Below are 144,179 nucleotides of genomic sequence, written 5' to 3'. Positions count from 1 at the left end.
CTTTCACAGTAGTAGTATTTTGCACATGTCAGGGGACTATTCCTTCCAACTACTGTACCTGGAAATTAATACAGGATAGACAGTCCTCCTCTTCCTCCCCACCCCTGCACACACACACAATCATTTAGAAGCAAGCTCTCAGTTTCCTGGTTTCTTTTACCGATTTCAAGTATAAAAGGCATTACTTGTGTGCAGTGTTGGCTTTCCGTAAAAGAGCTGAATCCTTTGTAGCAGTTCATGGGTTCAAACCCTTTACAGAATTTTGACAGATTCTATAATTCACTAAAAACTTAGCCAAATAACAGCAATATTGTTCAAACAAAATGGCATCTTAGGACATGAAGGGTTCCGCTTTCAAGTCTGTTACCAATTTGTGTGCACCTGTTAAAACACAACCCAGACACGTTCAGTTACTTGCATTTAGCAGAACACAGAGCTCGGTTTGTGTCCACGCTCCAGTGTCAGCTGCTCTCTCCTGAACTGCACTGAGGAGCAATGTGTCAACTGCCATGCTGAAAGATCCAATTTAAACTGCTCTTCTCTTTGTTGGCCTATGACCTCATCACAGTATTTTAAGGTCTGTTTTTTGCGTTTTGTGATGGTTTCCTTCAGGTTGGGGGCGGGGGGGTGGGCGGATGGAGGTGTATATTTATCCAAATAAAGCACACAAAGCATAACCACAGTCCAGAGCTGTCCACAAGATAATACAATCAATGAAGCAAGCACTTGAGAGCACTCTGTGCCATACACTTCCTTTCACTGTTCGATGCTACTGACAAGGCTGCTTGATCCAGCTGGCTCCTCTGTCTGCAGTACTAACACACTCCTTTACAAAGAAACAAGCCTTACAAGCTCCCTACTGTTACAAGCTTCACATAAGTATTCTTAATACTGTGAGGTAGTTGACACTATGCATTCACAAACTCCGTAACACTCTCGGTGGGATGGTACAACATAGCTTACCCAGGTTTTATACTTCAGTTAAAAACAGCATTAAGATCACATGAACAAGACTCATTTTCTCTGGTTTACATTTGGGCTGGAGACACACTGACCTGACACCTAAACTCAAGTAAAGCATTTGCAGTCATTCTGTTCCAAACACTCAAACATATATTCTCCGTAGACTACTTAAACAACAGAATAGTAAAACAGGTTCAGCATTGAGACTGTTCTGGAAGGGAGGAAATACTGTTCAAAACCAAATCTGCACACACTTCTATGATATGGAACATTCATCTCTCTGCATAAACTTGGTTCACATCTTAACTTCTCCCATGCTGACATTACATTCTGCTTTACTTCTACACTTCAACCACTCCTGCAACTGGAAGCACTGAGATCTCCAGAAGGTGCAGTGCTCCTGTACTTCAGAGGCAGGGGAGGAAAAAAGCCCCTACATCAAATTCCCTTTTCTCCAAAGCCAGCAACGAATTCTCCTGCACTTGAGCAGAGCAGATCCAGTAAGCATTACCATTTAGAGGACATACATTCTACAGAACCCAAACTTGAATGCCTCACCCAGCAAAGACATTAAGAATTTAGTTGCTCAAGGAAAACACATTTAATACCTTCCTTTTTGAGAAAGCTTCTGGAAGCCAGGGTCCATTGAAATCAACGTAAAGCATTAGATTTATCTGTAATATTCTGCAGATATGCACCACTACACTTGACTTTGGAAGCTGTGACTGTAATAGTCAGTTCTAGAAAAGAAGTAGTTAGACAAGTTGAAACAAGCTAAATGCTCACTGTGAACAGCCACTCTTGTTTTCTGCAAACCACCTATAGTCAGAGGGTTAATATGTACAGTCTACACCTCTAAACATGGACTTATATTTAAGATGTTGCTGCCTTCATGCTGTCAGCTAGGATAATCTTTTAAGTCATCGACTGCTATATGTTACACATAATTGAAAAAATTATTTTTGAATAGATATTACAATGCTCCAGTGACATTTCTTTCACTTGACCAGCATTATCTGTAACAGCACCCATCTTCCTCAAAATGTGGTGCTGTGGATACTGTCCTACCCAAACATACTTCCACAGTGGTAGATGATTAGTCTTGCCTTTATTTTCTCCAAACGTACCTCAGAGAAGTAAAACTTCCCCCCATGCTAGGCTTGTAAGTCTTTCCAATGGTTACTTAATTTATGTAAAAAGATATATCTGCTACTTCTTCCACTGAGAGAACAGCCACCTCATGTTTTCCTGAAATTATCATACAGATTGCTTACAGAGTGACTAATATGATTTTCCTTATTTAGAAGTCAACAGATGTTTAATATTGCATGTTCTGTTTCGCCTGATTTGTGTCATGCTTGAGGTGTCAAATCCGAGAGACTAGCCACAGACACAGCTGATGCTCTTGAGCCTAGCCCAGGACTGCTATATTTTTATCACAGGACACTGAAGAGTCAGACCAGAGGAAGTTAAGACATTAACAACTAGGCATAATCTATATTTCAGCTAAGAACTCTTATGGCAGGGGTGTCAAACTAATTTTCACTAGGAATAGTTATATTTATACAGTTCCAAAATGACATTTGGCCCTTTGAAGGGGCAAGGCGGATGTGGCTGCTGGTGAAAATGAGTTTGACACCCCTTGTCTTATGGGAACCAAGGTAACGTAGTAAGGCTGAAATCCAAAGCTTTGCCTCACCTGTAAGCACTAGTTATCTTGTCTTCAGGAGAACCTAGGTGAGGCCAGCTAACAGAAAAAACAACCCAGTAAGAGAAAAAACGTTGCAAAGCCATAAAGAAGCCCCCGCAGTTTGTTCCAGGAATGGCTGCAATCCCAGTGAACTGGCACCTCCTCACATGTCTAAAATGAGGCTGGATAACAGACTTTGGTCAAACATCAATCCTTGGGCACAGTGCAATACTAATGAGTCAAGCTGAGTGACCTGCCTTATTATACATGAAATCAAACTCCATTTTCACTTGCCTAAACATTTATGATCATCTGAATATACAAACTAAAGTTATTAGCCAAGTGATACAAAAGGTGCTTAACCCAAGTCAGAGGCCTGACACACAGCTACCAGAACAGTTTGGAGCAGTACAAAAATCTCTGTGGGCCCCTATGGCCAAGTGCAGTATCTAGGATTTGAAAATAAAGGAGAAGGAAATGTTTAGGGAATATTTACTCTACACCTTGTCTAATGCAGTAACTGTCTAACACCACATCTCCCCAACAAGACAACTGTTCCACTTCCTTCCATTCTTAACCTGTCTCTCCACTCAGATACCACATTTATAGAGACAGTCAGGAAAACACCCCTTTATACCATGATGACCTATCCTGGTCACGGGCACTTCAGAACCCAGTTAATCACATGTACAGAATGAGGCCAATACCAGAATCCTTTCTCTCACTACAACTATGTTTTCCTTCCTTCTGTCACATTTTCCAGGACAGCTAAATGAACATGGTGAGTCGCAAAGATGAGACCCACACATACTACAACCTTGCAGACCAAATGCCTGGCATACCTACAAGTTAAAGGCTCCTGTATATTCTTATCTGTTAAAGCCTAACAAAAATTATTTACAGTCTCTCTGGGCTATTAGGTTTAAGCCTCTCCAGCTCAAGTATGACATTTTCTGGGACACTATTAGGTTTCTCATAGCACTCTGACTAGTAATCACATCTGTACCTGACTGTCAGGGGACACTCTTGGCTGAGCTGGCCACCTTGGTCTCCAGCTGAGTGCTCTGATATTTCTCAATTGAAACATTTGAAAGTTAATGAACCCTTCTAATACGAAGCTCCCACAGCTCAAGAGTTCTTTTATGAGCCCAACACATGGCAAACACATAGGAAAACTTCACTTCAGGCAAGCTTCTTTTTATAATAAAACATTTCAAGGCAGAAGGCCCAACTCTCAGACACTGCAAATGGCTGACAGTCAAGAGTAAAAAGTATGATGCACCAAAGGCCCAGGAATAACACTGCACTTAACCAAGAGCACTGAAATAGCATGAGATTGGTACATCCCTCCCCTTGAAGAAAGTGTAGCACAGCATGAGCTATTATTGCAGTGGAAGGTGAAGGGACTAGCTTTTGTCTTTGGGTTTGTGGGGTTTTTTTCCCCTCTTTTTAATTGCTAAGCCTGCAACTGGGGTTGAGAATGGGGAGGGGGGAAGGGAAGAGAATCTGGTGAGCAGCTGGAGCCCATCACTTTTCATTGCAGGTCTTGGAGAAATGTGGTTGACAGAGTGATGCACAGAGGCTGTCCCAGTTAATGACTTCACCATTCTCCATCATTATCCCAATCATTAGGAAATTAGGAGGACAGAAGGTATTTACTGTAAACCTGCCACCTCCCAAGGAGAGATAAATAGAAACTGATAAATGGGATCTTCTGGTGCTGTTCGTCTATTAACCTTCTGCTTCCCAGCTTAGGCATATGCACGCTATCCTGCCATTAATATCCAGTAATTGGCATAGCAGTGGGCAATACAAACTTAACTTTAGCATACAAACATCTCCTGTGCTGCGTACAAGTGCAGAACTGCATTTACATCAAAGCTTTGCTAACCAGGACAGTTGCTTACACTTTAGCTCTGAGGTCAAAACTATCAGTGAAACCTTGTTGGTCTTAAAATGAGGCACCAATTGGTCACAGGAGGATTAGGAGAAGGAGAGATGGGGAGGAGAGAACTGTGTGCGTGTGTGTGTGCGCGTGTGCGTGTGTCCTCCCCTCCACAGAAACAGAGGATGCATTTGCACCTAGAGCTGAGCTGCTGTCAGTTTTGTCAACCTACCTCTAAAAACAGCTCATGAATGCCTCCAGAGAAGAGTCCCACTTGGCTGCAATCTCTGAACACCAAGGAAAGAAGGATTTTCCTCACCAGCTTGCAGCAGTGCATTCTGCAAACTGTTAAAACAAAGGGAGCTTCAGAGAGCTCAGAGTTTATGAACTTTTCTAGTCAAAAAGTAGCCAATGTTTCAGCAACTTTTTGATTAACATTTCACATGCACCAACCGGTTTTATCCCAACGAGACTTAACCTCTCAGAAAGGACTAAGTGTTCGTAGAGATAAACTGAGCCACCACCAGCTAACATTTTTCAGGGTCTTTTAATAAAAAAGCCTTAACTGGAATAGAAAAAAACAGAACACTTGAAAACACTGAGGGTCTGGAAGGTTGAAAGAAGTTAAATAGGTTGCTTCTTCAAGTAACTCAGCAGAGAAATTGCCAAGTCTAGATACGAAAGCCGTACGTAAAATCAGATTGTCTCCTGAACAAGCTGCCACAGAACTCTAGGAGTGCACAGGCCTAACACAAACAGCAGCTGTATTGCAACAGCAATCATCCTCAACATTAGGAAGAAAAAAAAAAAAAAAAAAGTCACAATCCTGGCTCAAAGAGCTGTATGGTATCATTAAACAACTCCAAAGCCAAAGAACTTTTTTCTTATTTCATATAACCACAGCAAAAATTGTCCAGTCTAGTCTCAATTGATTTAAACATAACAAACAAACAAAAAACTATTTTTCTCCTGTCAATTATTTAATGGTGATACAAAAAAACCCCACAAACTAACAACACTCCATTACTGCTTTCTGATACAGGCTCTATGACTCAAGGGAATCTCTGCTTACAAGATCAAAAAATATATGGGCTTAAAATTTTGTGGAAATAGAAGGCCAGGTGAAATACAGAGAAACCACTACCCATATTGAAGAACGCTGTGCAGGAGCAGCCTGTACATAAAAGCCCACCTCAATTACTGCCAATGCGAGAAACTTTCCTTTATTCAGAGTTCATATCTCTCAGGCTTAAGGACCATACTTTGTTTATTGTCATGCCCAAAAGCATTTATTATTTTTTCCCTGGTACACATACCTTCAATGCAAACAGGCACAACAATTCTATCTTGTTCCAGTCTTTCCCCTTTCACACAACACAGAGTGAGGTCCTGGCATAAACGGAAAAGCCCACACTACCGCTATTAATTTTAAACCAGATCAATGTGGGAAGTCTTAAGATAATACTGCTAGAAAACTACTCTTGTCTGAACCCAGTTTGTGCAGGGGGGCTGCAGAGCACAGTTACCTCCTCCCCACATCCACACCACCCCTCCAATGCCAGCCTGGTGGCTGGAATAAATCACAAACCTTAAGCAGAGCTTGCACAGCTCTTGGGTGTTTCAACCCATTGTGTTCACGAGAATGCAGAACTAACAACTCTTTCGTAATCCAATCTCACAATCTTTTACCACGTCCTTGAGATGCATGATACGCAGTGAGCACAGTGCCACTGGCTGGTCTTCGGGCAGAAGTTGTGTTTGCTTCTTCTATACACACTATCTTGTACACATTAATTCAGTACTGGGGACTAATGAAAACATGACTGTGATTGCGAGTTCTAATGGTAACACAAGTATTAATTTCCATCTGCCTATGCAACTGGCAGTGTCCATCAATTATGGCCATAGCCAACTAACAGTTGCAGCTGCAAAATAAAAAAAAAAAAAAAAAAAGCAGAATTAACATTTCAAGTTACTGTCATTCACCTGAATTTTTTACAGTTGTAATTAGCAAGCTGGAGAAGCTGTCAACAATCAACATCAGCCAATCTGTCTGCACCAGGAACCTGACTGCCTGCCAGAAATTGTCTTCAACACGGGTTTTTTTCTCCTCATGCTTCCCCCATTAAAATTTTTACTTCAAACCATCCTAACGCTCTCATCTTCTTCACCACTAGTCACTAGAATTGAATGTGTCAAAACAGAGAGAGACAGAATGACTAACACTTAACTGATAGAGTCATAATTCTTTCCTTTCTTCAAACCTCAGTATAAAAATGCGCTGCTGTCTCTTTCCCCATGATTTTGCTTCCCTGTCAGTACACAAACAACACTGCAGCCCCTTCACAAAATATGACCCTTACCTAACCCTAAACCACTTCTGACCTGGCAGATATTAAGAAATTAAAAGAAACATTCCTGACGGCCTACTCTTGGACGAACATGCACAACTGTTACCCATTCTTTCGCTTGTTACACTCTTCATGATATCCACCTGTTTCATTTACTTTGGACAGCAGATTCCCCAGGACAGCTTGAACTCAAAAACACCAAGTGCTTCGATTTTCTTTTTTTCTATTGTGCTACACCACACAAGCAGGAAAAACTACAAAAAACCCAAACACAAAAACCCCAAACATTTGCTCCTTTCAGTGTGAGCTAGAAAATAATACTTTTTAAACAACTGAAAGTATGTAAAGCTTACTCTCTCAGGAAGAAACATCCTAGGAGAAAATAGCCATCTTGAACCGGTGCTGCTCTACCTCCCACTGGAAAGTTTTGTTGTTTGTTGGGGTTTTTGTGGGGTTTGTCTGTGGTTTTTTGTTTTCTTTCTCCTTTTAATAAAACCCCCACATTTTTAATGCTATTCATCTTCCTTCAAACTAAGTTCTGGCACAAACAAGATATACTTCCCCATCAATTGTTTAGTTTTAACCCTTGCATTTATAGCAGCAATCATCAAATAACATTACACATAGCGTAACTAGACACGGGTAGTTGTAAATGACTTAGGATCACTTGCTTTCACAGAAGCATCACCTCATAAAATTAATTATTGATTGAAGTCATTTAACATGGATGAACTCACCTACTGGAGGAGCATTGAGGTGATCTCAAATATCTAGGCCAAAGACATCTCTGTCTGTAGCACAGCAGGGGATAACATTTGAAACAAAGTATCACTTTGAAAGTAAGCTACACTAGTTCACTCCACATGCTTATACTGCTACCTGACCTCTATTTAATGCATTAATTAAACTGCCAGTTAAGCAATCGGAATAAAGGTATACAGTCACAGCAGAAAAATAATAAGTCTCAAGAATTTTTATACCAAACAACATAAAAAACCCATGAACAAGTGCAAACTCTCCCTTCTCAAAAGGCCACCGTAGTACAGATTTCATACACAGCTTTTTATGTAGAGATTTACAAATCTGTTAGAGTTAATACAATTTATGAATCACTACATGCCATGTTAGAGTCATAACAGACAACTGATACAGCAACAGTATATAGGACAATGCTAAAAGCCCATCCCTGGAGCTCTTACACAGATAATATTTATAAACTGGAAAATAATGAGAGAAAAATCCAGTTACTAAAATAAATTATCTAAAGAGCTGGTTTAGAGGGAAAGTTCTCTAGCACAAACTTTCCTTACCTACCCAAAAGCACAGCACATAGGTACAAATAAAAAGAAAAGCAACGATTGCAGAAAAAAGAGATATTTAAGGCCTCTTAATGTAGGCAGAGCCACTGCGCAATATCAGGCAGAGCTAACCCGTTCTGCAAACAAAACGAAAAATAAATCCCTTCTTTATTAACCAGACTCTAAAATACAGAAATGCTTCCCATCTCTTAGAACAAGACAGCCTGCTGCCCTTTCAGGGCCCTTTGTTACCAAACATAGTAGGCCACACTTTTGCAACGGGGCTAAACCCGCACTTTTCACCCAATACAGCCTAATAAATGTCAACTCCCAGAAGCTGCACAAAGGATACTAATCCACTAGACTCATCTAAGAAGCTGGGATCAGAACTTAATCTCCCAGGACCCCCACACCTGTGAACTAAGAGAAGGCACCCCACCTGCCCCCACTGCACACCCCAAAGCGCATTCAGTTCCCAAGCAGCTGCGGCTTTCTTACGGAGGTAGTCTGGTTGGTCAGAGTCCTTGGGCCACCTGGTAACATGGCCGCCTGCTTGCCCTCAGAACGCTTCCAGAACATTCAGCACAGCTGTGGCAGGCAGGCGCTGGCTTCATTCCCAGAAACAGCCCACTCTCTGGGCTGGGGGCCACTACTACCACCCCTCACCTCACAGCCAAGCTTCTTGTCGACCGCAAGGATGCCCATGAGCCAGTGCTGCCTGCTGCCCACCTGAGGGAAATCAGCGCCGCCCACCTGCCACCCTAACAGCCAACTGCCAACTGTCTCCCCTGTTCAAATGAGCCACGCGGCCAGGCACCCTGTCCCACCCAGTGCCTTGGTCCTCATGCGGACGCGTGAAGACGGACGAAGATTGGGGACATGTGCTGCATGTTACCTCAGTCACGAGGTGGCCGTTGCGCCCCCTGCAGGCCGCACTTCTGGCGCAGCCAGTGGTCTCTGCGTGGGGGGCAGCACGTTAAAACCGCGATTTGCCATGGCTGTGGGTGGGGGGTTCAGAAAGCAACGGTGGCACAGGGACCCAGTGTGAGGGTTGGCCAGAAGCCGGAGGGGCAGAGCGGGTAGTGGGTGAAGACCAGACACATTTCACACAGGTGTTTCCGACATGTCACAGATCCACAGACATGAAACCCCAGGAATTGCAACGGCTTCTTCCCCGCAGTGTGCTGAAGCAGCAGATACACAGCATGTTTTCTTGTGCTTTAAGAAAAAGCGCTGATTAAAGGCTATGTAGAATGCACTACAACCCCAAATCCTTAAGGCATTTATATTTAGTTGTCCCCACTGAAAGGGCCTACAGCTGTGCTGGGTTTAGGACTGGTCCTAGCCAGGAACACCAGCCAAAAGTGATTCAGGTGGGAGGAGAAAGGATTTAATGAGAAGGAAACACACTAGCTGCCTCCAAAACAAAGGTCACTTCAAAAAGGCTTGCAAGGATAAAACAGTCTAACAGCAACAGGCAGTTTTAGCAAATAAATATATTTTTTCAGAAGAGAGAAGGGGGTGTGCAGACCTTTCAACAGGCCATACTGGGTGTCACAGGGTTAAAATGGAACCATGGTACCGTTTCCCAGCCTGGAGCTCCTGGAGTTGTGGGGAGGGCTCTGGAGCAGAATGTTATCAGGAGTTTGTGCGGATCCAAAACTTCTCAGATGAGCAGATGAAGGAGGTCAAAATGTGACTCGGCTGGCCAGGCTCTCCTGTGCAAGCCAAGCTGTCTGATTGACTGCAGGGCGACTGAGCCATCTTGTCTTTCTGGCAGGCAGGAGGCATTTCCACATTTGATGGAAAATACAGACAGAAGTGTGCATGTGGAGGAAGGGGGTGACAGAAGACTGATAGAAGGAATCAAGTGGAAGAGATGGATAAGGGAACACCAGGTGTTGTTTTCGTGAGGAATTTTATCAACTTCATCAGTTATTTCCAGTTCTAACCCCTTATTCTGAAATTGAAAAGAAGCAGGGGGGGTGGTCAGTTCTGGTTTTCAGCTTTCTAATTCTTCAGTTCCCTGAAGTTCACTGTTTCTATCAGAGTGTTTTATCTTTTTGGTGCTTTTAACCACTTTCTCTTTGAAAAGCCTAAATGCAGACTACCCATGGGGGAACAGCAGCAGAGTGATATTCAACACTGTGCAGGAGCAAGTCTGAGCATCCCCGAGCACATTCCTGAAATCTCCTCAAGCAGGATGTGCTCTTCACTTCAAGGAGACCAAGCAGAGAAAAGACCTTGATGGGAGTGGCCTTTTCCAATTAAAAGCACTGAAAAAAAATCTTTCCTCTGAAAGAAGAAATGCAAAGTTCCATGTAAAGCATGAAAGAACGCCAACAACCACAGCCAAGGTGGTTTTCCTCAGACTTACTAGTGTGTTGCAGGCTGACAAAGTTTTAAATTCCATCACTTGCATCACACCTTAATTACAGAAAACAGAGATTATGTTTCCTCTAAGTCCAGTAGGAAATGCAATAAAGAAACCTAAAATAAAAAGATGTTCAAATATGTTATCTTTTTTCTCCTGCTTCTCAATCCTTTCTATTACTTTTACATGTGTGGAGTACACTGTCACAGCTGTAACATTGCTGCAACACACTGTACTTTGGCTATGTTAACAGACCATTTGTATCTGAATGACAATTTTCTAGTGAGTTCAAGGACACAGTAATAATTTGAGTGAAAAAATAGATTGTGGAAATACTAAATTTAACAGATCATACGAAATTTAATTCAACACAACAGGATCATTTAAACATAAAAAGAACATGTTTATTCTAAACTACCATGTAGTAGGTTTTGGAGTTTTGATTTGGTGTTAATTCCTGTATGTTCTTCATTCTTTGCGGTATTCTGTTACGGAAAAAGCTTGGGGGTAAGTTAAATTGCAGTAGAGAATCACTGGGTTTTTCCCTCTTGAAAATTACCAAGGATTTTTCTATAATGACAGAAGCAAGATAATTAATTCAATTTTTTAAAAATCAGTAGCATTAGGATGGAGACTTGAGCACTAAGACAATATGATGTAGTTTCATCTGTGAAGACATTCAAATGCCCACAGCCTAATCCTTTCCAAATATGAGGAAAAAAAATCAAGATGTCACTTTTACATGGATTAATATTTAACTTGAACAACAATTCTGTTCTTTAACAGTACAATTAAAAAGATACGCAAGGTCGTTTCTGGACAAATCAGTAAAACCTTCAAGTCCTGTGATTCTCTAGACTTAAAATGAATCTTGTCAAGAGACTGGGCACAGGAGTAGGTCTTTGCAAAGACAGGCACTTGTTTTATATAATTTAATAAGAAATTCTTACAGGACTTCTTAGAAGAACCATGAAAATGCAGTTCTAGAGCAAAAAGCTGAAGTTGTTACTTCTGGCAATCTCATGAGTGCCTGAGATGCATCTTGAGGCACTTGAATTTGTTGACATCTGGCCACAAGCAGAAAGGGATTCCTCAACTCAAATCCAATCACCCTGCACAAACACAGGCCTCCAATGAGCATGAACAAACAACTTAATTAACCTCAGCAAAAACATGAGCAACACCTGTTCTGAAGTCAAATCAATGAGAGAGTTCAGATAATACAAGATGACCAAGTATCTGGTACTGCACATACTAAGACTAGCAGGTGGATAATGAGCACAACAATTGCTTTTCCTAAAATAATTTCCCAGAGCCATTTCCGGGAAACTGTAAGAATTCTTAGATTTTTTCCATCCCCAAGTGAAATATTAGATGTTTGGTTTTTACTTCAGGTCAACTAAATTCTTGCCAGACAAACAGGACACAAGAGCAATTTATAAAAGAACAATCCTTGGAAAGAAGATCTGACTCATACTCTCACCTGCGTAGCAGCTGGGTTTTACTTGGTTTATTGAGAAGTGAGCATAAAAACTAGAGAGAGATCAGATTTCTGATGAAGCAAGTATTCAAAATTAATGTAAGTAAGACAGTAATACATTTCTCAGATGAAGCGTAAACAGGTGCCAAGCCATTTTTAGGAAAAAAATAAGGAAACTAAGCAAACAACATTCCTATACACTGTTCCCTTGTCTCAAACATAGTTTCAAGGCTTGCCACTTACTGTAGTTCTTGACCTTCTAACAGAGGTGTTGTCCCTTGCTTTTACAGTTGAATATAGTTTCTATTAGGAATGAATCACAGAATGAACCATAGAATGTCCTGAGTTCGAAGGAACCCACAAGGATCACTGAGTCCAACTCTTGTCCCTGCATAGGAAAACCCCACAGTTCACACCATGTGTCTGAGGGCATTGTCTAGTCTCTGCTTGAACACTGCCACGCTTGGAGCCATGACACGTCCCTGGGGAGCCTGTTCCAGCGCTCCACCACCCTCTGGGTGAAGAACCTTTTCTTAATGTCCAACCTAAACCTCCCCTGGCACATCTTCCTGCCATTCCCTTGGGTTCTGTCATTGGTCACCAAAGAGAAGGGTCCGGTGCCTGCCCTTCCTCCTCCCCTTGTGAGGAAGCTGCAGCTGTAATGAGGTCTTTTCTCAGTCTCCTCTTCTTCAGGCCGAACAAACCAAGTGACTTTAGCTGCTCCTCATATGGCTTCCTCTCCAAACCCTTCACCAACTTCTCAGCCCACTTCTGGACACTCTCCAGTAGCTTAATAACTAACTTCTTTATAGTGTGGTGCCCAGACCTGCATGCAGTGCTCTACGTGAGGCCGCACCAGTGCAGAGCAGAGCGGGAATGAGAAATTATGAAACTCAAGTGAAGGAATAAAAAAAATTATGACCCAACAGGGTACAGCCTGAAAGCAACCTGCCTAAATAGCATGTTTTGTGTCTAGTTTTTGCAGCTGAGTTTGGTAGATTGACCTGAATTCTTCTCACTAAGAGCCTCCCAGATCCCAAGACATCAGATGGTTCTTGGACATAACACAATTGGCCATCTAGTGGGAAACAGGGAAAACTACTGCACAGTTTGAGGCATTTTCCCTGCTTTTAAACTCTCAACTGAAGTCCAGTTAAGGGAAACCACAGATCAAATTTTCTTAAACCCTGTGAAGGCTGAAATAATTAGTTTATCCTTGTCTAATCTGACCAACAGCCAAACACAGTCTCATGTATTCAGCATACACCAGAAACTACACAGTAATCGTGATCCATTTAAAAAAGAAATCAAGTACTGTTTGAAATTTTATTGTGACTTTGGAGTGCCTGGAAAAGCTCAAGTGTGCTAAGCACAACTGGAACATTGTAGATTACCTCCTCCACAGAAAAATACTGTCAAAATAGAGAAGGCAAGTAATGCTGGAGCAGGGGTAATTCACGTGAGGCCATATTATCTGTATACACAACTCCTACTTTCCCTTTGCACGTTTTCAGCCTGTCCTACAAGCTACTGACCAGAAGGTAGAGGACGGGCTGCAGCTTCAATAGCCTCCTCAAAACATTACAAAACAGGACCAAAGGTACTAAACAAAAATCAACTTTCCACTGTTGTGACTTCTTTAACATCACAGAAGGAGTAAGAGGAGTGGGGCATGTTCATCTATTGCCATGTCATCTTGGAATATTTCACAATCCAAAGGGACTAGGAAGGAAAGCAAATGGGCACTGTTACTGCCAGTCATGTTTATTGGTGCTAAGCCTTGCCAATGAACAAGGTCCATGTGTCACCAAGACCATGGTCATACAAGAAAAATGACATTACATACTTGACAACATTTGTGATGGCTAATCTAAGATAATTTAAACACCTCTCACAGAAACATTAGGGAACAGAGCCATAAGAAACTACTAATATGTTTGAAAAATCAACATTATCAGCAGACAGTGGTGTCCTGAATCTTGTACTGTTTAGTATAAACTCTGGTCGCTATTTGTTATGTCTCCCCTGCAGTAGCTGCAGTGCTCAACTGCAGTGATGCCAACAGCTAGCTGTAACTTGAGATATTCACCTCCACTCCTTTCCAGTGTTGCCGTGCTTACCAGGCCAAAGCAATGCAGGTACTAAGTAGGTGGCCAACTTACGGAGTAGAGAATATTCCAGGGAGCCCCTGTGTTCAAGTGCCAGTGAATCGGTGTCCTAATCACCAATATTTGTAACACTTTGCCCCAAGCTGGCAGCCAGGTGCGCTATTCTGGCACACTGCTGCTTGCAGAGAATGGCCCTGCAAAGCCTCAAGAGGTTTTCCACTTTGATTGCCAGGGAAAATGAGGCAGCATGCATCTAGTAGCAGAAAAAGGAGTTGTTAGGCAGAAATTGAGACTGAAGCCTGAAAAGGGAACATTTAGCACAACATGCTGTGCTACCTGTCATTGCAGTGATCACCCTCACAGCAAGTGGAATCCAGTCATTTACCCATTTAAGCTTCATCATCCGTCACTGAAACTGCTCAGAAGTTTTCCAAATATGGTAATAGTTTTGGTCATGATGACTGCAGTCACTTAAAAACCACAGTTTTCTTATCTTTTGCTTTCTAGTTTCACTCCTTATTAAGATGTAAAAAATAAGAGGTTAAAAAAAAAAAAAGTCAACATCAAGACCCAGCTCTAAGTTATTGAGATCACCAACATGATTTGCACAATACATCATTTTGACAGTTGGGGCCTCTAAACACTCTCCTTGATTATCACCGTAACAGATGAGTTCATAAGTACTAGTTGTCCAAAGAACCAGTGGTCCAGATGAGTATGGTGTTTGTCTTCACCTTTTAAATCACTAGTAACTCCAGCAGTACAAAGTACTGAGGACAGTGTTCATTTCAGGACAACTCACTAAGAACAATTTGCCTAATTAAATACACCTCATTCCCCATAGAACAGCAGATCTATCAATGATAGAGAAATTGTATCATTTCTTTTCACTAAGCTGATCATGCTTCTTCAAAAACGTGAATTAATTCTCACAGGGAAAAAGAGAAAGTGGCCTGGCACTGTATTTGGCTTGATTAATTCTCCTTGCTGTCTCACATTTGTTTTCTAAAAAAATCTGACGTGGCAGCTTTTTAAAAACTTGTTTGTTGGAAAGAGGTCATAAGATGATCACTGTTCAGAATAGGTTGGGCATCTTATTAAAGGCTGAATAAACGGAAATGCTTCACATGAATCTCTGAGATAGAAGCCTGATGAGGAGGGAGAGGTTGTCTTAGAAAAACCTTGCCAACTACCTAACATTGCAGGCAGCCAGCAGACTGCAGTACTGGTTAAAAGAGCAGGAAGATTAAATAATTCTGGTTCTCAGCACTAACAAATATGCAGTATTATTCTTCTGTAGTGTGGGACAGGCTCTTGCCTGGAAGGCAGCCCCTCTGTAAATGGAACACAATAAGAAATCATGCCAGCCTTGAAGAACTGATAGTCAAAACAGACGGGGAAAAAAAAAAAAAAAAACCAAAACATCTTGAAAGGATCTGCAAAGGAGAAGAAAACAATATTTTGCTTGTCCCAGGTCTTGTACCACCCTGGTGGGAAAGAAGAGAGCTGAATTCACATCTCCTGAGAATCAGCCCAATGACTCTTCCCTCAAAGGCCTGCCTTCTGTCTTTAGTGCTTTTCACAGTACGTGGCGAAAATGAAAAGAAATTAGGGTGGGTTTTTTTCTATGTTATATGTTGTTGCTGTTGCTATTACACATTCCTGTCAGATCTGATCTGATAATTTGGGCTGTGCTTTCCAAAACTTTGGAGACTACAATCTAAAGTTAGGTGAAGTTAGTAGGTTGATTTCATTACCATTGAACTGGAGCACTAAAGCACTCCAAAGCTGCAAGACACACAGCGACAGGCTGTCTTTCCTCCTCCTTTCACTTTCCACTTCTCCCTTCATCTTAATTGTGAAACTATTACAGAGAGGAGCCTGAAAATGAGAAATTTCCTGTTTCCTGCACTGCCAGTGTAATGCAGGTTTCTTCTTGCCATCCCCATGAAGTCTCCTGGTCTAGACTTGCAGAGTCCTGCTAGATGGACTCACAGAGTTATTTCCATCCAGGATGAAACAACCAAAATAAATTCACAGCCTCTTTGTAAACTCTGAAGTAACTGCTAGTTGAAAACAAAACCAAAAAAACAGACAAAAAAAAGCCCACCACTTTCCAGATTTTACAAGAGTGAGAAAATGTTTAGAAAAGAGAGTGGGGAAGAGAAAACAGAATTGAGAACACAAAGGTTTCTGATGGGCCAGAAACTCCATCAAAAATGACAATTGGATTGATTTTGTGAGAATAATTTCCTGATCAACAGCTGTAGAAAGAATGGCCAGATTATCCAGGACCAATGCTTGGTCCTTACTACATCTCAAACCCTGGAGCTTTGCTGCACTGCACAAGATCTTCAGTTCTCAACATTCTGGGTCTTCGTGTGAAGTCCTGCCTTTGCAACAGCTGACCTCAGCACCGTAAACTGTGTTGCAGCACTGGGATAATTATTGAATCAGCAAAGATCTCACAGAAGCTCTGACCCTTAATTTCTCAAACCTCTCTCATTCTTCAGAGCTTTAAGTCCCTCTAACGTATTAAGTGCTAAATAAATCTCTCAAATCGTTAATTCCAGGCAGCCTTTTGCTAAGAGTTCCCTGAAGCATAAGGTGCCTACCTTACTCAGATAGCACAAAAGTCTCATCTGTGCCATAACCCAACCCTCATCTGGTTAGAGTCCAGAAATGGCAACAGGGACTTCTCAAGTCCTTCTCCTGCCTTGTCGGGGTGACTGGAATAAACCAAAGCACAAAAGGTTTGATGGTTTATCTAGTTATACCACAGCAGCTGGGTAGATACCATTTATGACAAATTACACTTGCCACATGTTACTGGTCCTGGCTCCTAGCATGCAAACCACTGGGAAGTAAAGTGAATTTTTTGCATATACTTAAAAGCTGATAGCCCATGGCTTGGACAAGTGCACTCTCTGCTGGGTTAAGAACTGGCTGGAGGGCCGGGCCCAGAGAGTGCTGGTAAATGGGGCTGCATCTAGCTGGCGGCCAGTCACTAGTGGTGTCCCCCAGGGGTCAGTGTTGGGTCCAGTCCTGTTTAACATCTTTATTGATGATTTAGATGAGGGGATTGAGACCACCATCAGCAAATTTGCTGATGACACCAAGTTGGGGGGCAGTGTTGACCTGCTGGAAGGCAGGAGGGCTCTGCAAAGAGATCTGGATAGACTGGAAAAATGGGCTGATTCCAGTGGGATGAAGTTCAACAAGGCCAAGTGCCGGGTCCTGCACTTTGGCCACAACAACCCCCTTCAGCGCTACAGGCTGGGCACAGAGTGGCTGGAGAGCAGCCAGACAGAAAGGGACCTGGGGGTACTGATTGACAGCAAGCTCAACATGAGCCAACAGTGTGCCCAGGTGGCCAAGAAGGCCAATGGTATCCTGGCCTGTATCAAAAATAGTGTGGTCAGCAGGACAAGGGAAGTGATCCTTCCCCTGTACTCTGCATTGGTGAGGCCACACCTGGAGTATTGTGTTCAGTTCTGGGCCCCTCAGTTCAGGAAAGATATTGAGGTGCTGGAGCGGGTCCAGAGAAGAGCAACAAGACTGGTGAAGGGACTTGAGCACATGACCTATGGTGAGAGGCTGAGGGAGCTGGGGTTGTTCAGCCTGGAGAAGAGGAGGCTTAGAGGTGACCTCATCACTCTCTATAACTACCTGAAGGGAAGTTATAGCCAGGTGGGAACTGGTCTCTTCTCCCAGGCAGTTAGCAATAGGACAAGGGGACATGGGCTTAAACTCTGCCAGGGGAAGTTTAGGCTGGATATTAGGAAGAAGTTCTTTACGGAAAGAGTGATCAGGCATTGGAATGGCCTGCCTAGGGAGGTGGTGGACTCACCGTCCCTGGAGGTTTTTAAACTGAGATTGGACATGGCTCTTAGTGCCATGATCTAGTAAATGGGCTGAAGTTGGACCAAGGGTTGGACTTGATGATCTCTGAGGTCTTTTCCAACCTAGCCAATTCTGTGATTCTGTGATTCTGTGATTCTGTAAAATGCCTCAAGTTGGGCATTTATTATTAAGAAGTCAGTAGGCCATGACAAGCCTAAGTAAGGCAATAAGGATACTTCCAGCACATGGCGTATTTTTTGCCTGAAGCCTTCAGTGCAGTGGTTCTGGAAAAAGGAAAACAAAACTACATACTAACACACTGCACAGCTCCTTACCTCTTACAATGCTAAACAGTCTCTTTTTCTTCAGAAGAACGCAGTTCTGGCCTAATAAGCACCCTAAACTTATGCATTTTAGAGACAACTAGCCTAAGCAGTTATTTCGCAGAATAATAGAAGCACATCAGCTGCAGAAATGTAAAAGGTCCCAAAGCAGAATCACCTTAAAAAATTTAAAAAAAAAAAAGTGTATAGAAGAAGTGAAAAGTACTGAAAAAACGAGGACACAGAAGAATTGCACATTCCCTCCCACCTTTTCCCTTCTGCTCTTTAGATCCGCTTGTAGGATTTTTTTCCCCCTCCACCCCCCTGGTCAGGACATTTTTCTCTCATACACTCTCAGACTCTCTCTGCCTCTTCATTGTAGTCCCTGGCAAAATGCCAGAGGAAAGGAAAAGTGACAAGCTTATAAGAAAATGAATATCTCATTCTGTTTGAATATTACATTAACCCCCAAGCTCTGCTGCTTCATTTGTCAGCTTTTTCAGAGCTCTCCATCTCTCCAGCACCCCTGACCTGGTTGGTCTGATTAGGAATGATGAACGTGCACATTTGCGGTGGAGCTCTTTGCACACTGCTAGACCCTCGGCCTTCAGTCACTCATGCAGATAATAACGGCAGTTCGAGTCACTTGCCCATAACTCCAAGCTTCATTAAACAGGGGGGATGTCACCGCAAGTCCCTTTAACTGTCTTCTCGCTTCTCCGCAAGGGAAAAAAAATTGTCAGTGCTGAGAAATGGGATTTAAGATATTAAAAAAATAATGATTCGGGTATTGCACTGAATGAATGTCTGCAGTTGGCCTGTGCCTGTGTGCAGAAATCTCGGTTCAGCAAGGGTGGGAGGAGAGGCAGGCTGGGAATTTGCACAGAAACACGCCCGAGGTCAGAACAGCTTCAAAAGGAATTGTTTCCCCCAAGGGGAGCAGGCATTAGGCAGAGACCCTCATCAATCATCACCTTGGCTGCTGATTGTTGAACTTCTGTACCAGAGGGTTATTTTCTGGGTATGTTCTTGTGTATGCTCGCAAGCTGTGCTGCACATTGCACAGCAGTCACCTCTGCTTGGAAGAACTCCCTGCTCTGAAGGATGTGAGGCTTTACAGGCAGAAATTGTTACTTGCCACAAGTCACAATCCAAGCCGTGGCTGAACAGAAGTTCTCAGGACAGTGAACAGGGAGGTGAAAGCACAGAAGCGCCCAGCTGGTTACTGCTGAGAACAGTCACACAGTTAGTTCGCTGTTCTGATCATAGATGTTTATCCTGAGGGTTGTTCCCTGCTCTGCATCTGCACATCTCATCCACTTGACATGCCTTCAAGCCCTTCAGCCATCTCCCTGGTGCCACAGGTAGGAAACATTGAGGTTTGCTGAATTTCTGTTGTGGGCTGTCAATGACCCCTGCAGGAAACGCCCCCCCCCCCACCAGATTCAGTTCTGGGCCCCTTGTCACCAGAAAATGTCAAGTGTGAGCTTTGAGAAGAATCAGAAAGACATTGAGCTAGAGGGTTTGGCATAAGTCAGTGTGTTTCAAGGACAGGGAGGGGAACACACATGTACGAAAAAGTTACTTCAAAGAAGAAAAAGGAAATCCGGACAGGTACCCAGTACTGCAGTACCGGCTACAGGGCAAAATCTGTTTATTTTGTCTTCCTGTTCTAATGTTCAAAGACAGAAGATGCAATCACAGAGAGGTTAAGTGAACCAGTAGAAACAGCAGCCATAGAAATTAAACTCCACCCTCCTGGATTTCAGCCCAGGGCTCTCCCAGTGGCTTTTTCCAGGGTTGCTGGTCCATGGATGAAGTGGAATATTTTAACAAACTGAAAGTGTCTGTAGGCAGTTGATCCTACCAGGAAGAGGAACAATTAAAGATAAGGAGTAGTTTGAAATGTGTGAATAGAATATGGTATAGCTGAAGGGTCATCTAAGCCTTTTGTGGGTTAGCATAGGCCTGCCTTTAGCCTCACCGTAACAGCCATTTATAATAAAGAACAAGTTTCTTCCTCTTCCACTTACTACCACCGATGTAAAATAAAGACCATGGTCTTCATCCAGATACTTGCAAAGATACAGGGTGCCACATTTTTTAAAGCTGTGTTCTTTCTCATTGAAATTTAACTTCCCATGGGAAATCCATTGTTTTCACAAACAGCCTATGATATTTCCTGTCCCCTAAATATTCTCGTGAAGCATCAAGGGAAAAAAGAAGCATTTCATTAGATATCTTCCATTAGGAATGAAACCCAAAACAACCACCCAAAAAAACCCTTTGCATTTCCAAGCCATGCCAGATATTTCCCTGACAACTCGTTCATATGTTTAAACCCTTGTAACTGTATACGACTGCTTCTTATCTGATCCCCAAGAAGCACATTTCCTACAGAGTGCTGTACAAATACCCCCTCCGCTCATTCAGCGGGTCTGAGCTGGCTAATGCTTTCCAGCAATGCCGTGAGACAAATCCTGCATCCTTTTCCTCCTCTGTAAACTTCTCTGAGTGGGTCAGGCTCTCACTGATTTCAATGGACTTCAAAGCAGGCTCATGTCCTGTCATCTCTGCTAAGAGGAGTTATGTATTCAGTGCAAACAGAAGCCGCTTCCTTTGGAAGACTCCTGACCCCAGACAGAGTTTCCCTCACCTCCGTACCACAGCCTGCAGAATGAGCCACTGTCTTTAAAACAAACACTCAAGTGCTGTGCTTCTCATTAGCCTGAAACTTTTGTCCCCTTATTCATGGGAAGGAGTACCTTGGCCACCAAGCAGTCATTTCAGTGACGCCTCACTGAATAGCGCCTTATTTGTATGTGTGGTGCCTGCCTGGCCTGCAGCTCTGTGTGGCCAGAATTCCAGCAAACTGAAACAGGAATTCAGCTGAAACAAGACACAGAAAGCACCAGGATCAGGCCACAAAGACTTAGATAAAGGCAACAAGCACATAATAAAGCCACATGAGAACCGATCATTACAAAAGGCTGTCCCTGCAATCAGAGTGATGTATTGCAAGAGTTTTCATGACGGTTCTCCCTGCTTTATCCAAATCCAGTCATCCCTCAAGTTCAGATGCTTTCTGTGTTTTGCTGTCATTTTTTCCCTCTCTGCAGTACTGACCACAGAACAAGGTGCGGACTGATAAAGAGTCCGGTCCCGGCACCCAGCAGCCTCAGCAGGAATGCTTCTATAGCAAACCTGCCTCCCCTCATCCTGGTTTAAAGTCACTGAAGATCACAAGCAAACACCAACATTTACAGTCTCAAATAGTGTAGTAACAGCTCAAGGGTGAAAAGCACATTAAACCGCTTGATTAAGCCAATTATTTTATCTTCTTTCTTTTAAGGACAGCCCCAAGTTCAGGTGGGAACCAGAGTAGCTGAGAACCTACCTCCCTGCATGTAATCACACTCCAGGCAAGTTCCCAATTTCCTGAAGTTATCAGGCTGCCCCCAAAGCAGCAACAGCAGGTAACAGAGGGGAAAGAAGAGAAAGCGGTTCCAGCGTCTATACCACTGAGGTAGGGGAGAAGAAATCCATATCCAGCAAACAAGTTTAGTTCTGAGAGGACAGCAATATTTACATTAACATGATCAGATATTTTATGCAGACTTGGCATTATTTAACTGACCATGAGCCAAAAAAACAGCTCTGCTGTCCAACAAGTCATGCTCCTTACTCCATTATCAATGAGGCAGTGCCCTCAGAGATTTTTATAAAGGAACATATTAGTTTGGCAATCTGATACCCATCATGTGATTTAGGAAAAGGGAATATTGTCTGAGTTGCCCTCAAGTCCACTGAATTTTAGCAGAAAGGACGGGTTGGGGGGAAGGAAAAGAAAATTTGAAAAAAAAAAAAGGAAGGAATGCTGGACAAAAGAAAAAAAAAAGGCAATAAACATGACGTGCCTGTGCTGTTTAAGACAAGGGAAAGGAAACGTGGAGCCTGAACCCCAACACCTGCCGGACGTAATGGACTCTGAAGTGTTGTTTCAGAATTAATCAAGTCATTTAAAATCATAGCTGTAGTCTCCATTCGCTACTCCTGTGCATAAACGCGCTGATCCCGATACTAATCCATGTCGGGTGACTTGAGCAATATATCACCATAATCATCATTTTAGGGCTGCAAATTGGAGCTAAAATAACCAGATGCAAAAGAGATGGCCATATCATACTCTCAAGATGGATCTTCAAAGTTCAAGGAGAGTTCAAGCATGGAAGAGGCAATAGAGAGGGGTCAAGTGTAAGGAGATTGTTCATGTTCAAGAGGCATTAACTTTACAAATATATTGTTTCTGAGGTGGTAATTGTACCATCTTACAGCAATTCATACCTCATTTAATCTTTGCATTCTTCTCAGCCATTAGAGTGATTGTTCCTCATTGAAATAAATTTGATTTTGACAAAATATTCCATTTAAAACTGCAACTAATTTCACCAAGATTTTTTGTCCTAAAATAATTCTCTCTGAAACCACACAGTCCAGAACCAGCTGCAAGATCTTGAAACTACAAGCTCAGGATCCACGTGCAAGGCAAAAGCACTGAAACTGCCAACTCGTTTTATTGTCAGGGAAATAGGAAGTCAGAGTGGCATATGACGATTAACAAATACAGAGCTTGAGATCTCATAAAAAAGAGTGCTAGGAACCCTGTTTTTGCACACTATAATGCACTGCATCTGTGGGCCTGGTCTTGAAACTTCAAAGTATTCAACCACTTCAGCTACCATGGCTTTTAAGGTTGCCGACACAGAAATACCTTTTAGGAATCAAGGATATTATTTCCCATATAACTTGCCAAACAGAAGTTCACACAAACAGAAAAGTCAACTGTTCTCTGAAAAAATCAAGTTACACACATGGAACATTCAAGGGCAGGACTGTAACAACAGAAACAAATTGTACCACATTGTTTTGCTGAGGCTTGTAACAAAGACACACCTGCCATCAGAAAGCGGCAGTCCTAACATATCTGCACAGTCCTCTAAAATCAAAACAAAAGGCATTTTTATAAGCTGTAGGGCAAGTGCATGAGGAAGTTTTAAGCTGCTCATGAGTGCTAGTTTAAGTTATTTTCTTATCTGATAGGGTTCTCTTTTTAAGTGGTCAGATGAGCCCAATAATTATGTGTTCCTTTTCTCAGTTTCAAATTGCACCGTTAAAGTACAATTGTTGAACTACGACCAGACCTAGCATTACTGTTGGCATCTAATAAGTCATCCGTAGTGTCTGAGAGAGAAAACACACATACCACTGTTTGTGTAGCGCTGGGTCATAAGAGTCTCTACTGCAAAGCTGTGATTTAAACTTGCTCCTGCTACAACTCCAGCAGATAAAGAGACAGCTTTTCAGCCAATGTAAATCAGCACAGCACCATTGTACTTTGGATAGTTATGCTAATTCATCCTGGTGAGGATCTGGTGACCTGAGCATGTCCAAACAATAGTATTACAAAAAGCTAATGTGCTATGGGTTACTTGACAATTTCTGCGGCATAATTGGCCAACATGGAAACATTAGAAATTATTGAAGTTCATAACTAATTGCAACCACTACCGAGACAGCATTATTTATGATTAACTGACCGCAGTAGTCCTGATTCATCTCATTCCAGTCAGTTTTTTGACAGGTAGGTTGTGACAGTTCCTGTGTGCCCAGCTTCTGGCTTTTGGAAGAGGCTAGCTCTCATGTTTACAGCTGTGTTTTCAGCAGATGAAGTTCTACATCATACTGAGAACATTAAGAAAGCCAGGTCCTCGGTGCTTGAACTCAAGGCTGAGATGGAAAAAAAAAGGACTGTGTTCAACTTTTTCTTTGATTTCACTGCCAGCAGCACTCTGCTAGCTCACCCCTCAGGTCACTGCCTGCTCCTGGTGCTTCAGGCAGGCTGGTAACTTGACTGTCTCTCGACTCCCCTATTTACATGACTGTCAAGAAGGGTGGGACTACTGCAGCCTCATTTGGTAGGTTCAGCACTGGCATTACTTGTGTTTCAGATTCTCAGGTGCTGCTTTGTATGGAACTGGAGCAGAGCAGACAGATTTCCTCAAAAAGCTCTCACTGCGTTAACAGTACAAAATAAATGGCTTGAATTTCCAATTTTTTTTTCATAGGTTTGACCACTGAGTCTCGACGGCAGCTTTTGGGAGCTGGCTTCTCTTAGAAGTCTGCTTTCAGATATGGGTGCTCAGCTTTGAAATCTGGCTGGCCAGAGCTGACTCACAGTGGATCAAGTAACTTGGGAATTTCCTAAACAGAGAGAAAAAAAAAAAAAAAAAAATCAGTGTGAAATTGTAAGGAATGATGGACTGTTGTTTTTGCATAACTAAGAACCTGGCACCTGACCCCCCAAGGGGGGAAGGACTGAGAGACAGCAGACTATGAATCCTTAATGTAAAACAAAGTCTCTTCAACTAATTCCAGAATGCAAACTGATACCTGTATTTACAAGTTAATCTAGGAGGAAGGGTAGCCAAAGAGCCAGGAATCCATATTTTAAATAGAAATATAAGGGGAAGGGTATTGTATGTAAACTGAGGCAGGCGTCGGGGTAGTCTGTAAACCCTGCAGTACCCAACCAATGGGGAACAGGGGAGGGAAATTGCAGTCGGGATTTTGGGGGGATACAAGCAGGAGCTTTTTGCCCTCTTATGTGTGCCTACCTCTAGGTAGAACACCTGATCTTGCAAAATTGTTATTGAAATATGCTTTGCTGAGAGATCCTGCCTGGGTCTATTCTGTTGGCAAGGTAATTGTTTCCTACAGATTCAACCATTACTGCCCTGAACACAGACACATACACAAACATACAAATATATATATATATATGTATAAATAAAATATGAAAATCAAGTCTCCCAAAAAGTCCCCTAATTGGACACACTCATGTTTGACACAGCCAAGTCAGAGCTTGAAACCTCTTGTGCAGAATGTACAGTTTCATATCTTTATTTTCATGAGAGCCCTTGTCTAAAAACAATCATTTGCAAATTGTAATTTTTCTCCACTTTCCATAAATATCAGCAATACTGCAGCCCACTCTGCCCCTCTCTTTTTCTTATTCAGGATATCAGGCAGATAAGAGTTATCACTAAAGGTCATCCTCAATTTCTGTACAGAAATGATCTGTCTCCGGTATGTAATAAACATTTATCCATGCCTTTATTAGCTATATTGGATCTGACAGTTCTGTTAAACCATTTTCTTTCATTTTGCTAGGTCATGACGGTTAATGCTGCTAAAAAATCTCATCACTGCTTTTGATCACTGTATTGTCTTCTCAGTATTATCAGGATTTTGTAAAGGTAAGCACTGGCTGGAATGACCTATTAAAGTTACAGCCCGTTGAGTTCCTGGCTTTTTTCACACCACAATAAAAAAGTGAAGGAGTGCAAAGCATAAATTCTACTTTCGGAGTTATATTTAGTTGTGCAGTTGACATTTAGTAGAGCAGTCACTTTAAGCCCACTTTGCATTGGTTTCGCTCCATCTTTTTCACATCCTTGAGTTTCTGAAATGGTGTTGGAAGACACACCACAGCAAATGAGCCCAGTTAGTGGCACCAGGAGGTGATGTCCCAGTTAACCCCTACAATGCCAGCACCGCTTTAGGCATCTGCTCAGTATTTTTAAACAATTCCCATGATTTACGAAGCAGACTCCACCTGCAGATTGAGAAGTGTTTAAAGCATTTTCATTCACTCTCACATGCTCATGGCAGAGCAGCATGTATTCCAAACCTCAGTATGTATTTTAATTCAGCAAAGCACTGGAAGATATTCACAAAGTTAGGAACCTACGTCAGACTTGCTGCAATTCTCATTTCTCTCCACCCAGGTTTATGTTTCAACCACTACGAGAGACTTTCAGCTTAATAGGAGTCAGCTGCATCTAAGCCCAGCGTGCCTTTCTTCAACCTCTGCCCATCATTCTCTATTGATGCTTACACCAAATTCATCACTATGGTGTCTGAGTACACTAAACATTTTTCAAACTCACTGTTGTCTCACATTACTGAAGGGGACACACAGAATAAATAAAAGAGAAAGCCCTGTGTATGCCTTCTTGGGTTGCTCTTGCCATGCACCATAGGGTCACAACTCTGCAGTGAGATCAACAATCATAATTTTCACTGTTATGGGATCTAACCACTGGTCCTCTTACCAAATTGCTCCCCAAACTGCATCCTGCGATTAGTACAAAGTACAGATTTAACATGGTCTCGTGCCCTGTGTCAGTGCACCCCCATTGCAGCTCAGAGGTCTGGGCTGGGATGTACCATCATGCCACGACACTGTGCTGCTTATTTGAAGTGAAGCCATGCTTTCCTTCCCACAGAGCAATGCATACATATCACTTGGACCTTGAACCAGAGGCCCATTACCCCCACAGGCCAACCACGGGGCACATCCAACCCATGGACCAGTTCCAACCACTGTCCATTAGGAAAGTTTTCCTCTCAGAAATCAGGAAAAGCTGCTTGCATTAGCAAATGCAAGAGCATTTTCCCCAGTCCATTCTCAGCGAGCTCCAAGGAGTGAGCAGAAACAGTGTTCCTTCAGCAGCAAACCAACTCCCTGTGGTGGATCTGATGGACATGCTCCAGGGCAAGTAATTAAACTACCTCCTCCCACTGAGATAGGCCTGGTAGCCTGTTGCTCTCAGGGAGAGAGCAACAATGACCCTCTCTGGCTCTGCTGCTGAGACTGCTTTGATTCTGAGTTGGGAAATAATATTTCTGTAACAAACAAACAAAAAGGCGTTGATGTCCCCCCCGCAGATACGCTGCTCTGTCAATGTCTCTCACTGATTCCTTGGGCTTCTCAAGACCTCTACAGCCTTCTTCTAATGCTTGCTCTTTTCAAGGTGAAGGTAGTATTTCTCCACTCTGCGGTTCTCCCTAGCCCACTTTGTTACTGGCAACACCAGTACACATTCAATTCAGGACAGTGCTTGGGATTCTCAAACAAGTTATGAAAATGAGCTAAAACCAGAGTGAAGAGCCAATATAACTCCATTGGAAGTGGAGAAATACATGTACGATGTCAGTTTTAACTCAGACATCACAGCAGCCATTTGCAGAAGTTGGCATTTTCATGTTATCCCGGGATACTGGTGCACTTGGAGATACCTATATCCTTAAGTTTAAAAAGAAGAAAGGCACTAGCAACTCTCAAATAAGAGATCCTATAAGAAACTAAACCCTCTTAAAGAGACTTTTGCCAATAGTATTTTAGCGTCTCTTGTAACGGGTGTTCACTAGATGTGAGGTCTTCCTGTTCTTGCGGGTAATTTCCAAGACTGGCCGAGAGAAAGCACTGCCTAAGGATAAAGGCACAGGAAATATCAAAGAGTGTGCCCTGTTCACAGCTGCTGAGCTTTCACAGAACTAGGATCTGCAAAGGCAGTAAAGGGAATGCAACTAACCTCCAGCATACCTGGGCAAGTCTCATTTTCAATGCAACCCTGACAGTCTCCATGTGAAGTGGAATGTAAGTTTAACCTGCTGTTCCAGGCAATATGGGCTACTGCAGACAGTTACAATTACTTCACTGGAACTATGTTATATATCCATGGCTAAACCCCTACTTTCTGCCTGAAGCCCCATTTTCAGTTACAGACTGTAACAAGGAGCTTGAGGTCAGTGGTATAAAAGGGCATAATAACTCTTCATGTAAGCAACATGTTGCTTTTCAATTTCCTCAAGAGTTCCCTTGTTTAGTAGCAACAACCCGCCTCCTCCTCTCCAGTTGCACCTAGCTGTAGTTTCACTGACTTCCAAATGCAACAGGATGGACAACTTGCAGCAACTCACAAGAACAACCAGCACACTTTCCTAGTCTCCATGACAACAAGCATATCAAAAAGACAAATCTCTGAGTGCTTCTTCATATGCTCTTCATCTCCCTGGGTCCTGCAAGTCTGTGTTCACCACAGTCTGTGTGATACATACCTGCAGCAGGAGATGATGTCCTATCTTCTCAATAAAAATGACAAGCTCTCTACACACCGCAGACTTAGATCTCTGCTGCCACGATGCTCATGAGCTCCAGCAAAATGCAGGAATTGCCTACTCTGGCTTTGTGCATGCCAAAAATCCCACAACTTTCAACAAAGGAAGATCAAGGGTGTTAACCCCAATGCCCCAGCTAACTTAACCCAAACCTTGTTCCTGGCACCCACATTTGGAGAAAGAGGCCTCTCTTCCTTGTCTCTAAATGGCCACCCAGCATAAGTATCTCCCCATAATAATTCATGAACAGGCTTCAAATGGTGCAGGCTTGGAAGAGGAGGTTAGCTTAGACATGATTATCCCTTTCACCAGCCTAAGTTAGAAGTGTAGACAATAGACACACAGACCAATAGATGCACTCTGACCTTGATGTTTCAGACCACCAGGCTGTTAAACAAGAGGCAGCACCCCTGCGGTCATGGGAATTTCCAGCATGTGTTTAAAACTGTAACACTGTATTTATTGGTGAACTTTGCATAAGCTATCTTTAACATTTTTCAGTTGCATGATATCTACTTGCAAAATTTTTTGCACTCTGTACACACACAGACATACACACAAGCATAGGTGAGGAAAAGAAAGAGGAAACTCCTGGTAACAGTTTTTAAATGACCAGTTAGCAGCAGCTACTGCCTGCATTTTTTCATGTATCACTCGTTTCTCTAGTGCGGTTGAAAATAAATTTGCTGCTGAGTCTTATCATACTATAAACAGGTAAATCTATGCCCTAATTTAAGACAACAGTTTTGGATCAGGGCTCCATTTTCTGGGTATTCTGCTTAAAAACAACAGTGTTTTCTGATGGCTGGGAGCAACTACATTGTTGATTCATGCGCTACAGAGAATTCATCTTAAATAGCCAGCTTTGCCAGGCATAGTTTACTCTCTATACAGGTTTTCCTCTATATGTCAGAACAGGACTCTAAGTGGATATGGGACAAATTAGTTTGGAAGGGCTAGTCTTCCAGGAAGATGGAAATTCTGATGTCTGGCTTCTATATCAGCTAGCAGATTTGTGCAAAGAAGCGAGAATATCTATTAAAATCATGTAATTGACCAATTTGCCAAGTTGCTTGTCTTCAAAATGAGACACTTAACTTGTCCTGCTATATGCTGATGAATTTTAGTAGTGGAGAATAAACACAGTCCTAAAAAATAAAATCCATATCCAGATAATGCAGCTGGTAGTTAATGATTACAATATGTGACGCTTCAAATATACTGAGTTGATGACATTTAGCTGATTTGTCTTCCTTATTTTTTACTAAGCAAGTTGGCAAAAGAAGAAAAATGATTGATCTACTAACAAGTTTAACACAACCTTGAAATAAATTACATTCAAAAGCTGAAGACTGACTCAGTTTAATAGCTAAATCATTTATTCCTAGGCTAAAAAAAAAAAATCCTGCCCTGAAGTCATTATCAGCATGATCCTCTATTTGAAGTCTTGCAAAATGTTCAAGGAATGGCCCTTGTGATTTGGCCAAAAGGAAACAACGCACTCAGCAGCTCTATGCAGGCCAAAGAAAACAGAGACTCCCAGTATGAGAATATTAAATTATTATGGCTCTTGCAACAGGGGGCACAATTGTTAGTGGTCCCCTTCCTCTGATGGCCAAGTTATGTTCCTCCCTGCCGTGAGCATTCATTGTCATACCTAATATTTGCACGCTTTGATAATAATAAGATTGTCAAGATAATAGCAGGGAAGTTTCAGTAGAAAGTCAATTTTCATAAGCCAGCTGTGCATTGCCCCAGTCATTTTTTCTAAGAAGATGCCTTCAAAAAGCAAAATTAAGCCTTGCTCATGAGAAAAAAAAATCCCTCCCCAAAAGAAGAAAAATAAGAAAGGAAAGAAGGGTTACTGGACAAGAGAAGGATGAAAACCACTTCCTAGTGAAATTATTTTTACATGAGCATCAAGTCTTTTTGTTCCCCAAGGCATTTTGGTTGTTACAAACAAATACTACTGCAAACAGAAGAGCAGGTCTTAAATCAGAGAATCACCTTTGTGAGCTTTATTGATTGCACTGATCTAGCTGAAAGAGTTTGGGGGCTTTACTCTCTCATCCACCTTTTGGCATGACATTAACATTCAGCAGCTCAAATGAGGTAGGACATAATGTGACTTTTGGAAAGAATGGTAGTATTGTTAAAGTCCACAAAATCTGTATTTCTTAGGGTTTTGGTAAACTTGCTCCTTTGTCCACACAAAATAATGGCTTAAAAAAAAAAAGAAAAAAAAAAGAAAAGAAAAAAGTCCACTCCCTCTCCCCTTTTGCCCTTTATCCTTATTTCAGACTATACCATCCTGAGTTATCAAGGCTGAGGGACTTTTAAACATTCCTAAAAAAGCCCAGCAAGGGTTAACATTGTGGGCTAAGCCCTAATCTACAAGAAGCCAAACCCCAAACTGCTTTCCTGTAGGTGGGGAAGGCTACCCAGCAACCTACAGCAGCTAAAGAACTGTACTGTCGCTAGCACTAGGCAATCTTCATGTGTCTCTTCACTGCTGTTTGCTCACTTTGGACCGGTTTTACACTTTAAATAGCTTTCTTTTTAAAGTCATCTGAATTATTTGTCCCAGTGCCATACACTCCTCTCCAATGCAGCTGAGACATAGAATTTAGAAATTTACTTCCGAGTTCAGGAACTTTCTTTCTGTGAATGAATTGCACTGAGATGCGCCGGTTTGCAGCAACCTCTGCCCCAAAGATCTTTTTACCCAACAGAGGGAGAGAGAATCAGTGTCAAAACCATTCTTCCACTAGGACACTGAGCAATGGAAAAACATCTCAAGCCAAGCCAAGCCAACCATCACCTTTCTCTTGTTGACGGTGCCACTATTTCTGCAATTCAAATAAGTCTTTATAGTTCTTTAGTGTAACTAGATTCAGAGAGCACACTTCATACAGTCTGAAATGCAGGTGATTGAATCCCACAACATTTTAGGTCATTTGTACTGAGCAGGGAGTGCTCATTGTAAGATCTATATTCTGACCCTTTGTAGGAAAGAGGAAAAGACCAACTCTTTGGCCTGCCAGCAGAGATCCACTGACTGAGCCCCTTCAGTTTTTTTTTCATACTGCACAGCAGAAAGCAGACTTTACAGGACATGTGTGCATAGTCTGCTCCATTCTTTGCAAGTGTTTCAGCCTTCAAGCAGCTGATGGGATGACTTACCTGTAAGGCTTCGGACATCACATGGACGGATTTACATGCTCCTGACCCTTGTGGGCCACCAGAGAGTCAGAAGCAGGTAGAAGGCATGCACAGAAACCTACTTATTTTTCACATGAAAATGGGATGTGCCTTTTCATTGGCTTGTGCCTTGTAGAGTTATTTATACAGCAAGAGTGAAATGATGACAAATTACCAACAAGTCAAATGCCTTCACTGCCTCACATTTGCAGTGCCTTGCTCGCCGGGCAGCCACAATCACAAATGATGGAGCACAGAACAAGAACGAAAGAATATGGTTTTACCTAGGCAGAGCTGGAACCTCAGGCAAGACTCACTGAAAGGTGATTTCCTCAAAGGTAACAGTTCCCTGCAGCAGCCAAGAAGCTGCTGAGGGAGTTGCAATTTGTAAAAGCAAACAACAACAAGCAGAGAACTTGACACTCCTAAGGTAAATAAAAAACGAAATAAGAACAGCAAGGTTTGAAAAGCAGATCACATTGCTAATAACTCATTTCCTCCCACTGACTGATGCAGACAAGAGTATTCCATCACCATCTCCCTGCTAGAAGACAATAAAAAGACAATGAAAACGTTTTTTTAAATGCTTTCGACTTCACCCCGTAATTCTAGTAAGGGAGATACAGACATATATTTGTGCAGACGTCTCAGCAGCACAGCCTTACTACTCCAAAAGTGCTGATCCCAGGCAACCTGTTAGCTGAACACTCACCTATTTCTGCCTTTATAATTTCTGTGCTTCAGATAGAAAGTGAACTTTGGTGACCCATACATGAAGTTATTTTTTGTTTCATCTTGTCCTGAATTATCCATTTGCAGCAAAAGAAATCAGAAGCATGTCCAAAGAATACATATTTGCATTGGCAACTGCTCCACTGCAGCAATAGCCTCTTTCACAAAGGCAAACTGAGGTATAACTCCAAAGTGCTTGGATTAAGGCACTTATAAAAGGCAAATATATTGCATATATTTATAAATGCATACACATAGACATATAAACACGCATACATGCTGTGAAAGAAAATAAACGTTCTAGTATAGTAAGCTTACTTGCAATGGACAATTAAGTATCCAAAAGCACACACCAATTAAAGGAAGATCTTTGTGGCCTTAAATTGTTAATGTTTCTGTATTATACCTTTGCCTGTTGTTTGGTTTCTGTGGAGTTCCATCAGGGTAAAAGAGCAGAAAAGCAGGTCCCTAATTCACCACATTAAAGTCAATATTTAAAACAGTGAAACTTGTCAAAATTGAATTCATATATTATGTAAATGGACTTGCTGTTTTCCTTCGCGGGTGACAAAGCACTCAAGACAATCATTACCATGGTATGTATCACCTCTAGGCAGGGGGCAAATGAAAAAAAAAATTAAAAAATCAGAAGCACACTCTGTCAGCTGGGATGCTCAGCCTTCTGTAAGGGGAAAAGGGAAAAGCTAGATAAACAACCACTACTGGAGGCAGCACCCTCAGCTAAAGTCAAGAGAGTAAAAACAGCTTCAATTCCCTGACAACTTTATTTCTCTTCCTCGGTTGCTGGGCCTGTGCTCCTGCGCTTTAGCTTTGAATTTCCGATGTGCCACTCACTTGTCCTTTAGGAGCTAAAAAGCTGACATCATCATGCCTTTCAGAAGGAAATCTGTCAATAAGAGCATGAAGAAGAAATCAAATGGGTAGAAAGCAAAGAGCAAAACTGCATTTTTACTCCAAAACATAGAAGTAACTTATACAGCAGATAGGATTTGAGAGTTTTCCTGGCTTGGACAAGCAAGAGAACGTGCATTTTGCTGGGAACTGCTCAGCCTGAAAGGCCAACGTTACAACTCCTTCCACAAAACAAGTTTATCCTAAAGCTAGCTGATCTGTTCCTTTGAGAGGGGCAGTATGGGACAGAGAAAGGGGGGGGGCTTAGAGGGGGGAGCTTTTCTTTACACTTGTGCTGTTCTGAATGTGGACCATCTGTGCCCCCAGCTGGAGTGCTGGAGATGGTCTGGCACTTGAACCACACCATATTTACAGATCTAAACACAAATGGCTACTGCCTGATTGTTTCATGATTCATTAGTCAGACAAGCTCTCCTCTCCCGCCAGCACAGCTGTTACAGAGTAAACCTTTGTCACTTAATAGGCCTGATTATTACTTTCCATCAAAGGTATTGATCTGTGTCATCTCTACTTAAGGGAAAAGGGGAGAAGCAAAAAGGAAACCAAAATGTGTTGGGAAAACAAGAAGGGGGGGGAAATAAAAAATTAAAAACCAATGACATTTGTATGGTGACTAGAGGCACCGGTCAATACGTTTAATCTCTCCTGGATGTACTGTATTCATGTATTCATTTACCACAGTGACTAGGTTACTCATGGAGATGAAACATTTCACAGGATGTGGAATTTCTTGCACTGCACCAGACTGCTGCAGTCAACAATATGGCCATGCATATAACTGGTCAGCAAAATGCAGAATGTGAATTTATAAATAGTATTAAAAAAATAGAAATCAATTAAGTTATGTAGCAGAAGGTAAAAATACAGGTTCATCTCTAAATGGCATGAGATTATATGAAAAGATGGATAGCAAGACTCCAGAGAACCATCCCAGGGTCAAGTCCTTGACCACCCAAGTCAGCAGTGCTACCCCGCTTTACACCAGTGGAGGAGCTGGCCCCTTTTGTTTAGCAAACCAGCTCAGGGTAGGACACGGTCTGCTACATAATTGCGACACAGAGTGTATTTACCACAGCTTGAAAGCTTCTAGTTGCTCCAGTAGCCACCTGACAAACTGCCATTGCAGCAGTTTCAGTTTTACTGCAATTTCAATCAGGAAAAGGTTAGCAATTTCCAGATTTAGAGTTTCATTGCCTCTCCGACTCACAGCATTGTTATTAGTAACATTATTGCTTCCCTACTGTATTTGAGGTGGTACCTGGTAGACAGTTCAGAGCCATGGATGTGCCTCTGTTGGGAGGCTTGGCTGTGGGAGTGAGGAGTGAGCTCTTGAGGAAAGATGGTTTCACTCTTTCAGTTTTCTTTGTGTTTAAGGCATCATCTCTCTGAGTCACAAGGCCAAATCACAAAGCCCTTGTCCAGTCCTCTTCCAGATCGAACAGTGTTGAAGGTCCGGGAACTGTGGGAGAGCAAAGAAGCCACAGCAGAGAACTGCTTGGCTTGCACCCATAGCAGTATCACTACTCAAGCTACTGGAATTGAAGAGGAATAAAAACCTTAAGTGCATTTTCGGAGCCCAACGGGACATACAAAATGTGTGAGACTTTCAAGTGCGGCATTCAGTCCTCTGTCCCAATTTGGGAACAGTTTCAGGAGCAAGCCCAAAATTACTGCTGCTTAGCTATTCCAGAACATGTTTTTTCTGGGTGAAATCCACTCCCCTTGTTCCAAGTCTCAACAGCTTTAGGACAGGGCAAGGTGTCATTGTTTTAGCCCTTTTGGACCAGAGAAGTCTAGAACCCAAACTCATTCCTACACAGTACAGTGTGCCCTTGGTTATGCCCTGGTTATATCAGCATACACACCTGCAATATAGTTCCTGTATTCTAAGTAGAGACCAAGGTCTAACGTCAAACAGGCAATTACAGGATTGGACGTAATTTCTGTATAAGAACAGAACAATAAACAAATGCATAGGCCACTGCTAACTACTTAATAAAGATCTTCTGGTTTTCCTTGTGCAGCCTGTTTGCTGTGCAGTCCTGTGAGGACCAGCTCAGTTTTCTGCACCTTCCAACAAACTCCTTTCCTCCCCACCAATACCTCTCCAAGAGCAGTCTATAAATATAAGGAGCTCGTCCTCAAATCAAGACTTGCGTTTTCAAAGCAAAGAGGTCAGTAAGACGTTACACAAGGGAATATCTGTAATTTAAGCCAAAACACTGTTGAGAGAATGAAGGAGAAAGAGTGGGAGCTTAAATTAGCGGTGTGGAAGACCTGCTCAAAGCACTTCATTTTCACCTGAGGTCAGCCTCCCTCCAGGGCCATACCTGCTGTGTCCAGCTGAGGTGAGCAGAGTGCAACGACAGATGATGGCCTAGCACATCAGTGGACAGGGAAGCAATCAATACTCTCATGAGAGAAGCACACAGGTATGTTGGCAGCTATGACATGGCATATTCTGTTACAGTCCAGTTTCCACCCAAAGCTCTGAAACACACCAAAAAATACATGCTTTTCTGACTAAATCTGTGCCCCTAAGGAAACCTGGCACCTCCATCCTAGTAGTTCCCCCCCCCTGCCAAGATCCCACTTCTACCCACTCACTCACATGCATTTTCACTGGATGGAAAGAAAAATCAGAAGACTGTGGCACGTGACACCAAGTAAGAGTTGTGGCACACACAATCCATAGGAAAGCATTGCTTGGCAATACTGCATGTGCTCAGCTTCCTGCCAAGGGACCAGCGTTGTCCCTGTGCCAGGAAATCAGCCATTCAGCTAACAGGCAAAGCAGCGGCCACAGAAGACAGAGAAGCAGAAGGGAGCCGTCAAACTGAAGAGACATGCTTGCTCTCTTCTCCTCATACACTACAACAAATAGCAGGGCGGTAGGGGTGGGTGTGGGGAGTGAGGAACCAGAGAGATGCTGTAAATTTTAGTTTAACCCATTTTTCTTTCTAATGCATCAAGGAAGAAAACTGCTTAGTCAGTTGTTAAAGGAGGACCAAACCCAACATACTGAGACAATACCTTAGAGTTCAGGTTATGAGCAAAACCCCTCCCATTTATGAGCCGTCTTGGAATGCAAAAGGCTGACATTTTGTCACCAAATGATTTAAAAGTAGGCTGAGTAAAGCAGGCAGAAACAGGCTGTTAGGAACAATCCTGCAGTAGGCAGGTCTTTGCCATTGTCAATGCTTTGTTTTCTTCCCTTGGAGACAATGTTAGATTCTTGTAGTTGGTGACAGGACTAGAGCAAAAAGCCAGCAAAAGAAAAGAAAGACGCTGAAGGGGGAAAAGAAAAAAAAAAAGGAGAGAGAGAAAAAAACAATCTACCGAAGTAGCTCTTGAATAAAATCCTAGCTTTCCAAAATCTGTTCTTTCTGGGGACTTGCTGAAAGGTTTTATTATTGATTCATAGAAGTGGGTTATCCTTGAAATGTCAATGCTGCTAACTAACTTCACTATCCTTTTTAAGAAAGTGCTGCTGATAAACACCAGATTTATTTTTCTTCCTCTTCTCACTTATGCAATTCAGGAACAGTTGGACATAAGCACAGCATCACACCTGCTATCAGGGTAGCCCAGTAAGATCCTGGGTAGACAGCATTAGCAGCAACATCTCTTCAACTTCACAGCAAAACTCAGGTATAAAACTCTTCCCTGTAGTACATAACAGAACCTGCTCCAACACCCAGAGTTCTGCATCTTTCTTGTTAAGTCAACAGGCACTAATGGCCCAGGTGGATTTCCTACTTATTTCCAACACTGAGTTTCTCCCTTCCCTGTTGTTTAAAATAAATCCCTCAGACAGCCTTGACAGGCACATGAGGCCTAAGGCACTGATGACGTGGTCTACCCACCTGCCAAAAGCATGGATCTGAGTTTTCTGACAGAAAGACACCCAACTGCATTGTTTTGCTCTCACCTTGTGCCCCTGTTGCTGTGCTCAAAACAATGCTGAATTAATTCACACCTATATAAAGCAGAGGTTTAACAGGTTTGACCAAATGATGTCAACTGACAGAGCTCCTCTGAATCCTAAGGACCTACTTTGCCCAAGTATTTCCTGGCAAGAAGATCCTCTCTCTGAGAAACAGCACAATGCTTGCAGTATTACTGAACATCTATGAGCCATCATCCACAGCTCTGAAAGGACTCAGGAGACATCCCAACACAGCTCTTCAGAGGGCTGCTTCACAAACCAGAGAGATCTTCTGACCAGCTGCAGTGCAAGGCAGGAGCAGACACAGCCTGTCTCACACAGGCAGAGAAGGCAACTGCCTGGGCCAGCAAAAGTGTTTCTTGACTCTGGGTTGCGTGAGTGGCTGCAGCCTGAAGAACATGGCCAGCGATTCTCAACTTGCCTCAGGCCACAGGTCTCATGCTGGATCTGAAAGGGACCAACTGGCGTAAAACTCCTTGCAGCTAGTGATGGGAGGGGAGAGTAGGAAAAAAGACCTTCTCATCTTGGTTGTGACGAAAGGATGTTGAGGCTGCAGGAACACTCAATTGAGTCCATCCCCAGATTTTCCATATAAATATATATGTTGTCGCTGGTATAAGTTGCAGCAGACCTGTGTCAGGTTCCTTCTGCGGGTCTTGTGAAGTACCAAGCCTTACAACTGAACTGTGTTGTCAGCCAAAGACATTTTCCATGGTAGGGGAGGCGGAGGGGAGGAAAAAAGAAAAAAAAAAAGGCAGGGGGGGCGGAAAGCTTCAGGTCAAACGATTGATTACAGTTTTGAATTACAGGGGGCTATTGATTTTTCATTAAACACCATGTACTGCTGTAAAGCAGAAAAAAAGTAATTCATTGATCAGAGCTGTGGGCCATGTTCACTTATTGGCTTCCTGCCACATCCCATTATTCCCAGTTCTAAATGTATATTGAAGTCAGTTCATTCTAATCATTGCCTCCTGTCACCAGAAATGTCTCTCAGTAACTATTAGTTTAATCACCCCTTTCTTACAATGGTAATGAGTGATAATATCCAGCATTATGGCAGATTCATGAATATTATTCATCGTATTACAGCATTGCATTTCACAATGCTACAGTTAAGGGTCTGTCAGCATTTCCATTACAAAGCCCCCAGGCCTGAGACTTTATAAATCACTCCTAGAAATTTGCTGCTGGCAGAATTGAGGAGCAGAGGGTGTCTGAGTTCTGGAAAGAATATTGTTGGAACTGCTCTCCGCAAAAATCTTTCTGGCCACAGTTTAGCTGTGTTGAATGAGTGCTGGAAAGGGGAGAAAAAAGGGGGAGAAAGAAGAGGAACTTTGCCAGCTCAAGCTGCTTTTTCCAATTGATTAAAATGCCATCATTTCAAAAACAGGATGATCTTGCTGTTACATTGGATCGTAATTCAGGAGACAGGCATTCTCTTTCTAAAGCTGACACACACAGACAAGACTACCATATTATCTTGCTGATAGAGACACAATAAATTTAAGAATGTCTTATTTGAAACCATTTGACTTCTGCGGTATGCTTTTCTCTCTACTGGCTTCTATGTTTGCTAACCTGCAAATTGCTTCCTGTAGGGCCAAGTGTTGAAGTCCTCAGATTTTATACAGTGTCTGCTTAGGTAAAGCTTTGGCCTGGAAACAATGGCATGTACAGTTTTAGGAAAAGGTTTGTATCTGATTCCAGAATCCAGCTTGGAGGTTTAGAGGGAAACTAGGCAAATTTGGGGTTTACACCCACACCTAATGGAAGCCTTTCTGTTTCAGTGATGAGCAAGCCATAAAGGTGTTACTGGAACTATATGCCCTAAAACTGACGGCAGGCTCTGATCCATTATTTTCAAAACTCTAAGCTGATTAAGATTTGCTGAGGTGAACAGTTGTTTTTACACTACCCTCAAGCAAGAGGAGGAAAAGCAGATATTGCAGGATTCAAAACTGTGCTATGATGATAGAAGATAAAAAAGTGAAGAGAACAGGAAGCAACAAGGAATATCAAGTGGGCATGCTGTCTTAGGCTACTCAAGGACTCTTCATGATTTTCAACTTTGTCCTAGTTTTTCAGATGCCAAAAGTATCTCTGGTACTCAAGAACATGTACCTGGACTTTGCACTGGCTGTCTAAAATCATCCTCTGGAAGGAGAAGATGTGCACAGGTTAATAAATATAAACCAGATTTATTTATTCCAGTATGTGAAAGCATTTAGAAAGGAAAGATCCATTATAGGAGAAAATATGGAAATGAAACAGATTAGTACCAAACTGTAACACAGCCCTCACGCTAATTAGGTAGAATTAATATACGACAGACCCTCTTCCAGTATCCACACACTGATGGTGATATCAATGACTTCTGTCTGCCACTTTGTAGGCATGCTCCAAGCCATCAAGTCCAGTCTCAAACTTACACAGTGCTGGAAAAATTTACAGAAAAGTCATTTCAACTCCCTGCACATAAGCCTCCTGTCACATACAGGCCAAGTTTCATCTTTATTGCTAAAACTTCAGCTGATTGCTTTCATTGTTTAGTCCAGAGGTGCAAGCGCTACTCTTTCCATCACCATTTCATCACCAACATGTCTATTGCCAACATTCACTGCTGGTGTGAACAAAACTCATGACAAGTGGGATCCACTGTTACACCTATCCCAGGTAAGGGGCTCTCAGGGACAGATTCAAAAGGGGCAGGCAGGGTACACTGAAAAGGACTGAAGAATGTCCATTCCAGGAGACAGAGACCCCTGTGAATGCAAATATTTGCATCAAACACCTGAGGAAGTCCTCTTTTTCATCAGGGGTCTTCAGGCCCTCCAGTCCTGCCAGAAAGCAAATTCCAGCTACAGGCAGAAAAATAATAATTCATTTACTCACCCATGTTTTCTTGCATGAAGTGTCATCTACAATGTGTTCCAATACATTGCCTCTCCCTGAAGCCAAACTCCTGCTGAAGCTCTTCACAGTCTGTTGTGAAGGAGAAGATGAAGTCTGCTAATTCCTGCTTTTGAGTCCAGACCCTGTACTTGAGAGGTCAAGTGGGGCTCAGGGTGACCATCTGGACAGAAAATAAACAGCAAAATCCAGCCACAAACTTGCTTTTGTACAATGGGGCTCTGGGGTTGCAGGGATAGAAGGGTCCTATACATGATGCAGCAGAGATGGTGGTAGCCACTGTAAATAAATTCTAGTGAGGAAAAGAGCTAATGGGTGAGTTATAGTGTGTGGGAATAAGTTAGTGGGTGACTGCAGGGCTAGCAGTAATCAGCTTAGACACATCAGGTGAAGCCCAGAGGGCTCTTGCTTCTTAGAGGATGCTGAAAGGATAAATAACATTTTTTCTTACCAGACACGTGCACAAAAGAGCAGCTTATCCATGTAAGATAGTTATATAGCTCCTACTATCAAGTAAGCACTTTGCAATCTTTATTGTGTTTATTGTCACAATACCTTGATGAGGGAAGAAAACACAATTCTCGCAGAAGGGAGCAGGTTCATCTGGGTACTTCGAGTATGAGAGGGAAAACAGCATCATTGAATCTAAAGATAGCAGGACTCAAATTGTCAAAGACACTTCAGCCTCTATATCCCACAGAAAATTACTTGGTAGTCAATGTGCAAATACGTCTGAGGATTTTGATCTAAGTGCCTAATCCAAGCTTACACAAGGAGACTGCAGCAGAGCAGGAGACTTACCTGCGGTGTTCTCAGGGAAATCTTACTTTCATTGCTGCTAAGACAAACACACCCAATATGGACAGAAGGATCCCATATTTGCATGGCATTCACCTAGCCCTACAAAAAGTTAGAGAAAGAGTGATCAAAGCTGTTATTTTGGCTGCCTGAGCATTCATCATCTCCCAGAAAACCCTGTGCCTACAGAAGCCAGGTAATTTTAAATTGACTGGTTGATGCTATTAAATCTACACCTAGGAATTAAGTCCTTTCTGGCAAGACCAGTTTTTTTCCTCTAATGTCCTTATGTCGTGCCAAATAAACAGTGTTGATTTCACATCATTTGCAAAGGACAGAAATCCTCTGCAGTGCTGCAACAAACAGCCCTTTTTCCATGCCAGTATGCAGCATGCACCTCTTGGGGTAATGAAGCCTTCATTTCATGCTTCAGCACACCTGATCTAAGGCTCAGATTCAGCAATGTATTCAACAACAGCTCAGATTCAACAATGGCTTCCACCTAAATTCACTATGAATGCCCCCATATTTTATTCACATGTTTAACTTTTAACCTGTTTTCCCATGGGAAAAAGAAAACAAAAACCATTCAGACTTTGTACTTTCCAGTTCTCTGGTAACCTTTGTGCATACTGTAACCAAATCTGAAAGAGTACTGACAGTCTTCAAGACAGTTGAGCTCCTGCAAGTGTCATGAAAATAGATGGCTGGTTGCAGAGAATGAACATTTTACTTCAACAGCAACTTACACCAAATCTTCAGAGTTGACCCCTTCTCTAACTCTCTCTCAAGCAAGCTATTTCTTGCAGTGTGTTTTGTAATCAGTCTGTATGATTGGTCTATCAGAGTCCAAGAGGATTCAGAGCCCCCAAAAATTCGTGTGTGCTTGTCAAAAGCATAGCCTAAATAGCTACAGTGCTGTAAATATAAACAGCTGCTGTACTTTACAGTTCAAGGTACGACAGAATAGCTGATGTAAATTGTGCCAGTGTGCTATCAACACATAAAACAACAGAGCACAATATATCACTCCAAGCCCCAAGCATTTCACATCTGTCTTGACACCATCGTAAGTTTGACACCCATCAGTTCAATAGGTAAAATACAGCTTGCAAAGGGAATCATTTTGGCCCTGCATCAGACTGCTTGTGCCTACCACAGGGCAGGAAGACAGGACTCTCTGTTCAGTCAGCATTTAAAAAAATCCAGACAATGAAGCATGAGGCAAATATGCTGATCCGTTCTACAGGAAAATACCTACCAAGACAAGTTGTGGTCCATCTGGGTGCTTCTGCTGGCATATAACCTCAAGAACCGATTTGAAGAGAGCTGCTTCTTACAGTCTTCAAGTTATGCACATACTTATGCTGTAGCCAGATACTAGGGCAGGCTAAAACAGGACCTACCAGACGCTACCTCACTACGGCATTTCAAACAGACTAAATGATATTCCTTGCCAGAGCCAGTCTTCAACACAAATATCACCATACTCGTTACCATCTCCACTGATCTAAAAAGATCACCTCCCCACTCCTGATGGGAAGACTGCTTACTTCCTTTTGGTCAACAGGAGGCTTGCTTAGATTCTATATTATTTTAAAGCCAGCAAATACGCACAGACACCAAATAGGGTATAACAGTGAAGGCTCATGTAAAAATTGGACATTGGAAAAGAACAATAGAAGCCATAGTCAATATCTGCTCTTCTGATCCAAGCTTTTTCTGACCTTAGCATTGCTTGGAAGTGAAGATAAAAATAAGTCATTCCTTATACAAAGTCATTTCTTATGGGGCTTTGGTCTGACAGAAACCCTTGGCTTTCAGCTATTCCTCACTTTATAACCACAAAACCTTTCTCCCATCCTGCTGTGACAAAATCCTTCTGCTCAGGTTTAATTGGAAGTACCTGTGTGATTTTACTGAGGTCATTGGCTGCATTTGCAATTCCTCGTGTGCATCTGGGAGCTGGGAAGGATTTTGGGATCCCTGAGTTCAGAGGGACACAACAAGACTGCATGTCTTCTTCAAGTTAGAACTTCAGGGTCTTGTGGAATGTCAAATAAACTGGTTAAAGCATTCAGATTGTACATTAGCAGAGTACATCACTACAGGCCCAGCCTCAAGCACGTTAGCTATCACACTAAAGCCTGGCACACATCTAAGCAGCTGGCTGAATCAAGACCTGAGCTCCCAAGAATTTGAGAGCATGGGAGAACCAAGTTGTCACTACAGTCTTCTCCATATTTATTCTGCAACGGCATCATCTATTCTGGACACCATTAGAAGCACTATTGATTTTTGCCAGTTGCCTTTACTCAGATGTAAACCTTCAGATGCAGATTTAGCCCTAGGGAGTGAATGGAGCAGAAGAAGAGCAGAGCCAGGCACAGCAAGCATTTGTGACTGCTAGTAAGCACTGAATATTGCCAACCATTATAAAGCACAGGAAAATAGTGAGCAAGGCTTTAGCCAGTTTAGATAATCCTGCAGGGAATACTACCAATAGAAACTAATGCATATGCAAGCTATAGCAAGCTGCCTGGGAAACTGAGCATGTTGGCTTCGGTGTCAGATAAAATGCAACACTTAAATTGCCTTTGGTCCAGCACTACGTGTATTATTTAACATACATATACCCCCAAAAAGACTATTCCCGAGTATCTACACAGATCTTATCCCCTCTTGTTAAAAGTTTTAGCACAGGAGGTCAACACTATGCATATGGTCTGAATTAAGAGCAACTGATTTTGCAAGTCTGGAAACAGTCGAGATTTTTCCCTAAGTACCTGGGAGGAGAATTAGACCATGTGGAGACATATCCCAGGTGACAGCAGTTGCTTTTATTATCTTGGGAACGGTCAGTTTCTCCATTTAAACATCCTGCATTGTACTGTTTTACTTGCATTGCCCTAGACCTGCTCGCTCATTCACTCTTGCTGTTGGTGTAAACTCTTGGTCGCTCCTTCTGCAATCCCTTTCACTTCTTCTAGGAGGGCTGTATAGCTCTCCATTGTGCAATCCTGCTGCACATGTTTGTAAAACACTGTGGTCCCAGAGTAAGGGAGGTTGCATGGGCCCACATGCAACATATTAGCATTGCTATGCCAAGAACAAAACATCCCCAAATGGGGGTGGTCAGCAGTACAAGTGACTATCAGAAAGTCGGTGCAAAATTCAAGAGGCTGAGCACTCTCAATTACAATTAAAATCTGCCATTTAGTTCATCATGTTTATTTAGGCATTAAAAGCAATTTTCCAAGCACATGTCTGTCACATTTAGACACAATGGGCTAGCCTGTAATTAGGAAGTATATGATCTCACTGCCTTTAATTGGGAGAAGCCTGTATCCAATCCATTTACCAGATGATAGAAGGCAACTGGCATTAGAAGGGAAGTTTGGTGTCAGCTGGTAGAACGCACACGATACCTGCTATAATGGCCCTCAATTCATCATCACTCCCTCTACCATCAGGACTTTGTCAATGGTTTGCTCATCAATTTGCTCGTGAACCAACACAAGAGATCAGGATACAGATACTGCATCACAGAGGAGGACTTTTATCGCAGATCAGGAAAAAAACCCCAAATAACAACGAAAAACCCCAAAACAGGAATAGCAAATCTTGCTTTGGCAAGGGAGCAGGGCAGGCATGGAGCCAAAGCCAGGTTTAGCCTAAGTGGCTGTAACTCTGCTAACTTTACACCTGCCAGAATTTAGCCCACATTACTCACCAGGGCACACTGTAGCTTAACACACAAGAAAGAAAAAGAATACATTTAGGACTGAAACAGCCTAGCAGAAGGCAAGTATAACAAAAAGTCAATTGCTGTAGAAAAACACAACAAAGAACTGAAAATTCAGCTATATGTATCCTATGAAATAGGACGTACATTTTGAACTGGTTAAGAGCTGACAGACCTATTTCTCTACCTCCAGTGCACCTCCACTAATTTCTGTAATGCTGCACAGATGCTCCTGACTGCTGGACGGGCCACATAACTATGACCCATTCCAGGCACTGGCTCTCAGAGATAAACACAGTTGTTGTCAGTAGTTTCAAACACAGACCATCACCCTTCAAAGGGATCCATGCGCAGGCCCAAGAAGTCCTGTCAATTGATTTTTTCAGAACAGGGAGGAGACAAGGGAAAAACTACTGTGTATAAGTTAAATGTAATTTTTGTTCTAACTGTGATAGCAACAGGATCTGCAGCTCTACTACATTAAGAACATGACTAGTTAAAGACACATGGGCAAAGAACATGCAAAAAAAATATGTTAGAGATAAGAGAGGCTCACGTTCCCTTCATCACCAACAATCTCTGTACACTAAAATCACATCCTCTGCATTCTGGGGATCACTTGTCAGCTCTGTTTGCTGGTAGAAGGATACAAGGACTTCCATACCTCTAAGAACAGGTCTCAGGTCAGTCACTGCGTTTATTTCTGTTTGCTATACTGCTTTGCCTCGAGCAAAAAAACATCAGCTCCACTCCCTTGACTACAAGCAGCCTCTCTCTTCAGCTAACAATTTCATATCACCAGTAAAAAAAGCAGAAAAAGTGAAAATTGAGAATTTTCATCTCTCAGCGTTTTCTAATATTTTTAAAAAATATATATTGATGAAATGTTAGATAGATAGTTAAGTAGACAGATAGATCAATTATTTTTTACCTCAATTGAGATAGAAAGCCAAGATCTCAGAAAATTTTGCAGAATGAAATTCTGTTTCTGTTGAGCATCCTCCAAGGGGCTAAGACATTTTTCCCTGTACACCAGCCAAAACATTCTCACTTGTGAAACCAGCCAAAGGTCAAATACATCAGCCTTCTTATTACACGGATTTCTTGTACGGTCTCAGTAATTTCACCTCTCACTCAGACAACAGAAAGAGTATGTAAGCACTCTCTTGGCATTAACTTGCAGAAGGGGAACCAGCCTCCCATCCTCCTGCAAATTGCAAGGAAACTTTCGGGCACCAAGAGGAGTCTAACCTGTGATTCCGGAAGCCGAGGTGAGCTCAGAAGGAAACATGCTCCAAGGTGGGAAATATTGTCAGTTTCTGCTTAAACGCTGCTGTTTCACAGGAAAGCTGAATAAGCAGCTGGTGTGGAGGGACTCAGCAGCCTCATAATTTGGCTATGCTTGCTGCAGCTCCTGGGCATTGAGGAGGTAATCCATATACCATCCAAAACCAGGGTGGCTGGAAATGTGGTACATCTGCATACAAGCTTTCATCCTTTTCTTGAGTTCAGACTCTCTGTCCTGGCTAGACCTTTATTTTGAAGAAAATGTCATATTTCCACTAACCATACCTGCACAAGATTTAATTCAGAGAAGAAATAGTTCAGAGATGCTAATCAGACGTTAATTGAAAGGCAGGGTGAAATATCTACAAATATATTTTTGCTTCTGCTCACTTGGCCATAAAAAAAACCAAACAAAACCAACCAACCAAACCCCACACAACACACACCAAAACACCACAAGGCTGACATATATGAAGAGTTAGCACTGTTTCTTAAAAAAATAACTGCCATAAGTGATATGCACCTGCTGCTGATTACTAAGTGACCCATTATAAGCTGCTTGTGGTGAACTCGAGCACAGTGACAGAACAGGTTCACAGTGATATCAGATAATTGTGCTTTGTCATTACTTGGAGTGCAATGTGCAAATGAGTGATCTGGCAGAAAGTAGTCTCTAGCTAATAGGAACACCCTGTAAAAGAACAACTGCATTCCCAGAAGATTTCCACCTTTGTTTTGGCTTATGTCAAACCAGCTAACTGCTTGGTCTTTTCGTGGCTGACACATTTTACTGGTGCAACAGAGAACCCAGCCAAGGTGAGACAAATATTCAGGCACAAGGAAACACAATGAGCAAGTAAAGGACAAAGCCACCCAGATCTTCCACATAACTAGTCTGGCTTCTGTTCTTAGCACAATTAATGAGCTCTAATGCCAAGCAACTGGCCTCCTAAGAGACTCCCAAAGCATGCACTGGTTGTAGCAAGGCCTCTTGCTTCCTTGCATTCGCAGTTCCCTCCTTCATGCCTGTGCTAAAATAACCTACTTCTCCACAGGATTTCTGTCTGCTCTTGGCCTGCTTCAGTTTTCCTTCAGCTCACTGGGTTCATCCCATGCTCCTGTCCCAGTCATCCACAGGGTCTGCCTGAAAGACATGACAAAGAGGGAGAGTGGAACTAGTTGCTACAGCGCACCTGATTTGTATGCAGAGCACAACTTGGGGACAGACCCCAGCCTCCAGCCACAGCTTCCTGATATAAAGCTGGGCCAGTGTGGGAGAGAGAAGCTACCTGCTTACTGTTTCCAGCAGACATAAATTATGATTCTCAATGTGTGCTCTCATTAAAGAGGGGCTGGGGGGTGGAATTAATAGCCATTGAGCATATCACGTAATAGACCGATGAGCTAAATAAGTAACCAAAAAAAAAAAAAGCATGCAGAGCAAGCATACAAGGAGAGGCTTATTATGTTACGTGCATTAGAGCAAGGGAGCAGACGATGGGCCTTGAGGGCCTCCACAGCAATAAAACACCCTTGCTGTTTTTGGATAGGCAGGGCTGGCCATGGCTTTGACTTGTGTGCAAGCCTGCAGACATGGCAAGCACCTCTCTCGAAGCTGCTGCTCTGACTTGGAGGCATCACATGTGAAAGCTGTCAGTGTGAGAGCCAGTTGTTTGAAAGCAGAGGCTGGAGTTGGTGGAGGGGGTGGGAATGCTGGTGGATGGGCTGTGCAGTGCAGAAATGTGTGCCCATGGGCTGGGGCGGGTGATGGGGGGGCAAAAATGTGGGGTGGGGGTGTCAGTTGCAGAAAACACAGTGCCTGGCACTGTACATGGCTGAAGAGTAGAAGAGAACATAATTTCTTTAAACTCATCTTGCTTTCAGCCAGCTGCATATAAATTTCCCTCTATCTCATCAAGCTCTCACTGTTTGGCCTCCTCTGACTGATATTGGCTCATCATACTTAATCTAGGGTGAAATTTCCTCGTCTGAGCTAAATTACTCGCAGCCATCAAGGGAAATGATATTTATTTTTCGTGGGGCTAATGACCTGTCCCCCGGACCCACCCACTGATGGTTATTTACTAGGGCCCAGATGCTTGGGCTCAAAATGAGTGCTAATGTCAGTGGGGGCCATTTCTCATTCAGGTCTCTGACTGAATTGGAGTGATCCCATTGACATTGACTCTGTGACTTTTAAGGCCATTACCCTCAGCAAGAGATGAACCTCTCATCATTGCTCCAACACTGACAGCTGATTAGCGACAAATTACAAGCAGGAAGAACCTAAGGCTTTGTTGGGTGAGGGAAGGGTGGGGAAGGAAGAAGAGGAGGGAACCAGAGGAGGCAGGGGGAAAGCACAGAGTTGGGGAAGGTGGAATGAGTAGAAGAGGGGAAGAGTGGGAGGAGAGAGCAACACTCAGAAGCTGATGCAGCCTGTTGCCATTGGTACTGCTCTACAGACTTTTCTGAACACAGAACAGAGCTCAAAGCCAAAGGCTGGAGGGAGTGGTGAAGATGTATACTGACTGCAGGGCACTTCAGTCAGAGAAGGGCTGGGAGGAAGACAGTGGGTAAAGAATGGACAGTCAGGCCAAAGCCACAGCAAGCAGTCAAAGTGCCATCTGGGGAGCACAGGCATAGAGCTCAGTAGCTGTGTGCTCTCTTGGGAGCCGTGGGTTCTGTGACTACAGAAAATCTCTAAGAAAGCAAAAAACTGCTGCTGTGAACTGACAGCCCCAGGGGCTGAGTAGGGGTCTGCCACTAGCTCTCACTGTGCAGCCTCCAGCAATCTCCTCACCTCACTGCCTCCATTTCCCTACTAGGAGGCTGGGCAATCAGGAATGCCAGTGATCCAGACAGCACCCCCCTACATCCGTCAGCCACCGATGTCTGACACACAAAACACGTGCTGTGGAAAAAGCTGCCTGACAACTCTGCTACACATTTCAGTCATGGCCCTTGCATTTTCAGTGTTCTTAGCTAACAGGCAATAAATAACACATAAACATAAAACACACTGTCATCACGACATATTTTTCAAGCACGGTGGTACCCGAGCTCCTCTTTTCACCATTATATTAAGGATAAAGTTTTGAATTATTCTGGGCCATACTCACAGTTTTGTTTCTAACTACAGAAACACAGACACTCCTGCTGTGAAATGTGGGAGCCAGCCAGTAACATGCACCAGCTTTCAGAACCAGCTCCTGCAAGGGAGTGAAGAGTGAGTGCTATTTTAAAGCTGCCAGAGAAAAATTCCATACCTTAAAAATGCTACCTGGTGTGGATACAGTTCCTGTTACCTGGATGATTTGTCAGGCAGACTATGCTCCCCTAAGTAAAAGTGAATATTTTTAGTGACACAATTAATATAAATGGAGCCATCCTGAAAGACATCACAAGGAGGCTTGTTGCTCTGCAGTCCTGCATAAGCAGGCTCAGAGACACTTTACAGCTCACAAAACACCAGGCCTATTTAAAAGAAAAAGTGGCATGAAATACCAACGGAGAAAATGCTTGCAAGGCTGAACTGCCACAGTCACAACTGCGTGCTCTGAAATAAAAACTGACTTTGGTTACTCAGGCAAACAAATGCAGTATGGCTAAGTACAGCCTTGGCATGCCATGTAAGCACCAGAACTGTGATTTCTGTTACTCAAGACCTAAAAAATCCAAATGGACCTTCAACAGTGGTCAGGGGTGTTAGAATCTCAGCCCCCACCTGAAGAAATGATGTTCTGAAGGAACTCAAGCCTGTGATCCAACCTCCCCTTGATACTTCTTTACAGCTTTGTTTGGCAAGTGTTTGCCCACCATTCTTACAGAAACCCAGCAAAAGCAGTTCCCCTGCTCTCCCCTCCCCTGCCGTTCTACCCTCCTCTCCACACCATTTATTTTATTGAGGAGTACATTGGGAAAGATAACACATATTCAGACACCCTAAAAACCTCTTGGAGACTTGGCAACAAACAGTGTAGTGGACTAGCTGCACAACTCACTCCATTTTATGGTCCACTTAGAAAAAAACGTGATCTCATTTATGCTGATCGAAGTCCAGAGCTAATCCATTCAAGTAGATTTAAGATACCTCACTGCAGAGCTGATGGGTTTGTGATCAGGTTTGGTTATAGCTGACAAACTGACATATATTTTGATACAGCAACTGACTAACAACCCCAGACAGTGCTCTTCACATGTTACATGCACTGTCCCACCTTCTGTCCTGCGTGTTTAACACTCATTAGCTTCCACAGAGTATCCTACAAGTGAATGCAGGCTGCCTTTTCTTTACATGAGCATAAGCCACTGCAAGCATAACAGCATGAAAGATGTGCTGAGGGATCAATGTCCATCCTCTTGCCAGTCCACATCTGATCCTCATGGAAAGTTCCCTGGAGTACTGCACAGGTTTTAAAAGATCCTTGTAACAAAACTTCCACCCAAGGGACCACTCCATGAGCTCATAGCCCACACCGAGGTTCTTCTCATACAGGGAACTCATATTCCAGAAGTTAACTCTCCTTCTTACCCAATTTTTATCTACCCCTACGTAAAGGGCATGTCCCCAGCACTGGTCAAACCTGCTTTGAGAGGAAGCATTGCCAAACCACCATCTCCCAGCACTGCAGAACTATGTAAGACATTTCCCTCTCCTGAGCTGTCACTTGGCCAAACAAAACTCAATCCAGTCACTAACTGCAGCATCACAACACTTGGTAATCAAATGACATCTCAGAGCATACAAATATTGCAAAAGGTTTTGCATTATCCCTTGAAAACAGCAACAGAAATCAAAAGGAAAATAAGATTAAGCTTGCTAGTCATAGGACATTTGAGCTAAGCTGACAGGTAAAAACAGCTGTGATTTCAGTCTGCTGAGCAGCAGCAGGAAAGAAAAGCTGATGGAGTGCCTGACTGCCTGCACAAGCTGCACAGTGGCTGGGGTGGGCCTGTAAGACTACACATCCAAACAGGCTAATGTTCCCCTTAGCAGCCTGATTGGTCAATTTGGATGACATATTTTGGGCATCTCTGCTTACTCAGTGACTGCGACTTGTACACCATCCACAAATCTCCATCTGCATCTACAGATGGTCCACTTTTTTTTCCCCTTTCTTCATTGTGTGTAACAGCTCTTCGAGGTTGCAGAAAAGAAACAGAGAGATGCAGTTTTACTGTATCCTGCTCCAGAAGGCAGGTAGCCATTAAATTCAAAAGAAATAAGGCAAAGCCAAATTTGGTTTCTGGAAAACTGTCCCCTCTGCACTGTCAAAAGCCTGTTCTTCTGGTTCAAGCTCACACACACAGCACAACCTAAAAGCAGCCTTTAAACACTGATGTTGGAACAAACCAGAAAAAAATCCTGTTGAGCTTTTAACTTTATGGTCTTCGTTTAGTGTTTAATATACTTTATTCTACACTTTGTGAAACATTCTCTTTTTCTGCACCTTATGAGGAATTACAAGATTTACCCAAACCTGGGAATGAATACTTTACAAGACCTGGAAGATCTGATGAAACACCACAGCGAAATCAAGCTCCAGTTTTATTCATCCTGCAAAATACCTACCTGTCTTTTCACATTTCCCCATTCTTGTATTTTTTCTTCTTCGCTACCAGAGTAGACACACAGAAGACAGAAAAGACCTGCTTCACCACTCATCAAGTTTCAGTTCGCTCTAGCGAAACTGGACCAAAATCAGAGTAAACAAGTTAAATAGGGAAGATGAAAGAAACATTTTCTGCATACACATATACTCACACACACACTGCTTCTTTCAAACTGCTTCTTCTGAAATTAGGAGCTAATTTACCTGTATGCCAGTATTTTATGCTGGGCTGTTACTGCTGTCAACCAAACTATTCCCAAGACCCAGGGTTTTTGCCTAAGAATTTTTTTTTTTTTTTTTTCCAGTATGTGTACTGGGAAGAGTCCTGCACTTGCAGAAGCTCACCTTGAATACTAGTCCAACTCTGAAAACACATTGCGTATGATATTTTGCCAGCTGGGCCCAAAACTATTAATCCATTTTTAAAACACAGACCATTTTGTTTTTAATCACATACTTCTATTTTGAGTTGGGTGCACTGTAATCCACAGAGTTCTGTAATTTTCCGCTTCATTTATTTTGGATTTAATGAACTGGCAATAATGTATATTTCCAGCTGAAATGACTGCCTGAAATGTGGAGTGGAAAGTCACAAAAGTAAAGAACTTGGGGAGGGAACATTGCTGCCTGAAGCTTTACGGAAATAAAATTAAGCAACATTAGAACATGGAATATTCAAGCGAGGTCTGCTAGATATCACAGAATAAAAACCACGGTTAAGTGCACATTTTCCTTTTTCTTAGTACCTTTTTTTTTTTTTAAATTTAGTACTAATTACTATGCTAGGCTGGACCATTGAAGAAGTCATGACACACCTCAACACTGCATCAAATACAACTACAGTTTTGAATAGCAGAGGAGAAATCCTCTCTTCATTAAAGCCTTTGGCCCAAATCCCATTGAAATCAAGCCGGGAAGCCACAGATTATGAACCTCCAAAGTTAGGTTCCTACCTTTTACTTAGGCAGCTAGGCGACGGGGGTGATTTTTGAAGGTTCTGAGCAACAAGCAACTCTGAAAGACGCTTGAAAATCAGGGCACTTAATTAGATGTAAAAACATGGGGCACTATTTTATACCTTCAAGTGTACTCTCAAGCACATGTCATTCCTTTCATGGCTTGAAGACTCAAACTGCTTTTCCTCTGCTCCAGGAAAGCAGCAGTTTGATCACAAGCCAAAGCAACCAGAAGTTTCACATATTAAATGCACATTTATGTCTAGTGTGTGTTCTTTTGCTCCCTCTGGGCATTTGACACCATCACATCATTATACCATTGAAATGTGGTTTGGTTAGCCAAAGATGGCAAGGATCAGATATCTGCAAAGTAGCTTTGCTGCATGTGAAAATACATGGGGGTTTCATCTCATTTAATTTTAAAATAATTCAATAAAAATGTTGCATCTTCTTGTACAGCAACTTTTAAATACAATAATAGGTGCAAAATCGGCCTAGTTGTCTATTCTTTGCCAGTCTGACCAAGTGCCAGGAAAGAGCGAGTATTTCCAGCAACTGTTAGATAACCACGTTCACTGCTAGCACGCGCAAGCCAAATTCTGTGTTTCAGCATGGCTACTCCAGCAAGGATCTGGCCTGATTGGTTCTGTCAGATCTAGACCTCAAGAAGAAACTTGGCAAAATAACTAGTCTGTCTCTTTAACAGTGAAACTGCTTTTAAAGATTATATTTAAAATATTAGTTTAAATGCTACATTCACTGTCCTGATCTGCAAATTGTAAACAAAAGCTGATTAGCCAAAGACATTTTCCCCATAATTAAATTCACTCCTTGGTTTAAAAGACAAACAAACAAAAAAAAACCAAAAACCCACCATACTCTTAAGGAAAAAAAAGCCATATTTTCAGTGCTCTACACAGAGCACTATGAATAATGTGGCTGTGCTAATTGGTACCTATTAGGGCACTGAATCAGAATCCCACTACCCCAAACAGGATGCCTTTTCCTAATAATTGTAATGCTAGGAAGCAATCCCTCAACAATTTCAGGGCTAATCACAGAGAATCCTGTATATAGTGTAACGTTACATTATTCAAAAAGGTAATGAAATTCAAGGAAACATCAGATGCAGCAAGTACATGAAGATAATTTTGTTTTTATAACCAATTTCAGTCAGATAAATACTAGAATCCTTTCCAATTTTCCCCCCATGAAACTAAAGTGTCACTGAGATTTACAGCCCCCTCAAGTTCTCTTTTCAGAGGAACATTCATTTACATAAACAGATAATCCCAGATAAAAATTTCCATTAGACAAAGGTGAAATGGATCAATTTTCTCTGCCAAGACAAATCTTAAATCTTGAACAGATAGGGTCATTATTACACCAGGCCTATTTCAGAAATAATGTATTAAAAAAAAAATCAGCCGATAGCAGCCATTTCCAGCTTTCCAATTATCTTTAAGAAAAGCTTATTCTGTGGACAATAAAGCACATTACTGCACAATATGATACAGTCCATAAAGATCACAATGTTTTATGAAAGGTTAAAGAAAGCTCAGCACATTTAGGGGAATGTCATAACCCACAAAGTCTTTCAAGACTTAACTGAATCCACACGCAGGCTGTGCAAATATTGTTTGTGCTATGGTTTGCAGTGGTCCCCTCTTGGTAGCAAAAGAGTGCACTAGGAAGCATATGCCATCCTGGTTCCACCCTGGAAATCAGGTATTTGTGTGCCATAAAATGGAAGGTGAAGGAGGCACTTGCACAGCTCTTCTTCCTTCTTTACCCCTCTCGACGTTATGTGCTAAGAAGGGAGAGACGGTTGCTTGTGAATACTTACCAAAACATGGGGACCTTGTCTTCAAGATCAAGTGGCTCTCCTCAACCCACACAGATGTTGGACCACACAAAGAAACATGGGGGGAGGTCACTGTCCATCTCACCCAGCATGTTGCCCCTTCCTTCCCTCTCCACCTTGACTGGTTTCAGCGTTAACACAGCAGAAGCAAAAGCACAGCCTCTCCTCCCCATCACTGCCCGCTTGCTCCACATCTCTTGGATCCCTTCCTCTCACACTGGCTGCTGTAGCCCTCGATGTGATACCAGTGAAGAGCAACCAGCTCTTCCCCTGGCCCAAAGCTCCAGGGGGGACAGAGCAAGGCAAGGCAGCTGGGGCAGGAATGCCCTGCTGCCACAGAGACACCACGCTGCTCCTGAGTACCACAAAAGTTTGTCAGGCCCCTGGGAATGGAATTTATGAGGGGTGACAGCAGCAAGAAGAAAGTGCTAGAAATCACTGCCTAATAGACACAGCCATCACAGCAAAACCAAGCAGCAAAATACCTGACTTGTTTTTTCCTCTAAAAACGAATCAGATTAATTTGCCATTTAACTAACTGCTCTTTACAGACATCATGTGACGAACAAGGAGAGCAATGACATGGGACTGAGTGAAACCTGCCTAGTGGCAAGAAATGAGATCCCACCATAAGACATAACCTGCAGAAAGGCTTTATACTGGTCAGTGCCAAATCCAGTCCTATAAAGTGCTAAGCCTTCTAATGAGCTAAGGTGATAAGGCTGCACAAATCCCTTCGAGAGTTTAAAGACCACAGTGCTTTAGGTCTGTGGATGTGCTGTCACTAGCTGTGAAACACAAGAAACAGGAATTACCTGAAAAAGAAACAGAGACCAACAGGTACATCTGGACATGCATTGCCAAAGTTTGCCCATGTACCACAGTGTAAGGCCAAGTTATTTTCGCTCCTTCATTAAGGGCAGCACAAGACTATTGGGCAAACCAGTCTTCTCCTGCACGAGGACCTGATTTTCCATCAAGTAAATAAATAGCCCAGTGATGAACTTAAATAATTACTTTAAAATAACCACAGAAAATACACCTGTTGTATCCCATCACAAACAGAAAAAAACTCAGAAACAACAACACTTCAACTTTCTAAACTCTTAGCCTACATATAAAAAAAACATTAGAGTTCAAAAAGGATGGAAGTAAAATATAAAGCAGAACCTCACCTCTTTCAAATCTTGTATTTCAGACATAAAGACATTGTGATTTAATTCTCTGCAGTCTAATGACATGTAAGACATGATAAGAGATACGCCATTTTTGAGAGAGACAAAGTGTTTAATTTGGTAGTAGGTTTAGGCTGATTAGAAGAGATCTCAAAAAGGCCATGTGATTTAGTGACCATTGCACAGAAGTCATTGCAGAGGAGGGACTTGCTTGCCCAGAGAGGGCTCACTGGATCATCTTTCAACTCTAGACTGGGTCCCACATGCTTCTGAATAAAACAAGGTAACCCTTGTACACCAGGAGAACACAAAACAAAAAGCAGGCTTTTCTTATGAACCAATGTAACTATTGTAAATCAAGATGGGGTCTAATCTGCCTCATCATGCAGCATTTCAGCTGAATTTGATTGGCTTAAGATGCAGAAACCATGGGAAAAAAATAATTTTGATTTTCAAAAGTGTCAGGCAATGTGATTAAAGCTGTCAGGTGCAAAAAACGGCATGGCTTGAATAAACAGATACTTGTGGTTCACTAGAAGAGAAGTGCATGCCTGTCTTCATCATTTTAGAAAATCGCTTTAATTTTGAGCTGAGAAAATCTTCCAAGTAGAGCCATACTTTCTTCATCTGTTATCTGAAACTTTTTTAATGTCTGAAAATACTTACTACTGCAATCACTGGAGTACCAGTCATAACATTAATGATGTGGAGATTGTTGCCTTATAAAATTCACAGCTGGGTAGCTACATGGCTCAAGGCTAAAACCCATTTTAAAATCCAATGTTTTAAGAGGGAGAATGTTTATTAAAGTGTTTTGCCCATTAAAAATATATGACATATCATTGGTCATTCCATGTGATGCAGTGCCAGCCTTTTTTAGGCATTCCATTCAAGATGACTGCTGAAAACCTGGCAAGCCTGTTTGACAAGTCCACATCCTAGTAATTTACTATTCTATCAAATATTAAAACAAACAAAAACCCCACAACAAACAAAAAGAAGCATTCCAGCAGCCTGAAAGAAACACACCAGTGCCCCTCATGTAGCATGCCCAGGAACTTGCTCTCACATACAACCACGGTTGGTCTCTTCATGCTGACAGTCAGATATTGACATTCAAAAAGGAAAAAATTGCTTGATCTCCTCATGTCAGAAGTTACATTGAAATAATAATGAGGCTGTAGGTCTGTCTTTGCCTTTTTTTTGGTCCCTTATTTTTTTTCAAGAGAGGAATGCTAGTAAATATTCTGTCAGCATTTCCGTGAGTTGACACGTCTTAACATGGAAAACACAAGGATGAATACTACGAGGCTAAATTATATCAAAATTGCTGTCTCTTCTACCATTCACCCATGTGCACTGCATAAAGACAGTCCTTGGTACTCCACAGGAAGGATCTCAGTTTTCATGGGTGAAACTCTGTCCCTCAAACAAGTACTCCCACTGAAGCCAGTGAGATTACCAAGGGAATGACTGATCATTAAAGCAAGTGACAGAGTTGACCATCTGATCCCACCTTAGACACAGCTATTATGTCTGCAATCACTGTTTGAGAAAATTATCTGAAAAGCTCTGACATAAAGTCAAGATGACTTGGATACAGAGAGATGGATGTGCAGTCAATGTCATCTATTCTCCCAGGTTATTTGCTGGTCATTCTGCAACTCTCTGCCAAAGGGCAGCTCAGGAGTGTGAGAATAAGTGTATACTAGACTACCTAAACACAAGGAGGATGGTAGGTCCCCAGATCAGAGGCAGCAACCGTATTCTGTTTGGTGTTAGCCCTGTCAAGGACAGTCAGACAGCAAAGTTACCTGCTCTTTCTACTCACTTCACAGAAAAGAGGGCCAAGAGCAGAACAGCTGTTAAAATGGTTTTCTTGCTGAAGCACAGGTTTCCTCGGGGAAGTTCAAAGGGACGCACACAAATATGTCCTGAGGACCCAAAAGCACAGCCCACAGTAGTAAGTCTTTGGTTTTAAAAGATCCTAGTTGAGCCTCGGCTCTGGATTAACTCTTCAGCAAAAAGAGCACAATGTTTTGTACTTCAAACAAAAAGATCACCGTTGCTAACAACCAGGAAAATAACCCTGACCACATTGAACATCCTCTTGTATGACAAAGCATGGATACTGTTATTCATATTCAGACCGTACAGATGTCCCCAAAAAGTCAACCTCTCCTAATGATACTAAAGTGATTGAAAATTAAAGTGCTGTTCTGGGCAGGGAAGTGACTCTATTAAAAATAGAGACAGAGGGTGACCATGGCCATTGCCCATAACTATTCCTAGCTGTCTTCCAAGTTGTATATATTAACTAAGCTTATGTACAAAAGCCATTTTTTTAACTACTGTCAGCACTGCAGAGTCAATACAGCAGCAATAGAGCAAGCTGTTCTGCCTCATGCCTCATCAACATTTCTCACACTCTGTATCAAAGCATGAACATAAGCAAATTCAGTTGCCCTTCAAACTTTCAGCTCCAGTCAGGAGAAAGCATCTGTGGCTGTTCATCTCCTTGCAAGCCTGCTGAAAAAAAAAATTAAAACTTGCCAGAAAAATCCATAATAGGCAAGCCCAATTGTTCTCCGTGAAACATGGCCATAGGACAAGTGAGAGAGCTGTTGAGTTCAGCTCACTTTGTCGCTCCATAATATCCACACTGCACTCCAATTACCACTCAAAATTGCAGCACAGATCAGTGGGTTAGCTGTAAACTTTCATAAGTCACTCATACCATTTAGTATGTCTACAAGAATCAAAAGATGTTAGAAAGGGAAAAGGCCTACTGCAAATGTTTGTAAGAGCATTTCCAAGTGACATACCAGAAGCTAATGAAATAGTAGCTGTAGTGATATGCCCGTTGTGGAGTAAAAAGCTTTAAATCTGCCAGTAGCTCAGAAGGCAAGAACACTGTCAGAAGACATCCATCACTTTTTCAGACAGTAGGAAAACATGAAACAGAATAAAGATGGGCTTTGGGGAAAAGTAACAGAACTTTAACTCCTTATGGCTTAATGTGTACAGCACAAACAGGGAGTTACTTTTCTACCTCATTTTACTGAAGTACAGCATCGCAAGAAGAGACTGTATTACCTTCATTCCAAGGTTACAGAAAAAGGAACAGAAGCATAACAGAATTCTCAAGGTGGGTCAAATTTAAGTGCTCTGCAGGCACTTTTGGGACATACTAATGATTCTTGTGTGACCAACAAGATACGGTACAAAGCATAGTTTGTGAACCAAAGGAAACAGCAAGGAAGATGAAACTGGAGAACAATAGAGAAAAATTCTAACAAATGCTTCTAAGATTGTGAGACAATCTTGTATGAATTTTGCCTAATGATTGATGACAACAACAAAAAAAATCAACATGTTAGCTTAAATATGTGGAATTAACTGATGAAACACCGAAGTAATGTGATGAAAAAGGGGAAAATTAGGCAGGAAAGCAGGCTACTGACCCCCCTTCCCCTCTCCGCTGCAGATAATCTTCAGTTCAAGTAATTGATGAAAAGAAGCATTCTAGGGCTCCCAGTCTCACATTGAGAAAGGACCAGGGCATCTACTAACATAAACAGTAGACAACCAAAAGACATTACAAAAAATATGTTAAAAACAACTGCAGGATTTTGCTGCTTGCACTGTACTTCATTCTTCACTGACTTCCCAGCACTTCCCAATTCATTGTCTCCTCCATACATCTTTGCACTTAAAGGTCTGAATGACTTCAAGGAGCCAGACAGAGAATGAGGATGAGAGAGGGAAGACAAACTCCATATCTTCGGTAGAACACAGTTATGGGATTCCAAATATAGTAATCAAGAGAAGCACAGAAAACCTAAAATCTTGTAAGACAAACTAACTAGCAAGGGGAGAATCCCAATCGTGGCAGATCGGCAACAGTACACACAGTGCAGTCAGCAAAACAAGGCAGCTGTTTCCTCCCTGTTTCCCAGATCACTCCACCTCAGGATGTTTTTGGAGGCAAGGCAAACATTTATTTTTGACATCTTCAATTCTCAAACTATATCACTGCTACTTAGGCATTCAGCAACACAGGAAAAAAAAATGCATGCACTTATCTTGGCTGATGAAGAAAAAACAATACAAAAGTGGAGTGAGATGATCCCAAATGCCAAGTGCTCAAGCTTTGTTTAGAATTCAAGTGGCACTTCACAGGTCAAATTTAAGAGCACATTAAAAGTTTGGAAGGGATTTTGAAAAAGGTCAAATGGATTTAGGCATACAAGTCCCCATCAGAACCAAATGAGAATATGTGTCTCCTGTCACATGTATAACTACATTCAAATACCTACAGAGGTCAGTCAGCAACACTATGGATGTACAACTGAAGTGCTGCAACAGGCACCTCATCCCGGGACACCAAGAAATCCCACACACCTCATAACATGCTTAAACATCACTGAAAATCCAGCCTTTCTTCTCTCATGCTCTATTGAGAAGCCAGTATAGACATTAAAATAATGTAAGCCACAACTGTAGGACTACTTTACACAAAGGCTATTTTGACTTTCAACAGTGTCTTGGAAATGACTCAGACTTTCACAGGAATGGTCTGGTTCTTACTTCAGCAAAGTCAGAAACCCACATGGTTGTCCAAGAGTGAAATTACTCTATTGACCAAAGCTGTCTACAAATCCTGGAGTGTCACCTTTGTTATAAATAAATCAACTAAATTCACCACAGCTAGAGAAATAAAACCTCTGTGGTCAAAACAGTTTGCCTGGAAATGCCTTCTGTCATGGCACAAATTCCAGCTGTGATAAAATTTTATAGGCAAGCCGGAGTTAGAGAGACCTTTAAATATGGGAGGGGTTGAGGGTGGGGGGGGAGGGGATGTGGTAACAGAACACCAAACAAAACCCCAAGCTCCTAAAATTCAGGACTCCAAAGAAAGGAGTTCATTATTTTTCTCCCCGTCAGTTTTACTGGGAGCAGGTTGTTGTTGTGCAAGGAAACACCACCCCACATGATTGAGCAGCTTTCCAAACAGTTTCTTTCTTTCCCTGAATATACTCTAATTTCTCAAAAAAATCCTTTATTGCACCCTCACCACTTGCATCTTTGTAACCTACCCAGAAGAAAAGCCATTTGTCAATTCCAGTCCTTCACATTCATTACTCTCTTACACTGCACAAACATTCATATGTGTCTACTTAATATGGAGGGAAAATATGCTGCTAAATAAATTAAAAAATAAATTTAAAAAAAAAAAAAAAGGCTGGGCAGAAAAGGTGCCTTCTTCCATTGTGTGCACAGTGCATTTTTGTTGACTGTAAGCTCTCACACGGCAGGAAGAAGCCCAAATCCCATCCTTTCTTTTGCTATTGGCAGCTGTTCTCTTATCACCAAAGAGAATTTATTGCACCACTGACAGATGCTGAGATTCAGAAGATGGAGCTGAAAGCCAAAGGGATTGAATCAGAAAACAAAAAACAACAACAACAAAAATTTAAAAAATTAAATGTAAAGACCCCACCAAAACAAGTCACTTCATTGCACACACATCTCTCCATGGGGAGATGAAAGAGAGATGTCAGGCATTCTGTTTCGGGCACTCTTGGAAGCTGCTCAAGTTCCATACCAAGGAGTGCACTACAGGAAGCCACAGAGAACTTCACAAAAATCTGAATGGGGACAGTGCAAGGAAGAAAGATGTATCTTCAGAGAAGACGGACTTGAAATCAAGTTTTTTTAGTGTTAAGGTCACTCTAATGATCAAACACAAGGTACTTGCATTCCTAATGCTCTCTCATGAAGAGAGTCTTGTGGATTGGGGGTATCCCGGGATTTCTGTTCTTCCCACATACACACTCTTTCAAAGACTCTTTGACTTCCACAAAGCTATGAACTTTATTTTCTTATATGCAACTCCACCACATCAACATCCAGTAGGCAGTTTCACAGATGCTTTGGCTACTTCCAAGAAAGGATGAGACAGGATACATCTGTTTTACATAACAAGGGGCTTTAAATGTCTTCCTTTCCTGATGTAATTGTCAGTAAACGTGTATTCTATACACAGTCATTTGCAAGTTTTCTTTGCACACTGATACAGAACCGTAAGTGCTTTATGCATGGAAGACATACGATCCCTTTGACCAGCATTCCCAAATACATTTTCTCCACTAAGGTCAGACCGATGACAGGTTTTATTCCTGGGAAGTAAACTGTCATTTCAGGACAACTCAGAGCAAGCCGAATACTCCCACAGCAGCAGATTCCAATAGGACTCCCAGAGCACCTCCCATTTCTTTGCTTGCAATGAACATGTGAAAAAACAGATCCGCACGAACAAAAATCAGGAGATGTTCTGCGAGCACTTCAATAGAATAGAATCAGACACTGAGCCACAGCTGCTTTGGGAACACCAGCACTGACCTGACGGATACTGCTACAGGTCTGCAAGAAACGGCAGTGCCGAGATGAGAACCCAAGTGACAGTCTGAGGTCTTTGTCAATCGGAAAGAGAAGAGGCACCTCCCGGAGCCTGCGAGGCTGAGCAGTCCCGGCGGCAGGAGGGCGGGCGGGCAGGCAGGCGGCCGCCCGCGCGGGTAGCGCGGTGCCAGGCTGACACCTGCGGGCAGAGCCAAGAATAAGCCCGCGGGAGGGACTCGACTTTCACTAAACCGCACACACACAGGAGCTGCCTCGGATACTCTTAGCGCTTACAGCTGCAACCAGCCTCCTATTCTGCGGCTGGAGCAGCTCTGGGATGGGTCTCCTAGAAACAAAGTGGTGGTGGGAAAACATTTCAATGTCTCAAAACGCAGGACCGAGAATATTCTAGACATTTTCACCCTTACAGTTTCAAAACTAATAACAATTTTCTGTTGTTCCAATTTTATATGACCATTTGAGATATTTGGTTTGAATAATTGTTCTTCCAAGTCATTTGCCTCTTGACAAACAAACCAGAAGGGAGCAGGGCATAAAAAGATACTATCAGTATCTTTACAGAGTCAATACGAGTTAGTTCAAATAAACTTGTTCTTTCCTAGGTTTTCCTCAAATTGCAGGCTAAACAGTGGTTACAGGCTTATACTTCACGTGCCTAAATAGGACATTATACAAGTAGACTGATGACAATAGAAATGAACTCAGCAAGGCGCAGTTACAATTAACAAGAGTTTGATTCATCTGTGATCTCTTCAGCTATCTCTTTGAAAGCCTCCCTACCTTTTGTCTTCACAAGTGGTTTCAGTTTCAACAGAAAAGTATGGAACTCTCAGGCACGATTATCTTTATTCCCAATTAAGCTTATCTGCCTATAAAATTAGGGATACAGTACAGGAATTAGGGCAAGCTACTTACTTACTCAAGTAGGTCAATTTAGGTCAAAGCTATCTTGCACAAATGGCTAATTTCAATCACTTATGCATACAACACGATTGTTCAATAAACTAAAAATAAATAGTTTAAATAATTAATTTAAAGCTGCCCTAATTGTTTCTCAATTTTCCCTATTAATTTAACCTATAACACTTCTGCTATCAAAGCTTCAAAGCTTTAACTTAACAGCCAATTAAATCTTTTCCAAAAAAACGTGCTGTCAGCTCTGATTCCTTCTAACTGAATTGTTTGAAGCACTTGAGGTTTCATTTAAATTGGACAGGGCTTAGAAACAAAGTGTTTTTTCCAGGTATAACGTTCTCAGTGAGCTAATGATTTAATGGACAATTAAGACTAATTAAGCTTTTAACTTGGTAGCAACTTTCTAAGCAGCATTTGGCTTGACAAAAGTGAGTCACCACTTGAGTGAACAATGAATCTCCTCATTTATCAGCAGGAGCTGGCAAGAACACGACTTCTCCAACTCAGTTTTGCCACAGCAACGAGAGACTCCTTGGGACAGTCGGTGTTCACTCACCTGACTTAACATGGCAGCTATATGCTTGTTCCATTAAATGCATGTGTGTGCATAAATGCATATTATCTCTCTCATTCTCCAAATGAACATTGAAAAAAGAAAAGCCAGGGGAACACTCCATAGGAAAAAAGGTTGCCATCGTGTAGATATTGTTAGCTTGGTCCCACTAGTCAGGTTCAGAGATTATAGCTTTTCAGTGCAACACACTGACAAAACAGGACACTTTCCTATTTTTAGCACAGTTGGTACAGGTCAGCTGGAAATCGAACTGTTCTTCCACCACAGAACAGAAACATCAACAGCCTACGAATTATTTCCCTTTTGAGTAAGCTACCAAATAACACTTTCATGGCCTCTTAAGATCTTTTTTCTGAGTAAATTGGCTATTTGAATTCTGATTACTTTTGCGACCCTGTCATGGGTGAGACCCACTGAGCCATCTCCCAACCCTCTCCCATCTCAGCCAACTTAGCTCTTCTCCACACTGTTTTGTCCCACAAGATGCTTAATTACACTGTGCTTTCATGTGTACCCAATATGACTCGACAGAAACGATATCCTGTGTTCCATCCTAAAGATAGCCAGCAGTACTATCTGGGTCTCTCTTCTCCTGTCAGGAAAGCCATATCCAAGTATCTTTTTTTCAGTATGCATTTTTTCTATATATCTCTCCTAAAGTATTCTTATTAATTTCATTAACAGCAAGCTAAAGTGAAAGGAAAAAAAAAAAACCACAAAACAAACAAACAAACAAAAAACACCACCACAACAACAAAACCAAAACAGAAACAGAGAAGCCATATGGAAAGGAAGACAGAAACTAATTAAAATATGAATGAGCCATTCAGAGACATCCCGGAAAGAAGAGAATACGAGGAAGCTAAGACTGCTGAATTATTACTATGAACATGATTCCTCTGGGTACCTCATCAAAATTCTGAGGTACATGCAAGAGAAAAATGCACCCAGAACACAGAGCAGCTGAAGAGGAACTAGAAGGTATGAAGAACTGCCAGCAGGTTTGCAGAGCTAGGAGAAATACCATTTTCGAGCACTGACATTAAGAAATCTCAGTGAATGACTGATTAGTAGAAATATTCAAGAGCTGTCATTGACCAGAACGAACTTAATTTGGGTAACTAAATGGTGTAAATATGGAAATTTGGGGGTGGTTATATTGCAATGCCTAGGATTTGAACACCTGGTCTTTACTGTCTTTCTTGGTTTCAAATGCTCATCATCCTGTATCTTTTATTTCACAACACAAATCTCTCTGCCATGGGAAAATCTTTCACACTCGTCATACCACATTGGAGACGAGCTCTCACATTTTCTTTAATGAAACAGAAAACCTCTGAAGAATTCTGCATGGCATATCACTAGAGAGGAAGGGCAGGTGAATGAAGACTACCATTCAGCACACTTGTTTTCAGCTTCGAAAACAAGAACCAGATGTAGCAAAAAGGATCCTATTGATACCCAGCAAATTACTTCTTTCTCCCTTTTTTATTATTTTAAAAAGAAAATAATTATAAAGCAGCTAGCAAATAACCCACAGGGTCGGTTTTTTGTTTGGGTTTTTTAATATTATTTAGGCAAAACAAATCCTTTAGAAGAGTCTTCTTAACTAGTAATATTTTTGCTGGGGTACTTGATAGACAACTCAGAAAAAACTCAAATGCTAATCATTATTATGTCAATTCAGCAGAAATTGCTCTTGCAAGGTATAAGTACAATTCTCACAACTGATGAGATTCCACAACACTTTTTAACTTGAAGTTTTTCTGTCCCTTATTTAAGAAAGATTTGAAACACTTGGGTGTATCTGAGGTAAACAGCTGGTTTTCAAAGAGAAACATTTTTCTTCAATAGCTTCTCAAAGATACATATATTTCTTTTTGCATTATATTATCTACCATGACATGAATGTAACATTTTACTGTATGCCATATGCTACAAGAACTACAACCAGAGTATTAGTTATACCCCCACATAAAACTGCAAAGCAGCGCTGCATTCTGCACCACTTCCATCCAGCCTGGGCCACTGACGGACGTCACACGCAGGCCACGAAGCACTCGTTTTGGAGAACGGGTTCCTGCCAAAGCACTCTCGAAAAAAAAAAAACACCAACACCTCCTCCACCTCTGACAGCACAGCCCCGCCTGTCCACAGCCGCTCAACCACTTCGACAGGAATTACCGGGGGCGGCAGGAGGGCTTTGAGGGCGCGGGTCCCAAGGGACACGGTCTCCGCGCGTCCCCTCCCTTCGCCCGCCCGCACCACACTGCCTAACGGCCGCACCTCCTCCGCGCGCGGCGGAAAACAGCGCCGCCGCGCGCCAGCAGCCAGAGCTATGCGCAGGCGCCGCAGCGCTGTGACGCGATCAGCTCGCGACGCCAGCAGCGTCGCCGCCAACCGTGACGGCCGGTCCCGGGGAGGCAGCGCGAGCGGGGGGCGGCGGCCGCCCCGGGGCGCGGAGCGCGGGACGCCCGCGCGGTCCGATGCGGCGCGGCAGGCAGGATGCACCAGAAGCTGCTGCGGAGCGCGCACTACATCGAGCTGGGGAGCTACCACTACTGGCCCGTGCTGGTGCCCCGCGGCATCCGCCTCTACACCTACGAGCAGATTCCCGTCTTCCTGAAGGACAACCCCTACATCACCGACGGCTACCGGGCCTACCTGCCCTCCCGCCTCTGCCTCAAAAGGTGAGGGCAGGACCCGCTGCTCCGCCCCGGGCCCGTCGGGCTGAGCCCCGGGTCACCCCCCACCCCTGCGCCTTATGTCTCCTCGCAGCCTCTTCATCCTCTCCAACGAGACCGTCAACATCTGGAGCCACCTGCTGGGCTTCGTCCTCTTCTTCACGCTGGGCATCTACGACCTGACGGCTGTGCTGCCGGCCGCCGGCGCCTCCCGAGAGGACTTTGTAATCTGCTCTGTGTGCCTCTTCTGCTTCCAGGTACGGGCCGGATGTGTGTGGGCTGGCGAGGGTGCTCGGGGGAGCACTGCCTTTCAGAAATAAACTCTTAAAGCCCACTGGCAGTGTGTCCCTGTACATTGTGTAAATAGGATTGCATGCATGGCCCTTGGCAATAGCTGGGCAGAGCAAGATGGACTAGGGGCAGAGCTAGGAAAGCATGTTTTAATTGCACTGTTCTTAAGGTAACTGATATGCTCACCGTTTGATTTTAGTCTGCTTAAAATATGGAATATACCAGGGAGGACTGAGCATAGCTGGCATGGAATAGAGTTAGTGAAAACCAGTTGTGCAAGGCCATATTTCACAGCTTCAGCTGGGTATTGTGGTGTCTGATGTGGCTCCCAGACAGCATCAATTATTGCTGGAAATGGTTACCAGCCAGAACATGACAATCAGCCATGGCCTGATGGTGGTCTGGACTGGCACTGGGGCTTGTATTCTAGCTTTTTGCCTGCTATATGCAAGAGTTTCTCTGTCAGATTAAATCTGTTCTCAGCAGCAGACTTCAAGTGTGTCATCATTTGGCTGCTGAAGCTCTGGTAAAGTATGTTATCCCTAAAAAAACATGAAGAGCTGAAGAAGGCTGTTTGTATTCCCTGAATAGAACAAAATACCTTTGCATAGCTAGAAATGGGGAACGTTCCCCATTATGCCAACTTAGAAGCAAATAAGTAGTCTGTGTTTAATTTCTCATGTGTTCTCTCAGTAAAGTAATGTGGGTGCTGCGCAGCTGTAGCAGATTTGGACTTTGGTTTCTGTTTGTGGTAGTTTGGCTGAGCAGAATTCATCATCGCACTGTAGTCATGCAAATGTGGCCCTGTTCCCTTGCATACTTGCTCCTCTCTGGCCTCATCATCTAAGCCTCCATAGCCTAATTTTCTTAGCTGTGCAACCTGGGGATATCAAGTCTTGAAAGTTTTATTTTCCTCCTCCATTCTGATAGAGAAGCTTATGTTAGTTTTTTTTCATTACTGGCAGGAATCACTTGCACTGTAAAACATGTAACAGGTTAATTTAATGCTCTCAGCTTCAGAGTTCAAGTTTGTGTTAATCCAGTGTTCAAGAAATTAATGCAGCCTTGTTTGAATATTTGTATAGGTCTGTATGCTTTGCTCAGTGGGATATCATCTTTTCTGTTGTCACCGCTCAGAGAAGACCAGTCGACGATGGATGGCATTAGATTACGCAGGAATTTCCATTGGTATCCTGGGCTGCTATGTGTCAGGCGTGTTTTATGCATTTTATTGTAATAACGTAAGTTTGAAGCACTTGTTGATGTGATGTTTCGTTTCTGTGGTCTCATTGTTGTAGTTCCCGTGCCTTAGGAAGGGGGGTTCATGGCAGTGTCCAAACAGAACGCTAGTTAGGAGAGAAAGATGGAAACTGAAACAAATTCCTTCTGGCAGGAACAGAACTTTGCTTGCTGAAGTTGTAGGCAAACTGAGATTTTCCTTTCAAGCTGTCAATCACACAAGCCTCAAGAAAATATCTGAACTTATATGAAAGCAGGATAAACTTTGCAGGTCCTACTTCTGTCAAATGCATGAGGCCGAGGATGGGATGTGTCCCTATCACAAGTAATTCACACATCATTTTCTACTAGGTAGCTTACATGAGGCAGGAACAAGCTTATTTTCTCTTCAGCTAACAGAGAACGAGTAAATTAGTTCCCTTCAGAGGCCTAGATTATATCCATGTCTGCAGCAGACGCAGCAGTCAGGTAGTTTAACAAGTCCACTTAGGCAGAGGTATATTTAAATTGTTTTAGTGAAGGTAGTGCTTGGAAGAAATGATCAGATGTACCCAAGCAATAGAGTCACTTCCTCTCAAATACAAGTCCATTCATTCAGACCCTATCATTTGTGCTTGCAGAAGTGACAGGAGAATTGATATATCATTACTAAATGTAACTCTCTACCCAGAGTTTACTTCTGCACATGATGAGAAAACCCAAAAACTTAATAGTTTCTCTTTTTTTCTCAGTACTGGCGTCAGGTATATTTGATCACTGTGCTGGCAATGATCTTGGCAGTATTTTTCGCTCAGATTCATCCCAGTTACCTCACGCAGCAGTGGCAAAGATTGCGTTCCATCATCTTTTGCTCAGTGTCTGGATATGGAATTATTCCCACTATCCACTGGATTTGGCTCAACGGTGGTATGGGTGCATCTATTGTACAGGTAAAAGAAAAAAAAGAAGGAAATAAGATTCCCTTTTGCTTTTCACTTGGCATCTTCCTTCAGTCCTATTACACTTTGGGGAATGAGGGGAAAGCAGCGGCAATTAGAATTTCTTAAAGCAGAGAATTCTTTCAGATAATAGGATCCCAATGCTAACACTTAAAAGTTCATTGAGAACCAGTACACAAGTTGAGTAGATTAAATCTGTTTTACTGATTTAAACCTGCACTGCAGCCTGTGTAGGGGGACCACACCCTTGGTTACCCCAGGGTGAGGGACAGGAGCGAAGAGCTGACTTGTCTGCAGAATGGGAAGTAACCTGTCAGGCTGCACAAGTGTTCTGAGTTGTCCCCTCCACAGCCTGAAAGGAGAGAGGGGAACCAGAAGACACTGATGGGATGGTTATTTCTTTCCTCTTCTGTTCGCTGGTTTGCAGTAAATTTGCCTACCCAGTGCTCTGTCTCTTATGCAACCCTCGTTTAACATCACTGTGAAGTAACTACTTTCCTGTTCTTGCTTTAGCACTTAGAATTATGCTCTGAAAAACAAGAAGCACAGCTAAAGAAAGTACGCTCAAATCTGAAAACCCCAGAAATCATTGCAATTACCCAGTGACATAACTGTGTTGAAGAAAACATTTCCTTTTTGTAGTAAGCAGTAACTGTGCAAGTTCTGAGACTGGCCCTGCTAGAGGATTGTCACCTGGGTGATGGTTAAGCCCGGTCCAGAGCTGCTGTTGAATGTGGAAGAGCAACATTTATGAATATAGGTAGCCTTTAAACAAGGCATTTAACACTGGCCTCCTAAGAATCAGATAAACAGTAGCCGTCCCCCTATGTCTCCCCCCATTCACTTTGTCCTAGTATGGCAGAATGGTAGGTATGGTACTCATTTTGTTTCCATACTTCAGAAAAATGCTCTGCTTCTGGTAACAAAACTTTCTGTTAAGGAAGACTAAAAGCAACTCATGAATGTGTTGCTTGATTATTTACCTTGGCCTTGGATTCTAGCAACTGCAATCCCAATGAGTAAATGAGATTTTGCACTGAAGTTACACTCCTCACTTATCCTGGCCACTTTGTGTAACATCACTGTATCAGATGCCCTTTTACTGAGAAATTTTACAGAAACACTAAGCAGCTTGTGTGTTGCAGCTGAGAGATCATGATAAACAAGTTTCTATCCATTCAGATTTTCCCAAATTTTGGCATTTGCTTCCCTCTTGGATTTTGTCCATAGGTAACATAAGCAGTGAAGTAAGATTCAGTTTTGTTGTGCCTTTTTTATATTTAGAGACGACTTTTACCTTCCAGCAGAATAGGAGAGCTTCATTTTCTTTTGCAGGAGTTTGCTCCACGTGTAGTTGTCATGTACTTCATCGCTGCTGTAGCTTTTCTCTTCTATATTTCCAAAGTTCCAGAAAGATACTTCCCAGGTAGGAAATTCTCTTGTGGGTGTTTTTTCTGCAGTTAAGCTTCCTGCACTGCCACACTCCTTTCTGTGAGTCCTGAACTTCCTGTGAGAGAACAGGTTGCCTATGTTCTACGTGAAGTGTGCTCATATAGGGTAAAACACTGCATGTACTTCCATCAAAAGAAGGCAGACGACTTCCAATCGAGTTTGTTAAAGAACTTTCACTGTCTCCCAGTAACCTGAGTGTACAGTTGAGCTTTGGAAAAGACTGATTGCTAATTGTGTTGCAAGAGGTATTGTTGAATTTAACAACTTAACCACTTTTTCTTCCCCACAGGGCAGCTGAACTACCTCGGCTCTAGTCACCAAGTATGGCACATCCTTGCAGTTGTGATGCTGTATTGGTGGCATCAATCCACAGTGTACATCATGCAATACAGGCACAGCAAACCCTGTCCTGAGTACAGCGCAGACTTGTGAGTGAAGGTATAGCCGTTTTCATACTCACGGGAACAGGATATTCTAACAAGTGTAGGGTTAAATAATCCTGATTGTAGCTTGTCACAAATTTCACTCAACCTCCCTAATTAGCCTCCCCAGAGGAAATGCATACTGGTTTAATACTTGCTGGTAAATAAAAAAGTAGTTCTCTTGATGGCAGGCACTCTGGTCACGTATACCACTGAGGCTGCAATGCCCTTGTGCAGTTTTAGAGCAGCTGGACACAGGTCTACCATATCATTTTCATGTTTCACAATTCTAATAATTTCAAGCAATCATCAGTCTTTGTTCCTAAGGAGCCTTTTCCTTGGGCTTTTGTCAGGTTTTCAAGACTACTCAACATTGATATGGATTTTTTGGAAATCAGGTAAAAGAAGCTGATTATTTCATATGTCTAGTCAGTGACTAAAGTTGTTTCCTCACTGTATTTCAGAGGCACTCTGATGAGATTTCTGACTTTGAGGCTGTGGACCTTGCCTAATATGCTGAGCTATGAAGTTGAGCACTGAGGCAGTTCCTTTCTGACTTCTGGACTGTTACCCTGGTTGCAGGGATGGCATATTACCAGGACGTTTGAAAAAAAAAAACAACAGCATTGCACAGGATCCAGGATGCATTTCCTTCACAGTCTTTTTCTGTTCTGCAATCAAGTACAAAACAGGTCTTCCTGGAGTAGGACAGTGAAAAGGTGGGCAGTAAAACTAAGCATTTGGATCAAAGCATTATTTTTTTTTTGCTTGCTAAACACAAACAACAGAAGTACCTTTGCTGAGCTAACAGGCTCATATGCCAGATTTTCAGGTTTTGTTCAAGTGCATAATTAAGAAACCGCTCCTGACAGTGTGCTTTTAAAACCGTGATAACTGTGGGATGTGCTCTTGGCTCCAAATCACAGCAGTTTGGTGTGTTGCATTCTTCCGACTCATTAAGTGATTTGTATACGCTTCAGCATTGCTCTGGTAACATATAAAATGAATTTAGTGGACTCTTCTACTTTTCTGGACAACCATTTTTGCCTTTTTTTTTTCTGGAAAATCAGATCACATTTCATCCACCATAGCTATATCTTCATTTCAAATCTTGAAAATTGCCTCCCCCAATATGGGTAGTGCCATTACTTCCAAGAAATTTCTCTAGCTAGCTCCTTTTGGTAATTTGGAATTAGTATTCTAAAATATTTCAGTAGCATCACTAACCGGGCATGTTTGTTACTATATTGCAGTCAGTAGAGTTGGTAAGAATTTTAAGTTAAATTTTTTTAACAGGATGAAATAATACGCCCTGAGTAGTGAACCTGCTGTGGATTCAAATCACTGAACTTTGGCCTTTTGCCGTGTGACATGTACTGTACTTGCAGGCTTTGTTACTGAAAACAACTTGTTGCCATAAGCTTTCCACAGTGAAAAGGTTGCCTTTTGTTTTATAATTTGTCTTGAAACCCTATTTTATAAACTAAACAGTAAAGAGATGTGAAATATGCTGGTGTTAAGCTCTGTGTGCTCCAGTTTTTCAACCAGAATTGGAATTCTTTGGCTTTTTAGGTTAGAATTACCATTTTTAAGTGGCTTTTGTATAGCAGCCATGCTTGTTGTTACAGCTGGGTTGAGCAATGGTAGCAAATGCGGCTGCTGCCCACAATCCAAGTGTTAGTCTGCATTAGCCATTTGGAGGTTCCTTTGCATGCCTCAAGATGCAGTTACGACTTAAGCCCAAGTAGTTTAAGTTTGGCACTAGAGCTGTTAAAGGGCATGACTGCAACAGTGTGGCTAGCCCTACAAAGTGGGAGATACCATCACTGTTTCTGCTTTGACTACATGCAGAAGCATTCTGTTCTAGGATTATAAAGTGTCACAGCTGACCTCACTACAACTCCCTCTATTATCTGCAGCGTGGCCTTGGAGGGTGTTCTGGCATCCTCTCTCTTATTTTGTGATCAGCTGACAACAGCCAGATGATGGAAGCCTTGTACAATTTCAAGTAAGTCTGACACAGCTCAGGAAGAGATGGCACTGCCTGCAATGGGCTAGGAAAACCCAAGGCAAACATGCTAAAAGCTGCATAACACACGAGAAGCCCTTAATGAACTGTTGGCCTTATCAATGCTGTGCTATTGCCTCTTTCCTCTCAGAGAGGGTTTTTGCACCCTCAGAGCAGGGGAGAGGCTGGCTTTGGCAGTGTGGGCAGGCTGCAGGTAGGTCCCTGGAATGCTGCCTACTCCTTGGGCTAAACAAGCCCAGCCCCTTCATCCTTTCTTTTCAGGATGTGCCAAGGAGATGAGGAATAGCAACAGAAATTTACTGTTGGGCACCTGAACACTCATCAGGGATGGAGAAGACGGGATACTAACCTGTCTGTGGGTATGCTGGAGAGTACTGCTAACTGATGATTAAATTCAGATTAAGTTCAGGGGGTTGTCAGTTTTCTTGGTTTTGGTTTTTGTTTCTGGTTTTGTGGGTTGGTCAGCTTTTTTCTGGTTGTTGTTTGGGTTTTTTTTGTTTGTTTTTAACCCCATAAACAAATATAAGCAAGAACTGACTTTGCATTTAAAAGCCAACTCCCAGACCTTTGAGCCTTCCAGTGTAAATACTGATTTTTATTTATTTTTTTTTTAAACTTAACAGCTAAGCAAGTTTCAAATGCACTAATTACTACTACTTAAGACTGACAAGGAACCTGCAAGTATAAAAGCCTGTTTCCAGTGTTATGTGAACAATATTTGAAGAATGTGTGTTTGTGTATTGAAAGTATACTTACTTGATAATTAGCTAATGTATTTTTTAATGTAAACTGTTAACTACTGTAACAGTTTTCACTGGATAAGGAAACTGATGGCAAAGTTGTACATTTTTATTACCCTGACAAAATTTATCAAGCTGCATGATGGTCTTTTATGTACATACTGAACCTGTAAATAAATTTTGGTTCATTGGATGTTTACTTGGAGTAACATCATTCTTGCATCTCACATAGGTGAAATGACAGATGTGAACTGCTCAACCACACAACTTCTGTCAAAAAACCCTGGGTTTTGAATATACAGGGTTTTAAATATACAGGGAGACTGGCTCTTGAATTACCGAGACACAGCATGGAAGGGCAGGCCAGGAGTGCAAACTGCACTATTCCAATAGTCTATGTAGCATATTCTCAAGAAATTTAGTGTACGGTATGTGTTTCTGAAGGAGGATTTCTAGCTTATTCTGCTGATGAACACAGCTTTGCAACATTCCACCTTCAGATCTAGATAGTTTCCAGGCAGTGCTTTGTTCTAAAGAGTTCTGGCCATTTCTGTTGCTGTATCCTAAGCAAAAAGGGAAAGTTCATTCTGACTCAACAGTACTATTTCCAGTCTCAACTTTGTAAACGTGCTTTCACCCTAAGAGAAGTACTTCAACTGCATGCAGAACACAGTGATGAGAAATCACTGTTATGCCACAGTATTCCGCAGTTACACTGCAAAAACAAACCAAAACTTTGCCAGAAGATTTTTTAACTGCTTTTGTCACTGCTGAGGCCTGAAAACAAATGTTCGATCAGAGATGGCAGAAAACCTTTGACCATATGCAGACCTTGCCTGTGCATACAGCCTGAAGCAGGCAGCGGCTCAGGCAGCAGGAACTACTCTGTGTGCCCTGTTCAAAGCACCCATTCTCATTCTGTCCTGCCGCACACAGCTGGTGTTCTCAGAATGCTGGTTACCAGTAACCCTCAGGACTGCCCCAAGTCCCCTTCCTCCTGCACTCTGCAAAACCTTTAAACCACAGGTAGGGTGCAGATTGAAAGACCACATTATCCATGAAAAACTATTTAAAGCAGGAGTTTAACAGCAATGCTCGTTCATGTTTGTTTAAGCTGAAACCTCCAATTAAATTGTATCCTTGTGGATTTGCTTTTAACAAAATTTAAGACTGAACTGGGACATAATGAGAAGGCAGAATGGTGAGGACACCAGCTGCTATGTTGTAACTGAATCCTGTTGCTGCTCAGTCTTTTCCTGACCATTTTTTACTCTTTCCTCAGCTTATCCAAGAGTAAAATCAGTACAAGCAGCATCCAGAAAACTGCCCTGGTGAACAGTTGGTAGAAGGGTTCAAATCACATGGAAGTTATGTCTAGAAGATTAAGGGCAGAAATCCATGGAGGCAGCATTGGAAACTACTTAAAATTCTGGCTATAGACGTGGGACTAAGTTTCAGTTACCGCCTAGGAATCAGAACGCATCCCTTCAGAACCATTCTGCTAGAAGGCTTTAAGAGTAATAATGAACCTTAGGAATGAAAAACAACACATGATCAATGGGTTAACAGGCTGAACAAAGAAAGATGATTGGGCAGCAAATACAAGTATTTTAAAACATTAAAAAAATAGTAACAGAAGCCTACAGCCACTAAAAGCAATCAGTAGAAGCAGCATTGCTTACAGCAATTAAATTCAAGCCTAAATATGAAAACTCAATGCAATGTTTAAGGAGATCTGCAAAGTCATGTTATCATGTTTGTTTATTTAACAACTCCAAGTATTTCATGACATACATCAGTTTCACAAAAAAGTTAAAAGTTCTCTGTTTAGTGGTACACAAAAAAGCTTTAGAAACTTGAAGTCTAACAAGAAATGGAAGTATAGTTCAGGAAAGTGCACTTAAAAGCTGAATGCCAGCAATTTTAAAATAGTTTTGTTGCTCTTTAATATTACGTGATGCCTTAGTCACAAATTTTGCTATACACACATTTCCTTGATTTTTCCTTTACAAAAGAAGCACTGTAGACAAGTAACACAGCAGCTACCCTTTGCACTTTTTATTCTTTTGCAGCTTTCACTCACACTCACTCTCTCACATCAGACAAAAATGATTGTGGCTGCTATGTCACTAAAAACACAGCAGCTTCAAGAGATACACAATGTATGTGAGCATGTGTATATTTTATATATACTTTTCATATATAAAAATACACAATAAAGTATAAAAAACTCCAGATAAACTCATTCTCACAGTAGCAAATATATCAACTTATTTTCACAGTACTTTGTTTTACTAACTGGGACACCCAGAATGATTAAAAGTTCTTTCCTCCAAAGCTGTTATCAGGGGTCCCACATTACACAAGTCAGCCAAAGCAATCACACACATCTCAAGGCCATTTGAGAGTCTGCAGAGAAGCACAACTATGCTATTTTTCCTTCAGTGACCGTAACCATTCAGGGCTTCTTAGTACCTTATAACTGACAGAATCTCTCTCTCAAGCAGCTGATGATAAAAGGCCTGTGGTTCAGTCATTCAATGTGCTGAAAGAAAAGCTGTAAAAATCAGTATTTTCTGATGCAAGTATCAGTTCCTTACCTTGCCATTATTGTCTTCATAGACAGTATGGTACATGTCCAGTGCAGTAAGGCCATTCCTGTGTTACAGGTAAGGTCATAATACACTCCATGGCAAGTGCACATGTGAGCACACACACACCCCCCAAATAAAGGCAAAAGGATATGACATTCCTCAATGGTACCACATTTTGTCTCTCTTGAATAGTGTATCTTAGTAGAAATTAAACCCAAACTTGGGTTTAATTGTGTATAAATAAAAATTACCACACAAAGTCAACTTAGTGAAGCATACTAATCTCTTTTCAGTCACAAGGAAGGACAATTTTGACTCTAGAAACAAACAAAAAAAAATTACATTTATGCAAAACCCTGTTTCATAACTAGAATACAAAGAACAAGACTCATTAAGGCCATTAGAAAGCAAACATCATAGGGCATTACTCATAGCCAGCCAGAGGCATTACGCCAGTTTTAGAGTAACTTGTTTTTACAGTTTGCTTTTATCTCATTTTTCAGTTTCTATGTACAACCTCGCTTCAACTTTCCTGTATCGTACTAAAACTGCTTATGGACTGTCTGCCAAAAATCAAACCGACCCACCACAAAAGGAGTAAACCTGTAGCGCTCCTCAAACTGAAGTCTCAGGGTAAACAAATAAGAAAACCCCATGCTTCCTTCTGTTCTTATTTAACCTGAATATTTAGGCCCACACTAAGTCTGCCAATGCACCACCTTTTCCTTCTGTGTCAAACACCAAACCATCTCTCAGGCAGTGGAGCTAAGCCCCAGTTTTAGTGCATGTTGTTAACCTGCTCCTTTGGCACCAAATTGCCGAGCAAGCCCTGAAGTCACTTTTCCAGCAGGGAGAGCAGTGGCTGCGTGGTTTCCATGAGGACCACATTTGAGACTCTGAGTCTGTTGCCTGTTGATTTTTTCTTGTTTTATTTCCACTCAACTGTCCCATTAGTACTCTGTCCCAACAGCTCTTAAGGCAGGTGAGTAACAGTTCAGAAGGAAACCATAGGAAGGCAGCTCATACGCATGTGCAGAAAAAGGAAAAAAAAATGACAGTTAACCTGAGTATCAGAAAATGCTACAAAACCTGGTGTGTGCTTCTTACAGCCTTTGGCACAAAAAACCCAGGTGAGAACAGTAGTAATAAAGCCTAAGACACTCCTGTGCAAACAGAGGTGAAACATTTCTACTCATAACCTGCTAAGAGCTTAATTTCTAAGCCTGAAAAAGACATACTTAACCAAGCACAGCTGTAATAATTCACTTCCATTTTGTAAGCAAAATGAAAATGAGAAAGATAATGGTAACAAAGGTATGTATGAACTACTTAAAAATTCCAGGAGTAGGGGAAACAATCTCGAATCTCGCATATATCCGAGGGAGCGTTTTATCAAACCAACCCCCAGAATCAAGTGGCTTGTTTTTAACGTGGTGTTTTCAACAAATATTGTCAAGGGTCCACCCCTGACTCTCACAGATCTTGGGATGACTGCATAAACCAGCACAACCCTCAGTATTTAATTTTACCTCCTGTGAAAGAGGGTGGGACAGACATTGGGACACAAAATGATGAATGCTTATGGATTCCATATATAAACAACCAATTATCTACTCATCAGCATTCAGCAGAGCAGGATATCAAGTTGAGACAAGCGAAGGAACCACCTCCTCATGGAGGCTTTCTCTTTAAGATTGCCATGAAAAAAACGCAAATTGGACCATCCCAACTTGTACTCACTCTGCAGACACCATAAATGGCTTGACGCAAGTTGTGAAGCAGTCAAGCCGCCATCCTGCCTACATGCAGCATGTGCTTCTATAACACAGTAACAAAATCTTATCTTCGACAAGCCTGTTCACATCTTCCCATCACCTACTAGCACTGCACTTGCAAGCTTCTAGCCATGTCTCATGCACCTAATGTCTAAGAGGTATTGTGCAGCAGGACAGGAGTCCTGCCTGTAAGGCTTTATGGTGTGAAATGCAGTTTACTGGCGCAGTAGCCATCAGCTTCTGCAAGCTACCTGCTGCTTACTGCTTCTGTTCTGAAACAAATCCAGTTTCAGAGAAGTTTCTTCAAAGCTCAGTGCATTTAGCAAAACTTTCGTATAAAACACACTTAAGGACAATAATAGATTCATCAAAACATAAAGGAACATTAGGCTACAGTAATTACATAAAATTATTGTTTTAAAAAACAGCAGGTTTGAAATAATACAAGTTTTCTTTGCAATAAAAATCCAAGAGAAAGAGAAAAAGTATTTTCAGACAAATCTCAATTTGTAATCAAATAAATCTGATGGTTGCATCTCATGGCCAACTATACAAGACATATAAAACATTCCATATATGGCAAATTATTTACTTGTGTAAACTAGCCTTTCTTCCCAGTGTACTGAGTAGTCTTAAAAAGTGCTGCAAACACTGGATGCATGCCTGCTGGTTTATTCCCCTACATTCAGGCTTTCTGTCTTACAAACCATTACATTCTCTGCATCTTTAGTTTTAATTCTAAACTTCCAGTTTGCTATTTTATATTAACGGCACTTATCATAAAAAACAAAACAAAACAAAAACCCCAAACCCCCTGAATATTTAGGCACACAAAAAAATAATTTGCATTTCATCTCTGCAGCTGCGTACATGTCTGGGCCACAACTCCTTGAGGACTTCGCTTCTTTATTTCTATGATTAACCAAGGTAGTTTAGCTAGGAAGCAAAGACTCAACTATTTCCAGCAGATCAGTCTGGATATTAGTACATTTTGGTTCTTAGGTCTACTGCAACTGAGATGTGATAAACCGTCACAGTTCCGTTAGCCTACCTACACGTATGTAAAACTTTTTTCATGTGATCTCTGCCTGTCCCTCTCCCTCCATCTCAGCACATCACAGAGGACTGAAAAGGCAATGCAAAAGTACAAAATGACATCGCATTCCAGGGCTCAAAGTCTGTGACAGGCAATGATTCGTATCTGATTTCTCTTTTCATTCTGGCAGCCATCTGTCATATACAAATAACACTCCTGTTTTTTGTTTTTTGTTTTTTTTTGTTTTGTTTGTTTGTTTTTTTCTATTTCTCTCAGAAAACAAACAAACTAACTAAAACCCAACAATATAAATTCACCATCATTACATCGTGCAAGCTGGCTGTGCCTTCTTGAACTTGAACGAACTGTACAACTCAGGTCCCTGTCAATTCAACCAGATAAATTACTCCACTAATTAAAACCTCTATGAAGCAACTCAGAGAGGTGGAGGGGTGGAACCCATTGGAAGCTTTTATGGTTTGGAAGGAAATGGAGCTGCTCCGAAGGGATCTAATTCTAGTGCCTGTTGCTGCTGGCTCTGCATGCTCTGCACAACCAGTTCTGTGAAGGGTACTGCACCAAAGTCATCTATTTTCAGCCCGTCACCACTGTGAACAGCTGCATGCAAAGAGCTCTGTCTAGGTCTACCAGCCACTACTGCAGTGCCATGATCTCCACGGTTGTCACCGGAACCTTGATGCTGAGGATGCCGCAACAAGTCTGGTGGGTGGAAGGGTTTGGCTCCAAAAGGATCCAGCAGACTCTCATCTGTCTGCAGAGGGTTGCTCCGATCTTTGCTGTCAGTCAATGAAATGCTTATGTTCTCTTTGGAGTCCGAGATAGTCAGGAACTCATTGCTACTTTGCGAGTCCCTGCGGCCCGCTTTCTTGTGCCTGCGGGCTCTCTCAGGGGTGCGGTAGCTTGGCTTCAATGCCTTCTTCGTGGTGGTCGGGGTGCCATGGTGGCGCTTCCCATTGTTCTTTGAGACCTCCTGTTTCATGCGCCTTTGGCGGGAAGAAAGTTTCTGCAGGTTACGCTGCTGCTTCACCTTCTGCTGCTGCTGACTCCCTGTGACCTCTTCAAAGGGAATCAGCCCAAATAGGTCCTCTTTACTCCCACCAGTCTTGGGGAGAAGGGAAGGCTGAAATGGGGTGCAGCCAAAAATATCAACACTCTGTGGAGAGGTGGGGGAGAGCAGAGTCTTAGTTTCTGCCACCTGGCCATCTTGCTGAGACACTTTTTTGCTGAAGGGGGCTTTTGTGAAAACATCAAACTCATCCTGCTCTTCGTTTAGGCTGGGAAAAGCAGTCTGAACAAAGACATTTTTGTTCCTCTTCTCTCTTGCCTGAGGCTGAAGAGTGAAAAAGGGCACTGCCCCAAACACATCAAATTCTTGGTCAGGGTTCACCTTGATGACAGTACTTGGCACATCAGACAAGGGTGTGTGCATTAAACTGGGTTCTTTGATTTCACCACTGGCAATGCCACCTCTGAACCTACTGCTTGGGACCCCTTCCACAGATTTTTGCTTGGTACGACCAGAATCAGAGTCAGAACTTTGCTTCTCTTCCTCCTCTTCCTCCACCTCTTCCTCAGAGTCCATGAGGAGAGGCCGGTGGCCTAAATTCTCTGGTTCTGTATCATTGTCATCATTGAAGTCTCCATTCGCTCCTTGCAAGACTTCTTCATCCTCCTGTTCTTCTTCCTCACTGCTCTTGGGAGAAGGAGGATCAGATTCAAAATCACTCTCTGACTCATTGCCAGTTTTTGTCACTTCTCCCTCTGCACTTTTACTCCCATGGCTCAGTTTTCCAACCTTGTTTGGGCTCCCTAAGTTATTTCCTTGATTGCTGGCTGAGTTATCCACTTGTTTTCCAGGGGAACCTGCAGGTCCAAAAAAAATGCAAAACAAAACTTGAAATGCACTCTTAAAATCAACACTTATTCCACACATGCCATAGCCACACATACAAAGAGTTAATGCAAACATATATTCTGTAATTACTGAAGAAAATAAGCTAAAAATCAGATCTAGTATTTCAAACAGTAGTCATAAAATTGATTAATATAGTCAGACTTTCCAGCTTTACTCCTCAAGCTCAAGATATCTAGAAATACAACACTAGTACTTCTGTGGCGTGGAGAAGAGACCAATGGACACAGGTGGTCTCTAGAGACAGCTTTTCAAATGCATTCATTACGCAGCCGCACCTCTCCAAAGAAACAGGAGCCAGCATGCTTGAAAGATTTTAAATGTATTATTATTTTTTAAAGCAAGCTACTTATTTGTTAAAGTGCTTAGGTTTTGATAATCTGCTTGACAACCTTAATGCTTTAGTAATAAAAACAATCAGCATAGGCAAAAGTATTCAGCAATTTCAAATAATTCACTTCAAATCTCGGGTACCACTTTACCGCAACAGCAGATCTCAGAGTGCTCTGCTCTACTGACCTACCTACTAGTGCATGCGCAGTTTCTGCATTCCAGAAACTAAATGCACCTTGTTGACAATCACATCCCTTAAGGCTGCCTTTTGAAGAGGTTCTCCAAATTTAACCCACTGTATGAAGGGTTTCACCACACAGTTGAATACATGTGGCAATACTGACATAGTCAACATCATTTTTACACCTTGTTAAGCCTCCAGGCTTTCCCAAACTTTCATAGCACTAGCCAATCCTACAAAACATCTCCAAGATAATTAGGTTCCTCTAAAGTCCATGAAAATCAGGGACTAGGCAAAAGAGAAGGTTTGTTCACATCCAAGCTGGAGGAAAGATTCCATAACATCCCAGTGTTGCAGAATAAATTTAATCACACTAACTTCTTAACCATATTGTATTCTTTTGTTTTAATAACCTATTGCAGCATAAGTAGCGAAAATCAGCCTGAGTGGCCAGGCTCACTGGAATTCCAGGCTGTATGTCATGAATTTATCTTAACCTGGTTGCTTGGTGATGGAGGGACCTTGAAGACTGGTATAAGGAGCTAGAGAGGAAACTGTCAGCAGAGGCTGCAAACCACCTTAATAAGAACAGTAAAAAGCTGCCTGGAGGACAGAAAAGAACATCCATTAAGAAACAAAGAAGCCCCTAGATGCAGAATTACCATTGGACTGAAAGGCATGTGGGCAGCACATGAAGGATGCATGAAGAGTGGGTGCACAGACTGGGAGGGTTTAAAAGCCCAAGACTCTTTTGTCTCAGGGTCTTCCCCATTGAGAGGCACCCAGTACGGACTGTTTCTTTGCTGTACCTTCCCATTTATTATTTTAGCTTTTAATTAAATTACTTTTTTCTAAGCACAGATGTCTGAGTCTATGCTACAGGAAACCTAGGGTCAAGAACATTTCTTTAACAATGATCTCTGTCCTGCCCTCAAGGGCAACAACTCCTTCCATGAGCTAAACAAGCATGACTTGGAGCCTGCATACAGCCACAATGGAGCTATGTGGTTTGGGGGTTTTTGCCTATCTAGTGTGTTTTAAGGTATACAAAGGGAAAGGGACCGAGCAACAATCCCCACGAGAAGACAGCAAGGTGATTACTGGCATAATTATACGGAAATGGAGATGCAGGAAGAAAGATGCTTTCCAGCATGTGTCCTAGTCTGAAATACTCCATACCTCCCACCCATCAGTGCCAAAACTTTCATTTGGATTGAAAAAATCCCACCAAGAATGAAGCTTGATGGCCACTGCCATTTCTCCATTTTGAAACGGTCTCTCAATAATTACCTTGGTATTTCAAACCTGTGCTTAGAGAATACCTTTCCCCCTAGTGACACTGAAGCTCCACATTCAGGCCCTTCTAACTTTTAGCGCAGCAATTCAGGCCACTCCCCCAAAAGCTCTTGTTTTAACTCAAGCTTGAGAGAATTGTTTTCTTGTTTGCTTCTAAATACAAATCTGTGAGTTTACTCTCTCTACAGTCTGACACCTTGATCCCTGATATTTACTACCTGATAACCAGGCTAAGAGAACAACTCACTGATGACTCTTTCATGGGGTGTTTGGCTTCGAAATACAGGAAATAATGAAAATTTTACATCAGTAAAGAAAACAGATGGCAAGAGCCCACAGACAAGATAAGCCTGCACAGCACAAATTAGTATGAAACTCGTCAGACTCATGCAAACCAAGTTTCTCCCTATGTTGGAGCCCTGCCACTGCACAGCAATGTCTTCAGAAGCATAACTGATTGTCAGATTTCTATTTGAAGAGACTCAGTAGGACAAAAAGCAGAACACTTGGTCTCAGCTTGGGAAAGCAGATTTGCTCATGAGATGTCCTTTTCTCTAGGACACACACCACAACACAGCCATGCTGCTCTAAGAATGTATAATTGAACATGTAACAGTAATAACAACAATAATAACACATCTCTTCGCAGAGTAACTACCAAAAATTTGTGTGCAATACTTAGAAGTGGGCTATATTACAGTCACTCTAGGCTGAATATTACGGATGATGAAGGCAGACGAGGGCTAGAATGACAAAACCAACTGCATTTTCGCTTGTGTCAGCGAGGACTTCAACTGAAAACCAGTTTATACTTGCTTAACATTCACCTTGAGTTTCCTTTTACCTGGCTAGGAACATCCATGTATCCCACTTCAAAGCCCCAACTACCGAGATACTGTGCAACATAAACAATACACCATGAGCAAGGCACACTAGTTTCTCTGGCATCATGAGGACAGACACTAGTCCTCATGAAAGCAATTATTAGAAGCTCTATTCACAGCACTGCACTAGATTGCTGACACTCTCACCTAATCAAAATTAACACATTCCATTTACAGGTTTGTTAAGCAGTTGTGGAAGTTTAAATAAACTCAATGTCATCACATGATTGAAAAATCTGGGGATGGATGTGTGCACCAGTTCTTCCTCTGAAAAAATAAATCTTCAGTCAGAATCCAGATTGTGACTCTTTTCTTCTTGTAATATATAAAGTAATTTCTCAGATAGTTTACTCTTTCAAAAGGAAACTAGCATGCAACTTGCAGGCTAGGTCATATTTTTCTCTTTTTATGCCTAAGTTTAGACCAGAATACTAAGTTCTACAAGGTCAGTTCCTTCCTTTTTTTTCTTTTTGGTTGGCTGGTTTGTTTTTGTTTGTTTGTTTGTTTCTGGTTTTCAGTGTTTTTGTTTTGTTGTTGTTGTTGTGTTTGGTTTTTTTTCTTAAGAAAGAATTAATAGTTGGTTTCTTCATCCAGTAACCATTTTGATCTTTTCCAATTACATTTAAAAAAAAAACCAAAAAATCAGCAGCAATATATTTTATGTATGGATTTAAAAACAAGATGACCAGAATGAGTAAAAACATCAGGTGATTATGGCTTTGAGCTGTTGCTTCTTTGCTTCTAGTGTCAGATTGCTTCTTATCTACTGTAATTTTAAATACTACATATTTGCTTTACCTACTAAATTAGAATCCGGATTATTCGTCTGCTTACTTTAGATTTCCCAAAGGTACAGCCTTCACATTGCACTATATAACCCCCTATCTTCCAAATCCTGCTGTTTCCAATATTTACTGAAACACTAATGTTAACATAAACACAATGAGATTTCACAAGGGGAAAAGAAAAAATGTTTCTAGGTTAAAAGTTACCACCACTTATAGAACAAAAAATCCAAACCTTTTTGATGTATGTCAATATCCACATGAGTTTCCACTCCCAAAGAATGTTTATACCTTTATATCAATACAGTGAAAATAATTTATAAAGTTATTTTTTTAAAAGACAAGAACCGAATCACAGTATATCTAACATACCCAACATACCATGAAGTTTAAATATTATTTGTTAATTGCCGCCACAGCCACACTCACTGGAAAAGAAACCACAAAGGACACTGACAAGGCAAAAACCCCAAACTATACTAACAGCTGCTGACATGCTAAACAAGTTAATTTAATCCACATGATGTTTAGCTCTCAGCAGAAGACTTCTCTGGACAGAAAAAACATCAAACAGGACTCAACGATAGTGGCAAAAACACTTAAAGACATTTCCCAAACCTTATTAAACGTGTAAGTACTGGCACACAAGCCATTTCAACATCTTTTAACTGATACACCTATAATTGTTATTCTTGCTGACAATATGCAGCAAGTGATTTAGGGAATCAGACATCTAGACAACCTACTTTTTAAGGAATCTAGATTATCATTCTAAATTTCTTTCTTGAGCCTAACAGCTACCATCTCTAAACAAACTCAGGAACAATCCACTGAGGAACTGCACTTTCTGGAGGTTTGTGTTCTATAGTAAATACATAGACTGCCTGCTTACTACGTATGAAGCTATGGGGTTTGTTCACATACTGAAATCTGAACCACTCTTCGTGAAAATGCTCAGCATGCTATTCATTGACAGAGGCAGAAATATGGAAGGGGCTTGAATAGCTAGCAACAGCATTTAAAATTTTGAAATACTTGTTTATTTTTACAGTAGTTTCCACACAAAAAATCTTGGCACTAACTAGTCAATTTTGTGGCCTCTTGTTTTATGGGCAACACAGAACTAAGCCATCACATACTGAAGATAACACACAATATTCTTTTTAAACCCTGGCAAGAATGAAGAAGCACACAGGAAAAGGAAGCCCGAGTCTGTGTATTTGTCAATGTCTAACCTTGCACATGAGAAAACACTCTCTTCAGTATTTCCATTCTGAGGTCACTCGAAGATATTGCACGCTTATTTTTTTTCCCAGCTGTAACATCACAGCACCAGGCAATTAACTGCCTATGAGCTCATCAGCTTCAAACACCTAATTTCAATAAAAATTCTGAATTTCTGGCTCTTTAGCCCTGGGATTACTACTTATCCACAACCTTCTTGCCAAAGTTACGAATATTACTTCTTCATCACAGCAGGAACTTTATGTTACTGTATTTTGTTCAGAACCAAAATTATCAACAAGACAATGGATTTTGCAGCAATTCGAAACTCACAAGCTACAGTAAAAGCTCAATGTGATGACAATTTGAAAACCAGCATGTATGACCCAACTTACACAACAAGAAAGCAAGCGCCACACATCAAATGACACTGGGAGCTGTAACTGCTCCAGCAACACAGTTTTGAAGAAAAAACTTCTATTTTCGAAATATTTTAAGAGTGGTGATCTCACTGCTCCCACATTTGTCTTTTTTAAGAAAGGGAAAGTATCTTCGTTTTTCATTTTGTGTTGAGGTGTTATAAACCAACAGAGCCATCTGCTCCAAGCAGACATTAGTCTAAGATACAACTGTCATCGCTCTATAGTCTAACATGGTAAAACTTCATGGAAGAAACTATCGCTACATGTGCTTTCTCATGTGCAGTGTCTTTGGTTTACTCCCAATGACAACAGAAAATTGCAGCAGGTTGGTGTCAAAACCAAAGCAAAGAGATAAAAATATCCTCCCTAGAACTGTCAGCTTTAAACCTATGACAGGAATATTTGGGGAGGGGTTGTGTTTCTTCCTTTATTTCATGTTTTGTTTTTCACACTACAGTTCCTCATTTGTCACTGCAAAGAAGTTAGCAAAGTAAATAAGTATGAAGAGCACTACAAGTAGAAAGTTAATGTCCCAAAACAGAAAAGACCCTGGTTAATGACAATTTAATGCTTTGATCAAATAGATTTAAAAAATGAAGTGTTCCATGATGTTGATTTCATGCAATCTTCCCAACCTCAACTGCTGCAAAGACTGTTCAGATATATATTGATTAAAAAAAAAAAAAGCTACAAAATATTGAGTAACATCTGTTTGTAATGTACTGTTCAGATTACTACACTTCTAATCAGGTTTGCGTCTTGTAGGAGACAATTGTTCTTGGCTCAAATGCAAGCCAGGTGGAACCTCTTAATCGTATAAGAAGATCCCAATCTTCAAGGAAATTTTCTGTTCCGATGCTCTTTTTCGAGACATCCGATTAGAAGAGGATGAATTCCCTCTAACAACTGGCATAATTACATGCCTTACGATGGTTCATCATTTTAGGATATTGTGGGGGTGGCAAAAGAATGGGGCATTAGAGCTTTAAGCTTTCTTTGAATTGGTAACATACTGCCACCATCATTTCAGAACAATTTGCCACATGTCAGGCCCAAGGATTACCAGCACGCTGCAACTTAATCTGCACTGTTTCTTTGACAATAGCCAGAGCAGCAGCTGCTGAATATTGTAATGGATTTACACTGCTTACCACCTTTATTTTAAAACAAACAAAAACAAAAAAACCCAACACACTTCTGCCTGACATCTATTCCTTAGACATTCTTTCATACAATTAGTCTAGAGGTCAAGGCATATTTTTTAAAAAAATAGTGAAAGGTGACCATGATTACTCTAAAATTTCTCACACACGCACATCACTGAATCATTTTGCAGGGAAAAAAGTACACCACTGGCACAGCCCACACATATAATTTGTTCTTGTGAAGCGTGAATAATTTCAAGTCACTTCGGAAGTCATCCAGAAAAGCTCAAGTCTAAAGAGGATCTTGATCAGGTGAAACATCCTGAACATGTCTTCTGCAAATAATATGAATACCTGCAGTCACAGCCATGGAAAGGTTATGAAGTAACATAAGCAATATTTTCAGTGAGTACAAATATTGATACAAACTTATTTTAATTGTTAAACTACCTAAATCTGGACAACTGTGTAAGAGCCATATCAAGTTGCAGGTCTGGGCATCTTGTAAGAAGTAATTGCTGAAGAAACATGAACCGACAGCATGAGCTGTTTCAGCGCTGTAGAGGAAATTGGCTCGAGTCTTTTAGTTACTCCCTTTCTTATGTTTGTAATTTCTTGCTATATTATAGCAAGTTGTGTTTCACTTAAATCTCCAGACTGGACAGTAGTCCAAGGGCTCCAAAGCTGTGGTACAGAAAGCGACAGTGGTTTGAAACCTTGTTAGAAGCTGTATAAAAATAGCCAAATTCACAGTCACCCCCATTTCTTCATGCCAAAAGAAGACACTTTTCTGCTGTAACATAGTGAATGCTAGTAATCAGCTACTGCAGCAGAGTCCTTTCAGTGATGTATCATGTCCAAGCCTCCAGAGGATTTCCACTGTACTGCTATTTGGCATGCAGTTGTCTGGTTTTTTTGCCAGATCCACAGAGCTGTGATTAGCTAGTTACATACCACACCACAAAATGTCTCTTATACCAAAACAGATGCCTATAATGACAATTTAAAGACACTACCAAGTGAGTGTAGGGAGTCTGGAAGTCAAGAGGAAGACACTACTGAACAAAACTTGGTTTTATTCCTAGTTTCTGCACAGTGAACATGTACGCAGTGACTGGGTAGGGGTTACCTACATACATTCAAAAAACCAACAGAGACTTGATCAAGAAGCAGCATGTCTACAGTACAGAAGATGAGCTTTACAAACATTCACTAGAACAGTTAAATAGATAACCAGAAACAGAGCCATATCCCAGTAAGAAAAAACAGAAGACAGCTCACTAAGATACTCCATGGGAGCAAAATGCTTAGCAGACAGCTTCAGGTCAGCAGTTGTAAAGAAATTCCAGTCAAGGCTTCCCAACATCTCCATTCCTCTCACAGCCCATCCATATCATTTTGAGTTATTTCAAATATTTTATTACTTCTCTGAACTCCAGTTTTAAGCTGAGGGAAGCAAAAGGCAATCTATCCTAACCCCAGAAAGAATTAGTGTAAACAAACATAACATGGTGAAAGGCCACTGAGTACAACTCAACAGCAGACTGTACTATGTTCATGATATTTGCTTCTTATCATTTGAAGATATCAGAAAATATGCATCTCTTTCCAAGTTTCTTAAACACTGAATTTGATGTCGACAAAGGATGTTACAACAAGAGCTGCTTAACACACACCAGAATCAAAAGTTGCCACTCCAAGATGCTGACTGCAGGAACCGATGTTCTGCTGTTGCTATCCAGGGGTTCAGGCATTCAAGAACCAGAACGTGTTTTCCACGTGCTAGGTGCCTGTCCTTAATGTCCCCTTATAAGCTATTCAACTGTGCAAAGTTCACAACTTCAGGTTTTTTTCTATCAGATTGAGAACTGGGATTCTTTCTCAAGCCAATTTTCTTCTCCAGCTATCTTAAGTTCTGAGCCATTACTATCTTCCACAAACATTTAGCCATAAAATAGGGTGTATAGTAAGTTTATATCTATCTGCCCTCTACATAGCCTGTCAAGTGACATACATGTTGTTGCTGGCTCTCCATTCCAACCTGAGAATAAGCATTGAAGCTCTGACAGATAAGCAGGCATAGTCCATCCAGTTCCAGGTTCTCCTTCCTGGTGATCCTTGCAACTGCAGTGGCCTCAAGTGCATTCTCAGCTCCAAAGGGCAAATTCCAAGGGTTCACAACTCACAGCACTTCAGAGTTTTTTCCAGCGATGACAAAAGATTTCAAATTTCAACTTCTGCATCTTCCTCAGCTTTACACCACCTTTCCAGAAACACGTAAACGTACCAGATAGCATGCACTTTGCTGGACTATCAGCACTTAATGTTAAGTTGTTAAGTCAAAAGATGATCATGATCTTCAGCTTCTTGCCGCTATCTCACATCAGATAAGAGAAATTAGTTCAGTATTTAATCAAATGCTGCTTTCACAAGAGAACCCTGAAGCCTCTGAAACTGAAGTAATACTCCGTGTGACTCAACTTGGCTACATTCCATATACAACAATGTTTATGAACCTGAGACTTATGTCACACAAAAAAAAAACAAAGCACAAAAAGACCACAGTTCCAACTCAAAGGTTAACACGGTCAAACACATCTTCTATAGTAAATATCACTTTTTAAGAAAGTACATTTTTTTATTTACTTAAAATAATCTGTATCAGTAACATCTTAATGTCATCATAGCTCAAATATTCAAAATTCAGTAGTCAGAAAGCTGGGTGAATAGTGATAAAACACTCCATATTTGCACTGTAGACACATTACAAGAAAGAAGCTAAACCTGCTCTCTAACTAGATAAAGCCAGTCTCTCACCCAAATGCTGGAATTGTGCTCAAGGTATTAAACCTATGTTCCACTTTCTAGTCAGTCACCTTCCCTTTGATGCCCTGAGTAAGGTATGCTTGCATCTTACTTCTCAGCTAAATCTTTTAAAATCACCAGGAACAAACCAGAAAGAACACGTTATACAGAAATGTTAAATAAAAATAGAAATAAAAATATTTAGGACATTTGACAGGTTTGTCCTAGAAAGCTCTCAATTAGAAATAAAAATTTATCTAAGTTAAAACCATTCTCCTTTTCTAAGTTACAACACCTCATTTCAAGACATTTCTAAGAACAATTCCATGGGGAAAACAAACTAGCTTTTAAAAGACATATCATCACAACTAAAGATTTATCATTTGTTTGGTAAGCATAATTCACTGTTAATACCACATTAAAAATACCTTTCTTGAAATCAAGACAGTATGTACACATGTTTAAATTCCAGGTATGAGACAGCAGGAGAAAAGGCTAATGAAAAACTTTTTTTTTTTTCCCCATGAAACAGGTATCACAGTTAACAACCAACTCAACATTTCTCAAGCAATCTGGTTTTTGAGCCTTGACTGAACTTGATTCTTTTTCTCCTTAAGAGAAGGTATCTCCCCCTGTTTTTTAGTATGTCAAGTATTAAAGCTTGGATTCAAAGTAACCAAAGCAAAACCTATGACAAAATATAGGGAGGCCATTCATTAAAATCTAAGCTATAACTATGTGAAAAATTGCAATGAGCAAATAAATTTCTAAGACCTAGGTAAGAAAAAATAAATCCCTAGACACATGGGTATGAACACTCACGTCACCTGATAAGACACCATTTCAGACTGAGTGGGGTTTTTTTTGTTTTGCATGTGGATTTACGCTCACCTATAAAACAAAGAAACCTCTCTAAGACTATAGTGTAAATCCTTCTGAACTGCCACCTATAGAGAGAGCAAACAGTTGTTCACTTAAGAACTGCTTTCATATTTTTTTGAACTACCGAATATTAATAGGATGATAGATGGTAAACTTGTTCTTTCTGAATAAGAACAAGAGAAAGACAGCAACAGACAAAGCAGAAATAATTCAAGTGTCTCTAACAGACAACAACATTCATGCAGATACTTTTACAAATTGCCTTGTAGCGTACATGGTGAACAGGATAATGCTGTTGTATAACACAAGAGCACTTGTAAACATTAGGCAGCCCTAATAGATGACAAAACCAAAAGGAAACAGAGATACTAGCTGAGGTTGACCCTGAGTGATTTAAGATATTTCATCTGAGCCTTTGAACTTCAACAGGAATAGCTTTAAAAAGTCATGTTAAGGCACCTTTATCACACAAACACTCTCAACAAAATTTAGATAGGCGTCTAAGTGACTTCATAAGTAGATGAAGCTCTTTTTACCATTTAACTGTCAAACAGACTTTGCCACAAGCACCAAAAAAGTGTTAAAGTGCTGACTGAGCAAATGTTAAAAGTGGCACTTAAGTTGCAGGATGAGGCAGGTTCACATTCACAATCAATGGTCACATACAATATTTTTACTTCTTTCCAAAGTAAAAGTAGCCCAAATTGAACAGAAACACAATTATGAACCGCCCCACTCCCCTCCAAATGCACAGATGACATCAGATATTTTGGTTGTTTTGACTCAAGTTGCACCAAAACTATGCATTAATTAAATGCAGCAGAAGCTTACTGTCTTAACCCAACAAAAGAAACAGCAGGAGCTAGAAGCAGACTACAGGGAAGCAGCAAAATTCGGTCTTACCAAGTAATTTCCATTTAGCAAAAGTTCTTCTGGTTCTATGTGACTTACACTGCACTGGTCCAATGTGTTTACACTGTGAAGACTACATAGTCTGGACACCGTGAAAGTACCAAGAACTGGATGCAAAAGTATTTTTTAATTGGAGGTAGTCAATGTTCTAAAAAAAAAAAAAAACAAAAAAAAAAAAAAAACAAGTGGTCTGCTGTCATGAGGCAGCCAACACCTTTATCCTTCTTTGGTCATTTAACTGGATGTACACAGTTCAACCGATACATATGTATACATATATACACATATACACACATATGCATATGTGTGTATATATATATATACACACACACACACACACATATATATATATGTGGTAGTGATGTTACAGATGTAACTTGCCTGGCTGAGAAATGAAAGGAACTGAACCAAAGGGATCTTCAGGAGCATTTTTCTGTGGAGCAGTGTGTGACTCCACATTCTTATCTGAAGATGCTCTCCTGTCCACCAGCCTGCCTGTAAAAAAAATTCATCCGCACAAATCTTTTGTTAATTACCCTGTGCCACCACAGGTACCGTGTACTTGCTGATGGAATGCTTTAAATGAAGATCTCTCTTACAGTTCATTTGCAGTCTATGCACTCTGCAATAGTAATCACTAGTCCTCTGTGCTCTTGAAGTTTCAAAGCCAGAATCACTATGCTAATCTAAAACAAAAAGTCATTAATTATATCCAAGTTTTGGCCAGCCTTTGCCACAAAAAGAGAGAGGGTGACAAACCCAGCAAAATAGCTGGCAATACTTTTCATTAAACATGTAACATCTGTCTGTAATTAAAACCAATTTCAGTGTCACATAATATGGAGAAATGTAGTGTCTGCTTTGAATGGTGTTCAACCCTTAGGATACTGATTTACTGTCTTTTAAAAGGAGAAATACAAAAGGTGTTTGACAGAGTCAAAAATTCGTAGCACTACAAATGGGAGATACAGGTTTTTCTGTCTAAGCTCTTACGCTAAAACTGCAGCAAACTTAAGACCCAGACTGTCCAATCCCGACCACCACATCACAGCTCAGGAAGGTCCAGAAAAGCCCATCAGCAACTTCACACCACCACCGTGACACGATGCTCCACCTTCAGCTATTATCCCACATCCTCTGTGGAGGAGACACTGCATTTTGCTCTTCCCCTTTTGCACAGCACGCAGCTGCTCTTCTAAACTAGTTGCAGCACCATCTTCTTGACAATTTACCACTGCAGAGATGCAGCTAAACTCTGCCGGAATAACCTATCAAACTACCTGCACTATTCAGTCCTTCAAAGCAGCAACCAGGAGGCTTTACTAAGACAACCACCAGGGACTAGAGAGCAAGATTATCTACTTTAGATATAGGCATATTAACTCTGTGTACAAACTCCAAGAGTTTTGAAATTACATGCCAGTTTTCACAGACAAGTGTTCTGTTCGTATAGAAGTGACTGTAATGTGAATTGTCTTCCTCTTACCTACTGTTAGACTCTCCAAAGAAATATGAGTGGGAGTTGTTCCATTACAGGCAACCCCTACTTAAAACTGAATCCCGACTGAGGAGGCCTGGTGCAGGAGACGAAGTAGCTCATCTCACCTCAACATATACATATTGAAATAGGCAGAGGCTAACCAATCCAGGCAAAATGATCTTCCAGTGACACAGCCATGCAGAAGAGAATACTAGCAAAGATGAACAAAAGCCGAGCATGTTTTATACCATCAGCTTTGACCCTTAAAGAATAACAACTGCCAAGCATCACATCCAACAGCGGTACTTACTCTTGATTCTAAATAGCCATACTGACATGGCCTTCTCTCCTTAAGGAAGAATGGGTTGGTTTTGTCTTTTGCTTTTTGGTTTTGTTTGTTTTGGGGAGGATGGTGTTTTCATTTGATTTGGTTTTGTTTGTTTGGGTATTTTTTAGTTTTGACTTTGAACAAATGTGCGCGACCTTCAACTTGCACCATTACAAAGGCAGACAGAGATGCATTTGTTCTATAATCCTTAGTGTTCCGCCTCCAGAGGAAGACCAGATGACTGCTGCACAACTTGCAGGCAAACTCCAGAGAAACTTTCAAGGCTGCAACAACCCTTAGGAGAGTCCCTGCATATGCTGGCAGATAAAACTAAAGAAGTAAGTTCAAGTGCCCAGATGATGATCAGATCTCCCAACTTGTGCAGCAGGGCTAGGGACAGCGGAAAACAAAATGGACTGAAAGGCTAAGTACACAAGAAAAATTAGGCAAAGTGAGAAAACACAAAGTTTCAACCCCTCCGTGGCATCTAGACTCACACACAGTGAGGATACCTGTCCCTGGAAAATTTAAGTTTTAAAATCATCAGTTCATCAAATCTAAGGCTATTGGAAAAGGGTAAGCCCTTTTCTCAGTATTCTGAGGCTCAGGTATCATTTGTCCACCTTTTAATAAGACCCACTTTATCAGAGCATTTTAGAGAAAATAGTGATGGTTTCTCTAGCTTAATGCAAGCAGAAGTAGATTCAATGGGACTGTCAGTATTAAACGTTATTGTTCTTCAGATGGAACTTCCTCAAAATAAAGATCCCAGGTTTTTTCCCCTCAGTGAATAATCATATGAATGCAGCCCAGACTGCTGCCAAAGACATGACCATGTGCCACAGTGCACAGCAGATCCTTCCATAGAAAGGTGCAGTTATTTAAAATCAGGAACAAGGAATCCAGCTGTTCCATTCAAGTGTTAGGCAGAAGATTCAGCTCTCTCAGAACTTTCAGAAGTATAAACAGCAGCCATGCACAAAGACAACTTGGTAAGAGCCATAGCTCTTTCCTGCACAGATGGCCTAAGTAGTTCCTTTGTACTGTACACACTGCAAAGGAGACATGCACAAGACTTAGTAGGCTTTGCACACACAACTGTCTCTGTTGAAGCACCAAGACGATTGTGGGCCTAACAAGCATATTTCTGCAATTCAGCATGAAGGCTGTGGTAGTACTTTTCCTGGTGAGAAAGCTGACTTGTTTCCTTGGCTCCCAATTCTGCACAGATTATTAAGTGGTTACAGGAGCTCTTTGTAAGAAATTAATTTCTTCACAATGTTGTCACAATCTCAGATTCATGTGTTACTTCTGGACCATCGTTAATGCCAATAATGACAACAGCAATGTCAAAACAACAGTGCACACAAAAACCAGGAACTTTAACCTGTAACTCTGTATCCCAGTTCTCTGCAAAGATGCTCAGTTTAGAAATCTTCATTCAACTGCACATCACTTTTTACAGAAACAGTAATCGTTTTACTATTAAAACTTACACAAAGCATAAGCAAGTTATTCTGTTCTACAATTTAGCTCCATTTTGAAGGAAAAGTGATTATCACAGCAATTACCATGGCATGTGTAGTGATGGGTAAGACTGACGTTAGCCTGAAAAATTTTGCTGACATCTTGATACTCTAACAAAGGCAGCATATACTTAATTACCTGTGTATTACTGTCATGAACACAATGGCTTTGAAAAAAATTTAGCTCACTTTAAGTTATTTTTAATTTATGTATAAAGCATCAGCTTTAACAATACAAACCACGCTTTGGAAAGTGGATAGAAAGGATTAATGTTCTGAATGCTACTCAGCCCCACGTCACATTGCAAAAAGACAAACTTATATAATACTGTACATGAGTTATAAAGTACAGGACAGCCACTGGTTTTAGTAACAGAAAATTTAACAATTTAACAAACCCGTATCTTCAATTCTCCTTCCTCAAGAAGGCAAAATGATTGACAGTTAAGTCAAAAATGGAGGAAAAAAATTTACTTGGTAGTAAACAGCAGTTTTGTCTCATAGGAGATAACCTACATCTAAAGAGAAAATACCAGAAAGTATTCTACAATTAAAGACAATTGGTCTAAGCTTTAATGGTACAATACATGTCCCAATTTCTCATTGCTCCACACAAGTTTGAGATAGTACCAGTAGACAAACAAGTATAAATATTTCTGCTTTGACTGCAATACAGGCATTAACACTGCAAGGTAAGTTAATACGATCTTTGGCACAAAACACTTCTTATCAGATCTTTGAAATCTTTGATGTATGTGTCTATGTGCACACAAACGCACACACACAGAGATTAAAACAAGCAACGTTCCCCCTCTGCAATGAACCACTTTAACAGAAATCAGGCCAAAAGGCCTAAAGGCCTAATAAAAGCTGCAACTGCATCTCAGGTTATGTATAAACAAGCCTGCCATCTAGTGTACCATTGGTCCATTTTTTTTTTTTTTAATGTTTTCTGTATTCAAGTTACTAAAAAACCCTAATGCTGGTTACTACTAAGCAGAACTATGCTGTTATATTTACTTTTCTCACACAGCACATGAAGTCTGTTTTTACATCCAGCTCTTCTGGGTATTCAATTGTCTTAACCAAGAGGTAAGCCAAGAACATGGCTAAATTAATTCAGTCTTTAAAAACTTTAGACTATTTTCAAGCATGTTGTACAAAAACTGGACAAAGGAATTACAGAGTTACATCACTGTTCTTCCTGCTAGAGATTTAGATACAGCAGACAGCAACATTTAGCTCCAAGTTTTTTTTCCCCTTACCAAGACTGATGCAGGTCAGCACTGCAGCATATAGAAAGGAGTTGCAACTGGACTGCCTTGTCATGCTCTCACTTCATGAGCTTGACTTAGGCAAGCAACAACAGTCATGGCCTCCAAATAATTTTGGGGTTGTCTTAGTAATCCTCTGCTTTGCGTTTGTAGGGTTCTGTAACCAATTCTCATAACCTAATCCAAATACAAAGTCTTAAGTCCTAACAACAAGGTGTACAGAAGAAAATACAGGTAACTTAGGTGTCAAAGACTGCTGTAAAACCTCCTGATTAAACATAGTTATATGAAGCTCACTATAGCCTGCAAGTAAAAATCCCATTCTTAAAACCAATGAGTTATAAGCAATTGGATATCATTACCTCAGACTGTATTGTGTTCAAATTGTGAACAATCACACTGTGTAGAACAGATTTGCAGAAGTTTGGTTTATGACTCACCTTATCTAACATTGTCTATTTCTCCAGCCTACTATAACCAGCCTAGGTTGCTACTTCAGGCAAGCACATCTCTTGTACAGCATTTTCCAGCTTTTTTGTAAAGCCATTTGGAATATGCCCTTGATTAATTTCTTTTTCACTACTCATATTTGCTCAAAACATGTGGCTTAAATAAATCAATTTCACAGAACTTACCATAACTACAGTTGGCAGTTCAACAGTCAGGTACAGATTCCAGAAACAGGTAATGTTGTGCTGACCTTTTGGTTGAAGCTAACCTTCTCCAGATTCAAGAAGGTATAATTTCAAAAGACTGCCAAGGTTTCATTTGGAAGCAGCATGCCTTAAGATACTCACTTCTAAATAATTTAAAATTCTAAACTTATATTCACAAAGGGAACTTATTTTTTGGCCAGTACATTAGCCATTTTCCCCAGCTTCCAATAAGTAATTCTACCCTAAAATGTGTGCAGGCTACCTCCAAATCTCAAAAATAGGAGTCTCATTTGATCAACATAGGATACAAGTGAAAAAAAAAAAAAATAAATCAACTGCCCCTAGAGTCCGGGGTGGGGTGGGGGGGAACAAAACAAAACAAAACACACAAAAAAACAACACAACAACAAAAAATACCAAACATATCACCCCGCAAAAACAAACAAACAAAAAACCAAAACAAACAACAAAACAATAAAAACCCAAAACCCCAACTTTCCTTAAGGATTAACAGGTAATGTGCACATCTTGCTCAGTGACATGCAAGCAAACAGAAAACCAAGAAGAAAAAGACCCAATTGAAGGCATAGGGTTTTTTTTTTCCAATCACTTGAAATTCAGTTCTACTGCATTTTTAATTGCAAGGAACTTGCTGACAGTCCACCAAGTATATACAGTACAGTTTTTGACACTGTGACATATTACAAGTCTCACGAATAAATCCGGTCTTGATAAAACCAGTTCTAGGAAGACCATCCAAGGAGTATGTGTTAAGGAATTAAGAAAAGCCTGACTTCAAGAGGAAAAAGTTTATTCAACTATTGCCATATCAGAACAATAAAGCAGCCCTTACACACAGCCACTCATCAAAAAGGACATTACAGAACATTAACATAATGTAATACGTCCATTTTCTTTCAGGCATTTTCAAAGGACATATCAGACCCACAGGATCTTCTGCTTTGGAGTGCAAGAAAGAAGCTGGAAAGGAATAAAGCAAACAGCCAAACTTTCCTTCCTATCTGACAACATATTCCTGCTGTTCAGAGCTTCTTGACAATCAAGGTGACACAAGCAGGACTTAAGAGCTAAGGTGTAACCATTTCTGCCAGTAACTATCAGTTTTAGACAGTGAGTTCCTAGTGGGCACACATTTTCAAAAAGGGAAAGGAAAGAAAGGAGACAGGCTCAACTCTGTCCTCAAATGCTCCAAAAGAATTTTCTGTACACAGACTGCATGGCCTTTAGATAAGCCAGGTGTTAGAACTGCTGAGCAACCACAGAGCCCTTATTTATTGTGAAGCAAAATAAGCCTTCAAACGTCCCTTACTTGATCTTAGCAGGTCAAATTCTCTGTCCAGCAGCTCCTCCTCTGTCAACTTGGAAAAATTGTCCTCTCCAAATGGGTTCCAGCCTGACATATCAGGTGGGTTATTGACGTTCTGCTTTGAGTAGGTGGCAGTTGCCTCAGCATCAGGAATACCTGACCTGCAAAGTCAGTTAATGGAAACAAATAAAAGAAAAACATCACAGAATTGTTTATAAGAGTGAAAATCTATTATATGCTTCATTATGCCAAAATCCTACATAAAAGTAACACACAGGCATGAACAGCTCATCCCAAATGTAATTGAAGGTAACTGAAGATAAAACGGATCACTTGAAGTATGTGGTTTTGATTGCATAATTTCTGTATGAAATCCTTGGATCTTTCTTTTTGCATTTTTTCATTGTAGTCAAAGCACAGAAACATTCATCAAGACAACATGCAAGGGCAAACACTGTCTGTTTCCTGTGTTCATTTCTCTACCACCACAAGAGACAGGCTTGTTTTTTGCAATAAATCTCTAATAAATGTCTGAAGTTTATCTGTTCTCAATTTTCAAATTTCTTGTGAGGCACTATAAGCATCTTTAAATTCTACATCTATTCAACTGATACAATTAACTTAAAACAAACAGCTGTCATGACAACTTCTGCACATATGAGTCTTATCTACACAGACAAGGAAACCTTTGACCAGATGCGTTTTTTCTTTCACGCATGTTTTAGCAAATTACCCCTACCAATAACTCTGTCCAAAGTGGACTAAGGAAGAAGGAATTAGGAAGTTACTGCCTGCTAACTGCTTCTCTCTCTATGCCTAGGCAGGCTCTGCAGGCCACATCAGAAGCCCTTAAAGACAAGGGCAATGGGCTCCTTCCTGTCTGCAGTGGAATGGCTGCTGCCATTCCACAAGATTACTGGCTCCTTCTGCTGAGAGAAGGATGATAGGTAGTACACTGCAAAGCATGTAACACAACAAGGGAAAAGAAACTCAGCCACTGTTCCTTTAATACAAAAAGTCATCTTTTTGCTTTACAAGATTATTCTTATACATTGCAAATCCTTGCTAACCCTCAGTCATTGATGTGAAGCTAAACTTAGCAGGATCAAAATCTTCAGTTAAACACACAAAGAATCTAGAAACATACACATTTACTTCCAGACTAGAATGCTTCCTTTCAGAAATTAGTTGAGACGAAAGTAGTCTGGCAATATACTTGATCGAAGTACAACTGGTAAGTCTCAGATATGGGCACAGGAGTGCAGGACAACCCCCTCTGCTAGGGATAAGACTACCAAATTGGCAAAATAAAGGCAAACAGGTCACAGTGAGCTACAAGATTGTTATCAATCCTATCTACAACAGAAAAATATATTGCCTTTGCTCTTTCAATACACTGTAGCCTAGAAAAGACTCAGAATGGCAGCAGCACCTGATACATCTATGTCATGATATGAACTAAAAGCCTGTGTCAAGTTTGACTGCACTGAAGGCTTTGGCACTCCCACAAGTGCAAAGAGTTTCTCCTTCAATACACTATATTAGTTATCTGTATTGAAATATATCCTAGATCAGAATATGAGTGACACAGGACAAATGTGATTATTATACATTTATTTTTTTATTAAATTGGGAAAGGAAGGTTTTTTTCATTTCACATGCTGTTTTTAGTAAGACTTCATGGGAAAGTTATTATTTATTATACTTCATTAAGCAAAGGTAAGTCCACAGGCCTCTGTGTTGAGGGTTTTGATTGCGGGGTGACAAAAAAAAAAAAAACACATGGCAGATGTATTGTAAACCTCCTCTCTCCCTGCTTCCACCTACAGAGAGTTGGAAAAATTAAAAATGTTTTAGTAATGCTACTAATAAGAATAGAGAAGATACTACAAATTATACAAAACCAATCTTGAAAGTCCCAGCAATTGTAGAGCTGGCACCCGAAGTCCCGGATTGTACTCTGTAGCCAACCGGAGCTGGACTCAGTCTGTCACTAGGCCTCAGTTCGCAGGGACAACTAGCAAGGTCCTCTCCTAATGTCGGCCATAAGCAAAAAGGAAAAAGGGGCGAGACCCTCGTGATCTCCCACTTTTATATGAAGTATTCACATGAATGGGATGTTATACTCGGCCAGTTTCTTGGTCACCTGTTTCTTGTTGCCCATCTTGTGAGATGTGCATCAATTCATTATCAATAACCTTGCATTCCATTGCTATGTTTACCAAAACATGTATCTGGTTTTCCAGGAAAATGCAGCTAATATTAAGGCTTTAGCTGACAGGCAAATTCACTAAAAGAGAAACTTGTTTTTATCAAAACCAGGACACTCTGCAAACGGACCATATCCCTGACTAGGGCTACTCCATGGTATAGCATACTTAAGCCAGACCACTGATCAATGGGCACAAGAGTTAGAACCCCTAGCAAATAAATGCCAACTATGAAGCCTCTCTTCAAAAATACTACCCTCCAGACAGGGTCAGAGGACAATAAAGTGATAAAATTAGTGTCTGAGATGACTTTCACATGCCTATTACCTCATTAAACACAGGCTACTGACGACCCAAAGCAAAGTGTTTAGGAGTCAGCTTCTGGATTAAGTCCATCAATGAGAAAAAGGGGAAGGTAGGCTAAGAAGATGAACCAGGCTCATCTGTTGATGAGTTCCATGTCACATTCTCCTCCCAAAATAACCTTTACCACTAAACAGCAACTACCTAACTGCTTTCAGTAAGCAAGCAAGTAATTCCTGCAGAAAGGATTCCGTTGATCTCATCACAACTAGCAATGTGAGCAATAAGTAACCCTTGGGCACATCTGTATCAAAATACTTGCCTGCTTGCAGGATAGGGACAATCTGCAACTGTTCCAGCATGCACTGGAAGGGACCCAGGGTAGGAAATTAAGGCTGGTGAGAAGTCTTGCGGAGAAGTGAGATATTCAGGAGACCACGCCTGTTGCAACTGCTGTTGCTGCTGAGCAAGCATCTGCTGCTGTAGGAGAGCCTGTTGATATTGCTGCACCAAAATAATATAACAATCAAGTTACTAAAATTCACCTGGGTCAGCATAAAACTCTTCTGCTAGTAACAATACCAGTCTTGCAGCCAAATGCACCAACAACTACCATACTCCAGAAAAGCTTGGGAGCTCCAGCAGAAACAAAAAGCCAAACCTGTCTACTGGACACGTAAAAAGAAACTGCCCACTAAGTCAGTGACACCAGTCTTCTCTGCCAAAGTATTACCACTTAGCTTTTTGCAACTGTTGCAACCTAAGTATATGCTACTGCAGCACAAAGCAGCTCGTTATCATCCTAACACTGTTCTTAAAAATCATTAATCAAAATTTCATGACAATAGCTCCCGAGTTTTGAAAAACATGTTATGCCAGTTAGCCTTCTTGCTTTATCTGTATTTTTTATACATGTGTACATTCTTAAATGCAGCTTTAAAGTACTTGAAAATATTCAACCAGTAGAGAAGCCATTGTTTCAAAAGTTCAATGTCAGCAAATGACAATATATTTTTCAGAGTATCCCTCTTATGACACTTCAGTATGAAACAGTGTGTTGCACAAAATACTTGTTAACAACAATATCTGTGCTTTCAGCCACATAACACAGCTATATAACTATAATACATACACAATAGGGCCTGAAAAGGCAGTTGCTGGCTACCTCCACTTAAACTGTTAAACTACTTAGTCATCTTAGGCCTAGAGTAGGAATTTAATGCCACTATGTCTTCTGTCACTCTGTAGCATAACATATTTATTGCTGTGCTCAATACTGGAAACTTCAAGCACCAAGTAGGTTTCAAATTAGTAAATAGATACTTAATGAAGTATCTGATTAAGACAACTGCAACTCCAGATAAGCTTTTTCAAGAAAGCCTGGATCACTTTTCTTTCCCCCTTCCCCTCAAATGCATCCACAGCTCATCACAACTACTCAAACTTCTCTTACTGCATCTTCCCAATATATTTACAAACCACTTATGTTCCATTCTTGACATACCATAGCAGAATACTGTGAAGGTTGCTGTTGGTACATGGCCTGCATCACCAGCTGTTGTTGGATCATTTGCTGGTGCATCGCTTGTTGATACTATATTTGAAAAGAAGAAAATATCTTTAAGAAGTCATGATCCTCACTTTAGAAAGATACAGATGTTTAGAAGAGGCATTGATTAAAATATCACTTCTGCGCCTCAACAGCATCTTTCAGTTAAAACACCACATAATCAAGAATCAGCTTGCAATTCAGTCACTGCATTTTTATGACTCTATTTGGAATATTTTCTTTTTCTTCCCTGCCCATCCTCTCCCATTAATAATTAGCCTGTTTAACAAAAAAATTAGGCTACACATTCTACACTGCCTTTTCTAAGTCAAGTCAAATCACATCCCAACTTCTGCAATTTTCACCAGTGCTGAGCCCATTTAGAAAATAATTCAGATCTGCTTTAAATAATAACATGTCTCAAGACAGGAGGAAAAAAAAAAATAAAAAAGAGAAATAGCAATAGATGTCTTGGACAGAATCTGAAAGTTCTTGGCTGACCCATTTCTCTTCTAATATGCTTACAGTTATTTACAGTACGCAAAACTTAAAGGTATGCAAGCTGGCTCTGTTGGAATACACAGTAACCATGAAAAAACTGTTGACAGCACAATTAAGAAGAGGAAGCTTGTCAATGGCCAAGAAAAAACAAAGAAAGTGAAAACTGCAAAAATCCAACTCAGATGCTGTATGTGTAATCACCTACTCCAAGCACAGAATTGTCACCTAGATAATTCCTAACATTTACTTCAAGCATATTTACACATAGACAAAACCTTTATTTGGGCCACACAGCAGGAACTGGAAGCAAGCTGAGATTCAGGGTCAAACAGTAAAACCAAAATAGCAAAAAAAAAAAAAAAAAAAAAGCAACTTCCTAGGCTAAGCTTTACAGTGCCCATGAAGAGACATGTGCAATCAAAGGTAAAAAAAAAGAAGAGGCAGATGCAATGATCCCTTTCTTCCTGCCAGCAGCAAACCAGCAGGCCACAGCAGCAGAAATCACAGAACCACAGAATGTTAGGGATTGGAAAGGACCTCAAAAGATCATCCAGTCCAATCCCCCTACCAGAGCAGGAACACCTAGATGAGGTTACACAGGAATGTGTAACCTCCTTCAGCCAGTTCGTAGTCCACCTCACCACCTGATCATCCAGACCACACTCCCTCAGTTTAGCTGTGAGGATGCTGTGGTAGACAGCCTCACCTCCATCCCTGGGAAAGTAATGGAACGGCCTGTCCTTGTCGCCATCTCAAGGCATATCAAGGATAAGAGGGTTATTAGGGGCAGTCAGCACAGCTTTACTAAGCATAAGTCATGCTTGACCAACCTCATAGCCTTTTATGAGAACGTAACAACGTGGATGGATGATGGCAGAGTGGTGGATGTGGTCGACCTTGACTTCAGCAAAGTGTTTGACACAATCTCCCATAGCATCCTAGTTGCTAAATTGAGGAGGTGTGGTCTGGACAATAGAGTAGTGAGGTGGATTGCAAACTGGCTTAAGGAGAGAAGCCAGAGAGTGGTAGTCAATGGTGCGGAGTCTAGTTGGAGGCCAGTATCTAGTGGAGTGCCTCAGGGGTCAGTACTGGGGCCAATATTATTCAATATATTCATTAATGATTTAGATGAGGGAATTGAGTGTACTATCAGCAAGTTTGCTGATGACTCTAAGCTGGGAGGAGTGGCTGACAGGCCAGAAGGCTGTGCTGCCATCCAGTGGGACCTGGACAGGCTGGAGAGTTGGGCGGGGAATAACCTGACGAAATCTAACAAGGGAAAGTGTAGAGTCCTGCATCTGGGCAGGAACAACCCCAGGTTCCAGTATAGGCTGGAGAATGACCTATTAGAAAGCAGTGCAGGGGAAAGGGACCTGGGGGTCCTGGTGGACAACAGGATGACCATGAGCCAGCACTGTGCCTCTGTGGCCAGGAAGGTCAATGGCATCCTGGGGTGTATTAGAAGGGGGGTGGTTAGTAGGTTGAGAGAGGTTCTCTTTTCCCTCTACTCCACCTTGGTGAGACACCATCTAGAGTATTGTGTCCAGTTCTGGGCCCCTCAGTTCAAGAAGGACAGGGAACTGCTGGAGAGAGTCCAGCGTAGGGTAACCAAGATCATTGAGGGAGTGGAGCATCTCCCCTATGAGGAAAGGCTGAGGGAGCTGGGTCTCTTTAGTTTGGAGAAGAGGAGGCTAAGGGGGGACCTTATAATGTCTCTAAGTATATAAAAGGTGAGTGCCATGAGGATGAAGCCAGGCTCTTCTCAGTGGCAAACAATGATAGGACAAGGGGTAATGGGGTCAAGCTGGAACACAAGAGGTTCCACTTAAATTTGAGAAGAAACTTGTCCTCAGTGAGGGTGACAGAGCACTGGAACAGGCTGCCCAGGGGGGCTGTGGAGTCTCCTTCCCTGGAGACATTCAAAACCCACTGGACATGTTCCTGTGTGACCTCATCTAGGCGTTCCTGCTCTGGCACGGGGATTGGACTAGATGATCTTCTGAGGTCCCTTCCAATTCCAAACATACTGTGAAACTGTGTGAAATGCTTTACTGAAGTCAAGGTAGGGCACGTCCACCACTCTGCCATCATCTATCTACCTCGTTATATTCTCATGAAAGGCGATGAGGTTGGTCAAGCACGACTTCCCCTGAGTGAAGCCATGTTAACTGCCCCTATTGACCCTCTTATCCTTGAGATGGCACCAAGCATAAGTCGTTCCATCACTTTCCCAGGGATGGAGGTGAGGCTGACCGGTCTATAGTTACCCTGGTCCTCCTTCTTGCTCTTTTTGAAGAGCGGAGTGACATTTGCTGTCCTCCAGTCCTCAGGCACCTCTCCCATTTCCCAAGACTTGGTAAAGATGATGGAGAGTGGTCCAGCAATGACCGCAGCCAGCTCCCTCAGCACCCACGGGTCTATCCCATCCAGACCCATGGATTTATGGATGTCACCAGAGCACCCACCTCATTCATCAGTGGGCCTACATTGCCTCTGGTGTTAGTTTTATCTGCCACGTATTTGAAAAAGCTCTTCCTATTGCCCTTGACCCCTCGTGCCAGCTTTAATTCTAACGAGGCCTTAGCTTTCCTAGCTGCCTCCCTACACCCTCTGACAATAGCCTTATATTCTCCCCAAGTGGCCAGCCCCTCCTTCCATGATCTATAAACTCTCCTCTTCCACTTGAGCTTACCCAGCAGCTCCCTGTTTAACCATGCAGGTCTCCTGGCTCCCTTCTTTGACTTCCTACGTGTTGAGATGCTCTGATCTTGGGCTTGGTAGAAGCAGTCCCTGAATACTAACCAACTATCTTGGGCCCCTTTACCGTCAAGCAGCCTTGCCCATGGGATTTCCCCTAGCAATTGCCTGAAAAGGCCAAAGTTTGCCCTGCTGAAGTCCAGGGTTGCAATTCTGCTTGCTATTCTGTTCCTGCCACACAAGATCCTGAACTCCACCATTTCATGGTCACTGCAACCAAGGCAGCCCTCAACCTTTACTGCTTCAACCAGACCCTCCTTGTTAGTGAGTAAATGTTTAACTGGCATGTAGAGTCAAACTGTTATTAACAAGCACAACATATGCCTCTCACAGCAATTTGTATAACACCTTTGACTTGTACCTGCTGAATGTAAGCATCCTGAATTGTTGGCTGCTGCTGCGGCAGATGGTGTAACTGCTGTAGTCTCCAGTCCCCTTGCTGCAGTTGCTGAAGAATTCTGTTCTGCTGTGGGTGATGTTGGTTGGTTCCTGGGGACTGTAAGATTTCTTGTCCATTCCCTGGTCGTGTGGTTCCTGTAATATTCAGACAACACTGCTAACATACTGATCTCTGAAACTGAGCTAGAGAGCTCCCTGGCAGTTAACTTTTTCACTGAACAATTACAAGGCGAAACAATTTACAAACTTCCCTTCCTGGTCTGACAACTAGTAAAGCTGTTAGATACTAAGTTCACTTCTTAAAAATACTTCCAGGCCTAACTATAAGATGGAGGAAGACTCCTTTGGTCTCATTACAGAGGAAGTTTGGTTCAAGACTTCTCCTTTACCAACTCTTGAGTTTTAGCTTCTACTATCTCAAACCCTAACCCTCTAAGCACAAAATTTGGTATGCACACAAAGCATACATGTTTTTATTTATTTAAGGGAACTATCAGGTCTCTTGTCAAATTCCCTTCAACAGGACACAATTAATTTCGTCAATTCAACTGGTTTTTTGCAGCCTTTTAAGTAAGCAGCTACTAACAAATCAATCTCTCTTGCACACTCTATTCATGTTCTCAAGTGCCCAGGACTAATCTGTTCCTTGTCATAACAGGAAACACTTTCACAGTTGGATGTTATTTGGATCCTGTGCAGTACAAGTTGTTTACACCTGGGACACAGATATTCTCAGTGGCCTTTCAGTTAGACGTTTTCCCAATATCACCACTGAAACTACTTCTCCATGAAACCAATCTATACTCGATAGCCTGAAAATTTAAAATTAAAAAAAATAATAATTAAAAAAAAAATCAACAATAGGGCAGTATATCGTCTTTGAAAGAACAGCACTGCCAGGCAGTGTGCTGCCAGTGACTTCCAACCCTAGTTCGCTTAGCACTCAAAACACTTATTGCAGTGCAAGTACTGTAACAGACATGTAACAAAGTGTAACTAGGAAAGTATTCAAGAGATAAATTAAAACTGTTTAAGTGAATATTTATTAGAGCCAGAACTCTTTTTGAATGAGATAAAGAAAAACTCTAAGGATTTACTGAAAATGTATTTAACATAATTGAGTTTCCCTCCATTACTCCTCTCTTGCCCCTCTATCACACTGACAGTGCAATGTGAAATGCAGTGGTCAATCATTAGAGAAGTGAAATTTTTACCTGGTTCCAGCCCACACATAATACCAACATATTGTGGACATTTCATGACTTAATCAGGCACAAGGAAATATTTTTTCTACTACAATGAAAGCAGTTTGTTACTGAAGAGTTCAATAGTTTTAGTGATTTATTTGAAAGTCAAAGCTGAACATGAACTTCTCTCAGAGTATGCAGTGGCAAAGCCAGTTAAAAAAAAAAATCATTGTTAAGAACAATTATAAGAATACCTTCACTTCTTAACTATTTGCATGTAGTTTTTGTGGCATCTGATCAAATTTATTACTTGGACATTTACAGTCTTTCAGAAAGTATGAAGATTTGGGTTTTGGCATATAAAAAAACCCCAGATGAACTAGAGGCAATAAAGAAATACAATTTTTTTTCTCTGTTTATTTTGGTCCATCTTTAGACTTTGATAAATTACCTTTTTGCCCATGATTACCAAATTCAGCAAGAATTTGTGCTTTGACTGGAGTTGCTGAGCTCTGTATGGTCAGCACACTAGAAGTAGCAGTGCTCGAATTGGCCTTTGGTCTTTGTCGCGGTGCAATTGAGGTTTCTGTTGGTCCAACGGTATCTGTTATTCTGAAACAGCAAGTTTTCCATAGAAGAGACTTGATTTAAAAAGTTACTATTTCTTCTTCAAATTAGACAAAATATCTCTCTTAATAGGTCAATTACACCTTAACCATGTGCTGCTCTATTTCTGAATTGGAATTTAACACCTTAACCTTTGTTTCCCAAAATTCCCCTCATCAATCATTGCAGCCACAGGATACATAACTGTTGCAGAACACCATTATGAAGGAGATAGAAAACAGTCTTATTCCCAAGGAGACCAAGGCACTAGATGAAATTTCACTGTACAAGCTTTTGTGAGGTTACACTATTGAAAGGTATGTGCAGAGCTTGAATCAGCGATCCTTTAACTAGCGATATGATCACTCTTCATACGTACATGAAATAAGATTAAAAATCTTCTGTTAAGTCAACTCATGTCTATTTTGTTCAAAAGAGAGATTTAGCCCCTAGCAGTTGTAACACCCATAAACTGTTCAAAATATTGATGTCTCCCATTCAGTACTTCAAGGCTTTTTAACAATCCACCAGGGTAATGAAGATGTTGAAAAACAAAGTACTTCTGAGCTTTAATCCTGTTATCAGGTTATAGGTATGCATTTTTTAAACTGTCCAGCTGCTCAAAAACAATAATTCACCATCTGAGCTCCAGTACCTAACACCTCATGCTAGTTCCTCACATACTATGTCAAGACATCATCTGCCTTAGCCTGCTGTAACCCAAACCATCAGAAAAATAGTTTTTAGGAAGAACTGTGAATCTTCCTGCTCTTGTCAAGCAGATTTAGTCAGAGTTTAAAACATTATTGCAGTCTAGGCCTGCCTTCTGCTGCATGCTACCAGCTGACAGCACAGCCAGCAAAACCAAACATATCCAGACTGTGACATTAAGTTACAATAGCACAGACACACATATATAGCTCAAAAACACAGCTTAGGTGATTCTACTAATCTGTTTCTCATTCGCAACAGGCTAATCAAGCCAGAGCTGCAACAGAGCTGATAATTAGAGCTCAATATCAAAGTACTTAAGTCAGACACGTTGGTAGACTCAAAACCCAAACTTCTGTTAACAAGGAACAAAAGCGTAAAGGATTCTTTCAGCATTAGCATTAAGCAGACAACATACACTACAGAAGTATTAAATAAAAAGAACTGCTAGGAATTCACAAGGTTTTGGTTTTATTAACAAGTAAAAAAAAACCAGAATATTCTGGTATAAAGCCTGGGATTTTTGAACGAACAAAATCCATTTACCTTCAAGAAGCACATGATAGCACATTTATTTAAAACTCCTAAGAACAGTTTACCTTTACCATATTATCCTCACCTCCCACTAACATCTCTTAATTTCTTAATTCACTCATCCTGATAGGAGAAAATAAGGTAGATCAGGAGCAGACTGCTAGAACTTCCTCATTCCATCACAAAACAGAGTCTCAGTTTCTCTCTGTAGATCCTCAGTGCAATCAAAAAACCAATGCAGTGGAATCCAGAGAGACTTGAAGCACTTAGAACCACGGTTTATCTATTCTAGTGACCTCTGCTACTAAGATGCTTCTTCATTTATTAGCAAACTGACGAAAACAGGTTTCAGACAAATGCAATATTTAACAGTATTAGTAAAAAAATAAAAGTAAAGCCACATCCACTGCTCACCTTGCTTTTATTTGGCTTTTTCTAGCAGCTGCCTCACTAGCTGTCATGGGTTCAGGAAGAGTTGAAGGGACAGGAGAATTCTTGGGAAAAATAAATTTGAATACATTAAAAAAAAAAAATCCTGAAAGAAAAAATCATTATATATTGAAAAGAAATACTTGGCTTCAAGTTTTTCATGTTACAAGGCTTCATGCGGAACTCACTCACATGGCTGTAGAGTGGAAGTGTTTTAATTTCACAGTATCTCTATTTTAACTTATCTGTTACAAAAGTAAAACACAACAAACATTACTGGTCTGTCTCTTAGGGCAACTACTTCATTTACACACTATAAACTATTAACAATAAAATAAAACATTTTCTCCAAATGTGTTCTTGTAAATGCACAGAACACTTATTTTAGCCTCAAGTTGAAGAACTAAAACAAAGCCTAACCTTTGGACGAAACCACAGTAGTTTTTCAGCCCATGCAGCTCTTGCACTGCAATACAAATTCCAGAAAACAATGCAGCATCTAAGCTCCTGTGGTGCTTTAAGTTATCCCCATCTCAGTTTAATTCCTGAATGAATTATGTTACACCAAAACTGCACTTAACTGAGGCAAATGGAAGTTCTGAGGGAGAGAAAGAATACGCTCACAAATTACACATACGCCAACTCCTTACATACAGTAAAGCAAGCAAATTGAAATCTGGCCACAAATAGTAGAGACGGTTACCAGTTTTCAAGTACTGTTTCTGAAGACTACCGTCAGGGCTGGAATTAATCAAGAGTCTAGGAAGAGACACACTGACTTTCCCTTGAAAAAATAAGCTGCTGTCAAAGACAGGACACTGGACCCAGTCAGCACCTCTTCTAACCTAAAATGGTCACTCTTATATTCTCAAGAAACTTCAAGGGGGAGGGTAAAGAGTGCCCACACGCATGTTTTTGTGCTGCTTCTCTTTGTAGGCAGCACCAGGCACTAGGGACGCAAGTACTACAGAGGAAATCACCAGCAATAGGAACCAGGGCATAGACTTACTGCTATTATAACAATGACATGGTAAAAACCAAACAAACCGAACACACAAACCAACCCAAACCACCTCACCGTGCACCCGAAACAGCTTCACTTTTTAAGAATACTCCAGGCACTTTAACTTTTCTATGTCTGTCTCAAGGCAAAGGGCCAAGCAAGCAGGCAATTCCTATCCACAGTTAAAAAAGGAAAAAAAAAAAAATCCAAGAAACAGATATATTCTCAAGTCACTCTATTGAGATGATACAACTCCTCCAGTGAGTAACATAGTAATGTCCCAAATTATGCTATGCCAGGATAAAGTTGCTCATACTTCAGAATGAAATATTGTAGGGAAAGTATAGTTATTGCACCTCTTAACCACATGTCACAACATAACGCAAAACCATTCAAAACATCTGAAATGTAGTCTTCACCTACAGACAGTAGGCACTTTAAGGTTTTCTGACTTGTTTTTAACACATCCTAAGTTTCAAAAAAAAAAAAAAGCAACACTCACATTTACTGAACACCTTCTTCCACAAGGATCAACAACGACAGAATTCAAAGGGATCTCAGCAAGTTCACTTGTCTGCCTCCGAAGGCAGAGGTTACTAGAATTGACATCTATTCCAAAATGAATTGAGATGGATTTTTCCTAATGCCTACCTCAGGAATCACTGAACACCACTGACAGGTCCTCAAATTCCATGGCACAGTAACTACATCTGCACATGAGAGATGATCTTTGTTTTCAAGTCTGAACTTCCTCTCAAAGCTCAAACTCACATAGAAAGTAAGACTAGGAATGCAGGCTAACAAAAGCACTTTTCTGTTTACTGTACTCCTTCCAATGGATTAACAGAATTGCTAAGGACGATTACAGAAAAGGGTTTATCCAGAACAAACATAACTGTTCTTCACACTACAGTAACAACATTAAACCTTCTATTGGAACAAGTCTAAGTTCTGTAGTATATTTTACACATTAATTATACCAGACACAAGAGATTAGTAAGGGTTAAAATCACAAATCAGTTGGTATTGGTGCAGTATCAATACAATTCATTAAGTTATGCCCTCAAAACTAAAATCTATTTTGTTCAGAGAGTTAATAGTGTATGGATACAATAGCAACTTGAAGTATACTCTGCTCTGTTTCAAATTTAGAAACAAGGTTTAAAAGAAATTGGAATAGTCTTTCTCAGCTGCTTTCATAGACCTTTCTCAATGCTACCTAGAAAATCTATTAAAAAAATTAAAAAAACCTTAAAGACTACTTACATTCATATTAGACACTGGACAGTCCTTTTTGGCAAGTTTAAAGGCAATGTAAGACACTTGAAAGATATCAGGTCTCTGTTCCTGATCTGGTTCAAGCATATATCCTGTAAAAATTGATAGGATGAAATTATCACCATTGGACATTAAAGAGCCTATTGAGGCAGTGTGCTACTAGAAGAAATAAAGCAATTCCGCCAACTGAACTTTCCTCAGAAAGAGTACTTCTGATTGTTATGGTTTTTTGGGTGGTGGTTGTTGGTTTTTTGCTTGTTGTTGGGGGGGGGAGGGGTGGGGTGTCTGGTTGGTTGCTTGGTTGCTTTCTTTGTTTGTAAATTTACTTTTTGTCAAATACTTGCTTGGGTCAAATATAATTGGAGAATATATACACTGTTTGACATTTTGACTCTCAGTTGTGGAAAGGATAGCTAAACTGCAGTACTAATTAATAATTTCCAAGTCAAACAACATAAAACCAAGGCATCGTACTAGCATTTCCCAGGGTTAATACAAAATTCAGTATACCCAACGGAAAATTCACAGATTTCACTGTTCCCATCACACTAAGGTTCTGTGTCGTCTTTTGTCTTGCAGGTTGAGTTGGTTATGCCCACCTTCCTATATTAAAAAAATACCTAGTTCCATGGATGAAAAAAGACATTTTCCTGAAAAGATATTAAATTTCTGACTTCCTTCTCAAGCATTAGCTTCCCAAATTAGATGGTTTGCTGCTTTTCAAGCAAATAAAAGTTACTTTACATCTTGCCTCACTGAGGAACCTAAATAAAGAGTGAAAGAGATTTTCTAAACAAGCAAAGACTCCAAAATATTTTCAGCTACAAAGAAAACTAACAAAATATGAAAACTTAAGTTCTCAATTTTGATGAGAAAACACAAGCTATAGTTCCAAAATGCTTCAGTAGTACAGCCAACCACAAACAAGATGATGGAAAGGTTGAAGCTTTTTAAAATTAATGTAATTTTAGACAGATCCTACAATTTTGCTCAAAGCCATTATTTTGCAGCCAACACAGTTCACAGCAAGTTTTATTTTCAGTGGGTTCTACAAAATAAAGCAGATTAAAAGTGACAGCACCTTCAAGCAGAAACAGAACACTTAGGAAGTGACTTCGGCCATTTGATTCTGAAATATTAGATTTATGAGGTGGAGAACATTCAGCTTTTTGGGGCTGCTATTCCAAATGGGAAGGGAAGTTTACATTATTAAATTCTTTCCCACCCACATATATTCCATGCCAGTACAGCTCATCTTGGCACAGAATTTCATTGAATCTTAATAAATTAGCCTTCACGCTTATATGGAGACAGGATTAGAATCTGTAGTCTTCTATAAAAGGAGCACTGTCTGACACCGAGAACAGTATTTAATCATTTGAACATGAATACCTCATTGTGTCAGTTATTAAGTATTTACAGAAGGTAAACGCTTACCATGGAAACTACTTCTTCTCAATTAGAAATGTGTGCTCAAATGAGTGTCTTGGATTTGCTATTTCCTATCACATAAAAGCATCACCTATGTGGTCAACACAACTTAAAAATAATTCATAAGAGCTCCCACTCAAACTTTCTGAATTTTTCATATTTTGTCAGTTGCACTCTTTGAAGTTAACCTGCTCGAAGCTGAAAACAAAGATAACTGAAAATACTCATGACTACTGTAAATATTAGATCCACTATCTCTGTACTTGCATAAGAGACTAATCACTAGCCTCAGAGCTTCTTGTTGTCCAAATATCTCATCCATACTCTTTGTGCTTTCAAACATTTGTGTCTGACACCCTGGGTTGCACAAACTTTATCAGATTTGTCTTCTATAAATCAAACTACTGTGAAATTCTCCCCAGTGCAATACATTCCAGTACATATGTTGCTACACTAAACTTGCACTTCCAATTCATCTAAGTACAACTGTCCAACTTGAATAGAAAAATACTATGAACAGCCTGACACTCCATAGAAGATACACACTTAGGAGCAAAAAGGAACTATGAATAAATTAAGACCTATTATTTTCCTTCCCCTTATCCCTTTGTGATTTTATTTTTCTCCGATGTCTATAAACCATCCATGCCTGCCAAAGAAACCAAAACCTTCTTTTAACTCCAACAAAGCTCTTCTGACAGGAGGACTACAATTTCATCTGGTAGGTCTTTGCAGCGTTTATTCTGTTTCAGTCTGGAAGTTATCAACTCAATCATTCAATGTCCAGAATACAGTAGCTGATTTTAACATGTTAGCTTGTCCCTGATCCAAGGGAAAGACTCGCTTGTACTTCATTCACTTGGCTCACTTTTAGCACCATTTCAAAGTAGTTTTCTCTAAGTTTCTGAAATTCCTCTCTAGACTGGCACCTCAATTCTGCACCCTGTAGCGCAGTCCTCCATTGAGGGATGGAGGGATAAGGGATAAGAAAGCCTCCGTTTAAGGGCAAGTGCAAGACTTGCAAGACAGATGGTAGAGAGGAGCAACTCCCGCTGTTCACTCAAGAACCCAGCCAGTGTGCACCACCCATTCCAGTCTCTCGCCTACATTAGTGGGATCTTTTGTGTTTTATTCGATCGACGAGGCTCAAGAACTGCCATGCTGCCCAGATACTTACTTATCAAACAGTGTATACTATGAGAGTATCGGGAATTGTCCGGAACGGTAAAGCTTCCATCGCAAATAGCAACTTGACTTTCTCCAAAGGGAAGCGAAAAGAAACAAAGCTTATACAGCAAGCAGCCGAGTGCCTGTAAAACAAATGCAGGCACTGTAGAGGGATGAGGGCAAGCCATTTACACCATAAAGCAGCACCAACAAGAAACAAATCGCATTCTAGCTACAGTTGCCTTATGAAACACTCTGTTGATGTGACAAGCTGACACGGAACGCAGTTCTAAAAAGGCTTTATTTCCCACTGGTTTGTATGTTACGTAACCAACTACCAAAATTGGAACGTACTCCAAGAGCTGCATTCACATTGCCGTTATCACCCAGAAATAACACTAGTGTTTCCATTGCATTTAGTCTTTACTGCAATGGTTCTTAAGCACAACACCTAATAAAAACACCTTTTTCTTATCATGTTGCCAATAGGTTTCCATGAGAAATCACTGCTGCCTATCAAGCAGCAACCTGAGCAGACAAAAGGAATAGAATTCTAAATTATCTCCCCCTTAACTCAAAATGTTCATCACACATAGTATTAATGTTCTTTACAGAAGACGTAACTACCAAAGATGCTTCTACTATCTTCAGCATAGTATATTTCACTTCCGAATAATTAGTTTTTCAGTTAGTCAAAGCTGCTTTTAACTCCGTCCTGCTTCAGACCCCACCTCTTGAGTCCCTGATCTTTTGCTTACCCAGATATCTGCCTTGGTAGTAATTGGTTTTCCTTCATAAAGATTGATCATTTCGGGAGCTCTGTACGATAGGGTTGTATACCTAGTAGTACACAATTAAAAGAAGACACAAATGAAAAACATGCCTCCGAACTGGAAGTGTGTTTTCCTGTATCTATGATGCACTGTTTGCACTGAAGGTTTAGATATAGGCACAGAACTGTCTTATGCAAGTCAAGCCATTTATTGCATTTGCAGTATCACAGAGAATATTTGGAGTAGCAACACAATATTTCTTCTTGTGTATGATAACTTTAACGTAGCTAAAACATGTTTTTTACGTTATTTCCCCAGCACATGTACTTTTGCAAGAATCATTTTGCATAAATAACTGCAATAACCAGTCATTTGAAAGATATACAAATCCTACAAGAGTAAACCCTATCACATATTGAAACATACAGAATACATACTTAAAAAACCTAACATCTCAAAATAATTACTAAGCCTGTAGTCAAATTATTTTTCAGAGATGGGGAAAAAAACCTCAACTTTATTGCTTTACAACTTGAGCACAAAACCTAACAAAACCTCCTGCAAGCCTGTAAGCCTGAAGGGGCAAAACCAAACTAATACATCTTTTCAAGAGTATGCCTGTAACAAAAGTTAAAATATTTTTCCAGTCATTCTCTGGGAGAATGAACATGGATCCTACTTTATAAACAAGACTCTACATAAATCCATTCTAATGTTGAATTACACCAGTTCTAACTCCTAAAAAAGCCAGTAGCTGGATATTTTTGAACTATTTCATTTCAAAACTACACACTTTTTGTCAAACAGTTTTATTCTTAAAAATCTCAGTTGTGCAAAAACAATCTGCGAGTAAGTGGAAGAAATATATGTTGCCATATAGTTCCACTGTTTTACTCAATTTACACTATCATCTGTTAAAATTCAGCCATTAAGTTACAATTCATATTAGTAAGACATGTGCACACCACACAACACCACACTGAATTTCATGGTCCCACAAGCATTGCTCGTGATAGGCCACTTAAAAATGAACTTACTTTTTAATTTCTTCTTCAACCACATGAACACCATCTTTTTGAGGATTAAGATATTTGTTCGTAGCACTGCCGAAATCACAGAGAACATAGTTGCCGCCATCATTTAACAATATATTCTCCACCTTGAAAGGAAATCAATACACAGAAACATTAGAGGAAAACAATTGTATTAACTTCCCAGGTAACTGTTATTACACATCCTTTCCATCACACACAAACAGGAAAGTTGGCAGAAAATAAAATAAAAAAAACCAAACACCACCACCAATACACTTGGCAGTAGCAATAAGTGAGGTCTTACAGTTCAGTCTCTCTGTTTACAGCTCCACCAACAGCAAGTGCTTCTCTGAGTAGAAGACAGTGTCTTAGTGATATACCTCTTATATTCTTCATTCTTGTTAACCTAGATCATCAGTTTTAACCTAGACAATCCTGTTTTTTGAAGTCCATACCTTTAGGTCCCGGTGAACTATAGGTGTTTTGCACTGATGCAATCGAGCAACAGCTTCACAGGTATCACAAAATATTCTCATTACTTCTGATTCAGTAAAGCCTGTCTGCAGACGCTGATTCATCTGATTCACAACTTGCCCAGCTAAAGAAACAACACGGTAACTTTTTTAATAATTCCTTTCATGGACAGGAGTATAGACTTATTTATGGGCAAAAAGCCCGCAATTAGGATTCACGAAAGTTTTCCACAGACACAGTATTTAAATAAAACAAACCTGTTTTCCAAATTCATACTCTTATCCTAGGTAGAAAAATTTATGTCTCAAATGAAAACAGAATTCCCTATGACTGAAACCCACTTGGGACAAAATGCCGCAAACACAAGGAAGCATCCATCACACAAAGATGTTACCTTAAAAGTGCTTCTTGCGTTCAGATGCTTAGCCAAAGCCCCATCAGCCAAGAGAAAACAACTGATTTCATAATCTAGACACTCTGTCTTTCTGGGAGACAAATGAGGGAAGGAAAAAAAAAAAAAGAACACCCTGAATCTACCTTTCAAGAAAGACCTCACAGAACCTCTTCACAGGTTTTTTTTCTAAGATCAGGAAACATTTCCCTGTTTCTTTAAGTAATTTTACCAGATCATACTAGGCTATTCCTACCACAATGCTCACTTAACACTAACATGGAGCAAGACTCAGTATCTGCAGGGCCTTAGCATTCCATCTAAGCAAGGATGCTTGGAAAAAGTCATGATGCTGTCAAGTCATCTGACAGCTGACATCCATATGGCTGTTTACCATTCTAACTAAGGAAAGAGTGCTATCAGTAGGGAGTCAGGAGTGTGCTCTCACAAGGGTACAGAAACTCACCCATACAAGCAGCATAGAGGATCAAAAATTTGGCCATTAGTTTTCAAGTTCTCTTCTTATTTCCTTTCCCAATGAGGTCAGTACCTAGCTATCCTAATTTTAGACCAACTTCAGAAGTTAAACTCTATGGCAAGTTTATTCCAACACATATGTGAGATGGGGGAAAAATAATCTACATGTTTTTATATATTGTTTGAAACAAAGCTAAATTATAAAGCAGGACCACAGGACTACTACATTTTTGTCCAGTGTTACCAACACTAACTACGCTGTGCTCATTTATAATAAGTCACCTGTCAGAAAAGAGTAAACAATCTCGAATATTGTGATCTGAAACAAAAAGAGCAGAGGGAGAACAGCAACAAAAAGCTTGCCAATCTTTCCTATCCCATTATATTCTAGCTACATGTTGATCAGCACAAACAGCAGAACAGAAGGATTTCACTTTATCCTCATACAAGTAATTATCTTGTTTCTAATCTTAATTACAAAGCCAGGCGAAACTGACTTTCCCATTTTCTCAGTGTTCAACAGCTCAGCGCTTAAGTAATAAAGCAAACAAAAAAAGCAGAAAGAACTGGATTCCAGCTGTGAGATATATGTTATCCTGTTAAAGTAAGGGAACTATAAGTAAGAATCTCAGGGGATTAATACAAACATTTTCCCTGCATTTCCCTGCTGTTTCTTACCTCGACAGTACTCCATGAGAATGAGCACCTCCCAGACATTATCACTGATAGAGTTAACAGTGCAATCCAAATAGCTCACAATATTCTTGTGCCCAGATAACTCTTTCTGAAAGAGAAAGTGCACAGTAAACCTCAGCACAGAAAAATTTAAACAAATAAAAGATAGTAACAGTTTTCAGACAAGCACTTCAAATTCAGTTAGCCACTGCCTCACAGCCTCTAGTCTTGAGGAAGTACCACAAACACAGAACATCAGCTTATCACTGCCAGCAATGTCAGAGTGACTGCTACATATGGAACACAACATGATGACTACTGAAAAAAGAACATCTATGTGCTACCTGTTGGACAGTGCAAACACATTCGAACTGTTGCTGCTAAAACAATCTTACAAATTAGTAATATCAAAAGCCTTGATATGTAGGAGGTACAGACTACTCCAGCTACTCAGGATCACTCAAAGCTAAACTGAAAAAGAGTCTCAGTTATTAAAAAAGGTAGTCAGCAAAAGCCACAATTATTGCTGCCTGAACTATTACAAAGGTATTAAACGCAAGCAAACAAACATGTCCCCAAGCAAAAAAACAACTTAAGAGCCAATTTACATGTGGAGTTAAGCAATGCTTATTTCTCATTTGACTACAGAAGTGCTGTCATCTGTACTACAGAGGTTCTGCCTATAATGTAATTTGCTGTTAACATCAAATAGGTGCTGTCAGAACACAAGCAAGCTAGAAGTTTCTGGAGATGGAGACGACCTTCAGAGTACCTGCTGGAAGGCAGTATGATAGCTTTTCTCTTGCCCAGTCAGCAACTAATTTATTTTTTTTCTTTAATCCTTTTTCTATCTGTCAAATAATCATAAGCCCAAGTGCACCCGAGTAAACCTTCTAGTTTCTCCTTATTTGCTGGTCATCTGCTTAAAACCAATAGAAACTCTGATGATATAAAGAGTTGTGCTATACTCCTATCAGTTATTTCCACATTGGATGGCAACTTCAAGAAAATGCTTGGACCTACTCAAAATAACAATACCTGTGGAAGCAACCAGTAGTGTCATTCAGCTAACAGAGCTGTGACACACAGAGGGTTTGAGTATTCAAGTTACCACTGCAGAATTACCAGAAGTTATTTTAAATTGGGAACCAGATTTACTAATCAAATTGACTGTGGTAAGAAATACATTTTTTTAATCATTGCTTTAGAAATTATAATAATGCACCAACCCTCAACTCAGCACTACTTTCTGAAACTAATAGTGTAACACCAGGACTGCAAGGTCAAAAAGAAAAGTCATCTATAAGCCATTGTCATTGAAGAGGCATTGGGTGTATGTATATTACAAATTAATATATTCTCTAGCTACACAAAACAAGTTTCTTACCATAATTGTAATTTCTCTCTTGCATACGTTGAGATCCAGCACATTATTAACATACATCCGTTTCAGCGCACAACGTATCCCACCATGGGTACGTACAAGAAATACAGTTGAGAAGCCACCTGGAAGAAACAATTACAACTGAATGAAGCTACTTAAGTTTTTGTTGTTCCTCTAGCCAACACCACTACACACTACGAAATCTATGAGAAAGTATAGGTCAGTCATTGCATGAGGAGTAAAAGTTACAGAGATTTGCCATCTCAGTCAATTTCACCTATGTGAAGTGTTCTTGACAAAAATGCAAGGATCTTACAATTTTTTTACAACATTAAACAAAAATACTTGAAAAGCATTTTCATATTCAAATAGATCTATAAAGCCCAGTGCAAACTAAATATGCAGGTTATCAACCCAGAAGTACTTTCAGAGTCATTCAGAAGCATGAACAAATAGAAGGTATTCTCCAGATCTTCACAAGTTCTTAACCCCCCAATACTTGATAGAGGTTAATATTAATTCCCTAAATTTATATCTTAAAACATAACAAGTAAAATACTTAGAAAAAATAAAGTTGTAAGCGATGCTAAAGAAGTCCTACAATTTGCCAGCATTCTCTAAAGACTGGTAGAACCTCAACACAGATGGTACAAGCAATCAACTCTAAAGTAGTGTTTTTATTTAAACCCATACTAAATATGCAGTTAAGAACTAAACTTTCTCCCCCAACTAGTCCAATCAGGAGCATTCTTAGTTTAACAGCAGCATGAACTGAAAGCCGTATATAAATACCCAAGCCCATCCCCCAGTTTCCCAGCAGCTGATTTTGTTTTTCTCTTCTCTAGTAGAAAAGAATCATGCAGACAGGAATTACACACAGAAGCGAAGTGAAACAGCCTACACAGAAAGTACTTCCAAACACTCATGCAAACCCAAGGGAAAAACAACCACCTCCCATTTTATCTGTCTTCTCTTAGCCTTAAGGCCTCAAGGCCTCAAAGCACACTACATTAGCATCACCTCAAGGGTCACATGCACAGTTTTCTCCCAGTTTTTAGAGATCTGCCTCATAGAAGAGCTCATCTCAATCCGTACTTTCCTTAATTGACTAGTGTCTGATGGCAAGCCAACTATTACTACCATGGGAACTTTCAACTTGTGCAAAAACTAAGGTATATAATCAGGACAGAAACATGTAAATTACAATGATTAACCACTGATAATTAGGTAGCCAACTGAAACACACGCTTCATGTTTCCTGAAAGAATCTGCAATGTGCATTTATGAAGTATAGTGCACCTCATCTGATACAAGTCTCATGTGCTTGAACCAATTTACAACTGAAGAAGCTAAGTTGTATTCGGAAATTTTCTTTAATTTTAAATATCAATTATTTTTTAACTTAATTGCTTATTTAGCTTAATGAGATGCTACGCTGTCAAAACAGAGTTACTGTCAATTTTAAGACAACAGCCTAAATTCTGCAAAATTATTATACTTAAACTAGTTTACAAAGGGCTGTTCCCAAAACACTGACAGGACATCTGCTCTTCAAATACTCAGGTTCTACTGCTAAAGTCTAGCTGGGGCTGGAATGATCATATAGGGCCCCCCTAAAACCAGCCTAAGGAAGTGCTTTAGGAGTAATGTACAGATCTACATTAGTGTAAGGTTTGTGCACTATTCTCTCAGTAAAAAAAAAAAAAAAACCAAACTTCTTTTTTAAGTACCAATACTTGACCAAAAAAAGAAAATCTGTGGCTAAAGCACAAAAGTCTCACAATGACAAGACAAAAATCACTTCTTGTCTTTTTAACCAGTTTTACAGTCTTAAAATTGTCAGACTAGCAGGAGATCAAGAACAAAATGCTGGATTTCGAGTCTGCCCAGCAATTGCTTTGATGTAACCAGAGTAGACATGACTGGGTAAAAACAATCAGCGTAAAGTACTGAAGTAACCTCAATACCCAGAAAACTGTTCTTCCTGCCATTAGATGCCAAGATCGAGGAATACTTGAACCCTGAAAGAGCCATAAAAGCAGACCTAGTGCCCATTTTGCCAAGTAGATGTGTGACCCTAAATGGTTTTTCATTCGGAAATAGAACTGCTATAAAAGTTCTTTCATCAAAGAGCCAAGTAGCACAACTCTGAACAAAACCTGAGCAAGTATATTACTATTTACAGGAAAATTAATAGTAGTCAATGTTCAGGGAACCCTGATCCAGCAAAACCTTGCACCATTACACTTTGAATCTTTCCAATAATTTCTGATGTTAAGCTCCACACTGAAAGTACCAAAGCAAGCAAGCAGTGCTAGAAATGTTGCAGAGGGCAGGGGAGAGGGATGTGGCGACACAAAGAGAAAGTACATACATTGCCTTGTCTTTTATGGAAAACCAACAAGAAATAATGACCAGTTGCTTTGCCCATAGACTCTGTATTTGCAGATTTAACAGAATTACACTCCCACATGTTGGTCAGCATAGGAGCTGACATTTCAACAGCATTTTCAGAAGCTGATAAAAATGTTTCATTACCTCATGCCAGTGAAGACAGAAAAAGTACTCAGTTCTCCGTAACATAATTGTCCTGGTTTTGTTAAAAACAAGTTTCTCTTTTAGTGAATTTGCCTGTCAGCTAAAGCCTTCATGTTAGCTGCATTTTCCTGGAGAACCCAACACATGTTTTGGTTAAACCTAGCAATGGAATGCAAACTTATTGATAAGCACGGATGGACATCTCATGAGAGGGGCAACGAGAAACTAATGTCCGAGAGACTGACCAATGGTGTATAACATTCCATTCACGTGAATACTTCATATAAAAGTGGGAGATCACGAGGATCTCGTCCCTTTTCCCTTTTTCCTTCCCTTCTGCTTATGGCCAACATTAGGAGAGGACCTTGCTGGTTGTCCCTGCGAACTGAGGCCTAGTGAGAGACTGAATCCAGCTCCGGTTGGCTACAGAGTCCAATCCAGGACTTTGGGTGCTGGCTCTGCAGTTGCTGAGATTTACAAGATTGGTTTTGTATATTTTGTATTATTTTCTCTATTCTTTTTAGTAGCATTAGTAAAACATCTTTAACTTTTCCTACTCTCTTCTCTCTGTCCTTCTTTCCCTCCCGATCGCCTGAGTGGGCAGGGGGGAGAAGGGGAGGGGCGGGCAGGGGGGAGAAGGGGAGGGGCGGGCAGGGGGGAGAAGGGGAGGGGCGGGCAGGGGGGAGAAGGGGAGGGGCGGGCAGGGGGGAGAAGGGGAGGGGCGGGCAGGGGGGAGAAGGGGAGGGGCGGGCAGGGGGGAGAAGGGGAGGGGCGGGCAGGGGGGAGAAGGGGAGGGGCGGGCAGGGGGGAGAAGGGGAGGGGCGGGCAGGGGGGAGAAGGGGAGGGGCGGGCAGGGGGGAGAAGGGGAGGGGCGGGCAGGGGGGAGAAGGGGAGGGGCGGGCAGGGGGGAGAAGGGGAGGGGCGGGCAGGGGGGAGAAGGGGAGGGGCGGGCAGGGGGGAGAAGGGGAGGGGCGGGCAGGGGGGAGAAGGGGAGGGGCGGGCAGGGGGGAGAAGGGGAGGGGCGGGCAGGGGGGAGAAGGGGAGGGGCGGGCAGGGGGGAGAAGGGGAGGGGCGGGCAGGGGGGAGAAGGGGAGGGGCGGGCAGGGGGGAGAAGGGGAGGGGCGGGCAGGGGGGAGAAGGGGAGGGGCGGGCAGGGGGGAGAAGGGGAGGGGCGGGCAGGGGGGAGAAGGGGAGGGGCGGGCAGGGGGGAGAAGGGGAGGGGCGGGCAGGGGGGAGAAGGGGAGGGGCGGGCAGGGGGGAGAAGGGGAGGGGCGGGCAGGGGGGAGAAGGGGAGGGGCGGGCAGGGGGGAGAAGGGGAGGGGCGGGCAGGGGGGAGAAGGGGAGGGGCGGGCAGGGGGGAGAAGGGGAGGGGCGGGCAGGGGGGAGAAGGGGAGGGGCGGGCAGGGGGGAGAAGGGGAGGGGCGGGCAGGGGGGAGAAGGGGAGGGGCGGGCAGGGGGGAGAAGGGGAGGGGCGGGCAGGGGGGAGAAGGGGAGGGGCGGGCAGGGGGGAGAAGGGGAGGGGCGGGCAGGGGGGAGAAGGGGAGGGGCGGGCAGGGGGGAGAAGGGGAGGGGCGGGCAGGGGGGAGAAGGGGAGGGGCGGGCAGGGGGGAGAAGGGGAGGGGCGGGCAGGGGGGAGAAGGGGAGGGGCGGGCAGGGGGGAGAAGGGGAGGGGCGGGCAGGGGGGAGAAGGGGAGGGGCGGGCAGGGGGGAGAAGGGGAGGGGCGGGCAGGGGGGAGAAGGGGAGGGGCGGGCAGGGGGGAGAAGGGGAGGGGCGGGCAGGGGGGAGAAGGGGAGGGGCGGGCAGGGGGGAGAAGGGGAGGGGCGGGCAGGGGGGAGAAGGGGAGGGGCGGGCAGGGGGGAGAAGGGGAGGGGCGGGCAGGGGGGAGAAGGGGAGGGGCGGGCAGGGGGGAGAAGGGGAGGGGCGGGCAGGGGGGAGAAGGGGAGGGGCGGGCAGGGGGGAGAAGGGGGAGAGGAGGTTAACAATACATCTGCCAGGGTTTGATTGTCACCCCGCAATCTTAACCCTCAACAATAATGCATCCAAAAAAGGGTTAAAACAAAACTGTCATATGCCATGGCACATAAAAAGATGACAAGGAAGTTTCAGATCACAACTTTCTCTACATACTTTCATTCTTTCCCAACCATTGAGACAATTCTGGTTGCCTTAAATTCCCAATATAGTCAAGTCACAACCCCACAACAGCATCCTACAAGTATCTTCCCACAGACAAGAAACACCACAACATGCTGCAATAGGTCCCAAGACAGGTATGCAGATATGAACTGACTAGCATATATCCCTCACCAGCTAGAAAACCAACAACAGCTTTGCTAACTTTGAGGCCTTTGTATCAAAAAGCAAACACTGACAGGCTTGAGTCATCAACCACCTTTCTAGGAAGCCTGTTCCAGTGTATATGATGCTAATCATATGTAGAAACATTTAAATTCTTAATGTACTTATACATACACCCTCATGTATGTACACACGTGTATTTTTCAGTAAAGCATACTCCACAAGTCTCAGTCATGAACGCATGGCTCTGAGAGACAGCTCCATCCAGAAGAGCAGTTGACAGATGTTGCCTGCAAGCTAAAGAGCTAAGCATTCCCAAAGCCAAGAGCAAAAACAGCTCCCTACCTTTAAAAGAATGCATTTCTTCTACGCACACGTATTTTAGAGTTCAATATTTCTCCACTTTGTTTTAAGCATGCAGGCAATGCATACCAAGGGACACACCACTGTTCTTTTTCCCACTGCCCACACAAATTCCCACTGTGTAACAATCCAAATATCCTGGCTAGTTTAGGCAAGGAGTACTGCTTTCTTCAAATCAGCCTCTGCTCTTAAGTCAGCACTGTGAAATCAGCAACTGTGAATCACATACCAAGCTCCATGGGACAACCTCACAGCACGTAAAGTTTATTAAAAGCAGGTCTGCTCTGCATACCTCTGCCCAGTAAATGGGCTGTTATCCCTGCCTATAAGCAAGTACTCTCACATTTTAGTTCTAGTGCCAACTGCTGTCCAACTTGGCAAAAGCTATGACAAAAGCACCTGACAGTACTTACAGCATCCAAGACACTTCAAGTTACTAAGGTGCTCTGGGAAAGATGAAATAAGGTCTGCTACAGATTTTCACGAAAAGTTGTTTTATTTAGTAACATCTATGCAACAGATATGCCCAGGTGTCGCATTAGGGAAAAAATAACCTGGTGTTTTCACTGGGAAGAAAGAAGCAGTTACAATGCAAAACTGAGCATCCAAATGCACAAATTACTTTATTTCTTAGCAATTTAAAAATAATTAAATCACCTCATACCATGTGCAGGCATACCCAAAACTCATAGATGCCAGGGATGCAAACAGATGCTAGTATTTTTACCATCAAGCAGTAGTAAAGCTTTATCCCCAAAGTTCACACACTTAGAGACTCCAATATATCAAATGTACTTTCTAAGTTCATGGCAAGTACATGTATGTCTCTGTGAGAACAAGAAACTAAGATACTATTAACTGGCCTTTCAATAAGTTAGTCTCCACAGAGTCCAGAAGATGTCATTTTTCTTGCTGCAGTTTGACTCCTTTCTGAGAATGTTGCAGAGAAAAGCTTGGATCAAGTCCTTCCATGCACAAAAAGTATTTCTACAGACCTCTATTCTGTCAAGCCACTATTAAGGGCATTTAAAAAACTTATTTCATTGGATGATACAGCCTTCAGAACATTCTTTTCCTATATAGAGCATACCTGTTCTAGTCAGCTAGCATCCTACAGCACTATGCTGCATTGTCAACTAAATCTAGTACTTACAAACTGAAGCACTAACACTGTTGTTTAAGCACATTTTGTCCGACAGGCTGCTGATCAAGATACTCAAGCTTTGATCCAGCCAACAGCAAAAGGAACAACGCTCATTGTCCTGCATTAAAGACAATCATATTACTCACCCTACATGCTTTTCAGAGTATCCTGGTTATTTGCTATCCATAGTTGACTACTAGAATAACAGAACTGTTTCTGTGCCATCTTCTGTCTGTCTTGCAATTCCTGTAAAATTCTGTCAAGGAAAATGAAACTACATTGTCTGATTATATCATCTAATGCGTGCTCTAAAAAAAAACAACAAGCATCTGATATGCCCTATAAGTAACACATCTTAGGCACCCAAGACTAAACTTTGTAATTCTCAAAGTAAAACTGATCCCTTCTCTACTCCATACTCCTGTTAGAAGAAATATGACAAACCTCTCTACATTTCAGTTTTGAATCAAGCTGCCTGAGATTTAGCCACAAACACTGTACTACTTTCATAATATTACATTACACCTCCTCTTGCTATTCACTGAAAAGAACACACCCCCACACATCTACAACTGTATTTAACAGCTTCCTCCATTTAAGTTAACAAATACTTCCCTTCTCCTTAATAAGGAAGAGAGCACAGAACACGACTAGACAGTCACCTAGAGTTCAGCTAATTGATTGTGAAAATTAAAACATTAACCTCTTCACCTACAGATTTTTGTGACAGAAGCACTCCTCCTGTTTGAAACAACAGAATTTTGGTCAGCAAGTAGGCCTAACCAAAGTTAACCCTATTGTGCGAGGCTATCAGTGAGAATATAGCACCAAGCCGCAAAAAACAGTCCAGCTGAAGACTGGGCGGATAAGCAGGCAAAACCACATGAAGACCGCAGAAAAACTGACTACAAATCAACTATTTGACACTTTAAACAGCTGCAGCCATCAGAGTCCCTTGAATTCTCCCTCCATAGCAGCTGGCTGCACAGTTGTGATCTCACCTCTCAAGGCTGCCCTTGAGGCTGAGAGACCCCTTACACGACACCAGACATCCATGAGTTGGCAGGCGACAGTTGCTGCACACATGTAGCATTTAAGATATGCATAGTAAGCTTATGCAATCATCTTTGTATCCCACACTATAAGAGGAGTAAATAGTGGAGTATTGACCACCAATCCACCTGTAGTTATTAAATCTCTTGCATACCTAAATGCACTGATTAGAACTCACACTACTCAATCAGACCCACCTGAGTGATCTCTAACTCTTACCTGGACAATTCCAAAATCACATAGTACAGAAATTACTTGTAAGTATTGAATGGGTCCATTATCTATACTAATAGAAAGTACAAAATTATGGTAAAATCCAGCAACAAGTCACAATCTGTTGGAGCGATAAAGGACTCAGCATTCCGATTCAATGTGAATCACCCAAAGCCATTTATTACAGAAACAAGCCTCCTTATATACACAACTATTCTCCAATCACGCATCCACGCTCCAAGCATGGATTCACTAAATGAGTATCATGGGCAGTCCACACGCTGGAGCCCCACCGATGATAGGTCCGACGACTCACGCCATGCTGAGGCCCTGTTAATGAAGAAACACCCCTCTTTCTCATAGCAGATTCTGTTCTCAGCTTCTCGAAGTGGCCTTGAGATTCCTTTGGGCCTGACTAATTCAACAACATATCTCCATCTAACGAAACCCCTCCACGACAATCCATTTGGCTTCATCACAAAGTCAGCTCCTACAGTTCTAGGGCTACAGCATCATACAGACACTTGCTACTTGACTTACCAAAGCAGAGAGTTAAATTTAACACAGACAGAGGGGTACTGTAGATTTTTCTAACAACAAGAATGAGAGCTTACTTCTCACAGAAACAGTAAAAGCATTTATATTTGAAGAGACTTATCCAGTCTGCTCCCAGCACTGGTGGCGACCAGTGTGGTGGCTTGACCTTGGCTGGAGGCCAGGTGCCCACCAAGCCACTCTACCATTCCCCCTCCTCAACTGGACAAGGAAGAAAATATAGTAAAAGGTTCATGGGTCTAGATAAGGACAGGGAGATCACTCAGCAATTATTACCACAGGTAAAACAGACTCAACCCAAGGAAATTAATTTAATGTATTATCAATCAAATCGGAGTAGGATAATGAGAAATAAGGACAAATCTAAAAACATGTTATCTCCACCCCTCCCTTCTTCCTGGGCTAAACTCCACTCCCAAATTCTCTATCTCCTCCCTCAAACACTACAGGAGGATGGGGAATGGGGTTGTGGTCAGTTCATCATGTCTCTGCTGCTCCTTTCTCCTCTCCCTCTCTTCCTCTGCTCCAGTGTGGGGGTCCCATGGGGACAGTCCTCCACTAACTTCTCTAATGTGGGTTCTTCCCACAGGCTGCGATTCTTCACAAACTGCTCCAGCATGGGTCTCTTCCATGAGGCACAGTCCTTCAGGGGCAGATTGCTCCAGCGTGGGTCCCCCACGGGGTCACAAATGCTGCCAGCACACCTGCTCCAGTGTGGGCTCCTCTTTTCACCGCACCCCAGGTCCTACCAGGAGCCTGCTCCAGCATGGGGTCTCCACAGGGTCACAGCCTCCTTCAGGCACCCACCTACTTCAGCATGGGGTCCTTCATGGGCTGCAGGGGAACCTCTGCTCTGGCATCTGGACACCACCTCCCACTTCTTCAGTGACCTTCGCATCTGCAGAACTGTTTCTCTCACATCTCACTCTTCTCATTTACTGCTGCTGTTGCACAGCAGTTCTTACTCCTTTTTAAATACATTATCACCGAGGCACTACCACTGTTGCTGATGGGTTCAGCTTAGGACAGCAGCAGGCCTCTCTTGGAGCTGGCTGGCACTGGCTTTGTCAAACATGGGGAAAGCTTCTGGCATCTTCTCACAGAAGCCACCCCTGTAACTCCCCCACTTCCAAAACCTTGCCACACAAATGAGGAATACAACCAGAAAACACTTCCGCACAAAGCAGGCTTATTCGAGTTACCTTACGCAGTTCACTGTACAAATACAGCACAATTCTTTTTTTATAGGCACATCAGGAACTAAAGCAAAAAAAACATTCAGTTCGGCATCTTCTACTTCAGTGCTCAAGGAAGCAGCCTCCAGCCTGGGAACAACATTATGTTCCTACAATGTTTCCTGATTCTGAATGTGATTTTTACTTTTCAGATGCACAGTAGCACAACCAGTCCATTTCTTCACTCTTTCTTCCTTTGCAAATGTACTTCTCGCATATCCCAGTATGCTTAAACAAACATATCTTCTATTTATAGAGCAGGTCAGCATTTCTCAAGTGAGTTCCCTTCATACAAGCCTACCAAGTTCTGTCAAGTATTGTTGTTGAGTTTCCTATCCACCAAGCATTGGAGCAATCGTAATTGCATTTCTTACTAACTCTGCATTTTTAGATTCTCCATAGCTGGCATAAACTAGTTCTTGAGTTAAACAAAACAAAACAAAAAAAAACACACAAAAACAAACAAAAAACACACACACACAAAAAAGAGAGAAGTTCAGGAAACACAATCCACATTTCTGAAGGCAAGAAACACTTGTCAAGTGACAACTGTTTGCAGAAGCAAAGTTTTTCTCCGAGGGACAGAGGTTTACGTCACTGATGCTTCCCTTTCCAAATAGTATGCTTCAAGGACAAATAGAAACCCACACAACAGAACACTACCAGCCAACCTGAACACTTTTTTTGATCAAAGGTAAGACTGTTGACTAAACATCTATATAAGGAATCAGGTTGTGTAATCTAGGCCAGAACGCTCAATTCAAGTTCCTTTCACTGTGCAATTGAACCTCAAGTCTCTCAAACTTTAGTACACTAGATACATTCTGTTACTCAAGATGTAACCAACGTGATGCCTTTAAGTGGGATGTGCTCCCTGCCCAACTTTTCACAAGAAAGCTTCTCAAACTGTCCAGTTGATAAGACACCTGTAAGTAGCATCTGCTAGCATGGTTAAAAAACAAAACAAAACCAAAACAAACAATCATCAAAACAAAACAAACACACATCAAAACCACAAAAACAACCCAAACAAACAAACAAAAAAAAACCAAACAAACAAACAAAAAAAAACCAGCAAAAAAAAAAACAACATACCACACCAACGCAATATTTTGAACAGCAGTTGTACCTTCCACGTGTGGCAAGGTTTTTTCCCCATCCCTCCAGACTTTCAGTTGGTTCACTGAATTCAGCTCCATCTGCACTTTACTCTAAACTGAAAACAGAGGGAGTCTGAAAAATCAGGATGATGACATCTGCAAATATAGATCAGACAGGAAAATTAAATTGCTCATTCTACAGCACTGAGGCTAGGATCAATAGAACCCATGAATTCCATTCATTTTATAAATTTTATAGATTTCAAATGTCAATTGCTAACCATTTTTAACACACACAATAGTTTGGTTTAAAAAAAATAAAACACACAACACTTGATTTGAGCTCCAATAAACAAGTGTTTAAACTATTCTGTAACTATTTTATTTCATCAGTGGGTACAGACACATTATGTACTTCATGTGCCACCACCACAACTTTCTTAGAACTAAACTCCATTTTCATACTGAGTGGTTACCACCCAATTAAAAACAAACCTTTTAACTCTTATTTGCTCTGTAGTTCATCTTTCATTTTCCTTGAAGCCACAATTAAAATTGTGACTTCAAAATACGTGAGCTAAGAATCCACAGCAGAGGAAGTCACAGAACGCATATGTAACCTCACACATTAATAACTCACTGAATACTGCAAAGCTACCACAGCAGAGAAACAAGGCAAAGCATAAAGTGCCCAGCTTCAGTGAAATGGTGCACTCTACAGCACCTTGGAAAAGCTCCACCTTTCACTGCAACAGAAACAAAAGTCACCAAGCCAAACAGAGATGGACCAAGCAATTCATAACACAATTCATTTTGGACTAAGGCTGGTGTCATAGGAAGATTCTCCAGTTCACTGTTTTTCTAAGGCATAATACACATACCAAATTAGCAAGATGAAATCTCTTCACTGCTAGAAAGGATCTACACAGTCTCCCCCACATCTCCACATCCAAATGTTATCACCAGTGAACTCATTGACCATTTTCCATAAATAAGCATGATCAAAACTGGATTAACTGGCTGGAATTAATTAAGAATACCTGATATGAATAGTTGAGGCTATCAGTAGAAGGATTTCCATTATTTCGTGTCGTAAGCTCGTCTGTCTGTAAATACTGGTGTACATTTGAACTCTAAGCACACCAAAGGAGCAGATACAGACATATCTGGAATACGAACAACAAGGAACCAATACACTTTAAAAGCAAAATAGCTGAGATTCAACCTGCTTACACGAATAAATAGAATTCAAAAACATTTGAGGTAATAATACTTCCTTGGCACCTGCATGGGGGCAAGCAGTTCTTAAAAGTTCTATTTGGTAAATGTTGAATTCATTTGAATACTTCAGTTGGCATACAAAATATCTCTTTATTAAGACTGTGATCCAACCATTCTACATCACATTCATGCTCAGGATCAATTTGCTAAAAATACCATAAATTTAAACCAAGATTGCAAAAATGTCAAGAAGTCTACAAGACTAAACCAAATTAGACGAAGAACACTCTTTTGATAACTTCCTACATGGTTACACTGCTTTTAGAACTACCATAACAGCATAAGCCTTATTTTCTATCTTCAGAGCACCTACGTGATCTCTGGATATCTCATTCTGAGAACCATCCCCCTGCTGCTTTCATAAGTTCTTATTAAGTAAAAGCCAAGTGATAACACACAAGTGATATCTAAACTGAACTCAAGGTGAAGGTGTCTACTCTGCAGACACAGTCCATGCTACTGAGGTCTATGGAGAGACAACAGGCTCCAAAGGATACAGTTACTTCCTTTTTTTGTTTGTTTGCTTCATTTTGTTTTTGTTCTTCCCCAAAATGATGTTTTTCTGCACATCATGCACAAAACAGAACTGATCCCATGTCATGACAAATTTCATTATTGTTTCCTAATTTTGCCTGTTGAAACACACGCTATATTCAAGTCCTTCTACATTTGTGTCAGTAAATAAGTGCCTTATGTTCTTAAATTATCTATTTGGTTTATATCCGAGTCATTGAGTTCAAAAACAAAGCACAAAGCGGAATCGCATTCTGTGGTTACACAACTGCAATCCAGAAGAGCACCTGCCTCAGTCAGAGTTCTTAAACAGCACAAACTAAGCCCACACACATTTAGCAGTTACATGATTAGCTCAAAGTTTTGTTCTTCCACAGTTTGTCTCTCCAAAGAAACACTGCTTTTATACAGTTTCAGGCATGTCATTTAGTAATTATCAAAAATCTAAAGCAACAACAACAAAAATTGTTTAGCAACCATTTTTCCAAACAAAAGCATATGCAGTTTTTCAACCTACAGGAATGGCAAAAGAACGTGTCATACTGATCACTGACTCAAAACTATGAGAAAAGTAGCAAAACACTGCAAGAATAACTTTTTAGAACTGCTGCTGAAAGATAACAAGATGCAGAGACATAAATCACAGTCCAAACAAGAATTAAACCAAGAACTGGACCACTTCTGTATCTAAGGACATCTTAGTATCTTAGTGACTTATGCATTAAAGTTTCAAGGCACTACAGGAACAAAGTTATCCATTAAAATAATGGGCAAGTTTGGAAGGAAGCCCAACATACACACTATGTGGAACAAAATCTCCTCAAGTCTTGGAAGATCAGAATTCCTTTTATGGTTTTGTATATGGCAATCAAGGCATGGTGTTTAAAGCAGCAATGAGAAAGAAAGCATCCTAGAGCCAGGACATTCCAAACTCTACCCGTATCTCTTGTAGGGACCTGTTGGATTACTTGGGGCAAATATCTCATCTTCCTTTGTTTCTTCATCTGCAGGATAAGGACACTCCCTAAGGGGATGCCACATTCTAGGGACCAATACCAGCTTGGACACCTCTCAAAGAACAAGACAAAAAACGCTAAGAGGTGTGCACTCTCACATGAGTCTACGTAATCATTTCTTCAATATTTCTACCATTTGCATCAGAAGCAGCAATGCAAAAAGGATGAGAATCAAGGCTAAGAAAATGCCATCGTATCTTTACAGGGAAAGCACTGCAAATTAACTAGTTTTCAGTTCCACAACACAGACAATGTTTTATAACGTGTTGATATTGCTCAAGAACAAAGTAGTAGTAAAAGTAAAATGTCTTTTCCTACTCAAACCAAAATAAATATTCCCCACTTAATTAAAACAGACCTCTAGGATCAAGTTGGCTTTTTATTTCCAGTTGTTAACTTGTATGTTTCAGGGCGTTCTTTTCCACACTGCTTCTGTTGAGAGACCCAGTTTCACAACTGACCTCATCCTCATCCAAGATATCCCACTGCGACCAGTAAAAAGTAACTAACCTAGACAAGTAAGACTAACCAAGACACGCATGAATCAGAGGAGAGGAAGGGAAAGGTTCCTACCTTCTTAACTGGCAGACACTCAGGAGATTGACATCCATTCTCAAGACAACCAGGAAAGCAGAAGAGGAATTCACTTTCATTCCTTGTCAGCAGGTAGACATCATGAAGAGAAATAACAGAACCCAGTCCTTCAAGAGAACAGGGGTTTCATGTTCACAGCCTATCTTCTTAAGATAGAGAAGAAAATACAGAACAAGCCATCTCAGACAAGAGATCACATCACCTGTGTCAGAGCTCCGGTGCTTAGCATCCCTGGCATCTGAAAACTAGTCTCAGACTTTCAGCTTAAGGTATTAGGCAAATACTCCAAGCATTTCAGGAAGCAGCTGTTCATCCGGTATATTAACAGCTCTTACTCTAAACCTATAGAAACACAGGAGAAGAAACTTCCCTTAGAAAACAGATGGCTGCAAACCTAACAACTCCTTAGGAAAAGGACAGCACCTCAAGCAACCAACTTACAATTAGGAGACTGACCACGTCTGTGTTCCCAGTTAGTCCCAAAAGCAGAATAAAATTTGCTTACTGGAACCATCTGCTATCTGACACCCTTACACTCTGCATTTTAGCAGGCCTGGAGCATTCATAGTGTCAGTTAACACAGCTCCGCTTACACACAGCAACTCAATCAACTACAGTAACCTACTTATCTAGTCTATTATGGAGGCAAAAAATAGCCACAACAAATAAGATACAGTCCAAGGTTAAGCAAGTAAATATTTTCAAGAAGGAAGACTTAAAAAGAATGCTGTAAACCAAAACAAAGCAAGAGCCAAGAAGCATAACCTAACTGATTACCTCAAGCATCTTTCCTCTGAGTTTGAGGTAAAATCCATTTAGCAAGAATTGGGGCAGTCATCAGCATGTATGCACACATTTACAGCTAAACAAACATATACAGCAAGAAAAATGTCCAAGTTCACGCACTTAACATTAAAGGATGATCAATCTTCCCAGATACGAAAGGAAAGTAAGCCTGTAATTAAGCTGCTCCATAGAGACAGAGTTCGCCCTCTGCTATTAACTTCAGTTCTCTATGCACAGAACTGTGCAAACACTTCCATATGGGTAACACACTAGTTTATGACTGACAGCTCTGATACTGCAGTAACAAAAGCCCAAAGAAATAAACATACACTTCCCAGAATCACTGGTTTCTAATTAACATCCATCTGAAAATGAGTTCTACTTTTATTAGCTAATAAAGATTTTGCTTTCTACACTGACATCCAAAATACTAAGGTCTAATAAAAAACTTGAAAAGTCAAACCAACAAAACCCACACATCCAAAATAAGAACCTGTGCAGCTTCTTTAAAGTCAGGTCAAGTCCTTCCCACACAAAGCTAATCTGTCCTCTGTTACTACATGCTGCCTTACCATTTGAGGGTGTTCAGCAGTTTCACAGTAAAAACACCTGCACACATACACCCTTTTATGACTACTGTAACAGTAGCATACTTTATCAGAACACATCTACAAGAAAAAAAGCCAGTAGATGGCACATACATTTGCTACATCTGTCTTTTGTCAAAATTTGGCAAAGGAAAAATGTTTTGAGTTTGTGCATCATGTTAATATGACAGTGCCACAGATCAAGCTGCTGCTTCTAATAGCACCATCTGACTCTTGGCCACTATCCCAAAAACTTACCTCCAAACTATGAGATTACAAAGTACTTGCTCAGTATTTAACTACTTCTGGGCATGCAAAAGTTAGATTGATGATCTTGAAAAAGAACAGAACAATTATGTGCAGTTAACAGAGGTGTAATAGTACATGTTCATGGACATTGCAGTGCAGAAATGAGTGTCCTTAGGGGATGCAAAGACATATAACTTGACAACCCATGAGCATTAGACCATGCGTGTGTAAGAGCTGAGCTTGGTCTTAGCTGTACAACAGAGACCTTTGTCAGCTTAAAGAGGTTTCCTAACCTGCTTATTTCTTCGTCTATGTAGAAGAGGCACACGACAGCTCTGGAGAGTAGGGTGAGAATTACTGTTCTACTGAAGAACCACCAAAGTTCAGGCAGTACACTAGCTATCCCACTAACAAAACTCCAAGCTTTTATTTGGTGTGCTGTGTTACATGAAAAGACATTTTTAACTGCATCTTGATGTAAGACCAGGATCCCATGTACATACCCCAAACTACTTCCTGCTCTGTTTTCCTGTTCATTACACAGAATATAGCCACATACTGTAACAGGTAAAACAAATCTTTTGTTTCAAGCTGTTAGCTGCCTGCCTTAGGTTGGAAAAGCCCAAAGATCAATTCCAAATACTACAGCATAGGCTACCTATCTTTCATCAGTCAGAGATCAAGACTTGGTTCAGCATCTCACTGCCTGCTGTTCTGAAGCTACACTTGAACTAAGGCAGCCATGCATATTATTGGGACTGCTAAGAGCTTTAAGTGTATTACACTATATTCTACACCAAAAGGAAAATCAGAATGTTTTGAGTATTTGTGCTGCTTTTTTCTCCCTTCATCTTTCTAACTTGAACAAACCATTTCTGCCACCCAAATATTAGCAAAGGAAAACTGCTGGAGGCAGAATAACAGGTGTGACCTTTACAGTTATGGGGGAACATAGATTGAGTGACATTACACACTGGGGGGAAAAAAACAAAGCAAAACCAAACCAAACCAAACCCCCAAGCCCCACATATACAAAACCAAACAAACAAAAAAAAACCCCACAAACAACAAAAAAAAAACACACAACAAAAAAACACATGACCAATCCCAACTCAAATTCCCCAAGTTATCTTTCAAGACAACCTTCCAAGACAACCTTCCAACTCATAATCCATTGGAACAACTGAACTAAACTAGATTCCAACTGAAATTAAAACTGCGGTTACTGCAAAGAGTGGCCAGTAACATGCTCCACACACAATAAAGTAATGAAAAAAAACAATCATGAATGTGTCATGAGATTGTCATGCCACATAGTCATGACAGGAAAAGTGACTCTGCACCACCTGTATTCATAACACCGGACACAAAAATAAGCTTCCCACTGTACAGTCAGAATCTCACAGTTCAAAAGTCAGTCCAAACCACATTTAAAGGCTTTGAAGTACAAAGTTAACAGATACAATGGCACTTCTCCCTGTTTGCCTCTTCAGCACAAAGCATGACCAACAAGCCACCTCTCCACAAGAAAACAAGCAGTGTATGCTGTATAGCAGCACACTTAAGAGTTTACACCATCTTCTGGAGTTGCAAATCCCAAAGATACCTTACTCAAAAGACTTAATCATGGCATGAAAGGTTTATCAAAATGGGTCTTAACAAGTCATTCTAGAAGGACAAGAGCCACCTTACACACATCAGAAACTTCATCTACCTAGACTACAAATTCAACTCCTATTGCTAGGACATATAAGGTTTAAAAAAAAAAAAACCACACAACACAGACAACAAAACTTTCTAGACTATCCTCATTTTAGGACTGATGCTGAAGAACTTACTATACCTCCCTTCTGGAAAATAGGCAATTCAACCTTTACCACAGCTGTAACACTGATCACGTGTAAAGATTCCCCTTCTTCCCTTAGACAGTTCATTGAAGAAAAACCTCCAGTAAAGCACACTAGCACTAAATATTAGCATGACAATCTACAAACAGCACAAGATCTCACAAAACAGAACTTGGATTCCTCTGCACTGAGGTGCTAGTTTCCCTATGCCTCAACTGGAACAGTATGAAAATAAGATACCAAGTGAATAATCAATGTCATCAAGTACTTGCAGAGACTGCATGTTCCATTTAAGTAGGATGGTAGAGCTTGCAAGAAGCTCACGCCTTCACTAGTTTGCCACTAATGACTAAGAGGTTGCAGGGCAAGTTGGATTATAAAAGAAAGCAGAATGAATTTCCAGCCTTATAAAGGGAAGACTCAAGGTTTTCACTTGTCTTCTGTATTGAGAGGTCCCTCTTCACAGAAAACTGTACCTTAACCAGCATGTTAAATACATGAAGCAAACTTCCTGTGTCATACTAACATTAACTCACTAACTCAAAAACAATTATCACCTGAGTTTTCCCTGCCTCTCCAGTCTGACATAGCAGGTCACTTAGAAAAATAACAGCTTCCAAAGTTAAATCATGAGAAGACTCAACACCACACAGCTCCAAACTCACTACTTTATCAGCTAGAACAATTTAAAAAAATAAATAAACCACACAGTATAACCACTATCATATGACTTATTTCCACATACACTAGGGCAAGGGAAATAGAGAAAGTGACAGTGCAAGAGCAGTAACGTGTCCTGTTCAAGCCTTCCTTTCCAAAGTTTCAAGACACAGAAACACTGAAGAACAGCCTATTGCCGTTTCTAAACACAGTAACACTACCTACCACTACTTTACATTCAGTGTGGATACTTCTGGGAGCAAGCAGCACAGGGTGTTATCCAGTCTGTTCTGTGTAAGTCTCTAGCATTTTATCTCCACTTCCATCAGCAATGGACCTACTGGTGGGAGGGTGAGAATGGATAAAATTGTATCGAATTAATGGCAGGAGATTTTTGCTTCCTCCAAATACAGCGAGCCCAACATAGTCCTTCCCAAAAAAGTAGGTTTTCAAAGGCAAGATCACCACCTCTTTTGCTATATTCACAGCACACTAGGACAGACAGGAGGATGGACACAGGACTACTGCCTGACAGGGAGTTAACACATTTCTCTGTTACACTAAAAACACATCTGGGAAGCACCCAGATATGGTAATAATTGTCCTGGACAGCAGGAGAACAAAACAAGCCTGAAGAACACCTTGTAACTGTGGTACTTGAAATACCAAACCAAGACACTCAAGACGCTGGATGACAGTTTATTACCTGTACCACAGGAGACAAAAACCACTACACAGTACTTGTTTTGGTGGTGGTGGTTTTGTTGTTATAGGTTTTTTTAATATAAAATGCAACTGCATATGCTCCATGATTCCATGAATTAATTCTAAAGAGCAAAGAATGAAAGCAATATGATGAACATCTTTCTATGCCCACAAAGTAGCTTCCAAACCAAGCCAGTCATGGTCAGGAGTGAAGCTTGACAGTCTACTGCATATTTCATGTACAGTCTCCTTTTTTTGTTTTGGTACGGTTTGGTTTTTGGGTTTGTTTTGCTGTTTTTTGTTTTTCCCTTTTGTTGTTTTTAAATCACTGTAACTGTCTCTGCTTGCTTTATCTGCACTCATTAAAAACATATCCACATACTAAGTTGCAACACAATGCCCAGTATGCCCACTTCCGTCTGCTACTAGTACAAAGACAACTTCAAACCTGGAAAAGGCTTCATTTACTTAGTTTAAACACACTGAAGACCTGCCAAGCCATGAAGATGAGAAAACAATTTAATATCTTCCAATGCCCACCCTTACAGTATCCAGTAAAATTAGTTACACTGCAGTTCTTACACTTCGCTATCCTCTTTCTGTTTAAGTCAATGCAAAAAATTAAATCATATTACCTTCATGCCAAGCCACAACTTTCTACCTCCTTCTTCTAGAAACCAAAAAGAGCTTCAAAAGTTGCATATTTTTACCTACCTTTTCACTCTTGACAACATTAACTGTTTTGCACTGACATTTGAGATAGATTTCAAAGGATGCTTCATAATTTGTCACATCCAGCTCATGGCAATTGCTGAACCAGGAAGTCTTTTTCAGTATTGGAGTAATCATAACTAACTATGGAGTCCCTGTGCATCATCTGTAACTTCGAAAAGAAAGAATTCTCCATGTATTTTTCAGATTTAATTTTTCAAACTTCAGCTGCATCACATATATTCTTGTTCAACAAAATGATACAAAGAAAAGGTCTCTGCTCTGCCTTGATCAGTCATTATTTCACAGACCCTTGAAATGGATAGGAACTCGCTGTCTACATCAAACCTTAACCCAAACGGATTTGGTTTTCCCCATGTCTGGGTAATCAACCTTAACAACAAACACCTCCATCCAACAACACACTGACCCTTGGGTAATTAAGGCTAAGAAGTCACCAGAAGAGAGATGTGTTTAAAACAAAAGAAACAATCTAATAGCCTACTATGGATGGCACTTGAACTTTTACACCTACTTTGCTACAAAAGGCTGCTGTTCCTCTAGATAGTAGTATACATTTTCTAGCAAAAGCGATAGATTATAAAGCTACATATTTCTGCCTTCACAACACCGCAATAAAACAATATCAAAGATGACAGAAAGTGTTTTGTGGGCAACATCTATATCAACATGGAGAATCTACCAAAGATTCATTCTTGCATCCTAAAAACATAATTACTCCTTGAGCCTTTTGGCATCTCTACTACCACCAGCCCTAGTTAGAGCTGTCTCCCAGGACAATTCAGATGCAAAATTTGGAAGGGGTCTATGCAGGGGTGCGGTGTCTAAACAGTTCAAATCTGGCTGACACAAAATGGTATTGACCCTAACAGCCAGCAAAAAAGCCTATCCATAGCACTGCTAGCAGAACATTATATATTCATTCCGAAACAGGCTTGTTGTTCACTACATTCATTCATTAACAATGCTTTGTGTTACACAACCCAAAACCTGGATAAGAGCCTCTTAAAGTAACTTGTCAATGGTTTTACATCAGCATTTAATAACAGAAACTACCTGACCAACTAAAGACCCTCAGTAAAACTGCATTTCTGAAAATGAAAGGGGACCTGAGGGTGAAGAGAATTTGTTTCCATCCATCCGCACAAAGGAGGAAGATTCTTAAGCAGAGGATTTATTAAGTATTAATTAAGTATTAATCATAGATTGTAATATGACTCGTATAACAGCAATAGCATTACTCACTCTTAATCATTACTATTAGGTCCAGGGAAAACCTGACTGTCAAGAAGTAATTCCTAGACAAAACGCAACTTTTTCACTCATAAGCTATTGTGCTCAATTAGGAGTACCAGAGTCCCACTTGAAAACTTACTCATAGTGACCTTCTCATCAGCCACCACTGGGCACACGTGGGTTCCCAACACGCACTTTTAGCCCAGTCCCAAGAGCTGGGAGAGCATCATTCCCCTGGCTCCCTCACTTCTGCCCTACTACCTCAACCACACAGCTATGTCACCTGTTATTTTCTTCTCCTCTAAGCCTTTTAGGGTCCATCCTACTGAATAGCTCTAGTGTTGACTGTCAAGACTTTGCCCAAGACATAGCAGATTTTCACTGCTCTGACTCTTATCAGTTCTAGTCCTAGTCACTTGTATTTAAGAGAACACATGAATGCCGTGGAAAACTTTCTGTCTCAAAAGTAAGGAAGTCAATTTGTACAACACTCCACTGTTAAAATTATGCTCCCTGCCCCCAAGACCCTAAGGACTACGAGTTTGTTTCTGTGAGCTACATAAAGAAGAAAAAATAGTGAACTATAGTGGTTCTTCAAACAGCACATTATGAGAAAACTTTGAATAATATGCTAAACTGAACCCAGTACCATGCAGTTTTGCTGCTTTCCCCTACATAGGAGTTTACTGTTAGGTCCTCAATTTGTTCAGGAGCTTTTTTTAAAGACATCTCTGTCCTGTAAGCATCCCTGTAGAGAAATGACCTTCTGTCTGACTACAGGGACTGTGAAGGAGCTCTCAGCAAGAACCACTTACATTTGAGGCAACCAAGTATGCAGTTTACTAAGCCCTGACCTTATTTTCGTAAGCCAATGACAAAAGACTGGTCCAAAAAGTACCAATTCCACTACACTACTAAAACTTTTTCAAAAGAGTAATGAAAATTTAAGTACTCCCTATATGGCTCCATTTTCTACCTGCATGTCCTTGTTCAAACTGCATCTTAAATCATCATCAATAAACACACTTAAGCAATAAGTTTACCAGTACATTTATGCATAAACTAGTCCAAGCAATGCACAACATAAAAGTGAGAAAGGTAAGTTATTTTACCCACAACATCCAAAGTAGCATGTTCTAGTACTGCAAAAATTCAGCACCTACCAAGTACATGGGACTAGCCCTGTGCTCAGTGACCTAGGAAGACAATTATGCTTTCTACTTTACAACATCATCTGCCACGAACTATAAGATATCAGCACTGCACTGCTTCCCCACACACACAGACTGCAACTCAAAGATGGCTGTTGTCAAGACGCCCCATGCCAGTGTCTATTAAAGTTGCAGAGTTGACAAAGTCTAGCCAACTCTGTGACTATCCAAATTCAAACAACTTTTTAAAGACCCAGTGGAGGTCTAAAAACATGAAGTGCAAGTTTCTGACAAGAATTACAGGTCAAGCACCCTGCAAGAAGGGGAGAATGAGGATTAGCTGCAGCAGAAGTTGCTAGCACTGCAAGTTCACTCGTGACCCAGCGAGAAATCTACTGCATCCCAGCAATAAAGATCACGGGGTTTATTTGTTGTATATCAGTAGTATGAAAAAGCCTACTACAAGATTAAAGCACTCTGTTCTGAGGCACGGCTTACCGGTCACAACGTCTGCAACCCCAAATGATCTGACCGACAGAACACCAAGCCCACGAAGTCGTGCTGTTATCTAAGGCATCTAACACCACCCTACTTGTGACAGTATGCTAGGAAACTCTTAAGCCACCAAACGAGCCCCTGGCACCAGTCATCAGCCGAAACAAAAAAATACCAACAAAAAAAAGAACTTCAAAATATCCCCCTAACCGGCTCACAGGGGCTTATTCAGAGACGGGAAGAACGAGCGGCTGGCAGGCAAGGCGGCTGCTCGTCCCGCTGCCCTCGCGAGGGCGGCACGGAGCGGGGCAGCGCCCCCCGCCTCTCCCCATGGCCGCGCTCGGCCTCCGCCGCTCTCGCTCTGCCGCTCTCTCCCCGTTCCACGGGCATCCCGCACGGTAGGGCCCGTGTCCCTGCGTTACCTTCCGCCAACAGCTCCTCGGGAGTGACCTGGTAGCGTCCGACGGCGAACACCTTGCCCAAGGCGACGCCGCTCCCCCCGCCGCCGGAGCCGACACATGCCGTCCCGCTGCCGCCACTGCCCTCGGACTTGGGCATCCGAGAAAACTTCTTCATGGCGAGTGGAGCCCCGCCGGGCCCGCGAGACGGGCGCCGGGCACAGGCGGCTGCCCGGCCCCGCGCGACGCAGGGCGGCCGAGGAAGAAGCCGCCGGTCGGGACGAGCGTGAGGCGAGGGCGGCCGTTACCCGCAGACGGCCGCTGCCCAACGGCTGCCGGAGAAACGGGGGGCGGGGTGGGGGCTGCCCCGGTTCACGAGCCGGCCGCGGCCCCCGCCCCGCTTCTCCTCACCCGCTCGCCCGCCACCGCCAACTCCCTGCGCCCGCAGCGACACCCCCTCCAGGAAGGGAAGGAGAGGGGCGAGAAGGAGGAAGAGGGCGGGCACAGCCCAGCCGCAGCGCCGAGACAGGGGAGGTTCCCACAGCTCCGCTGCCGCCGGGACGCTACGCGCACTTCGCCCTCCCTCGCGCAGCCGCGAGGGCCGGCGCGCGCCGTAGGGAGGCGGGCGGAGAGAAACAGCCGCGCTGTTGGGAGCAGCCGCCTCTCCCGTCTGCGGCACGACAACGCATGCGCAACCCCAGCGCCCTCACACTCCCGTCTCCGTGTGCTCCACCCCCGCCGCATGGCCGGAAGTGAGGTTGCCAGCCTCGGGCGAGCACGTGGAGCGGGAGTCAGGGAGAGCGAAGTGCATCGTGCAGCGCGCCCCGCTCCCTCGCGACCCAACGCGCGTGGCCACCGTTAGGGGTCCCAACGGTGTTATCAGCTTACCGCCCCCCCTGTGAGGCATCGCTGCCGCCATGGCGCCCGCGCCCGCTCGCTGCTCGGAGCTGTCGCCATGGTAAACACACTTGGGGCGGGCGGGGCCGCTCGACCTTAGCCGCGGCCGCCGTCAGGACGCTGACGACGCTGATGACGCTTCACTGACCCAGCCCGGAGCAGGACGTATGCCCGCGAAAGAGGCCTACAAAGAGGTTGGGCCTGGCATGGTGCAGCAGCACCATTGCAAAGCACCTCTGTGGTGAAAACAGCTGTGAGGTTGCCTGTAGATCCTCTGGGGTCTGCTGAGTGCTCCCAGGGGAATAACTGTAAAAAGCCTTGGTGACGTGTGAATTCCCAGCCATGGGTCTCCACACATGCTAAAGAGAGGTTAGGAGGTAAATGACTGCGAGGAAGTGCTGTAACGACGGATCTGGACAGGAAAATATCAGCTGTGAATTTCACACTGTGGAAGGTATACTCCATGGACATCTTCCCTACAGACACTGACAAAGCAACCATGGGAATTTTCCAACACAAGCTTCATTTCACCTGTTAAGTTTTCGTTAAATAAGAATTGTATTTGAGGAACGGTTTCTGAACCACCAGAAGCCCTGTGTCGTCAAGTCACTTGCTCATCAGCTTGATTGGCAAGGTGCAGAGCCACAGCAGCCAGGTGGCTGCTGGCTGTGAGGTACTTTATTGTCACCATCCTACTAGATGGCAAGTGCAGCTATTTAAGGCAATATTTGTCACAGTTCCTTGTAATAATACTTGAGAAACACCCTACGCTACCAAGTTATTTCTCTCAAATGTCTGATTCAGGTTCACAGTCAAGACTGAAACCAAATTTCAAACTGTCCAAAGTGCCAAGGGTATCCATTTTGTGTGCTTAAAATGTGGTTCTAGTCCCCCCAAAATGGCAAGAAATTAGTCATTGAAAAGGTAGCTGTATGGGGATGTAGTGGAAGATTTGGCGAGGAGATTAGTTAAATGTAAATATACTCAAGTGACTTGCACCTGTCTGTAGAAAAAGCACATACATCACACTAATTGTTTTTCTGACCCTGTGTGCTTGATGAGTAGAACCTCTGTGTTAGATAACATAGGCCTGGGAGAAACTCTAGGCACCTTATCACTATGTCTGAGATTCCTGCTTTGTTGTGAGAAAGAGCGGGAGGCTGTGCCTGACTGAAGCCTTGAAATACAGGCAAGCTCAGCAGGCCCTGCGATCTTCCAGCAGGGTTGAACTTACCAGCCCCTGTGTCCCTG

General features: G+C 41.5%; 2 protein-coding genes across 10 annotated transcripts; one reads left to right on the top strand and one right to left on the bottom strand.

Annotated features, from left to right (window-relative positions):
- The first annotated feature begins 65,819 nt into the window (after positions 1–65,819).
- Positions 65,820–73,409, top strand: PAQR3 (progestin and adipoQ receptor family member 3). Its single transcript, XM_065837419.2, has 7 exons — positions 65,820–66,105; positions 66,194–66,356; positions 67,476–67,631; positions 68,361–68,558; positions 69,903–69,993; positions 70,309–70,457; positions 70,906–73,409. The coding sequence occupies exons 1-6, from the start codon at positions 65,921–65,923 to the stop codon at positions 70,449–70,451; spliced, it is 936 nt and encodes a 311-aa protein (XP_065693491.1). The 5' UTR covers positions 65,820–65,920; the 3' UTR covers positions 70,452–70,457; positions 70,906–73,409.
- Positions 73,410–74,934: 1,525 nt separating this feature from the next.
- Positions 74,935–142,239, bottom strand: BMP2K (BMP2 inducible kinase). Of its 9 annotated transcripts, none has more exons than XM_071807917.1 (17): positions 142,056–142,163; positions 130,822–130,947; positions 129,811–129,937; positions 119,285–119,403; positions 117,901–118,006; positions 116,336–116,478; positions 115,884–116,005; positions 114,832–114,913; positions 114,084–114,216; positions 111,464–111,567; positions 109,180–109,259; positions 107,366–107,526; positions 105,690–105,862; positions 102,026–102,115; positions 100,844–101,025; positions 98,012–98,169; positions 74,935–80,499 (listed from the first exon to the last, which is right to left on the bottom strand). In XM_071807917.1, exons 3-17 carry the CDS (start codon positions 129,878–129,880, stop codon positions 79,088–79,090), a joined length of 3,135 nt encoding a protein of 1,044 aa, XP_071664018.1. In that variant the 5' UTR covers positions 129,881–129,937; positions 130,822–130,947; positions 142,056–142,163; the 3' UTR covers positions 74,935–79,087. The 9 variants fall into 9 exon arrangements, with proteins under 9 accessions (XP_071664018.1, XP_071664022.1, XP_071664020.1 ...); XM_071807921.1 differs by having other exon boundaries at positions 129,777–129,897; XM_071807919.1 differs by having other exon boundaries at positions 129,811–129,897.
- Between the last annotated feature and the right edge of the window lie 1,940 nt (positions 142,240–144,179).

This window comes from Patagioenas fasciata, chromosome 4 (assembly GCF_037038585.1).
Source record: "Patagioenas fasciata isolate bPatFas1 chromosome 4, bPatFas1.hap1, whole genome shotgun sequence".
NCBI lineage: Eukaryota > Metazoa > Chordata > Aves > Columbiformes > Columbidae > Patagioenas > Patagioenas fasciata.
The sequence above is the reverse complement of the archived record's forward strand: the minus strand, read 5'-3'. Positions and strand labels throughout refer to the sequence as shown.

What these genes read in the sequence shown, in the direction of transcription:
- PAQR3 (XM_065837419.2), top strand. Translation starts at nt 65,921, where the DNA reads ATGCACCAGAAGCTGCTGCGGAGCGCGCACTACATCGAGCTGGGGAGC. An exon ending in TCCCGCCTCTGCCTCAAAAG is followed by an intron (nt 66,106 to 66,193) that starts GTGAGGGCAGGA and finishes GTCTCCTCGCAG; the next exon opens with CCTCTTCATCCTCTCCAACG. An exon ending in ATGCATTTTATTGTAATAAC is followed by an intron (nt 67,632 to 68,360) that starts GTAAGTTTGAAG and finishes TTTTTTTCTCAG; the next exon opens with TACTGGCGTCAGGTATATTT.
- BMP2K (XM_071807923.1), bottom strand. Translation starts at nt 142,209, where the DNA reads ATGAAGAAGTTTTCTCGGATGCCCAAGTCCGAGGGCAGTGGCGGCAGC. An exon ending in CTACCAAGGCAGATATCTGG is followed by an intron (nt 114,217 to 114,831) that starts GTAAGCAAAAGA and finishes TTTGTTTTACAG; the next exon opens with GCACTCGGCTGCTTGCTGTA. An exon ending in GTCCAGTGTCTAATATGAAT is followed by an intron (nt 109,260 to 111,463) that starts GTAAGTAGTCTT and finishes ATTTTTCCCAAG; the next exon opens with AATTCTCCTGTCCCTTCAAC.